At 38.9% G+C, this 144,179-nt stretch overlaps 8 protein-coding genes across 16 annotated transcripts; 5 read left to right on the top strand and 3 right to left on the bottom strand.

The window, feature by feature from the left end:
• The first annotated feature begins 45,819 nt into the window (after positions 1-45,819).
• Positions 45,820-51,525, top strand: LOC307007043 (cytochrome P450 3A40-like). Of its 3 annotated transcripts, XM_079628670.1 has the most exons (14): positions 45,820-45,932; positions 46,467-46,564; positions 46,725-46,818; positions 46,934-46,986; positions 47,608-47,707; positions 47,881-48,000; positions 48,345-48,430; positions 48,646-48,794; positions 48,929-49,053; positions 49,134-49,218; positions 49,299-49,459; positions 49,569-49,795; positions 50,464-50,626; positions 50,755-51,525. In XM_079628670.1, the coding sequence occupies exons 2-14, from the start codon at positions 46,497-46,499 to the stop codon at positions 50,836-50,838; spliced, it is 1,515 nt and encodes a 504-aa protein (XP_079484796.1). In that variant the 5' UTR covers positions 45,820-45,932; positions 46,467-46,496; the 3' UTR covers positions 50,839-51,525. The 3 variants fall into 3 exon arrangements, 2 of the variants coding, with proteins under 2 accessions (XP_079484796.1, XP_079484795.1); XR_013799564.1 differs by lacking the exon at positions 45,820-45,932 and having other exon boundaries at positions 46,400-46,564; positions 49,569-49,713; positions 50,755-51,496; XM_079628669.1 differs by lacking the exon at positions 45,820-45,932 and having other exon boundaries at positions 46,400-46,564.
• A 677-nt stretch (positions 51,526-52,202) lies between these two features.
• Positions 52,203-71,441, top strand: LOC307007035 (cytochrome P450 3A30-like). The gene is given in 14 exon segments (XM_079628658.1): positions 52,203-52,297; positions 63,138-63,231; positions 63,352-63,404; positions 63,717-63,816; positions 63,898-64,017; positions 64,209-64,294; positions 64,495-64,643; positions 64,718-64,839; positions 70,107-70,194; positions 70,275-70,364; positions 70,367-70,428; positions 70,549-70,775; positions 70,936-71,098; positions 71,204-71,441. Coding segments are annotated over 14 exon segments (1,518 nt in total). The 5' UTR covers positions 52,203-52,229; the 3' UTR covers positions 71,300-71,441.
• A 1,419-nt stretch (positions 71,442-72,860) lies between these two features.
• foxk1 (forkhead box K1) lies at positions 72,861-95,783 on the top strand. Of its 2 annotated transcripts, XM_079584665.1 has the most exons (10): positions 72,861-74,801; positions 77,494-77,691; positions 86,318-86,474; positions 86,557-86,703; positions 86,788-86,981; positions 90,060-90,226; positions 90,569-90,823; positions 90,963-91,151; positions 92,131-92,334; positions 93,845-95,783. In XM_079584665.1, the coding sequence occupies exons 1-9, from the start codon at positions 74,395-74,397 to the stop codon at positions 92,328-92,330; spliced, it is 1,914 nt and encodes a 637-aa protein (XP_079440791.1). In that variant the 5' UTR covers positions 72,861-74,394; the 3' UTR covers positions 92,331-92,334; positions 93,845-95,783. The 2 variants fall into 2 exon arrangements, with proteins under 2 accessions (XP_079440791.1, XP_079440790.1); XM_079584664.1 differs by having other exon boundaries at positions 92,131-95,783.
• A 580-nt stretch (positions 95,784-96,363) lies between these two features.
• On the top strand, positions 96,364-106,901 carry ap5z1 (adaptor related protein complex 5 subunit zeta 1; the record flags this gene model as incomplete). Its single annotated transcript, XM_079583400.1, is given in 18 exon segments — positions 96,364-96,492; positions 96,615-96,752; positions 96,899-97,085; positions 97,162-97,306; positions 98,116-98,228; positions 98,344-98,370; positions 98,372-98,513; positions 100,611-100,751; positions 100,850-100,887; positions 102,039-102,201; positions 102,285-102,463; positions 102,540-102,682; positions 103,382-103,534; positions 104,594-104,705; positions 104,789-104,886; positions 105,133-105,265; positions 105,352-105,566; positions 106,631-106,901. Coding segments are annotated over 18 exon segments (2,439 nt in total). The 5' UTR covers positions 96,364-96,451.
• A 1,030-nt stretch (positions 106,902-107,931) lies between these two features.
• Positions 107,932-123,513, bottom strand: mmd2a (monocyte to macrophage differentiation-associated 2a). Of its 4 annotated transcripts, XM_079592216.1 has the most exons (8): positions 119,983-120,320; positions 117,766-117,884; positions 115,366-115,447; positions 113,305-113,465; positions 111,743-111,817; positions 111,555-111,656; positions 111,324-111,393; positions 107,932-108,852 (listed from the first exon to the last, which is right to left on the bottom strand). In XM_079592216.1, the coding sequence occupies exons 3-8, from the start codon at positions 115,441-115,443 to the stop codon at positions 108,649-108,651; spliced, it is 690 nt and encodes a 229-aa protein (XP_079448342.1). In that variant the 5' UTR covers positions 115,444-115,447; positions 117,766-117,884; positions 119,983-120,320; the 3' UTR covers positions 107,932-108,648. The 4 variants fall into 4 exon arrangements, with proteins under 4 accessions (XP_079448342.1, XP_079448340.1, XP_079448341.1 ...); XM_079592214.1 differs by lacking the exons at positions 117,766-117,884; positions 119,983-120,320 and adding an exon at positions 123,413-123,513; XM_079592215.1 differs by lacking the exon at positions 117,766-117,884 and having other exon boundaries at positions 119,983-120,412.
• wipi2 (WD repeat domain, phosphoinositide interacting 2) lies at positions 122,117-130,763 on the top strand. Of its 2 annotated transcripts, none has more exons than XM_079586746.1 (12): positions 122,117-122,390; positions 123,428-123,510; positions 124,210-124,379; positions 124,491-124,587; positions 124,828-124,925; positions 125,014-125,106; positions 126,978-127,048; positions 127,159-127,266; positions 127,468-127,632; positions 127,761-127,868; positions 128,833-128,930; positions 129,019-130,763. In XM_079586746.1, the coding sequence occupies exons 1-12, from the start codon at positions 122,317-122,319 to the stop codon at positions 129,129-129,131; spliced, it is 1,278 nt and encodes a 425-aa protein (XP_079442872.1). In that variant the 5' UTR covers positions 122,117-122,316; the 3' UTR covers positions 129,132-130,763. The 2 variants fall into 2 exon arrangements, with proteins under 2 accessions (XP_079442872.1, XP_079442871.1); XM_079586745.1 differs by having other exon boundaries at positions 127,159-127,272.
• A 151-nt stretch (positions 130,764-130,914) lies between these two features.
• Positions 130,915-138,490, bottom strand: arpc1b (actin related protein 2/3 complex, subunit 1B). The gene is made up of 10 exons (XM_079590984.1): positions 137,959-138,490; positions 137,333-137,407; positions 134,282-134,386; positions 133,969-134,191; positions 132,832-132,939; positions 132,545-132,751; positions 132,381-132,456; positions 132,107-132,303; positions 131,323-131,413; positions 130,915-131,242 (listed from the first exon to the last, which is right to left on the bottom strand). Exons 2-10 carry the CDS (start codon positions 137,394-137,396, stop codon positions 131,204-131,206), a joined length of 1,110 nt encoding a protein of 369 aa, XP_079447110.1. The 5' UTR covers positions 137,397-137,407; positions 137,959-138,490; the 3' UTR covers positions 130,915-131,203.
• A 16-nt stretch (positions 138,491-138,506) lies between these two features.
• arpc1a (actin related protein 2/3 complex, subunit 1A) lies at positions 138,507-143,429 on the bottom strand. 2 transcript variants are annotated; one of them, XM_079588852.1, is made up of 11 exons: positions 143,317-143,429; positions 142,657-142,830; positions 141,277-141,366; positions 141,078-141,182; positions 140,760-140,982; positions 140,574-140,681; positions 140,255-140,467; positions 140,049-140,124; positions 139,749-139,942; positions 139,028-139,118; positions 138,507-138,909 (listed from the first exon to the last, which is right to left on the bottom strand). In XM_079588852.1, exons 3-11 carry the CDS (start codon positions 141,338-141,340, stop codon positions 138,871-138,873), a joined length of 1,113 nt encoding a protein of 370 aa, XP_079444978.1. In that variant the 5' UTR covers positions 141,341-141,366; positions 142,657-142,830; positions 143,317-143,429; the 3' UTR covers positions 138,507-138,870. The 2 variants fall into 2 exon arrangements, with proteins under 2 accessions (XP_079444978.1, XP_079444979.1); XM_079588853.1 differs by lacking the exon at positions 143,317-143,429 and having other exon boundaries at positions 142,657-142,848.
• Positions 143,430-144,179: the final 750 nt, after the last annotated feature.

The raw sequence follows: 144,179 nt of genomic DNA, 5'->3' as shown, positions 1-144,179 counted from the left end.
CGAAATTTGCCCAGTGGTCAGTTCATTGACATATAGAGCTGGTGACACAAGTTCAAGTCCCAGCTTGTACAGTTTTTTTAATCCCATATTTTCCTATCATAATAAAAGTAAAAACTCCTAAATATATTTCTTTAGACTGGTGCCAGATAAGCTCCATCCCCACACAAAATAAAATATGAATTTTTTTAAGCCAGTACATCAACACCTCTCATAAAGGGAGTGGCGGAACGGATTCCGTCAGATTTTTTTTTTTTTTTACAGGGGGAACAGAATCCGACGGCAAAAAAACAGCCGTCGGAATCCGTTCCCCCTGTATTTTATACACAAGGAGGATCTTCTAATATCTATCAAAGTGCTGCCAATTATAAGGTCCCCACAGCCTAGTGGTCAGTTCACTGACATATAGAGCTGGTGATTTTTAGGTGACTCAAGTTCAAGTCCCGGCTTGCACAGTTTTTTTAATCCCATATTTTCCTATCATAATAAAAGTAAAAACTCCTAAATATATTTCTTTAGACTGGTGCCAGATAAGCTCCATCCCCACACAAAATAAAATATGAATTTTTTTAAGCCAGTACATCAACACCTCTCATAAAGGGAGTGGCGGAACGGATTCCGTCAGATTTTTTTTTTTTTTTTTACAGGGGGAACAGAATCCGACGGCAAAAAAACAGCCGTCGGAATCCGTTCCCCCTGTATTTTATACACAAGGAGGATCTTCTAATATCTATCAAAGTGCTGCATTAATTGTGCTTTCCTGTAGCTCAAACAGTAGAGCATTGGTGCTTGCAATACCAAGGTCATAGGTTTGATTCCCAGGGAAAGCGAAATTTGCCCAGTGGTCAGTTCACTGACATATAGAGCTGGTGACACAAGTTCAAGTCCCAGCTTGTACAGTTTTTTTAATCCCATATTTTCCTATCATAATAAAAGTAAAAACTCCTAAATATATTTCTTTAGACTGGTGCCAGATAAGCTCCATCCCCACACAAAATAAAATATGAATTTTTTTAAGCCAGTACATCAACACCTCTCATAAAGGGAGTGGCGGAACGGATTCCGTCAGATTTTTTTTTTTTTTTACAGGGGGAACAGAATCCGACGGCAAAAAAACAGCCGTCGGAATCCGTTCCCCCTGTATTTTATACACAAGGAGGATCTTCTAATGTCTATCAAAGTGCTGCCAATTATAAGGCCCCCACAGCCTAGTGGTCAGTTCACTGACATATAGAGCTGTTGATTCTTAGGTGACTCAAGTTCAAGTCCCGGCTTGTAGAGTTTTTTTAATCCCATAATTTCCTATCATAATAAAAGTAAGAACTCCTAAATATATTTCTTTAGACTGGTGCCAGATAAGCTCCATCCCCACACAAAATAAAATATGAATTTTTTTAAAGCCAGTACATCAACACCTCTCATAAAGGGAGTGGCGGAACGGATTCCGTCAGATTTTTTATTTTTTTTACAGGGGGAACAGAATCCGACGGCAAAAAAACAGCCGTCGGAATCCGTTCCCCCTGTATTTTATACACAAGGAGGATCATCTAATATCTATCAAAGTGCTGCATTAATTGTGCTTTCCTATAGCTCAAACAGTAGAGCATTGGTGCTTGCAATACCAAGGTCATAGGTTTGATTCCCAGGGAAAGCGAAATTTGCCCAGTGGTCAGTTCATTGACATATAGAGCTGGTGACACAAGTTCAAGTCCCAGCTTGTACAGTTTTTTTAATCCCATATTTTCCTATCATAATAAAAGTAAAAACTCCTAAATATATTTCTTTAGACTGGTGCCAGATAAGCTCCATCCCCACACAAAATAAAATATGAATTTTTTTAAGCCAGTACATCAACACCTCTCATAAAGGGAGTGGCGGAACGGATTCCGTCAGATTTTTTTTTTTTTTACAGGGGGAACAGAATCCGACGGCAAAAAAACAGCCGTCGGAATCCGTTCCCCCTGTATTTTATACACAAGGAGGATCTTCTAATATCTATCAAAGTGCTGCATTAATTGTGCTTTCCTGTAGCTCAAACAGTAGAGCATTGGTGCTTGCAATACCAAGGTCATAGGTTTGATTCCCAGGGAAAGCAAAATTTGCCCAGTGGTCAGTTCACTGACATATAGAGCTGGTGACACAAGTTCAAGTCCCAGCTTGTACAGTTTTTTTAATCCCATATTTTCCTATCATAATAAAAGTAAAAACTCCTAAATATATTTCTTTATACTGGTGCCAGATAAGCTCCATCCCCACACAAAATAAAATATGAATTTTTTTAAGCCAGTACATCAACACCTCTCATAAAGGGAGTGGCGGAACGGATTCCGTCAGATTTTTTTTTTTTTTTACAGGGGGAACAGAATCCGACGGCAAAAAAACAGCCGTCGGAATCCGTTCCCCCTGTATTTTATACACAAGGAGGATCTTCTAATATCTATCAAAGTGCTGCATTAATTGTGCTTTCCTGTAGCTCAAACAGTAGAGCATTGGTGCTTGCAATACCGAGGTCATAGGTTTGATTCCCAGGGAAAGCGAAATTTGCCCAGTGGTCAGTTCACTGACATATAGAGCTGGTGACACAAGTTCAAGTCCCAGCTTGTACAGTTTTTTTAATCTCATATTTTCCTATCATAATAAAAGTAAAAACTCCTAAATATATTTCTTTAGACGGGTGCCAGATAAGCTCCATCCCCACACAAAATAAAATATGAATTTTTTTAAGCCAGTACATCAACACCTCTCATAAAGGGAGTGGCGGAACGGATTCCGTCAGATTTTTATTTTTTTTTACAGGGGGAACAGAATCCGACGGCAAAAAAACAGCCGTCGGAATCCGTTCCCCCTGTATTTTATACACAAGGAGGATCTTCTAATATCTATCAAAGTGCTGCCAATTATAAGGCCCCCACAGCCTAGTGGTCAGTTCATTGACATATAGAGCTGGTGACACAAGTTCAAGTCCCAGCTTGTACAGTTTTTTTAATCCCATATTTTCCTATCATAATAAAAGTAAAAACTCCTAAATATATTTCTTTAGACTGGTGCCAGATAAGCTCCATCCCCACACAAAATAAAATATGAATTTTTTTAAGCCAGTACATCAACACCTCTCATAAAGGGAGTGGCGGAACGGATTCCGTCAGATTTTTTTTTTTTTTTACAGGGGGAACAGAATCCGACGGCAAAAAAACAGCCGTCGGAATCCGTTCCCCCTGTATTTTATACACAAGGAGGATCTTCTAATATCTATCAAAGTGCTGCATTAATTGTGCTTTCCTGTAGCTCAAACAGTAGAGCATTGGTGCTTGCAATACCAAGGTCATAGGTTTGATTCCCAGGGAAAGCGAAATTTGCCCAGTGGTCAGTTCACTGACATATAGAGCTGGTGACACAAGTTCAAGTCCCAGCTTGTACAGTTTTTTTAATCTCATATTTTCCTATCATAATAAAAGTAAAAACTCCTAAATATATTTCTTTAGACGGGTGCCAGATAAGCTCCATCCCCACACAAAATAAAATATGAATTTTTTTAAGCCAGTACATCAACACCTCTCATAAAGGGAGTGGCGGAACGGATTCCGTCAGATTTTTTTTTTTTTTTACAGGGGGAACAGAATCCGACGGCAAAAAAACAGCCGTCGGAATCCGTTCCCCCTGTATTTTATACACAAGGAGGATCTTCTAATATCTATCAAAGTGCTGCCAATTATAAGGCCCCCACAGCCTAGTGGTCAGTTCACTGACATATATAGCTGGTGATTCTTAGGTGACTCAAGTTCAAGTCCCGGCTTGTACAGTTTTTTTAATCCCATATTTTCCTATCATAATAAAAGTAAAAACTCCTAAATATATTTATTTAGACTGGTGCCAGATAAGCTCCATCCCCACACAAAATAAAATATGAATTTTTTTAAGCCAGTACATCAACACCTCTCATAAAGGGAGTGGCGGAACGGATTCCGTCAGATTTTTTTTTTTTTTACAGGGGGAACAGAATCCGACGGCAAAAAAACAGCCGTCGGAATCCGTTCCCCCTGTATTTTATACACAAGGAGGATCTTCTAATGTCTATCAAAGTGCTGCCAATTATAAGGCCCCTACAGCCTAGTGGTCAGTTCACTGACATATAGAGCTGTTGATTCTTAGGTGACTCAAGTTCAAGTCCCAGCTTGTACAGTTTTTTTAATCCCATATTTTCCTATCATAATAAAAGTAAAAACTCCTAAATATATTTCTTTAGACTGGTGCCAGATAAGCTCCATCCCCACACAAAATAAAATATGAATTTTTGTAAGCCAGTACATCAACACCTCTCATAAAGGGAGTGGCGGAACGGATTCCGTCAGATTTTTTTTTTTTTTTACAGGGGGAACAGAATCCGACGGCAAAAAAACAGCCGTCGGAATCCGTTCCCCCTGTATTTTATACACAAGGAGGATCTTCTAATATCTATCAAAGTGCTGCATTAATTGTGCTTTCCTGTAGCTCAAACAGTAGAGCATTGGTGCTTGCAATACCAAGGTCATAGGTTTGATTCCCAGGGAAAGCGAAATTTGCCCAGTGGTCAGTTCACTGACATATAGAGCTGGTGACACAAGTTCAAGTCCCAGCTTGTACAGTTTTTTTAATCCCATATTTTCCTATCATAATAAAAGTAAAAACTCCTAAATATATTTCTTTATACTGGTGCCAGATAAGCTCCATCCCCACACAAAATAAAATATGAATTTTTTTAAGCCAGTACATCAACACCTCTCATAAAGGGAGTGGCGGAACGGATTCCGTCAGATTTTTTTTTTTTTTTACAGGGGGAACAGAATCCGACGGCAAAAAAACAGCCGTCGGAATCCGTTCCCCCTGTATTTTATACACAAGGAGGATCTTCTAATATCTATCAAAGTGCTGCCAATTATAAGGCCCCCACAGCCTAGTGGTCAGTTCACTGACATATAGAGCTGGTGATTCTTAGGTGACTCAAGTTCAAGTCTCGGCTTGTAGAGTTTTTTTAATCCCATATTTTCCTATCATAATAAAAGTAAGAACTCCTAAATATATTTCTTTAGACTGGTGCCAGATAAGCTCCATCCCCACACAAAATAAAATATGAATTTTTTTAAGCCAGTACATCAACACCTCTCATAAAGGGAGTGGCGGAACGGATTCCGTCAGATTTTTTATTTTTTTTACAGGGGGAACAGAATCCGACGGCAAAAAAACAGCCGTCGGAATCCGTTCCCCCTGTATTTTATACACAAGGAGGATCTTCTAATATCTATCAAAGTGCTGCATTAATTGTGCTTTCCTGTAGCTCAAACAGTAGAGCATTGGTGCTTGCAATACCAAGGTCATAGGTTTGATTCCCAGGGAAAGCGAAATTTGCCCAGTGGTCAGTTCACTGACATATAGAGCTGGTGACACAAGTTCAAGTCCCAGCTTGTACAGTTTTTTTAATCTCATATTTTCCTATCATAATAAAAGTAAAAACTCCTAAATATATTTCTTTAGACTGGTGCCAGATAAGCTCCATCCCCACACAAAATAAAATATGAATTTTTTTAAGCCAGTACATCAACACCTCTCATAAAGGGAGTGGCGGAACGGATTCCGTCAGATTTTTTTTTTTTTTACAGGGGGAACAGAATCCGACGGCAAAAAAACAGCCGTCGGAATCCGTTCCCCCTGTATTTTATACACAAGGAGGATCTTCTAATATATATCAAAGTGCTGCCAATTATAAGGCCCCCACAGCCTAGTGGTCAGTTCACTGACATATAGAGCTGTTGATTCTTAGGTGACTCAAGTTCAAGTTCCGGCTTGTAGAGTTTTTTTAATCCCATAATTTCCTATCATAATAAAAGTAAGAACTCCTAAATATATTTCTTTAGACTGGTGCCAGATAAGCTCCATCCCCACACAAAATAAAATATGAATTTTTTTAAAGCCAGTACATCAACACCTCTCATAAAGGGAGTGGCGGAACGGATTCCGTCAGATTTTTTATTTTTTTTACAGGGGCAACAGAATCCGACGGCAAAAAAACAGCCGTCGGAATCCGTTCCCCCTGTATTTTATACACAAGGAGGATCTTCTAATATCTATCAAAGTGCTGCATTAATTGTGCTTTCCTGTAGCTCAAACAGTAGAGCATTGGTGCTTGCAATACCAAGGTCATAGGTTTGATTCCCAGGGAAAGCGAAATTTGCCCAGTGGTCAGTTCATTGACATATAGAGCTGGTGACACAAGTTCAAGTCCCAGCTTGTACAGTTTTTTTAATCCCATATTTTCCTATCATAATAAAAGTAAAAACTCCTAAATATATTTCTTTAGACTGGTGCCAGATAAGCTCCATCCCCACACAAAATAAAATATGAATTTTTTTAAGCCAGTACATCAACACCTCTCATAAAGGGAGTGGCGGAACGGATTCCGTCAGATTTTTTTTTTTTTTTTTACAGGGGGAACAGAATCCGACGGCAAAAAAACAGCCGTCGGAATCCGTTCCCCCTGTATTTTATACACAAGGAGGATCTTCTAATATCTATCAAAGTGCTGCCAATTATAAGGCCCCCACAGCCTAGTGGTCAGTTCACTGACATATAGAGCTGGTGATTCTTAGGTGACTCAAGTTCAAGTCTCGGCTTGTAGAGTTTTTTTAATCCCATAATTTCCTATCATAATAAAAGTAAGAACTCCTAAATATATTTCTTTAGACTGGTGCCAGATAAGCTCCATCCCCACACAAAATAAAATATGAATTTTTTTAAAGCCAGTACATCAACACCTCTCATAAAGGGAGTGGCGGAACGGATTCCGTCAGATTTTTTATTTTTTTTACAGGGGCAACAGAATCCGACGGCAAAAAAACAGCCGTCGGAATCCGTTCCCCCTGTATTTTATACACAAGGAGGATCTTCTAATATCTATCAAAGTGCTGCATTAATTGTGCTTTCCTGTAGCTCAAACAGTAGAGCATTGGTGCTTGCAATACCAAGGTCATAGGTTTGATTCCCAGGGAAAGCGAAATTTGCCCAGTGGTCAGTTCATTGACATATAGAGCTGGTGACACAAGTTCAAGTCCCAGCTTGTACAGTTTTTTTAATCCCATATTTTCCTATCATAATAAAAGTAAAAACTCCTAAATATATTTCTTTAGACTGGTGCCAGATAAGCTCCATCCCCACACAAAATAAAATATGAATTTTTTTAAGCCAGTACATCAACACCTCTCATAAAGGGAGTGGCGGAACGGATTCCGTCAGATTTTTTTTTTTTTTACAGGGGGAACAGAATCCGACGGCAAAAAAACAGCCGTCGGAATCCGTTCCCCCTGTATTTTATACACAAGGAGGATCTTCTAATATATATCAAAGTGCTGCCAATTATAAGGCCCCCACAGCCTAGTGGTCAGTTCACTGACATATAGAGCTGTTGATTCTTAGGTGACTCAAGTTCAAGTTCCGGCTTGTAGAGTTTTTTTAATCCCATAATTTCCTATCATAATAAAAGTAAGAACTCCTAAATATATTTCTTTAGACTGGTGCCAGATAAGCTCCATCCCCACACAAAATAAAATATGAATTTTTTTAAAGCCAGTACATCAACACCTCTCATAAAGGGAGTGGCGGAACGGATTCCGTCAGATTTTTTATTTTTTTTACAGGGGCAACAGAATCCGACGGCAAAAAAACAGCCGTCGGAATCCGTTCCCCCTGTATTTTATACACAAGGAGGATCTTCTAATATCTATCAAAGTGCTGCATTAATTGTGCTTTCCTGTAGCTCAAACAGTAGAGCATTGGTGCTTGCAATACCAAGGTCATAGGTTTGATTCCCAGGGAAAGCGAAATTTGCCCAGTGGTCAGTTCATTGACATATAGAGCTGGTGACACAAGTTCAAGTCCCAGCTTGTACAGTTTTTTTAATCCCATATTTTCCTATCATAATAAAAGTAAAAACTCCTAAATATATTTCTTTAGACTGGTGCCAGATAAGCTCCATCCCCACACAAAATAAAATATGAATTTTTTTAAGCCAGTACATCAACACCTCTCATAAAGGGAGTGGCGGAACGGATTCCGTCAGATTTTTTTTTTTTTTTTTACAGGGGGAACAGAATCCGACGGCAAAAAAACAGCCGTCGGAATCCGTTCCCCCTGTATTTTATACACAAGGAGGATCTTCTAATATCTATCAAAGTGCTGCCAATTATAAGGCCCCCACAGCCTAGTGGTCAGTTCACTGACATATAGAGCTGGTGATTCTTAGGTGACTCAAGTTCAAGTCTCGGCTTGTAGAGTTTTTTTAATCCCATAATTTCCTATCATAATAAAAGTAAGAACTCCTAAATATATTTCTTTAGACTGGTGCCAGATAAGCTCCATCCCCACACAAAATAAAATATGAATTTTTTTAAAGCCAGTACATCAACACCTCTCATAAAGGGAGTGGCGGAACGGATTCCGTCAGATTTTTTATTTTTTTTACAGGGGCAACAGAATCCGACGGCAAAAAAACAGCCGTCGGAATCCGTTCCCCCTGTATTTTATACACAAGGAGGATCTTCTAATATCTATCAAAGTGCTGCATTAATTGTGCTTTCCTGTAGCTCAAACAGTAGAGCATTGGTGCTTGCAATACCAAGGTCATAGGTTTGATTCCCAGGGAAAGCGAAATTTGCCCAGTGGTCAGTTCATTGACATATAGAGCTGGTGACACAAGTTCAAGTCCCAGCTTGTACAGTTTTTTTAATCCCATATTTTCCTATCATAATAAAAGTAAAAACTCCTAAATATATTTCTTTAGACTGGTGCCAGATAAGCTCCATCCCCACACAAAATAAAATATGAATTTTTTTAAGCCAGTACATCAACACCTCTCATAAAGGGAGTGGCGGAACGGATTCCGTCAGATTTTTTTTTTTTTTTTTACAGGGGGAACAGAATCCGACGGCAAAAAAACAGCCGTCGGAATCCGTTCCCCCTGTATTTTATACACAAGGAGGATCTTCTAATATCTATCAAAGTGCTGCCAATTATAAGGCCCCCACAGCCTAGTGGTCAGTTCACTGACATATAGAGCTGGTGATTCTTAGGTGACTCAAGTTCAAGTCTCGGCTTGTAGAGTTTTTTTAATCCCATATTTTCCTATCATAATAAAAGTAAGAACTCCTAAATATATTTCTTTAGACTGGTGCCAGATAAGCTCCATCCCCACACAAAATAAAATATGAATTTTTTTAAGCCAGTACATCAACACCTCTCATAAAGGGAGTGGCGGAACGGATTCCGTCAGATTTTTTATTTTTTTTACAGGGGGAACAGAATCCGACGGCAAAAAAACAGCCGTCGGAATCCGTTCCCCCTGTATTTTATACACAAGGAGGATCTTCTAATATCTATCAAAGTGCTGCATTAATTGTGCTTTCCTGTAGCTCAAACAGTAGAGCATTGGTGCTTGCAATACCAAGGTCATAGGTTTGATTCCCAGGGAAAGCGAAATTTGCCCAGTGGTCAGTTCACTGACATATAGAGCTGGTGACACAAGTTCAAGTCCCAGCTTGTACAGTTTTTTTAATCTCATATTTTCCTATCATAATAAAAGTAAAAACTCCTAAATATATTTCTTTAGACTGGTGCCAGATAAGCTCCATCCCCACACAAAATAAAATATGAATTTTTTTAAGCCAGTACATCAACACCTCTCATAAAGGGAGTGGCGGAACGGATTCCGTCAGATTTTTTTTTTTTTTACAGGGGGAACAGAATCCGACGGCAAAAAAACAGCCGTCGGAATCCGTTCCCCCTGTATTTTATACACAAGGAGGATCTTCTAATATCTATCAAAGTGCTGCCAATTATAAGGCCCCCACAGCCTAGTGGTCAGTTCACTGACATATAGAGCTGTTGATTCTTAGGTGACTCAAGTTCAAGTCCCGGCTTGTAGAGTTTTTTTAATCCCATAATTTCCTATCATAATAAAAGTAAGAACTCCTAAATATATTTCTTTAGACTGGTGCCAGATAAGCTCCATCCCCACACAAAATAAAATATGAATTTTTTTAAAGCCAGTACATCAACACCTCTCATAAAGGGAGTGGCGGAACGGATTCCGTCAGATTTTTTATTTTTTTTACAGGGGCAACAGAATCCGACGGCAAAAAAACAGCCGTCGGAATCCGTTCCCCCTGTATTTTATACACAAGGAGGATCTTCTAATATCTATCAAAGTGCTGCATTAATTGTGCTTTCCTGTAGCTCAAACAGTAGAGCATTGGTACTTGCAATACCAAGGTCATAGGTTTGATTCCCAGGGAAAGCGAAATTTGCCCAGTGGTCAGTTCATTGACATATAGAGCTGGTGACACAAGTTCAAGTCCCAGCTTGTACAGTTTTTTTAATCCCATATTTTCCTATCATAATAAAAGTAAAAACTCCTAAATATATTTCTTTAGACTGGTGCCAGATAAGCTCCATCCCCACACAAAATAAAATATGAATTTTTTTAAGCCAGTACATCAACACCTCTCATAAAGGGAGTGGCGGAACGGATTCCGTCAGATTTTTTTTTTTTTTTTTACAGGGGGAACAGAATCCGACGGCAAAAAAACAGCCGTCGGAATCCGTTCCCCCTGTATTTTATACACAAGGAGGATCTTCTAATATCTATCAAAGTGCTGCCAATTATAAGGCCCCCACAGCCTAGTGGTCAGTTCACTGACATATAGAGCTGGTGATTCTTAGGTGACTCAAGATCAAGTCCCGGCTTGTACAGTTTTTTTAATCCCATATTTTCCTATCATAATAAAAGTAAAAACTCCTAAATATATTTCTTTAGACTGGTGCCAGATAAGCTCCATCCCCACACAAAATAAAATATGAATTTTTTTAAGCCAGTACATCAACACCTCTCATAAAGGGAGTGGCGGAACGGATTCCGTCAGATTTTTTTTTTTTTTACAGGGGGAACAGAATCCGACGGCAAAAAAACAGCCGTCGGAATCCGTTCCCCCTGTATTTTATACACAAGGAGGATCTTCTAATATCTATCAAAGTGCTGCATTAATTGTGCTTTCCTGTAGCTCAAACAGTAGAGCATTGGTGCTTGCAATACCAAGGTCATAGGTTTGATTCCCAGGGAAAGCGAAATTTGCCCAGTGGTCAGTTCACTGACATATAGAGCTGGTGACACAAGTTCAAGTCCCAGCTTGTACAGTTTTTTTAATCCCATATTTTCCTATCATAATAAAAGTAAAAACTCCTAAATATATTTCTTTAGACTGGTGCCAGATAAGCTCCATCCCCACACAAAATAAAATATGAATTTTTTTAAGCCAGTACATCAACACCTCTCATAAAGGGAGTGGCGGAACGGATTCCGTCAGATTTTTTTTTTTTTTTTACAGGGGGAACAGAATCCGACGGCAAAAAAACAGCCGTCGGAATCCGTTCCCCCTGTATTTTATACACAAGGAGGATCTTCTAATATCTATCAAAGTGCTGCCAATTATAAGGCCCCCACAGCCTAGTGGTCAGTTCACTGACATATAGAGCTGGTGATTCTTAGGTGACTCAAGATCAAGTCCCGGCTTGTACAGTTTTTTTAATCCCATATTTTCCTATCATAATAAAAGTAAAAACTCCTAAATATATTTCTTTAGACTGGTGCCAGATAAGCTCCATCCCCACACAAAATAAAATATGAATTTTTTTAAGCCAGTACATCAACACCTCTCATAAAGGGAGTGGCGGAACGGATTCCGTCAGATTTTTTTTTTTTTTACAGGGGGAACAGAATCCGACGGCAAAAAAACAGCCGTCGGAATCCGTTCCCCCTGTATTTTATACACAAGGAGGATCTTCTAATATCTATCAAAGTGCTGCATTAATTGTGCTTTCCTGTAGCTCAAACAGTAGAGCATTGGTGCTTGCAATACCAAGGTCATAGGTTTGATTCCCAGGGAAAGCGAAATTTGCCCAGTGGTCAGTTCACTGACATATAGAGCTGGTGACACAAGTTCAAGTCCCAGCTTGTACAGTTTTTTTAATCCCATATTTTCCTATCATAATAAAAGTAAAAACTCCTAAATATATTTCTTTAGACTGGTGCCAGATAAGCTCCATCCCCACACAAAATAAAATATGAATTTTTTTAAGCCAGTACATCAACACCTCTCATAAAGGAAGTGGCGGAACGGATTCCGTCAGATTTTTTTTTTTTTTTACAGGGGGAACAGAATCCGACGGCAAAAAAACAGCCGTCGGAATCCGTTCCCCCTGTATTTTATACACAAGGAGGATCTTCTAATATCTATCAAAGTGCTGCCAATTATAAGGTCCCCACAGCCTAGTGGTCAGTTCACTGACATATAGAGCTGGTGATTTTTAGGTGACTCAAGTTCAAGTCCCGGCTTGCACAGTTTTTTTAATCCCATATTTTCCTATCATAATAAAAGTAAAAACTCCTAAATATATTTCTTTAGACTGGTGCCAGATAAGCTCCATCCCCACACAAAATAAAATATGAATTTTTTTAAGCCAGTACATCAACACCTCTCATAAAGGGAGTGGCGGAACGGATTCCGTCAGATTTTTTTTTTTTTTTACAGGGGGAACAGAATCCGACGGCAAAAAAACAGCCGTCGGAATCCGTTCCCCCTGTATTTTATACACAAGGAGGATCTTCTAATATCTATCAAAGTGCTGCCAATTATAAGGCCCCCACAGCCTAGTGGTCAGTTCACTGACATATAGAGCTGGTGATTCTTAGGTGACTCAAGTTCAAGTCTCGGCTTGTAGAGTTTTTTTAATCCCATATTTTCCTATCATAATAAAAGTAAGAACTCCTAAATATATTTCTTTAGACTGGTGCCAGATAAGCTCCATCCCCACACAAAATAAAATATGAATTTTTTTAAGCCAGTACATCAACACCTCTCATAAAGGGAGTGGCGGAACGGATTCCGTCAGATTTTTTATTTTTTTTACAGGGGGAACAGAATCCGACGGCAAAAAAACAGCCGTCGGAATCCGTTCCCCCTGTATTTTATACACAAGGAGGATCTTCTAATATCTATCAAAGTGCTGCATTAATTGTGCTTTCCTGTAGCTCAAACAGTAGAGCATTGGTGCTTGCAATACCAAGGTCATAGGTTTGATTCCCAGGGAAAGCGAAATTTGCCCAGTGGTCAGTTCACTGACATATAGAGCTGGTGACACAAGTTCAAGTCCCAGCTTGTACAGTTTTTTTAATCTCATATTTTCCTATCATAATAAAAGTAAAAACTCCTAAATATATTTCTTTAGACTGGTGCCAGATAAGCTCCATCCCCACACAAAATAAAATATGAATTTTTTTAAGCCAGTACATCAACACCTCTCATAAAGGGAGTGGCGGAACGGATTCCGTCAGATTTTTTTTTTTTTTACAGGGGGAACAGAATCCGACGGCAAAAAAACAGCCGTCGGAATCCGTTCCCCCTGTATTTTATACACAAGGAGGATCTTCTAATATCTATCAAAGTGCTGCCAATTATAAGGCCCCCACAGCCTAGTGGTCAGTTCACTGACATATAGAGCTGTTGATTCTTAGGTGACTCAAGTTCAAGTCCCGGCTTGTAGAGTTTTTTTAATCCCATAATTTCCTATCATAATAAAAGTAAGAACTCCTAAATATATTTCTTTAGACTGGTGCCAGATAAGCTCCATCCCCACACAAAATAAAATATGAATTTTTTTAAAGCCAGTACATCAACACCTCTCATAAAGGGAGTGGCGGAACGGATTCCGTCAGATTTTTTATTTTTTTTACAGGGGGAACAGAATCCGACGGCAAAAAAACAGCCGTCGGAATCCGTTCCCCCTGTATTTTATACACAAGGAGGATCTTCTAATATCTATCAAAGTGCTGCATTAATTGTGCTTTCCTGTAGCTCAAACAGTAGAGCATTGGTGCTTGCAATACCAAGGTCATAGGTTTGATTCCCAGGGAAAGCGAAATTTGCCCAGTGGTCAGTTCATTGACATATAGAGCTGGTGACACAAGTTCAAGTCCCAGCTTGTACAGTTTTTTTAATCCCATATTTTCCTATCATAATAAAAGTAAAAACTCCTAAATATATTTCTTTAGACTGGTGCCAGATAAGCTCCATCCCCACACAAAATAAAATATTAATTTTTTTAAGCCAGTACATCAACACCTCTCATAAAGGGAGTGGCGGAACGGATTCCGTCAGATTTTTTTTTTTTTTTACAGGGGGAACAGAATCCGACGGCAAAAAAACAGCCGTCGGAATCCGTTCCCCCTGTATTTTATACACAAGGAGGATCTTCTAATATCTATCAAAGTGCTGCCAATTATAAGGTCCCCACAGCCTAGTGGTCAGTTCACTGACATATAGAGCTGGTGATTTTTAGGTGACTCAAGTTCAAGTCCCGGCTTGCACAGTTTTTTTAATCCCATATTTTCCTATCATAATAAAAGTAAAAACTCCTAAATATATTTCTTTAGACTGGTGCCAGATAAGCTCCATCCCCACACAAAATAAAATATGAATTTTTTTAAGCCAGTACATCAACACCTCTCATAAAGGGAGTGGCGGAACGGATTCCGTCAGATTTTTTTTTTTTTTTTTACAGGGGGAACAGAATCCGACGGCAAAAAAACAGCCGTCGGAATCCGTTCCCCCTGTATTTTATACACAAGGAGGATCTTCTAATATCTATCAAAGTGCTGCCAATTATAAGGCCCCCACAGCCTAGTGGTCAGTTCACTGACATATATAGCTGGTGATTCTTAGGTGACTCAAGTTCAAGTCCCGGCTTGTACAGTTTTTTTAATCCCATATTTTCCTATCATAATAAAAGTAAAAACTCCTAAATATATTTCTTTAGACTGGTGCCAGATAAGCTCCATCCCCACACAAAATAAAATATGAATTTTTTTAAGCCAGTACATCAACACCTCTCATAAAGGGAGTGGCGGAACGGATTCCGTCAGATTTTTTTTTTTTTTACAGGGGGAACAGAATCCGACGGCAAAAAAACAGCCGTCGGAATCCGTTCCCCCTGTATTTTATACACAAGGAGGATCTTCTAATATCTATCAAAGTGCTGCATTAATTGTGCTTTCCTGTAGCTCAAACAGTAGAGCATTGGTGCTTGCAATACCAAGGTCATAGGTTTGATTCCCAGGGAAAGCGAAATTTGCCCAGTGGTCAGTTCACTGACATATAGAGCTGGTGACACAAGTTCAAGTCCCAGCTTGTACAGTTTTTTTAATCCCATATTTTCCTATCATAATAAAAGTAAAAACTCCTAAATATATTTCTTTAGACTGGTGCCAGATAAGCTCCATCCCCACACAAAATAAAATATGAATTTTTTTAAGCCAGTACATCAACACCTCTCATAAAGGAAGTGGCGGAACGGATTCCGTCAGATTTTTTTTTTTTTTTACAGGGGGAACAGAATCCGACGGCAAAAAAACAGCCGTCGGAATCCGTTCCCCCTGTATTTTATACACAAGGAGGATCTTCTAATATCTATCAAAGTGCTGCCAATTATAAGGCCCCCACAGCCTAGTGGTCAGTTCACTGACATATAGAGCTGGTGATTCTTAGGTGACTCAAGTTCAAGTCTCGGCTTGTAGAGTTTTTTTAATCCCATATTTTCCTATCATAATAAAAGTAAGAACTCCTAAATATATTTCTTTAGACTGGTGCCAGATAAGCTCCATCCCCACACAAAATAAAATATGAATTTTTTTTAGCCAGTACATCAACACCTCTCATAAAGGGAGTGGCGGAACGGATTCCGTCAGATTTTTTATTTTTTTTACAGGGGAAACAGAATCCGACGGCAAAAAAACAGCCGTCGGAATCCGTTCCCCCTGTATTTTATACACAAGGAGGATCTTCTAATATCTATCAAAGTGCTGCATTAATTGTGCTTTCCTGTAGCTCAAACAGTAGAGCATTGGTGCTTGCAATACCAAGGTCATAGGTTTGATTCCCAGGGAAAGCGAAATTTGCCCAGTGGTCAGTTCACTGACATATAGAGCTGGTGACACAAGTTCAAGTCCCAGCTTGTACAGTTTTTTTAATCCCATATTTTCCTATCATAATAAAAGTAAAAACTCCTAAATATATTTCTTTATACTGGTGCCAGATAAGCTCCATCCCCACACAAAATAAAATATGAATTTTTTTAAGCCAGTACATCAACACCTCTCATAAAGGGAGTGGCGGAACGGATTCCGTCAGATTTTTTTTTTTTTTTACAGGGGGAACAGAATCCGACGGCAAAAAAACAGCCGTCGGAATCCGTTCCCCCTGTATTTTATACACAAGGAGGATCTTCTAATATCTATCAAAGTGCTGCCAATTATAAGGCCCCCACAGCCTAGTGGTCAGTTCACTGACATATAGAGCTGGTGATTCTTAGGTGACTCAAGTTCAAGTCTCGGCTTGTAGAGTTTTTTTAATCCCATAATTTCCTATCATAATAAAAGTAAGAACTCCTAAATATATTTCTTTAGACTGGTGCCAGATAAGCTCCATCCCCACACAAAATAAAATATGAATTTTTTTAAAGCCAGTACATCAACACCTCTCATAAAGGGAGTGGCGGAACGGATTCCGTCAGATTTTTTATTTTTTTTACAGGGGCAACAGAATCCGACGGCAAAAAAACAGCCGTCGGAATCCGTTCCCCCTGTATTTTATACACAAGGAGGATCTTCTAATATCTATCAAAGTGCTGCATTAATTGTGCTTTCCTGTAGCTCAAACAGTAGAGCATTGGTGCTTGCAATACCAAGGTCATAGGTTTGATTCCCAGGGAAAGCGAAATTTGCCCAGTGGTCAGTTCATTGACATATAGAGCTGGTGACACAAGTTCAAGTCCCAGCTTGTACAGTTTTTTTAATCCCATATTTTCCTATCATAATAAAAGTAAAAACTCCTAAATATATTTCTTTAGACTGGTGCCAGATAAGCTCCATCCCCACACAAAATAAAATATGAATTTTTTTAAGCCAGTACATCAACACCTCTCATAAAGGGAGTGGCGGAACGGATTCCGTCAGATTTTTTTTTTTTTTTTTACAGGGGGAACAGAATCCGACGGCAAAAAAACAGCCGTCGGAATCCGTTCCCCCTGTATTTTATACACAAGGAGGATCTTCTAATATCTATCAAAGTGCTGCCAATTATAAGGCCCCCACAGCCTAGTGGTCAGTTCACTGACATATAGAGCTGGTGATTCTTAGGTGACTCAAGTTCAAGTCTCGGCTTGTAGAGTTTTTTTAATCCCATATTTTCCTATCATAATAAAAGTAAGAACTCCTAAATATATTTCTTTAGACTGGTGCCAGATAAGCTCCATCCCCACACAAAATAAAATATGAATTTTTTTAAGCCAGTACATCAACACCTCTCATAAAGGGAGTGGCGGAACGGATTCCGTCAGATTTTTTATTTTTTTTACAGGGGGAACAGAATCCGACGGCAAAAAAACAGCCGTCGGAATCCGTTCCCCCTGTATTTTATACACAAGGAGGATCTTCTAATATCTATCAAAGTGCTGCATTAATTGTGCTTTCCTGTAGCTCAAACAGTAGAGCATTGGTGCTTGCAATACCAAGGTCATAGGTTTGATTCCCAGGGAAAGCGAAATTTGCCCAGTGGTCAGTTCACTGACATATAGAGCTGGTGACACAAGTTCAAGTCCCAGCTTGTACAGTTTTTTTAATCTCATATTTTCCTATCATAATAAAAGTAAAAACTCCTAAATATATTTCTTTAGACTGGTGCCAGATAAGCTCCATCCCCACACAAAATAAAATATGAATTTTTTTAAGCCAGTACATCAACACCTCTCATAAAGGGAGTGGCGGAACGGATTCCGTCAGATTTTTTTTTTTTTTACAGGGGGAACAGAATCCGACGGCAAAAAAACAGCCGTCGGAATCCGTTCCCCCTGTATTTTATACACAAGGAGGATCTTCTAATATCTATCAAAGTGCTGCCAATTATAAGGCCCCCACAGCCTAGTGGTCAGTTCACTGACATATAGAGCTGTTGATTCTTAGGTGACTCAAGTTCAAGTCCCGGCTTGTAGAGTTTTTTTAATCCCATAATTTCCTATCATAATAAAAGTAAGAACTCCTAAATATATTTCTTTAGACTGGTGCCAGATAAGCTCCATCCCCACACAAAATAAAATATGAATTTTTTTAAAGCCAGTACATCAACACCTCTCATAAAGGGAGTGGCGGAACGGATTCCGTCAGATTTTTTATTTTTTTTACAGGGGCAACAGAATCCGACGGCAAAAAAACAGCCGTCGGAATCCGTTCCCCCTGTATTTTATACACAAGGAGGATCTTCTAATATCTATCAAAGTGCTGCATTAATTGTGCTTTCCTGTAGCTCAAACAGTAGAGCATTGGTACTTGCAATACCAAGGTCATAGGTTTGATTCCCAGGGAAAGCGAAATTTGCCCAGTGGTCAGTTCATTGACATATAGAGCTGGTGACACAAGTTCAAGTCCCAGCTTGTACAGTTTTTTTAATCCCATATTTTCCTATCATAATAAAAGTAAAAACTCCTAAATATATTTCTTTAGACTGGTGCCAGATAAGCTCCATCCCCACACAAAATAAAATATGAATTTTTTTAAGCCAGTACATCAACACCTCTCATAAAGGGAGTGGCGGAACGGATTCCGTCAGATTTTTTTTTTTTTTTTTACAGGGGGAACAGAATCCGACGGCAAAAAAACAGCCGTCGGAATCCGTTCCCCCTGTATTTTATACACAAGGAGGATCTTCTAATATCTATCAAAGTGCTGCCAATTATAAGGCCCCCACAGCCTAGTGGTCAGTTCACTGACATATAGAGCTGGTGATTCTTAGGTGACTCAAGATCAAGTCCCGGCTTGTACAGTTTTTTTAATCCCATATTTTCCTATCATAATAAAAGTAAAAACTCCTAAATATATTTCTTTAGACTGGTGCCAGATAAGCTCCATCCCCACACAAAATAAAATATGAATTTTTTTAAGCCAGTACATCAACACCTCTCATAAAGGGAGTGGCGGAACGGATTCCGTCAGATTTTTTTTTTTTTTACAGGGGGAACAGAATCCGACGGCAAAAAAACAGCCGTCGGAATCCGTTCCCCCTGTATTTTATACACAAGGAGGATCTTCTAATATCTATCAAAGTGCTGCATTAATTGTGCTTTCCTGTAGCTCAAACAGTAGAGCATTGGTGCTTGCAATACCAAGGTCATAGGTTTGATTCCCAGGGAAAGCGAAATTTGCCCAGTGGTCAGTTCACTGACATATAGAGCTGGTGACACAAGTTCAAGTCCCAGCTTGTACAGTTTTTTTAATCCCATATTTTCCTATCATAATAAAAGTAAAAACTCCTAAATATATTTCTTTAGACTGGTGCCAGATAAGCTCCATCCCCACACAAAATAAAATATGAATTTTTTTAAGCCAGTACATCAACACCTCTCATAAAGGAAGTGGCGGAACGGATTCCGTCAGATTTTTTTTTTTTTTTTACAGGGGGAACAGAATCCGACGGCAAAAAAACAGCCGTCGGAATCCGTTCCCCCTGTATTTTATACACAAGGAGGATCTTCTAATATCTATCAAAGTGCTGCCAATTATAAGGTCCCCACAGCCTAGTGGTCAGTTCACTGACATATAGAGCTGGTGATTTTTAGGTGACTCAAGTTCAAGTCCCGGCTTGCACAGTTTTTTTAATCCCATATTTTCCTATCATAATAAAAGTAAAAACTCCTAAATATATTTCTTTAGACTGGTGCCAGATAAGCTCCATCCCCACACAAAATAAAATATGAATTTTTTTAAGCCAGTACATCAACACCTCTCATAAAGGGAGTGGCGGAACGGATTCCGTCAGATTTTTTTTTTTTTTTACAGGGGGAACAGAATCCGACGGCAAAAAAACAGCCGTCGGAATCCGTTCCCCCTGTATTTTATACACAAGGAGGATCTTCTAATATCTATCAAAGTGCTGCCAATTATAAGGCCCCCACAGCCTAGTGGTCAGTTCACTGACATATAGAGCTGGTGATTCTTAGGTGACTCAAGTTCAAGTCTCGGCTTGTAGAGTTTTTTTAATCCCATATTTTCCTATCATAATAAAAGTAAGAACTCCTAAATATATTTCTTTAGACTGGTGCCAGATAAGCTCCATCCCCACACAAAATAAAATATGAATTTTTTTAAGCCAGTACATCAACACCTCTCATAAAGGGAGTGGCGGAACGGATTCCGTCAGATTTTTTATTTTTTTTACAGGGGGAACAGAATCCGACGGCAAAAAAACAGCCGTCGGAATCCGTTCCCCCTGTATTTTATACACAAGGAGGATCTTCTAATATCTATCAAAGTGCTGCATTAATTGTGCTTTCCTGTAGCTCAAACAGTAGAGCATTGGTGCTTGCAATACCAAGGTCATAGGTTTGATTCCCAGGGAAAGCGAAATTTGCCCAGTGGTCAGTTCACTGACATATAGAGCTGGTGACACAAGTTCAAGTCCCAGCTTGTACAGTTTTTTTAATCTCATATTTTCCTATCATAATAAAAGTAAAAACTCCTAAATATATTTCTTTAGACTGGTGCCAGATAAGCTCCATCCCCACACAAAATAAAATATGAATTTTTTTAAGCCAGTACATCAACACCTCTCATAAAGGGAGTGGCGGAACGGATTCCGTCAGATTTTTTTTTTTTTTACAGGGGGAACAGAATCCGACGGCAAAAAAACAGCCGTCGGAATCCGTTCCCCCTGTATTTTATACACAAGGAGGATCTTCTAATATCTATCAAAGTGCTGCCAATTATAAGGCCCCCACAGCCTAGTGGTCAGTTCACTGACATATAGAGCTGTTGATTCTTAGGTGACTCAAGTTCAAGTCCCGGCTTGTAGAGTTTTTTTAATCCCATAATTTCCTATCATAATAAAAGTAAGAACTCCTAAATATATTTCTTTAGACTGGTGCCAGATAAGCTCCATCCCCACACAAAATAAAATATGAATTTTTTTAAAGCCAGTACATCAACACCTCTCATAAAGGGAGTGGCGGAACGGATTCCGTCAGATTTTTTATTTTTTTTACAGGGGGAACAGAATCCGACGGCAAAAAAACAGCCGTCGGAATCCGTTCCCCCTGTATTTTATACACAAGGAGGATCTTCTAATATCTATCAAAGTGCTGCATTAATTGTGCTTTCCTGTAGCTCAAACAGTAGAGCATTGGTGCTTGCAATACCAAGGTCATAGGTTTGATTCCCAGGGAAAGCGAAATTTGCCCAGTGGTCAGTTCATTGACATATAGAGCTGGTGACACAAGTTCAAGTCCCAGCTTGTACAGTTTTTTTAATCCCATATTTTCCTATCATAATAAAAGTAAAAACTCCTAAATATATTTCTTTAGACTGGTGCCAGATAAGCTCCATCCCCACACAAAATAAAATATTAATTTTTTTAAGCCAGTACATCAACACCTCTCATAAAGGAAGTGGCGGAACGGATTCCGTCAGATTTTTTTTTTTTTTTACAGGGGGAACAGAATCCGACGGCAAAAAAACAGCCGTCGGAATCCGTTCCCCCTGTATTTTATACACAAGGAGGATCTTCTAATATCTATCAAAGTGCTGCCAATTATAAGGTCCCCACAGCCTAGTGGTCAGTTCACTGACATATAGAGCTGGTGATTTTTAGGTGACTCAAGTTCAAGTCCCGGCTTGCACAGTTTTTTTAATCCCATATTTTCCTATCATAATAAAAGTAAAAACTCCTAAATATATTTCTTTAGACTGGTGCCAGATAAGCTCCATCCCCACACAAAATAAAATATGAATTTTTTTAAGCCAGTACATCAACACCTCTCATAAAGGGAGTGGCGGAACGGATTCCGTCAGATTTTTTTTTTTTTTTACAGGGGGAACAGAATCCGACGGCAAAAAAACAGCCGTCGGAATCCGTTCCCCCTGTATTTTATACACAAGGAGGATCTTCTAATATCTATCAAAGTGCTGCCAATTATAAGGCCCCCACAGCCTAGTGGTCAGTTCACTGACATATAGAGCTGGTGATTCTTAGGTGACTCAAGTTCAAGTCTCGGCTTGTAGAGTTTTTTTAATCCCATATTTTCCTATCATAATAAAAGTAAGAACTCCTAAATATATTTCTTTAGACTGGTGCCAGATAAGCTCCATCCCCACACAAAATAAAATATGAATTTTTTTAAGCCAGTACATCAACACCTCTCATAAAGGGAGTGGCGGAACGGATTCCGTCAGATTTTTTATTTTTTTTACAGGGGGAACAGAATCCGACGGCAAAAAAACAGCCGTCGGAATCCGTTCCCCCTGTATTTTATACACAAGGAGGATCTTCTAATATCTATCAAAGTGCTGCATTAATTGTGCTTTCCTGTAGCTCAAACAGTAGAGCATTGGTGCTTGCAATACCAAGGTCATAGGTTTGATTCCCAGGGAAAGCGAAATTTGCCCAGTGGTCAGTTCACTGACATATAGAGCTGGTGACACAAGTTCAAGTCCCAGCTTGTACAGTTTTTTTAATCTCATATTTTCCTATCATAATAAAAGTAAAAACTCCTAAATATATTTCTTTAGACTGGTGCCAGATAAGCTCCATCCCCACACAAAATAAAATATGAATTTTTTTAAGCCAGTACATCAACACCTCTCATAAAGGGAGTGGCGGAACGGATTCCGTCAGATTTTTTTTTTTTTTACAGGGGGAACAGAATCCGACGGCAAAAAAACAGCCGTCGGAATCCGTTCCCCCTGTATTTTATACACAAGGAGGATCTTCTAATATCTATCAAAGTGCTGCCAATTATAAGGCCCCCACAGCCTAGTGGTCAGTTCACTGACATATAGAGCTGTTGATTCTTAGGTGACTCAAGTTCAAGTCCCGGCTTGTAGAGTTTTTTTAATCCCATAATTTCCTATCATAATAAAAGTAAGAACTCCTAAATATATTTCTTTAGACTGGTGCCAGATAAGCTCCATCCCCACACAAAATAAAATATGATTTTTTTTAAAGCCAGTACATCAACACCTCTCATAAAGGGAGTGGCGGAACGGATTCCGTCAGATTTTTTATTTTTTTTACAGGGGGAACAGAATCCGACGGCAAAAAAACAGCCGTCGGAATCCGTTCCCCCTGTATTTTATACACAAGGAGGATCTTCTAATATCTATCAAAGTGCTGCATTAATTGTGCTTTCCTGTAGCTCAAACAGTAGAGCATTGGTGCTTGCAATACCAAGGTCATAGGTTTGATTCCCAGGGAAAGCGAAATTTGCCCAGTGGTCAGTTCATTGACATATAGAGCTGGTGACACAAGTTCAAGTCCCAGCTTGTACAGTTTTTTTAATCCCATATTTTCCTATCATAATAAAAGTAAAAACTCCTAAATATATTTCTTTAGACTGGTGCCAGATAAGCTCCATCCCCACACAAAATAAAATATTAATTTTTTTAAGCCAGTACATCAACACCTCTCATAAAGGGAGTGGCGGAACGGATTCCGTCAGATTTTTTTTTTTTTTTACAGGGGGAACAGAATCCGACGGCAAAAAAACAGCCGTCGGAATCCGTTCCCCCTGTATTTTATACACAAGGAGGATCTTCTAATATCTATCAAAGTGCTGCCAATTATAAGGTCCCCACAGCCTAGTGGTCAGTTCACTGACATATAGAGCTGGTGATTTTTAGGTGACTCAAGTTCAAGTCCCGGCTTGCACAGTTTTTTTAATCCCATATTTTCCTATCATAATAAAAGTAAAAACTCCTAAATATATTTCTTTAGACTGGTGCCAGATAAGCTCCATCCCCACACAAAATAAAATATGAATTTTTTTAAGCCAGTACATCAACACCTCTCATAAAGGGAGTGGCGGAACGGATTCCGTCAGATTTTTTTTTTTTTTTTTACAGGGGGAACAGAATCCGACGGCAAAAAAACAGCCGTCGGAATCCGTTCCCCCTGTATTTTATACACAAGGAGGATCTTCTAATATCTATCAAAGTGCTGCCAATTATAAGGCCCCCACAGCCTAGTGGTCAGTTCACTGACATATATAGCTGGTGATTCTTAGGTGACTCAAGTTCAAGTCCCGGCTTGTACAGTTTTTTTAATCCCATATTTTCCTATCATAATAAAAGTAAAAACTCCTAAATATATTTCTTTAGACTGGTGCCAGATAAGCTCCATCCCCACACAAAATAAAATATGATTTTTTTTAAGCCAGTACATCAACACCTCTCATAAAGGGAGTGGCGGAACGGATTCCGTCAGATTTTTTTTTTTTTTACAGGGGGAACAGAATCCGACGGCAAAAAAACAGCCGTCGGAATCCGTTCCCCCTGTATTTTATACACAAGGAGGATCTTCTAATATCTATCAAAGTGCTGCATTAATTGTGCTTTCCTGTAGCTCAAACAGTAGAGCATTGGTGCTTGCAATACCAAGGTCATAGGTTTGATTCCCAGGGAAAGCGAAATTTGCCCAGTGGTCAGTTCACTGACATATAGAGCTGGTGACACAAGTTCAAGTCCCAGCTTGTACAGTTTTTTTAATCCCATATTTTCCTATCATAATAAAAGTAAAAACTCCTAAATATATTTCTTTAGACTGGTGCCAGATAAGCTCCATCCCCACACAAAATAAAATATGAATTTTTTTAAGCCAGTACATCAACACCTCTCATAAAGGAAGTGGCGGAACGGATTCCGTCAGATTTTTTTTTTTTTTTACAGGGGGAACAGAATCCGACGGCAAAAAAACAGCCGTCGGAATCCGTTCCCCCTGTATTTTATACACAAGGAGGATCTTCTAATATCTATCAAAGTGCTGCCAATTATAAGGCCCCCACAGCCTAGTGGTCAGTTCACTGACATATAGAGCTGGTGATTCTTAGGTGACTCAAGTTCAAGTCTCGGCTTGTAGAGTTTTTTTAATCCCATATTTTCCTATCATAATAAAAGTAAGAACTCCTAAATATATTTCTTTAGACTGGTGCCAGATAAGCTCCATCCCCACACAAAATAAAATATGAATTTTTTTTAGCCAGTACATCAACACCTCTCATAAAGGGAGTGGCGGAACGGATTCCGTCAGATTTTTTATTTTTTTTACAGGGGAAACAGAATCCGACGGCAAAAAAACAGCCGTCGGAATCCGTTCCCCCTGTATTTTATACACAAGGAGGATCTTCTAATATCTATCAAAGTGCTGCATTAATTGTGCTTTCCTGTAGCTCAAACAGTAGAGCATTGGTGCTTGCAATACCAAGGTCATAGGTTTGATTCCCAGGGAAAGCGAAATTTGCCCAGTGGTCAGTTCACTGACATATAGAGCTGGTGACACAAGTTCAAGTCCCAGCTTGTACAGTTTTTTTAATCCCATATTTTCCTATCATAATAAAAGTAAAAACTCCTAAATATATTTCTTTATACTGGTGCCAGATAAGCTCCATCCCCACACAAAATAAAATATGAATTTTTTTAAGCCAGTACATCAACACCTCTCATAAAGGGAGTGGCGGAACGGATTCCGTCAGATTTTTTTTTTTTTTTACAGGGGGAACAGAATCCGACGGCAAAAAAACAGCCGTCGGAATCCGTTCCCCCTGTATTTTATACACAAGGAGGATCTTCTAATATCTATCAAAGTGCTGCCAATTATAAGGCCCCCACAGCCTAGTGGTCAGTTCACTGACATATAGAGCTGGTGATTCTTAGGTGACTCAAGTTCAAGTCTCGGCTTGTAGAGTTTTTTTAATCCCATAATTTCCTATCATAATAAAAGTAAGAACTCCTAAATATATTTCTTTAGACTGGTGCCAGATAAGCTCCATCCCCACACAAAATAAAATATGAATTTTTTTAAAGCCAGTACATCAACACCTCTCATAAAGGGAGTGGCGGAACGGATTCCGTCAGATTTTTTATTTTTTTTACAGGGGCAACAGAATCCGACGGCAAAAAAACAGCCGTCGGAATCCGTTCCCCCTGTATTTTATACACAAGGAGGATCTTCTAATATCTATCAAAGTGCTGCATTAATTGTGCTTTCCTGTAGCTCAAACAGTAGAGCATTGGTGCTTGCAATACCAAGGTCATAGGTTTGATTCCCAGGGAAAGCGAAATTTGCCCAGTGGTCAGTTCATTGACATATAGAGCTGGTGACACAAGTTCAAGTCCCAGCTTGTACAGTTTTTTTAATCCCATATTTTCCTATCATAATAAAAGTAAAAACTCCTAAATATATTTCTTTAGACTGGTGCCAGATAAGCTCCATCCCCACACAAAATAAAATATGAATTTTTTTAAGCCAGTACATCAACACCTCTCATAAAGGGAGTGGCGGAACGGATTCCGTCAGATTTTTTTTTTTTTTTTTACAGGGGGAACAGAATCCGACGGCAAAAAAACAGCCGTCGGAATCCGTTCCCCCTGTATTTTATACACAAGGAGGATCTTCTAATATCTATCAAAGTGCTGCCAATTATAAGGCCCCCACAGCCTAGTGGTCAGTTCACTGACATATAGAGCTGGTGATTCTTAGGTGACTCAAGTTCAAGTCTCGGCTTGTAGAGTTTTTTTAATCCCATATTTTCCTATCATAATAAAAGTAAGAACTCCTAAATATATTTCTTTAGACTGGTGCCAGATAAGCTCCATCCCCACACAAAATAAAATATGAATTTTTTTAAGCCAGTACATCAACACCTCTCATAAAGGGAGTGGCGGAACGGATTCCGTCAGATTTTTTATTTTTTTTACAGGGGGAACAGAATCCGACGGCAAAAAAACAGCCGTCGGAATCCGTTCCCCCTGTATTTTATACACAAGGAGGATCTTCTAATATCTATCAAAGTGCTGCATTAATTGTGCTTTCCTGTAGCTCAAACAGTAGAGCATTGGTGCTTGCAATACCAAGGTCATAGGTTTGATTCCCAGGGAAAGCGAAATTTGCCCAGTGGTCAGTTCACTGACATATAGAGCTGGTGACACAAGTTCAAGTCCCAGCTTGTACAGTTTTTTAATCTCATATTTTCCTATCATAATAAAAGTAAAAACTCCTAAATATATTTCTTTAGACTGGTGCCAGATAAGCTCCATCCCCACACAAAATAAAATATGAATTTTTTTAAGCCAGTACATCAACACCTCTCATAAAGGGAGTGGCGGAACGGATTCCGTCAGATTTTTTTTTTTTTTACAGGGGGAACAGAATCCGACGGCAAAAAAACAGCCGTCGGAATCCGTTCCCCCTGTATTTTATACACAAGGAGGATCTTCTAATATCTATCAAAGTGCTGCCAATTATAAGGCCCCCACAGCCTAGTGGTCAGTTCACTGACATATAGAGCTGTTGATTCTTAGGTGACTCAAGTTCAAGTCCCGGCTTGTAGAGTTTTTTTAATCCCATAATTTCCTATCATAATAAAAGTAAGAACTCCTAAATATATTTCTTTAGACTGGTGCCAGATAAGCTCCATCCCCACACAAAATAAAATATGAATTTTTTTAAAGCCAGTACATCAACACCTCTCATAAAGGGAGTGGCGGAACGGATTCCGTCAGATTTTTTATTTTTTTTACAGGGGCAACAGAATCCGACGGCAAAAAAACAGCCGTCGGAATCCGTTCCCCCTGTATTTTATACACAAGGAGGATCTTCTAATATCTATCAAAGTGCTGCATTAATTGTGCTTTCCTGTAGCTCAAACAGTAGAGCATTGGTGCTTGCAATACCAAGGTCATAGGTTTGATTCCCAGGGAAAGCGAAATTTGCCCAGTGGTCAGTTCATTGACATATAGAGCTGGTGACACAAGTTCAAGTCCCAGCTTGTACAGTTTTTTTAATCCCATATTTTCCTATCATAATAAAAGTAAAAACTCCTAAATATATTTCTTTAGACTGGTGCCAGATAAGCTCCATCCCCACACAAAATAAAATATGAATTTTTTTAAGCCAGTACATCAACACCTCTCATAAAGGGAGTGGCGGAACGGATTCCGTCAGATTTTTTTTTTTTTTTTTACAGGGGGAACAGAATCCGACGGCAAAAAAACAGCCGTCGGAATCCGTTCCCCCTGTATTTTATACACAAGGAGGATCTTCTAATATCTATCAAAGTGCTGCCAATTATAAGGCCCCCACAGCCTAGTGGTCAGTTCACTGACATATAGAGCTGGTGATTCTTAGGTGACTCAAGATCAAGTCCCGGCTTGTACAGTTTTTTTAATCCCATATTTTCCTATCATAATAAAAGTAAAAACTCCTAAATATATTTCTTTAGACTGGTGCCAGATAAGCTCCATCCCCACACAAAATAAAATATGAATTTTTTTAAGCCAGTACATCAACACCTCTCATAAAGGGAGTGGCGGAACGGATTCCGTCAGATTTTTTTTTTTTTTACAGGGGGAACAGAATCCGACGGCAAAAAAACAGCCGTCGGAATCCGTTCCCCCTGTATTTTATACACAAGGAGGATCTTCTAATATCTATCAAAGTGCTGCATTAATTGTGCTTTCCTGTAGCTCAAACAGTAGAGCATTGGTGCTTGCAATACCAAGGTCATAGGTTTGATTCCCAGGGAAAGCGAAATTTGCCCAGTGGTCAGTTCACTGACATATAGAGCTGGTGACACAAGTTCAAGTCCCAGCTTGTACAGTTTTTTTAATCCCATATTTTCCTATCATAATAAAAGTAAAAACTCCTAAATATATTTCTTTAGACTGGTGCCAGATAAGCTCCATCCCCACACAAAATAAAATATGAATTTTTTTAAGCCAGTACATCAACACCTCTCATAAAGGAAGTGGCGGAACGGATTCCGTCAGATTTTTTTTTTTTTTTACAGGGGGAACAGAATCCGACGGCAAAAAAACAGCCGTCGGAATCCGTTCCCCCTGTATTTTATACACAAGGAGGATCTTCTAATATCTATCAAAGTGCTGCCAATTATAAGGTCCCCACAGCCTAGTGGTCAGTTCACTGACATATAGAGCTGGTGATTTTTAGGTGACTCAAGTTCAAGTCCCGGCTTGCACAGTTTTTTTAATCCCATATTTTCCTATCATAATAAAAGTAAAAACTCCTAAATATATTTCTTTAGACTGGTGCCAGATAAGCTCCATCCCCACACAAAATAAAATATGAATTTTTTTAAGCCAGTACATCAACACCTCTCATAAAGGGAGTGGCGGAACGGATTCCGTCAGATTTTTTTTTTTTTTTACAGGGGGAACAGAATCCGACGGCAAAAAAACAGCCGTCGGAATCCGTTCCCCCTGTATTTTATACACAAGGAGGATCTTCTAATATCTATCAAAGTGCTGCCAATTATAAGGCCCCCACAGCCTAGTGGTCAGTTCACTGACATATAGAGCTGGTGATTCTTAGGTGACTCAAGTTCAAGTCTCGGCTTGTAGAGTTTTTTTAATCCCATATTTTCCTATCATAATAAAAGTAAGAACTCCTAAATATATTTCTTTAGACTGGTGCCAGATAAGCTCCATCCCCACACAAAATAAAATATGAATTTTTTTAAGCCAGTACATCAACACCTCTCATAAAGGGAGTGGCGGAACGGATTCCGTCAGATTTTTTATTTTTTTTACAGGGGGAACAGAATCCGACGGCAAAAAAACAGCCGTCGGAATCCGTTCCCCCTGTATTTTATACACAAGGAGGATCTTCTAATATCTATCAAAGTGCTGCATTAATTGTGCTTTCCTGTAGCTCAAACAGTAGAGCATTGGTGCTTGCAATACCAAGGTCATAGGTTTGATTCCCAGGGAAAGCGAAATTTGCCCAGTGGTCAGTTCACTGACATATAGAGCTGGTGACACAAGTTCAAGTCCCAGCTTGTACAGTTTTTTTAATCTCATATTTTCCTATCATAATAAAAGTAAAAACTCCTAAATATATTTCTTTAGACTGGTGCCAGATAAGCTCCATCCCCACACAAAATAAAATATGAATTTTTTTAAGCCAGTACATCAACACCTCTCATAAAGGGAGTGGCGGAACGGATTCCGTCAGATTTTTTTTTTTTTTACAGGGGGAACAGAATCCGACGGCAAAAAAACAGCCGTCGGAATCCGTTCCCCCTGTATTTTATACACAAGGAGGATCTTCTAATATCTATCAAAGTGCTGCCAATTATAAGGCCCCCACAGCCTAGTGGTCAGTTCACTGACATATAGAGCTGTTGATTCTTAGGTGACTCAAGTTCAAGTCCCGGCTTGAAGAGTTTTTTTAATCCCATAATTTCCTATCATAATAAAAGTAAGAACTCCTAAATATATTTCTTTAGACTGGTGCCAGATAAGCTCCATCCCCACACAAAATAAAATATGAATTTTTTTAAAGCCAGTACATCAACACCTCTCATAAAGGGAGTGGCGGAACGGATTCCGTCAGATTTTTTATTTTTTTTACAGGGGGAACAGAATCCGACGGCAAAAAAACAGCCGTCGGAATCCGTTCCCCCTGTATTTTATACACAAGGAGGATCTTCTAATATCTATCAAAGTGCTGCATTAATTGTGCTTTCCTGTAGCTCAAACAGTAGAGCATTGGTGCTTGCAATACCAAGGTCATAGGTTTGATTCCCAGGGAAAGCGAAATTTGCCCAGTGGTCAGTTCATTGACATATAGAGCTGGTGACACAAGTTCAAGTCCCAGCTTGTACAGTTTTTTTAATCCCATATTTTCCTATCATAATAAAAGTAAAAACTCCTAAATATATTTCTTTAGACTGGTGCCAGATAAGCTCCATCCCCACACAAAATAAAATATTATTTTTTTTAAGCCAGTACATCAACACCTCTCATAAAGGAAGTGGCGGAACGGATTCCGTCAGATTTTTTTTTTTTTTTACAGGGGGAACAGAATCCGACGGCAAAAAAACAGCCGTCGGAATCCGTTCCCCCTGTATTTTATACACAAGGAGGATCTTCTAATATCTATCAAAGTGCTGCCAATTATAAGGTCCCCACAGCCTAGTGGTCAGTTCACTGACATATAGAGCTGGTGATTTTTAGGTGACTCAAGTTCAAGTCCCGGCTTGCACAGTTTTTTTAATCCCATATTTTCCTATCATAATAAAAGTAAAAACTCCTAAATATATTTCTTTAGACTGGTGCCAGATAAGCTCCATCCCCACACAAAATAAAATATGAATTTTTTTAAGCCAGTACATCAACACCTCTCATAAAGGGAGTGGCGGAACGGATTCCGTCAGATTTTTTTTTTTTTTTACAGGGGGAACAGAATCCGACGGCAAAAAAACAGCCGTCGGAATCCGTTCCCCCTGTATTTTATACACAAGGAGGATCTTCTAATATCTATCAAAGTGCTGCCAATTATAAGGCCCCCACAGCCTAGTGGTCAGTTCACTGACATATAGAGCTGGTGATTCTTAGGTGACTCAAGTTCAAGTCTCGGCTTGTAGAGTTTTTTTAATCCCATATTTTCCTATCATAATAAAAGTAAGAACTCCTAAATATATTTCTTTAGACTGGTGCCAGATAAGCTCCATCCCCACACAAAATAAAATATGAATTTTTTTAAGCCAGTACATCAACACCTCTCATAAAGGGAGTGGCGGAACGGATTCCGTCAGATTTTTTATTTTTTTTACAGGGGGAACAGAATCCGACGGCAAAAAAACAGCCGTCGGAATCCGTTCCCCCTGTATTTTATACACAAGGAGGATCTTCTAATATCTATCAAAGTGCTGCATTAATTGTGCTTTCCTGTAGCTCAAACAGTAGAGCATTGGTGCTTGCAATACCAAGGTCATAGGTTTGATTCCCAGGGAAAGCGAAATTTGCCCAGTGGTCAGTTCACTGACATATAGAGCTGGTGACACAAGTTCAAGTCCCAGCTTGTACAGTTTTTTTAATCTCATATTTTCCTATCATAATAAAAGTAAAAACTCCTAAATATATTTCTTTAGACTGGTGCCAGATAAGCTCCATCCCCACACAAAATAAAATATGAATTTTTTTAAGCCAGTACATCAACACCTCTCATAAAGGGAGTGGCGGAACGGATTCCGTCAGATTTTTTTTTTTTTTACAGGGGGAACAGAATCCGACGGCAAAAAAACAGCCGTCGGAATCCGTTCCCCCTGTATTTTATACACAAGGAGGATCTTCTAATATCTATCAAAGTGCTGCCAATTATAAGGCCCCCACAGCCTAGTGGTCAGTTCACTGACATATAGAGCTGTTGATTCTTAGGTGACTCAAGTTCAAGTCCCGGCTTGAAGAGTTTTTTTAATCCCATAATTTCCTATCATAATAAAAGTAAGAACTCCTAAATATATTTCTTTAGACTGGTGCCAGATAAGCTCCATCCCCACACAAAATAAAATATGAATTTTTTTAAAGCCAGTACATCAACACCTCTCATAAAGGGAGTGGCGGAACGGATTCCGTCAGATTTTTTATTTTTTTTACAGGGGGAACAGAATCCGACGGCAAAAAAACAGCCGTCGGAATCCGTTCCCCCTGTATTTTATACACAAGGAGGATCTTCTAATATCTATCAAAGTGCTGCATTAATTGTGCTTTCCTGTAGCTCAAACAGTAGAGCATTGGTGCTTGCAATACCAAGGTCATAGGTTTGATTCCCAGGGAAAGCGAAATTTGCCCAGTGGTCAGTTCATTGACATATAGAGCTGGTGACACAAGTTCAAGTCCCAGCTTGTACAGTTTTTTTAATCCCATATTTTCCTATCATAATAAAAGTAAAAACTCCTAAATATATTTCTTTAGACTGGTGCCAGATAAGCTCCATCCCCACACAAAATAAAATATTATTTTTTTTAAGCCAGTACATCAACACCTCTCATAAAGGGAGTGGCGGAACGGATTCCGTCAGATTTTTTTTTTTTTTTACAGGGGGAACAGAATCCGACGGCAAAAAAACAGCCGTCGGAATCCGTTCCCCCTGTATTTTATACACAAGGAGGATCTTCTAATATCTATCAAAGTGCTGCTAATTATAAGGTCCCCACAGCCTAGTGGTCAGTTCACTGACATATAGAGCTGGTGATTTTTAGGTGACTCAAGTTCAAGTCCCGGCTTGCACAGTTTTTTTAATCCCATATTTTCCTATCATAATAAAAGTAAAAACTCCTAAATATATTTCTTTAGACTGGTGCCAGATAAGCTCCATCCCCACACAAAATAAAATATGAATTTTTTTAAGCCAGTACATCAACACCTCTCATAAAGGGAGTGGCGGAACGGATTCCGTCAGATTTTTTTTTTTTTTTTTACAGGGGGAACAGAATCCGACGGCAAAAAAACAGCCGTCGGAATCCGTTCCCCCTGTATTTTATACACAAGGAGGATCTTCTAATATCTATCAAAGTGCTGCCAATTATAAGGCCCCCACAGCCTAGTGGTCAGTTCACTGACATATATAGCTGGTGATTCTTAGGTGACTCAAGTTCAAGTCCCGGCTTGTACAGTTTTTTTAATCCCATATTTTCCTATCATAATAAAAGTAAAAACTCCTAAATATATTTCTTTAGACTGGTGCCAGATAAGCTCCATCCCCACACAAAATAAAATATGAATTTTTTTAAGCCAGTACATCAACACCTCTCATAAAGGGAGTGGCGGAACGGATTCCGTCAGATTTTTTTTTTTTTTACAGGGGGAACAGAATCCGACGGCAAAAAAACAGCCGTCGGAATCCGTTCCCCCTGTATTTTATACACAAGGAGGATCTTCTAATATCTATCAAAGTGCTGCATTAATTGTGCTTTCCTGTAGCTCAAACAGTAGAGCATTGGTGCTTGCAATACCAAGGTCATAGGTTTGATTCCCAGGGAAAGCGAAATTTGCCCAGTGGTCAGTTCACTGACATATAGAGCTGGTGACACAAGTTCAAGTCCCAGCTTGTACAGTTTTTTTAATCCCATATTTTCCTATCATAATAAAAGTAAAAACTCCTAAATATATTTCTTTAGACTGGTGCCAGATAAGCTCCATCCCCACACAAAATAAAATATGAATTTTTTTAAGCCAGTACATCAACACCTCTCATAAAGGAAGTGGCGGAACGGATTCCGTCAGATTTTTTTTTTTTTTTACAGGGGGAACAGAATCCGACGGCAAAAAAACAGCCGTCGGAATCCGTTCCCCCTGTATTTTATACACAAGGAGGATCTTCTAATATCTATCAAAGTGCTGCCAATTATAAGGTCCCCACAGCCTAGTGGTCAGTTCACTGACATATAGAGCTGGTGATTTTTAGGTGACTCAAGTTCAAGTCCCGGCTTGCACAGTTTTTTTAATCCCATATTTTCCTATCATAATAAAAGTAAAAACTCCTAAATATATTTCTTTAGACTGGTGCCAGATAAGCTCCATCCCCACACAAAATAAAATATGAATTTTTTTAAGCCAGTACATCAACACCTCTCATAAAGGGAGTGGCGGAACGGATTCCGTCAGATTTTTTTTTTTTTTTTTACAGGGGGAACAGAATCCGACGGCAAAAAAACAGCCGTCGGAATCCGTTCCCCCTGTATTTTATACACAAGGAGGATCTTCTAATATCTATCAAAGTGCTGCCAATTATAAGGCCCCCACAGCCTAGTGGTCAGTTCACTGACATATATAGCTGGTGATTCTTAGGTGACTCAAGTTCAAGTCCCGGCTTGTACAGTTTTTTTAATCCCATATTTTCCTATCATAATAAAAGTAAAAACTCCTAAATATATTTCTTTAGACTGGTGCCAGATAAGCTCCATCCCCACACAAAATAAAATATGAATTTTTTTAAGCCAGTACATCAACACCTCTCATAAAGGGAGTGGCGGAACGGATTCCGTCAGATTTTTTTTTTTTTTACAGGGGGAACAGAATCCGACGGCAAAAAAACAGCCGTCGGAATCCGTTCCCCCTGTATTTTATACACAAGGAGGATCTTCTAATATCTATCAAAGTGCTGCATTAATTGTGCTTTCCTGTAGCTCAAACAGTAGAGCATTGGTGCTTGCAATACCAAGGTCATAGGTTTGATTCCCAGGGAAAGCGAAATTTGCCCAGTGGTCAGTTCACTGACATATAGAGCTGGTGACACAAGTTCAAGTCCCAGCTTGTACAGTTTTTTTAATCCCATATTTTCCTATCATAATAAAAGTAAAAACTCCTAAATATATTTCTTTAGACTGGTGCCAGATAAGCTCCATCCCCACACAAAATAAAATATGAATTTTTTTAAGCCAGTACATCAACACCTCTCATAAAGGAAGTGGCGGAACGGATTCCGTCAGATTTTTTTTTTTTTTTACAGGGGGAACAGAATCCGACGGCAAAAAAACAGCCGTCGGAATCCGTTCCCCCTGTATTTTATACACAAGGAGGATCTTCTAATATCTATCAAAGTGCTGCCAATTATAAGGCCCCCACAGCCTAGTGGTCAGTTCACTGACATATAGAGCTGGTGATTCTTAGGTGACTCAAGTTCAAGTCTCGGCTTGTAGAGTTTTTTTAATCCCATATTTTCCTATCATAATAAAAGTAAGAACTCCTAAATATATTTCTTTAGACTGGTGCCAGATAAGCTCCATCCCCACACAAAATAAAATATGAATTTTTTTTAGCCAGTACATCAACACCTCTCATAAAGGGAGTGGCGGAACGGATTCCGTCAGATTTTTTATTTTTTTTACAGGGGAAACAGAATCCGACGGCAAAAAAACAGCCGTCGGAATCCGTTCCCCCTGTATTTTATACACAAGGAGGATCTTCTAATATCTATCAAAGTGCTGCATTAATTGTGCTTTCCTGTAGCTCAAACAGTAGAGCATTGGTGCTTGCAATACCAAGGTCATAGGTTTGATTCCCAGGGAAAGCGAAATTTGCCCAGTGGTCAGTTCACTGACATATAGAGCTGGTGACACAAGTTCAAGTCCCAGCTTGTACAGTTTTTTTAATCCCATATTTTCCTATCATAATAAAAGTAAAAACTCCTAAATATATTTCTTTATACTGGTGCCAGATAAGCTCCATCCCCACACAAAATAAAATATGAATTTTTTTAAGCCAGTACATCAACACCTCTCATAAAGGGAGTGGCGGAACGGATTCCGTCAGATTTTTTTTTTACAGGGGGAACAGAATCCGACGGCAAAAAAACAGCCGTCGGAATCCGTTCCCCCTGTATTTTATACACAAGGAGGATCTTCTAATATCTATCAAAGTGCTGCCAATTATAAGGCCCCCACAGCCTAGTGGTCAGTTCACTGACATATAGAGCTGGTGATTCTTAGGTGACTCAAGTTCAAGTCTCGGCTTGTAGAGTTTTTTTAATCCCATATTTTCCTATCATAATAAAAGTAAGAACTCCTAAATATATTTCTTTAGACTGGTGCCAGATAAGCTCCATCCCCACACAAAATAAAATATGAATTTTTTTAAGCCAGTACATCAACACCTCTCATAAAGGGAGTGGCGGAACGGATTCCGTCAGATTTTTTATTTTTTTTACAGGGGGAACAGAATCCGACGGCAAAAAAACAGCCGTCGGAATCCGTTCCCCCTGTATTTTATACACAAGGAGGATCTTCTAATATCTATCAAAGTGCTGCATTAATTGTGCTTTCCTGTAGCTCAAACAGTAGAGCATTGGTGCTTGAAATACCAAGGTCATAGGTTTGATTCCCAGGGAAAGCGAAATTTGCCCAGTGGTCAGTTCACTGACATATAGAGCTGGTGACACAAGTTCAAGTCCCAGCTTGTACAGTTTTTTTAATCTCATATTTTCCTATCATAATAAAAGTAAAAACTCCTAAATATATTTCTTTAGACTGGTGCCAGATAAGCTCCATCCCCACACAAAATAAAATATGAATTTTTTTAAGCCAGTACATCAACACCTCTCATAAAGGGAGTGGCGGAACGGATTCCGTCAGATTTTTTTTTTTTTTACAGGGGGAACAGAATCCGACGGCAAAAAAACAGCCGTCGGAATCCGTTCCCCCTGTATTTTATACACAAGGAGGATCTTCTAATATCTATCAAAGTGCTGCCAATTATAAGGCCCCCACAGCCTAGTGGTCAGTTCACTGACATATAGAGCTGTTGATTCTTAGGTGACTCAAGTTCAAGTCCCGGCTTGTAGAGTTTTTTTAATCCCATAATTTCCTATCATAATAAAAGTAAGAACTCCTAAATATATTTCTTTAGACTGGTGCCAGATAAGCTCCATCCCCACACAAAATAAAATATGAATTTTTTTAAAGCCAGTACATCAACACCTCTCATAAAGGGAGTGGCGGAACGGATTCCGTCAGATTTTTTATTTTTTTTACAGGGGCAACAGAATCCGACGGCAAAAAAACAGCCGTCGGAATCCGTTCCCCCTGTATTTTATACACAAGGAGGATCTTCTAATATCTATCAAAGTGCTGCATTAATTGTGCTTTCCTGTAGCTCAAACAGTAGAGCATTGGTGCTTGCAATACCAAGGTCATAGGTTTGATTCCCAGGGAAAGCGAAATTTGCCCAGTGGTCAGTTCATTGACATATAGAGCTGGTGACACAAGTTCAAGTCCCAGCTTGTACAGTTTTTTTAATCCCATATTTTCCTATCATAATAAAAGTAAAAACTCCTAAATATATTTATTTAGACTGGTGCCAGATAAGCTCCATCCCCACACAAAATAAAATATGAATTTTTTTAAGCCAGTACATCAACACCTCTCATAAAGGGAGTGGCGGAACGGATTCCGTCAGATTTTTTTTTTTTTTTACAGGGGGAACAGAATCCGACGGCAAAAAAACAGCCGTCGGAATCCGTTCCCCCTGTATTTTATACACAAGGAGGATCTTCTAATATCTATCAAAGTGCTGCCAATTATAAGGTCCCCACAGCCTAGTGGTCAGTTCACTGACATATAGAGCTGGTGATTTTTAGGTGACTCAAGTTCAAGTCCCGGCTTGTAGAGTTTTTTTAATCCCATAATTTCCTATCATAATAAAAGTAAGAACTCCTAAATATATTTCTTTAGACTGGTGCCAGATAAGCTCCATCCCCACACAAAATAAAATATGAATTTTTTTAAGCCAGTACATCAACACCTCTCATAAAGGGAGTGGCGGAACGGATTCCGTCAGATTTTTTATTTTTTTTACAGGGGGAACAGAATCCGACGGCAAAAAAACAGCCGTCGGAATCCGTTCCCCCTGTATTTTATACACAAGGAGGATCTTCTAATATCTATCAAAGTGCTGCATTAATTGTGCTTTCCTGTAGCTCAAACAGTAGAGCATTGGTGCTTGCAATACCAAGGTCATAGGTTTGATTCCCAGGGAAAGCGAAATTTGCCCAGTGGTCAGTTCATTGACATATAGAGCTGGTGACACAAGTTCAAGTCCCAGCTTGTACAGTTTTTTTAATCCCATATTTTCCTATCATAATAAAAGTAAAAACTCCTAAATATATTTATTTAGACTGGTGCCAGATAAGCTCCATCCCCACACAAAATAAAATATGAATTTTTTTAAGCCAGTACATCAACACCTCTCATAAAGGGAGTGGCGGAACGGATTCCGTCAGATTTTTTTTTTTTTTTACAGGGGGAACAGAATCCGACGGCAAAAAAACAGCCGTCGGAATCCGTTCCCCCTGTATTTTATACACAAGGAGGATCTTCTAATATCTATCAAAGTGCTGCCAATTATAAGGTCCCCACAGCCTAGTGGTCAGTTCACTGACATATAGAGCTGGTGATTTTTAGGTGACTCAAGTTCAAGTCCCGGCTTGTAGAGTTTTTTTAATCCCATAATTTCCTATCATAATAAAAGTAAAAACTCCGAAATATATTTATTTAGACTGGTGCCAGATAAGCTCCATCCCCACACAAAATAAAATATGAATTTTTTTAAGCCAGTACATCAACACCTCTCATAAAGGGAGTGGCGGAACGGATTCCGTCAGATTTTTTTTTTTTTTTTTACAGGGGGAACAGAATCCGACGGCAAAAAAACAGCCGTCGGAATCCGTTCCCCCTGTATTTTATACACAAGGAGGATCTTCTAATATCTATCAAAGTGCTGCCAATTATAAGGCCCCCACAGCCTAGTGGTCAGTTCACTGACATATAGAGCTGGTGATTCTTAGGTGACTCAAGATCAAGTCCCGGCTTGTACAGTTTTTTTAATCCCATATTTTCCTATCATAATAAAAGTAAAAACTCCTAAATATATTTCTTTAGACTGGTGCCAGATAAGCTCCATCCCCACACAAAATAAAATATGAATTTTTTTAAGCCAGTACATCAACACCTCTCATAAAGGGAGTGGCGGAACGGATTCCGTCAGATTTTTTTTTTTTTTACAGGGGGAACAGAATCCGACGGCAAAAAAACAGCCGTCGGAATCCGTTCCCCCTGTATTTTATACACAAGGAGGATCTTCTAATATCTATCAAAGTGCTGCATTAATTGTGCTTTCCTGTAGCTCAAACAGTAGAGCATTGGTGCTTGCAATACCAAGGTCATAGGTTTGATTCCCAGGGAAAGCGAAATTTGCCCAGTGGTCAGTTCACTGACATATAGAGCTGGTGACACAAGTTCAAGTCCCAGCTTGTACAGTTTTTTTAATCCCATATTTTCCTATCATAATAAAAGTAAAAACTCCTAAATATATTTCTTTAGACTGGTGCCAGATAAGCTCCATCCCCACACAAAATAAAATATGAATTTTTTTAAGCCAGTACATCAACACCTCTCATAAAGGGAGTGGCGGAACGGATTCCGTCAGATTTTTTTTTTTTTTTTTACAGGGGGAACAGAATCCGACGGCAAAAAAACAGCCGTCGGAATCCGTTCCCCCTGTATTTTATACACAAGGAGGATCTTCTAATATCTATCAAAGTGCTGCCAATTATAAGGCCCCCACAGCCTAGTGGTCAGTTCACTGACATATAGAGCTGGTGATTCTTAGGTGACTCAAGATCAAGTCCCGGCTTGTACAGTTTTTTTAATCCCATATTTTCCTATCATAATAAAAGTAAAAACTCCTAAATATATTTCTTTAGACTGGTGCCAGATAAGCTCCATCCCCACACAAAATAAAATATGAATTTTTTTAAGCCAGTACATCAACACCTCTCATAAAGGGAGTGGCGGAACGGATTCCGTCAGATTTTTTTTTTTTTTACAGGGGGAACAGAATCCGACGGCAAAAAAACAGCCGTCGGAATCCGTTCCCCCTGTATTTTATACACAAGGAGGATCTTCTAATATCTATCAAAGTGCTGCATTAATTGTGCTTTCCTGTAGCTCAAACAGTAGAGCATTGGTGCTTGCAATACCAAGGTCATAGGTTTGATTCCCAGGGAAAGCGAAATTTGCCCAGTGGTCAGTTCACTGACATATAGAGCTGGTGACACAAGTTCAAGTCCCAGCTTGTACAGTTTTTTTAATCCCATATTTTCCTATCATAATAAAAGTAAAAACTCCTAAATATATTTCTTTAGACTGGTGCCAGATAAGCTCCATCCCCACACAAAATAAAATATGAATTTTTTTAAGCCAGTACATCAACACCTCTCATAAAGGAAGTGGCGGAACGGATTCCGTCAGATTTTTTTTTTTTTTTACAGGGGGAACAGAATCCGACGGCAAAAAAACAGCCGTCGGAATCCGTTCCCCCTGTATTTTATACACAAGGAGGATCTTCTAATATCTATCAAAGTGCTGCCAATTATAAGGCCCCCACAGCCTAGTGGTCAGTTCACTGACATATAGAGCTGGTGATTCTTAGGTGACTCAAGTTCAAGTCTCGGCTTGTAGAGTTTTTTTAATCCCATATTTTCCTATCATAATAAAAGTAAGAACTCCTAAATATATTTCTTTAGACTGGTGCCAGATAAGCTCCATCCCCACACAAAATAAAATATGAATTTTTTTTAGCCAGTACATCAACACCTCTCATAAAGGGAGTGGCGGAACGGATTCCGTCAGATTTTTTATTTTTTTTACAGGGGAAACAGAATCCGACGGCAAAAAAACAGCCGTCGGAATCCGTTCCCCCTGTATTTTATACACAAGGAGGATCTTCTAATATCTATCAAAGTGCTGCATTAATTGTGCTTTCCTGTAGCTCAAACAGTAGAGCATTGGTGCTTGCAATACCAAGGTCATAGGTTTGATTCCCAGGGAAAGCGAAATTTGCCCAGTGGTCAGTTCACTGACATATAGAGCTGGTGACACAAGTTCAAGTCCCAGCTTGTACAGTTTTTTTAATCCCATATTTTCCTATCATAATAAAAGTAAAAACTCCTAAATATATTTCTTTAGACTGGTGCCAGATAAGCTCCATCCCCACACAAAATAAAATATGAATTTTTTTAAGCCAGTACATCAACACCTCTCATAAAGGAAGTGGCGGAACGGATTCCGTCAGATTTTTTTTTTTTTTTACAGGGGGAACAGAATCCGACGGCAAAAAAACAGCCGTCGGAATCCGTTCCCCCTGTATTTTATACACAAGGAGGATCTTCTAATATCTATCAAAGTGCTGCCAATTATAAGGCCCCCACAGCCTAGTGGTCAGTTCACTGACATATAGAGCTGGTGATTCTTAGGTGACTCAAGTTCAAGTCTCGGCTTGTAGAGTTTTTTTAATCCCATATTTTCCTATCATAATAAAAGTAAGAACTCCTAAATATATTTCTTTAGACTGGTGCCAGATAAGCTCCATCCCCACACAAAATAAAATATGAATTTTTTTTAGCCAGTACATCAACACCTCTCATAAAGGGAGTGGCGGAACGGATTCCGTCAGATTTTTTATTTTTTTTACAGGGGAAACAGAATCCGACGGCAAAAAAACAGCCGTCGGAATCCGTTCCCCCTGTATTTTATACACAAGGAGGATCTTCTAATATCTATCAAAGTGCTACCAATTATAAGGCCCCCACAGCCTAGTGGTCAGTTCACTGACATATAGAGCTGGTGATTCTTAGGTGACTCAAGTTCAAGTCTCGGCTTGTAGAGTTTTTTTAATCCCATATTTTCCTATCATAATAAAAGTAAGAACTCCTAAATATATTTCTTTAGACTGGTGCCAGATAAGCTCCATCCCCACACAAAATAAAATATGAATTTTTTTTAGCCAGTACATCAACACCTCTCATAAAGGGAGTGGCGGAACGGATTCCGTCAGATTTTTTATTTTTTTTACAGGGGAAACAGAATCCGACGGCAAAAAAACAGCCGTCGGAATCCGTTCCCCCTGTATTTTATACACAAGGAGGATCTTCTAATATCTATCAAAGTGCTACCAATTATAAGGCCCCCACAGCCTAGTGGTCAGTTCACTGACATATAGAGCTGGTGATTCTTAGGTGACTCAAGTTCAAGTCCCGACTTGTAGAGTTTTTTTAATCCCATAATTACCTATCATAATAAAAGTAAGAACTCCTAAATATATTTCTTTAGACTGGTGCCAGATAAGCTCCATCCCCACACAAAATAAAATATGAATTTTTTTAAGCCAGTACATCAACACCTCTCATAAAGGGAGTGGCGGAACGGATTCCGTCAGATTTTTTATTTTTTTTACAGGGGAAACAGAATCCGACGGCAAAAAAACAGCCGTCGGAATCCGTTCCCCCTGTATTTTATACACAAGGAGGATCTTCTAATATCTATCAAAGTGCTGCCAATTATAAGGCCCCCACAGCCTAGTGGTCAGTTCACTGACATATAGAGTTGGTGATTCTTAGGTGACTCAAGTTCAAGTCCCGGCTTGTAGATTTTTTTTAATCCCATATTTTCCTATCATAATAAAAGTAAGAACTCCTAAATATATTTCTTTAGACTGGTGCCAGATAAGCTCCATCCCCACACAAAATAAAATATGATTTTTTTTTAGCCAGTACATCAACACCTCTCATAAAAGAAGTGGAGGAACGGATTCCGTCAGATTTTTTTTTTTTTACAACAGGGGGAACAGAATCCGACGGCAAAAAAACAGCCGTCGGAATCCGTTCCCCCTGTATTTTTTACACAAGGAGGATCTTCTAATATCTATCAAAGTGCTGCATTAATTGTGCTTTCCTGTAGCTCAAACAGTAGAGCATTGGTGCTTGCAATACCAAGGTCATAGGTTTGATTCCCAGGGAAAGCGAAATTTGCCCATTGGTCAGTTCACTGACATATAGAGCTGGTTATTCTTAGGTGACTCAAGTTCAAGTCCCGGCTTGTAGAATTTTTTTAATCCCATATTTTCCTATCATAATAAAAGTAAAAACTCCTAAATATATTTCTTTAGACTGGTGCCAGATAAGCTCCATCCCCACACAAAATAAAATATGAATTTTTTTAAGCCAGTACATCAACACCTCCTTTATAAAGGGAGTGGCGGAACGGATTCCGTCAGATTTTTTATTTTTTTTACAGGGGGAACAGAATCCGACGGCAAAAAAACAGCCGTCGGAATCCGTTCCCCCTGTATTTTTTACACAAGGAGGATCTTCTAATATCTATCAAAGTGCCACCAAATATAAGGCCCCCACAGCCTAGTGGTCAGTTCACTGACATATAGAGCTGGTGATTCTTAGGTGACACAAGTTCAAGACCCGGCTTGTAGAGTTTTTTTAATCCCATATTTTCCTATCATAATAAAAGTAAAAACTCCTAAATATATTTCTTTAGAACGGGGAACGGATTCCGTCAAATTTTTCTGGCTACATGTGTGATATGGAAAATTATTCTGTCAACACTGTAAAAAGTTTTCTCTGTCACTGATAACTGTTACAAAGGACTTTTATGCAACAATCATATAAATATTACTAAATGTGATTGGAAGCTGAGCATACACACACCTGGAATGCCCTCTGTACATCATTACAATTCACCAGTAGTAAAAAAGAAAACCTTTGACCCACTTTACCTGAATTCGGGTACTGAGCATGCTGAAACCAATACGGTCACGATCCACACAGAGGAAACAGGGATCTACCCTTTAGATCCATAAGCAGTTTATTAGGGTAATCCGTAATCATAAACAGTCCAGGCAGGGGTCAAAACCAAAGATGCAATCCAAAACATAAAACAATACAAAACAGGCAACAAAGCAGTACTCGGAAGTGGTGTGATAATAGACAAGGACTCTGTGACAAACTCTGAAACAACCAGGGTACATATACACACAGAACCAACCATGAAACAGGGAACAGCTGGGAACAATGAACAGTGATTGGTACAGACAAGGATTGTGGGGAATGCAGTTCATAAAGTGGATGACACCATGGGGAAGAGGACTCAAGAAATACACAAACCAGACACTGTGACATAACCCCCCCTCTACGGAGCGGCTACCAGACGCTCCAAGACGAAACCGAAGACAAAACAAAAGTCCAGGCAGGAGGTGGAATGGTGGAGGATCTGGTGGAGGATCAGGGGGGCCAGGTCCATTAAGGGGAACAGGAACAGTGAGTGACGGCTTAGCCGGCGACCAGCGTTGAGCAGACGGCTCAGGAACATGAACCATCTCTGGATCGGTAGACAGCTCAGGAACATGAACCATCTCTGGATCGGCAGACTTGACCTGAACCGTCTCTGGATCGGCAGACGTGACCTGAACCGTCTCTGGATCGGCAGACGTGACCTGAACCGTCTCTGGATCGGCAGACGTGACCTGAACCGTCTCTGGATCGGCAGACGTGACCTGAACCGTCTCTGGATCGGCAGACGTGACCTGAACCGTCTCTGGATCGGCAGACGTGACCTGGATCGGCAGACGTGACCTGAACCGTCTCTGGACCGGCAGACGTGACCTGAACAGCCTCTGGATCGGGTCGACGTCCTGTGCCTCCTCCACGCATGCAGTACCGCCACAGCAAAAAAGAGGAAGACAGCCCTCTTGGCCATGGCCGGACTTTCAAAACACTTCTTAGGCTATGAGTGTAGGAACCCATTACCCAGTTACGCATTATTTCCACATCTGCATAGTTGACGACTACAGCAATTTACTAGAAGTTTAATAAGACGCGTTTGTATCAGGTTTGTATCCATGTTTTCCGCCAAAATAAAAGCTTGATGCAGTTTCCGCCAAAATAAAAGATCACATGCTTATCTCTTTCAAGTATAGAAATTAGTACATAACTAATTATGAAAGTTTCCTTTATTTTTCAGTGCATTTGTTTTACAATTGTTTTATGGCTATTAGGCTACTGTCATGAGATTAATATTATAACTATTATTATGTAGTGTAATGTAGACAGATACTGTTACTAAAAGAGGTTTGATTTTTTCTTTGTTTAATTTGCACACTTAATATATGGGTTGGAGCTTTTAATTTTGAACTCTCAAACTGCACCAGATTGATGAATTTCACATAAAAATGCACAAAATTTTCTTACGGGGGGGGGGGGGGGCATGCCCCCGAACCCCCCTAGAGGGACAGAGGTCCTCACCACAGCTTTATAAAAGATCCAATGCAGCTTATAGCTTGTGTTTTGGATGCATCACTGTGGAGGATAGTTCAATTGTATTAATAAATTACAATTTTGTACTTATTTCATCTGTTAACTCTCTTTTTTTCCTACTCACTTATTATGGCATTAGTGGTTTTAATGAATAGGTGTTGAACAAAAACATATTCAAGGGCGTGCAAAGATGGGTGGTGTTTATGATCATATGTAATCGTGGGCCAGTCTGGGCCAAAATGCCCGGGCCGATTTTTTGTCCCAGTCCAGCCCTGACCCCCGTCAATTATTCACTGCAGAAAGTGAAAGTAGCTATACATCTGACGCTGAATAACATTCGATGAGAGCTATAACGTGCTGATAACGGTAGGCCTATACAACGGTCTTAATTTATTTTCTTAATATTTCTCTTATGGCCCATAAGTATTGAAAAATGAGAAGAAGTATTTCGTGTTAAACAAGTTTTTTTTTTTTTTATGAGCTCGTCGGTGGTGATGCGCTTTAAAATTATTGCGGGGCAAATTAATTGTAGGCTAATATTAATTTAATAATATAATTAGTAGTAATAATAACAATAATATAATACATTAATTTGAAATGTCAAATCCTCTTGATAAGGGCGATATAGCCGCTGATCATCTTGATCGCCGTCTATCGGCGCATTGAGCATTGCGTGTATAAACTGTCTATCGAAACAACCTGGCACGGGGCCTATCGTCGGGCCTATATTTAACATTTTACAAAGTAAAAATAAGGGTCAAACGTGTCATACCCTGGCGATGTAATAGGAGCTATTCCTTATTTGGTCGCCCTGCGCACCTGTAAACCACGCCCACTTCCTGATTATGCGCCGTCTGACGTGAATAAAACCAACAGCATCTGTGTGTGCAACTGTATTAGGAAGAGACTGAAGACTTCGGCTGACTTACAATGATTGACCTCCCGTCTCTGTCTGTGACCTGGACCCTGGTGGTTCTGGTCATAACTCTCCTGTTTATGTGAGTATTGAACAACAAAAGCAGGTCAAAGTAACTATCAGTGTTAGCCTAGCTATAGATTTTAGTAGCTAAAGTAGGCTATCTATCTGTATTTAATGTAGGCTATCTCATTTTTTCTCACGTGTTTCATTTGATATCTCTGTAATATATCACACTGTAGGTATGGTGTCTGGCCACATGGATTTTTCAACAAATTGGGAATTCCAGGACCAAGACCTTGGCCTTTCGTTGGCACATTTCTCTCATACACTAAAGTTAGTAATTCACTATGTAATTTATTTAGAAGAATATAGGAATATGTATTAAAATAATGCTGGAGCAATACGACACAATACGACTTTCATTGAATGTCTATAAAATGTATTTTAGGGTTTTTACAATTTTGACATGGAGTGTGCTAAGAAGTATGGCAAAGTTTGGGGGTGAGTCTCAGTTATACATTTACTGTGTTAAAATAATCTGATGAAAAGCTTTACTGTTATATCTGTCATTAATATGTAATAACATTTTATGTAATACTCAAGTTCAGGGCAGCTCTGATGGCTAAATGATGTGGAAGCTAGATGATAGTCTCTTATGATAATTTAAGGCTGCATTTATTTAATCAAAAAATACATGGTAATTTTGTACAAATAGTGTATAAAAAATTTAATCACTGCTTTCTATTTTAGTATATTTTATGTAATTCATTCCTTTGATATCAAAGCTGAATTTTAAGCACCATTACTCCAGTCTTCACTGTCATATCATCCTTCAGATCATTTGCTGCTCAAGTAGCATTTCTCATTATTATCAAGGATTTTATTATAAGTATTTCTATTGATAAATGGAAAGTTCCAGCGAACAGCATTTATTCAAAATCGAAATCTTTTATTATGTAAGATTATAAATGTCTTTACTGCCACTTTTGATCAATGTAATGCATCCTTGCTGAATAAATGTTTTTTGTTTTCATATTGACCCAAAACATTTTGAATGGTATTGTAGGTATTTGCCTGGATCACTGTGAATACAAACTAATCTATATTCCTTCCATTGCTCAGGATTTATGATGGAAGACTCCCAACACTGATGGTCACTGACCTGGAAATGATCAAAACCGTTATGGTGAAAGAATGTTATTCTACCTTCACTAACAGAAGGGTAAGATGCATGTAAAGCGCTTTGAGTGTCGGGAAAAGCGCTATATAAATGTAATGAATTATTATTATTATGCTCACCTTCACAGTTATCCAGAAAGTTCCATAATGGCAGGAAACTGAGGATTCCTTTTGCACCCCAGTAAAAATCGTTTATTTTTTCCGTGATTTGTGCAGGAAACAAATGCAGACCTGGCCGGCCCCTTTGCTGATGGAATAACTTTAACTAAAGATGAGCAATGGAAGAGAATCCGTGGTTCACTCTCTCCGTATTTCACAAGTGGTCGACTGAAAGAGGTAAAGAACGGGATAGTTCTCTCAAACATGAAAATTTGAATAATTGACTCACCTTCGTGTTGTTCTAAACCTGAATGACTTGTTCTCTTTTTCTCTGTTTTACAAAAGAAGATGCAGTGAATGAGAATTGTTTTTTTTGTTTTGTTTTTTATAAAAATGGGGTCCAGTATTGTTCCACAGATTTGGAACAAAGTTCTAGTCTCTCTGTAATCCTTTTTTTAAATTAAAATGTTTTCATTGCCAATACCTTTTATTATATACTATTATAAAATATTTATGTTATACTGTACTTGTTGCTCACATGAGACTTGCGTAACTAACACTTATTTTTAAATCCGTTTCAGATATTTCCAATAGCTGTGACGCATGCAGATCGTTTTATTAAAAATATGCAAAAGCGAGACCACGAGCAGCCAGTGAAAATAAAAGAGTATGTTACATCTTTCTTTAAAGTGCAAATGTAAAACATAAAGAGCATTCACTGTCAATCATGAACTTAACTAAAGCATTTACAGCAAAACATTCACTAAATGATTATCATTAGAATATTTCTTTCTAGTTGTTTTGTGTATCAATGAAAACCACATGTAATTATGTGTAAATTATCTCTTTAATAAAAAAAAAACGATTCTATTTTTATTCCAGAGTTGTCGCTCCATACAGTTTGGATGTCGTCGCCAGCTCCTCCTTTAGCGTTGACATCGACTCCATAAACAATCCAGATGATCCTTTCGTTACTAACATCAAGAAGTTTTTCCAGTTCAGTCTGTTAAGTCCTCTTATTCTGATTCAAAGTATGTCGTTTGTATAATAAAAATTGCTTTCGCTGTTAATTTGCATTCTAAATCAGTTTTCTGTCCTTTTTACATGATAAAATAATTGCAGTTTTAAGATCTCAAAAAACAAAATACTTTTGTTATTATTTCAGCATTATTTCCCTCCGTTGCTAATCTTTTGGGGAAAATGGGTATACGGCTTTTTTCAAGTTCGTCTATGGATTTTTTCTACAATACCCTGAGAAAGATTAAGGATGGGCACAGCAAGAAATCAGATGTATGTTTGTCACGATTTCACTTTTCAACTACAGTTTCAGATTTTGAAGAGTTGTTGATTTTAACTTCGTTTTTAATCAGGGTCGGGTAGATTTTCTCAAGCTCATGATCCAGAGTCAAATATCTGATGATCAAGCTAAGGACACCAGTGACCAACCAGTAAAAGGTTTGAGAGACAGTACAGATTTTACACATTCAAATGCTCATGAACTTGTTTTCAACTGTGCTGTTTTGTGAATTTGACAGGATTAACAGACCATGAGATTCTCTCCCAGTCCCTCATTTTCATCCTTGGAGGTTATGACACTACAAGCACCACTCTCACTTTCCTCCTCTATAATCTTACTACTAATCCAGACTGCCTGGAAAAGCTGGTTGGGGAGATCGACACAAACTTCCCTCCTGATGTGAGCGCACCGGCTTCTACTCTGGTCACAGGTTTTGTGTAAAGAATCTGAAGCACATTTAGAGTTGATCCATATGCATTGGACATATCTTGTTTTTTTTATTCTTCAGTCTCCCATCACATACGATGCATTGATGAAAATGGATTACTTGGAAATGGCCATCAACGAATCAATGCGACTCCTTCCCACTGCCCCACGCTTAGAAAGGGTCTGTAAGAAGACCATAGAGATCAATGGGGTGACGATACCGAAAGGTACTCTGGTTGGAATTCCTACATATGTTTTATGTCGTGACCCGCAGCTCTGGGATTCTCCTGACGAGTTCAGGCCGGAGAGGTGATGTGATTCATCTATCAGACAGTATTGAATCAGACATGTTTCCATCCAAAGCTGCGAACTTGCGCACTAAATTGAAATATCGCATACAACATTTGCAAGTAAAGCAGTGTTTCCATCCAATGTGTTCAAGACAAAAAAAATTGTTACTTTCTTGGAGTTTGCTGCAAAATATCTGTATGTAATAAAAATGTAAGTTGCTGCTATCGAGGAAGCCACTGTGGTGCTTTTCCCTACATCATAAATGACTTGCATTTCAGAGCGTGCAGAAGAAATGCAGTAAACATTGTCATATTCGGATGCTGATGTTTGAGATTTTGTGCAATGAAATTTATCCGCTGGTTAGTCAGTTATCCAATCCAAATTATTATTATTTTTGCATATTGAGGCATTTATTCGATAAATGTGCTTTTATCGTAGTTTGCATGTCTTCTTATTGAATTAAAAATGTATCTGCTTCAATTAAACATAAGTTTTTCTTTAATGCACATTTTTAGAATTTATGCACGTTAGCGTTTCCAAAATGCGATATTACAACAACAAAAAAAGCACATAAAAGTAGGTGGATGGAAACTGAGCTACTGATGCTTTCTGAACATTTTCTTCACAGCCACATATATTCTCACTGCAGTTTTTCTCACATTTGTCTCTACAATATTTATCTGCAGGTTCAGCCCAGAGAGTAAATCCGAGGTTAATCAGTACGCTTTCATGCCTTTTGGACTCGGGCCTCGAAATTGCATTGGAATGAGATTTGCCCTAATGATCATGAAACTTCTTGTTGTGAAGCTTCTTCAGAACTTCACTGTGGAAACAAGTAAAGAGACACAGGTTGGTACATTGAATTCACTGTCATCATATAGAGACAATCAGGAATGTGTGGCAGACTGTGCTTTGCCTCTAAATTTAACACACATTTACAAATGCACAATTCTTTATGTTCTCTTGTTTATTTTCAGATCCCTCTAGAGCTGAATGTTATGTTTCAGCCGAAGGTTCCCATCACACTGAAGTTTATTCCAAGATCTCACAAGGAAAAATAATAATTATAATGCAGAATATATCAATATAATTCTGTATAACATTTTATACAAAGATATATAGCATTAGAAAAACTGCATACATAATTGTTTTATTTTAAATTTCATACATCTGCTTTTATGTATGCTAAACGTCTCAATGTTTAGTATTCACCTTTTACCACCTTTGGGATTTATGGTGCTCATGATTTGCTGGGCCTTGAGCTCTTCCTGATTAATTCCTGTTTTATACAGTTTGGAATGGAAACAAATACATTATTAAAAATTAATTATTTTACACATTTAATTATATAACAAATTATAAGCAATGAATGTAATGTGTTATTATTGTAGCTGTAAAAGACAAGTGTTCATTTGTTATGCAATCACTAAAGCAAAAATCTGATTAGGGATTTTAGTTTTGAGGACAAAATTTACCAAATAAAAATACTGTAATTTAAGAGGGTTTAAACTGGATGTTAGAAACCAGCGTACAAAGCCAAAGCTAGAGCAAACGCTTTAAGTAGACTTTTGACATGACAATCCTCCTGTGTGACAACTAGCCCTGGTCTCATATATAATATTGTGTAATTATGCTCATATGATATGGTAACCACACAAATTGTAAACAATTGTTCTGGACTTTAGCTATATTTTAGATGTATTGTATAAAGCGCTATATAAATAAAAGTGACTTGATTCCCTCATTTTAAATAGGTTCTACTAGTAGCAACACCATACATTCTGTCAATTATTCTGTAAACACTAAAATTGTCTGTCACTGATGACTGTTACAAAGGGCTGTTATGCAACGATCGTATCAATATTACCGGTACTAAATGTGATTGGAAGCTGAGCAAACACACACCTGGAGTGCCCTCTGTACATAGTTACAATTCACCAATAGTGAGGAAGTCTACAGAGTGGCGCACAATTGAGAGACTTTTCTTGTTAATAATCAAGATTTGATTTGTTTAGCCTACGAAACTCTCATATCCAAACTCTGGCAACACCATATCGAGTGAGAGGTATCAATTTGTTGGTGAATACCTCTTATTATGTTTTTAATAGATTCAACTCCAAAACAATCCCTAGATACAGAAACTAACATTTGCAGTCCAGCAACCTTGTCCCACCACTACTCATGAAACAGATCGATGTCTTTCACCTTCTCATTTTGTCCAATGGGTGTCACTGTAAACTGTAAAAAAAAAAACAGTTCATGTTATTGTGTGCAGTTTTATGTAGTCGCAGACGCAGATACGTAAATAAGTGTCATAAACTGTCGATGTATTCCTTATTTGGTCGCCCTGCGCACCTGTGAACCACGCCCACTTTCTGATCATGCGCCGTCTGACGTGAATAAAACCAACCAGTGTGCAACTTAGGAGACTGAAGACTTCGGCTGACTTACAATGATTGACCTCCCATCTCTGTCTGTGACCTGGACCCTTGTGGTTCTGGTCATAACTCTCCTGTTTATGTAAGTATTTAAGAAAATGTCATAAACGTTCGTTGCTTAATTGTACATCTTCATTCAGATTTACTGAAAATTAGGTGTTTTGGTCATTGTGTTTAGTTGCATTTATCCCAAAATGGGCGACGTTGTTTACAAGCAGTAGGAGTCATTAACTTCTTTATTTTAATTTGCTTAATAAAAACCTGTAAAAGATAGACACGTTTGTAGTGCATTTTCAACGTGTTAATTGCTACGAAAACAATTAGCCTACAGTTGAGGATCCTCAGTCGTCATAGTTCAACCCTTGCCAAAATTAACCATGGTTTACTAGTACAAATAATAATAATAAATAAATAACACACAGGCACAACCGTGGTTTTAAAATAATTTACCAAAATCTAAAGTAGCTAGTCTAGCTACCAAATATGGTTAGTGTATACACTTTGTAGGTACTGAAGCTTCCAGTGCACTTATAAAAAGTATAAAGGCACTGTTAGGTTTAGTCATCGTAAACATATTTAAACATTATGAACATATATACAGTATTTTGAATAATATGAATAAATATCAACTGAATTTACAAACATACTAATCTAGCAGTGACGTATTGCACTTACAGGCATGTACCTTGGGGGACATTTAACTGTTTAAGAGGGAAATTAAGCATAGAGTTAGTTCTGGTAGTTTATCTTAGTCCAGGGGCCTGTTTCAATAAAGAGGTTCAACCAACTCTGAGTTAAAACTTGAACTCTGAGTTGACTTACACTGAGATGGGAAACTCTTGAGTTCTCTTACGTAGAGTTCTCTCGTACTGCGTCGAAAGACGCTACGGGAAAGATTTCTTTTTCGAGATTGAAGCCTAAAAATTAATCCTTAATTTTGTAAAATATGTAAAACGCTTTTCTGTAGCATACAACCTTAGGCGGAGCAAATCGCGCGCCCATTGGCTGCTCCGCCAGAAAAGCACAGCCTATGCGAGGCCAGTGACGCTTGACGAATGAGGATGCTTCGCGCCCTCTGCGTCACCTCCCGCCGAAACGGGCGTGGTCTAGGCCTATAAATACGAGCATAGCTGTCTTCCACTCTGATTTTCTATTCTTCACGAAGCTACACGCATCGTAGGACTGGATTCGAGCCGCCACAGCCGTCTGATACAAGCACCTCAGCAGGACGAGCCCTTTACCTGAAGCCGCTGGTCTTCGCCGCCTTCAGCCGCCGTTCCCTGCTGCGCTTCTCCGGCGTGGAATATCCTTTCATTCTTTGTGTGTGTTTTGTGTATGTGTTCGCCGCTGCGTCACACATTTTTTCTCATCACAAAAGAGCAACGAGTGTCTTTATAAAGATGCCTCGTGAATCCTGCGGCTCCTGCCGAGCCGCGCTCATCGACGGGGACCACCACGTGTTGTGTGTTTCCTGCTTGGGCGAGGAACATGCAGCTATCGCTCTCGGTGATGGCGGCTGCCATCACTGTGACATGATGCCCATCGCGACTCTGCGGACTCGCCTTGCATCATTCACGGAAGCTGCTCTACCACCCCCTGTAGCGTCGCACCGTAAAAAGCGCCGCGCTCAGCGGGTCCCGGAACCTCCCTCCACGAGGAGCTCGCCGCCGCTAGCTCCTCTCACCGCTTCGTTGGAATCGCTCACCGACGGACAACGGCCGCAGCCCGCCGCCTTGTCCGTCATGGACGACGACCAGCAAGCCGTATCTGAGGGGGATGACGACTGCTGTTCGCTTCTCGCTTCGGGAAGTGAGGGATGGGCGAGCTCCATGGACCTCCCCTCCCCCGCTGTTCCGGAACGCCGAGGAGGGAAGATCAGCATCGAGGCAGAGCTGATGCGTCTGCTCTCACAGGCCGTGTCGAGCCTCGGCCTCGATTGGTCGACGCCCGAACAGCCTGCTTTCAACCGGCTGGATGGCTACTTCCTCTCTGGAGACCGCGCTTCGCCCCCCTCCAGACACGCCCCGTTTCTTCCTGAGCTTCATGGAGAGGTGGCGAAATCCTGGAAGGCGCCTTTTTCAGCCAGGGTATTCGCTGAGGTACAGAAGACATCGCAGGCCATGAAACATTTCCTGCCGAAGCGCTCCAGTTCCGCAACAGGCCGCCCTAAACAGCCGTCTGTCCGAACTCAGCAGCGCCCCGCCGCGCCAGCCCAGCAGCAACAGGCCCGAGAGAGACCACGGTCTCGCTCTGCCGGACGCCGCCCACCGCCGGTCCTCGGCCTAAGATCTCACTCAAGCCCGAGGCCTCGGCCCAATCCTAGCCCTGCTAGGAAAAAGACGGTGTTCGGGTCCCGCTGCGGCCGGACTTCCACCAAAGATTCCCGCTTGTACAGCCCTAAGTTCCGTGTTTGTACCAGTGTATTCAGCAGCCAACAAACCGGCCGTAAAGCCCGTTTGCCTGCACACAAACGCCGTTTTCACGGCGACCCAGATAAATCTAAAAAAGAGTTTTAATTTCTGGTGTTCCGGCCACGGCCGATGGTGTAATGTGTGTAACTGCAATGCCCACCCAGTGCCCATTCATTCACACAAGCACAGCCCCGTACAACACAGGGTTTGCACACATAAAATTGACTCATGTCGATTGTGCTTTACATGTAGTGATCGTGCCCACTGTCCAGTGCCCACAACCACTACACACTGCACGTTTCGCGGTTTCTGTAAAAACGAAACCAACGAACGGTCAGTCAGTTCACAAACACAGTATTCCCGGTGTTATAGATGTGCCCGCTACCACGCGCCCACATTTATTCACAAACATAACGAGCCCTACGGGGCTTGCCCCGCACGCTCTCTCTCAACTCAGAGAGTTGAGCGCGCGCGGGATGCACACTGTGTTAAACATGCCCCCCGCCTCAGACGCCACGGCGTCCATGTTACAGCACACGGTTGCTCTCGTGTCGCCGCCATTTCGCGACCAGGGCCCAGATTACATTCAACCCCTAGTCACGCGTGCAGATGCATGGGAAAGACTTCCCGGGGTCTCAGAATGGGTGCTAGACACTAAAAAGAGGCTATTCGCTACAGTTTTATCGACGCCCTCCCCGTTACACGGCGAGAGTCGAATCCACGGTAAAAGCAGAAGTAGCACATCTACTTCGAGCCGAAATAGCGAAGCTATTGAGCAAAGGGGCCATAGAGCCTTTATCTCAAGCTCAGAGCGAAGGGGGTCTGTACAGCAGATATTTCCTGGTACCGAAGAAAGACGGGGGTCTCAGACCCATTTTAGATCTGAGGCATCTGAACAAAGCGCTAACAAAGCGAAAGTTCAGAATGCTCACGACCAGAAAAATCCTCGCGCAGATTCGCCGAGGAGACTGGTTTATGGCAATAGTTCTGAAAGACGCGTATTTTCCAAGCGGCAACCTCCCCGTCTCTCTCTTGAAACCAACACGGAAGTGAATTAAACGGCAATTCATCGACTGGCCGCTTGAGGCTGGCTGCAGAAGGGAGTCAAATCTGTATCTCCCGCATGTTAAAATGCCCAACTTTACAGCAGAAAAAAACATGTTTACAGCCTGGTTCTCTCTGTGGCTTTGGTCTATACAGCTAATTTTTCCCTTCATAACAACTGTGAGGGGGGTGCATTTTTTTATAACTCACCCGTTTAGTTGATTAATATTTAAAGTTCTGCAAAATTAAGGGTGTGTCCACTTTTGAGTGACAGGTGGATTCCCGCTGATGTAAATGCTAGCCGGTTAGCCGTCACTTCACCTCAGCAAATTCCAGCTGCTGAACTTGCCATTTCTGCCGTGTTTGTGCTTTTTTTCGGGATTATTTCATATAATTTAAAACACCCATTACCTCGCCCATGGCTTTGGATTCCGCCGCTGTCGTCGAGTGTCGCTCGAGAGAAAAACCAGGGCTGTATTCCAGTGGTTTTCCTCGGTGAACATGCACTAACGTTAATGGATGTCTGACAATTTCGTTGCTTTTTGGAGTTTTCAGATTTAAAAACGTCTATAGATACAAAGGCTACACTCGTTCTGCGGTGCCGTTGCTCTGGAACAGATTATGCTTATGTACCGTCAGATGAAATCCTGCAGGTGTGTTTCTCCGTCCATGCAATAAATGCACATCCTTGAATGAGCGCAGATTTCTAGCGCATTTACTTGAACTTCATAGGTAATATATCTATGTTTTGACCCATTTGAGAATTGAGATGCGGGCAAAATCAGAATTTAAAATTGACTGAATAATAAAGCTCTCTACGAACTTGACGAGCGATGCCGCGCTGACGGACCATAGATAGACTGTAATAAAAGAGTGACTGACATGTATGCACATAATCACGGTCACACACACTCTCAGAGTAATATTGTAAAGTTACTGCATAATACATTTTCAACTAGCAGAATAGCTGTACAGAATCACGATACACAGTCTCACTTGTAGCTATGTCTTTTAATTATTATAATATTTCGAAGGGCAAAAACAGGACCTTTTAATTGGCATTCTGATTTTAATCATCAACTGTCACTTTAGCGCGAGCCCCTGTGCAGTCGCAGACTTGGTACTGTGTGAGTAGCATATAGCATTAGCTCCCAAGCCTGAGCTAACTCCATAACGTCGCGCTAGGTGGGCGTGGTTTCAGATAGCCAGGCTCCTCAGCTCCGCCTCTTTGCCCATATTCTGTTATCCGGGAGTGACGAGCGGTGACGCGAGGCCAAGATGGCGACGGCCGGCTCCGCCCACTTTAGGCTTCAAAAATGCTCTTCAGAAACCTATGGGTGACGTCACGGACACTACGTCCATATTTTTTTACAGTCTATGGTATTTTCACATACAAATTGTGTCACGTCACAGGCGATTTTTTAGATTCGCCTTCGAGGGCCGGGCATATCAGTACACAGTCCTGCCATTCGGCCTGTCCCTAGCACCTCGTACATCTACAGAGTGGTCTCTACACACACAGACAGTGCGCCTGTTGTGGAAAACGTTCGGCAGAGCGGAAATAGACCTGTTCGCAAACTAGGAAAACGCTCACTGCCCCGAATTCTTTTCAAAGAGCGTGAACGCGCTGGCCAGAGTCTGGCCCCGCCGTCCGCTCTATGCTTTTCCTCCTGTCTCACTCCTGCCTCAGGTGCTGGAGCGAATCAGGGAAAGCGGATGCTCAGTGCTACTTGTTGCTCCGTACTGGACGAATCAACCTTGGTTCCCAGTTTTGATGCGGCTGAAGTGTACTGCCCCGTGGCCGATTCCAGTGAGGAGGGACCTCCTCTCGCAGGCCAAGGGCTCGATTTTGCATCCTCACCCAGATCGCTGGTCCCTACATGTGTGGGCCATAAACGGGTACCCGCTAACCTCCCACAGGGAGTGTTAGACACGATCGAGCAGGCTAGGGCCCCGTCTACTAGACGGCTCTACGCTTCCAAATGGTCTGTGTTTTCTGGTTGGTGTTCAGACCAAGGTCTGTCACCCCTTCAGTGCGGGGAAACAGAGATTCTCTCCTTCCTGCAGGAGCTATTGGATAAGGGTAGAACCCCATCCACGCTCAAAGTCTATGTGGCAGCCATATCAGCGTTCGTTAATCCAACGCTTGGCCGTTCACTGGGCAGAAACGACCTGGTGGTCCGTTTCCTTAGAGGAGCCAGGAGGTTAAATCCTCCAAGGCCTCCTTCAGTCCCCTTTTGGGAACTTTCTACGGTGTTGAACGCTATGAAAGGGGCCCCTTTCGAGCCTATTCACTCAGTTGACATGAAGCACCTGTCTTTCAAGACCGTGTTTCTTTTGGCTCTTGCTTCAGTGAGGCGTGTGGGGGATTTGCAAGCACTCTCAGTCAGAGCGTCTTGTATGGAGTTCGGGCCTAACGACTCTGTAGTCGTGTTGAAACCGAAGCATGGGTACGTACCTAAGTCCCTCAACACACCGTTCAGGGCTCAGGTCATCTCCCTGTCGGCTCTGCCGGCCTCTGAGGACGGAAATAGCTCCCTTTGCCCAGTCAAGGCATTAAGAGCTTATGTGTCCCGCTCCGCTGTTTTTCGAAAGACGGAGCAGCTCTTTGTTTCGTTCAGTGGACGCTCTAATGGGCGAGCCGCGACGAAACAGAGTCTGTCTCGATGGGTAGTGGACGCCATTGCGCTGGCCTACGCATCTAGAGGTTTGGAATGCCCACTGGGCATCAGAGCACATTCTACGAGAGACATGGCCTCTTCGTGGGCTTGGTATAGCGGGATCTCGTTGCAAGATATCTGTATGGCGGCAGGCTGGGCCTCCCCGTCTACATTTATAAGGTTCTATAACCTAGAGGTTCCTGCGTTGCAGGCTAAACTGCTCTCGGTCTAGAAGACTATGTATGGTGTTCCTGCCCCGTGCTGCGGCCCAGGTCACTCCAATGTTTTAAGCATCACTCACTGACAATGTGTCCCATGAGCATGCTATGACCCCTCATATATATCTATTATTTACATATATATGTTATTATGCCCTTAGGGGCGCTATTATAAAGGGATGATGCTAATTCTAGCCGCTCTCCTTATACATTCTTGGTGTAGGCGCTTGTATGCCAGGGCGCGCGCGCCCTCGGGTGTCTGTGTTGGTCCAAGAGCACGCACGGCGTGTTACGGGGATTCCCGTAGCATCTTTCGACGCAGTACGAGAGAACTCTACGTAAGAGAACGTACTCGGTTACTAACATAACCTCGGTTCTCTCTAGGAGAGGGAACGAGTACTGCGTCTCAGGCCGTGCGTGCCCACGCTGCGTCGCTTCAGTGACGAAAATCAGAGTGGAAGACAGCTATGCTCGTATTTATAGGCCTAGACCACGCCCGTTTCGGCGGGAGGTGACGCAGAGGGCGCGAAGCGTCCTCATTGGTCAAGCGTCACTGGCCTCGCATAGGCTGTGCTTTTCTGGCGGAGCAGCCAATGGGCACGCGATTTGCTCCGCCTAAGGTTGTATGCTACAGAAAAGCGTTTTACATATTTTACAAAATTAAGGATTAATTTTTAGGCTTCAATCTCGAAAAAGAAATCTTTCCCGTAGCGTCTTTCGACGCAGTACTCGTTCCCTCTCCTAGAGAGAACCGAGGTTACGTTAGTAACCGAGTACGTTTTCGGTTTCAGATCAGCTGAAATTAGTTAGTTCAATCAACTCTAAGTTGACTGACTCTGAGTTAAGCACGTGCACCACAACTATAAAAAGCCATTATCAATGGAGCCCAGATATTATGAGTCACCATGGCAACAGCGCCAGACACAAAGAGGAATTACTGTTATACAGTGTTGGGTGTAATTAATTACCAAGTAATCTAAACATTGTAATTTAATTAAAGGGATTACTCTTATTTAATTTAAAATAAAATATGATGTGTTATTCTGTGTAAAACTATAGTGGATTTAACATACATTTTTAAAAGGTATATTTTGAATGTAACCTTCTCCCTCTACACACTTTGGTCAATTCAAGAATAATTCATGCAATTGTATATTGTTAATTTGAAAGCATTAGAAGTGCAGTTTCTTGTCTCTCCTCATTGTATTGTTCAAGTGGTTGAGGTTGATATGGGACTTAGTAATTAATAATTAGTAGACCAATACTTTCTAAAGATAGTAATTATTACATTAATCTAATTACACTGTTGAAGATGTCATTTGTAGGTAGTAATTAATAACAATTTTAGAGTAGGCTAACTGTTATAGTGTCAGGTGAAACTGGAAGAACAGTTATTCAACCTAATTTTAATTTCCATGAAGGCTAGGTGCTATCCTGCAGGCATTTAAAAGAATGTGGCAGCAGCTGAAAAAAAAAATATATAAAACCATAATTCAATCAGGTAAGGCTTGAGCATATCATGGGTGTAGGCTATCTGACTTTACAAACATAACTAAATAGCATGCAGTGTCTAGCAGTGCAGCAGCATTTTTGGCTTCATCAGAGCCAGTCACTCCCGGAGATCCAAGGGCCTTCATAAAATGTATGAGGTCTATTTGTTATTTTTTATATAGGGTATTTTTGATATTTCCATTTATTTTACTTTGGTTGGGTTTTTCGTTGGTCCCAATAGATTCTGATATCTGTTGGGACTAATATCTATCTAGAGACTAATATCTGTCTTTTGGAGCCTCCTGTCCCAACAGAACCCCAGACAGTTGTAAGTTGCCTACTCAATACACCAGAAATTATGACAAATAGTGTTATAAAGTGTACAAATGCTCATCTTCACAGGATGATGGGTATGAAGAAACCGTTTCTGCACTACAGAGAGGCCTACAGGGTAATGTTAATATTATGTGTCTACACATCAGACAATCTACACATTCACATTTGTATGTGGCGTAGCCTTTAGAATTGAAGTTTATATTTAAGTATAAACGGACATTCTTATCCCCCAAGTGATTTTCAGTAAATGCCACAGTTTAATTCTGTAGAATTTGTTTAGAACTACATGATGTAACTCTAATGTACTGTATTTTCAGTTGCCAGTTAAGGAGTTATATATACTTCATCTTATTAATTTCTTTTTTAAAACAGCGGAAAAAACAGCAATAAATAAATGTACAGAAAGAATGAATGAGGTGTTTAAACACCGCTTCCTCTTTAAAAAAGGGGAGGAGACCGCAAGAAACTCTGGGTTTACCGAAGAAAACCTGCTCCCGACCAGGTTAGGTTCACAGAGTAAGTTGCCATGGTAACTGACTCTGAGTATAAGTTACCCCTCTTTCAGAAACGGGCTTGACTTACTCTGCTTTCTCGGGTTTGACATACCTCCCATTCTGAAACGGAAAACCCAGAGTTTCCCTCATTTCAGGGTTAACATACTCAGAGTTTTCACTTAACCTCCTTTCTGAAACAGGCCCCAGCTCGCATCAGCTGACTCTCAGCTAATCCACGTCTACCTATAGGAATACAACACCTATCACAGCATCCATATAAATAAGCTCCTTCAGTATTATCAGCAGCTATTTTTCAGTAGCGAATTACCCTCCTCCATCCCCCAGCTCCTACTCTCTCCAGTCAGGATTTTGGCATTCTGATTTCCCTTTGAATCAGACTAAATTCTCAAATTATGTTGTACATTAAAATTTTGAATTAATGATAGTACAGTAGTACAGGTCCTGGAGGGTTGGCAGGGGAGCACCAATAATCCTCTTAGCAGCCTGGACTGTCCGCTGTAACCTTCTGATGTCTGATTTGGTAGCAGTTATAGAAGTGCATAGAACAGTCTTAATGACGGCTGAGTAGAACTGTGTCAGCACAGCTCCTGTTGCAGGTTGAACTTCCTTAGCCGGCGATGTCTTGTACTTGATGTTCCTCATGCCTGTCAAGACTGACACTCGACTGTTGGATGAAAACTCTTTTTCAGTTTTACAGCACCTTCATAAGTTAAATAAATACCTAAAAAGCAGAAACACGCCATGTGCAGTTTTTATTCATAATTTTGTAGAAGTAGAACTAAAAAGTCTTGCTGAATCTTTTGTAGAAAAGGTAAATCACCAACTTGTTCCAATCAAAATATTTTTAATATTTTAAAAAATATTAAAATGTCGTTATTACGACTTCCCAACTCGTAATACAAAATTCTGAGAATGCACCATAAACCCACTTGAATGTTATGATTTGTACAGAGTTGCATTTTTATTTTAGTTTTCAACATAAATATATTGTTACTTTATTTATTGAAAAGTGTCTTAACGTCTTCTACAGAAAATTACATAAATGTAGTTGAAATTTCATGCAGTGATAGGTCAGGTTTGGGGACCACACAATTTTGTCTCTGCTTTTTGCGGATGATGTTGTCGTGCTGGACCCATCAGACCAGGAGCTTCAGCATGCACTGGGGCGGTTTGCAGCCGAGTGTGAAGCGGCTGGGATGAGAATCAGCACCTCCAAATCCGAGGCCATGGTTCTCAGTCGGAAAAAGGTGGCCTGCCCACTTCAGGTTGGTGGAGAGTTCCTGCCTCAAGTGGAGGAGTTCAAGTATCTTGGGGTTTTGTTCACGAGTGAGGGAACGATGGAACGGGAGATTGACAGACGGATCGGTGGAGCTTCTGCAGTAATGTAGTGGTGAAGAAGGAGCTGAGTCGCAAGGCGAAGCTCTCGATTTACCGGTCAATCTACGTTCCTACTCTCACCTATGGCCATGAGCTGTGGGTCATGACCGAAAGGAAAAGATCCCGGATACAGGCGGCCGAAATGAGCTTTCTCCGCAGGGTGGCTGGGCGATCCCTTAGAGATAGGGTGAGAAGCTCGGTCACTCGGGAGGAGCTCAGAGTAGAGCCTCTTTTCCTCCACATCGAGAGGGGTCAGCTGAGGTGGCTCGGGCATCTGTTCCGGATGCCTCCTGAACGCCTTCCCGGGGAGGTGTTCCGGGAACGTCCCACCGGGAGGAGACCCCGGGGAAGACCTAGGACACGCTGGAGGGATTATGTCTCCCGGCTGGCCTGGGAACGCTTCGGTGTCCCACTGGAAGAGCTGGATAAAGTGTCTGGGGAGAGGGAAGTCTGGGCATCTCTGCTTAAACTGCTGCCCCCGCGAAACGGCCCCAAATAAGCGGAAGAAGATGGATGGATGGATAGATAGCTCGGATTATTTTATACAGTTCTAGAAAAACACATTAATTGAGAGACTGTATGAAGTATGTACTTCATCATACAACAGAAATCTAAATGTGATTTTAAAAGGGTGATAACCATAAATCAAGTCAAGTCATGTACATTGTAGATTGTTTCAAAGCGGCTTTACGGTGATAAACGGATAATTTAAGGTAACCGAGATTGTTAAAAAATGCCTAACAAAAAATGCTTCCTTCCTGTCCCAGTTTGAGGGTTAAAAAAAATCTTGTCACCCTAATCTATATCTGTGTCTCATTTTAGTTCGTATTTGTTTGTAGTGTTATAATTGCATAATTTATCACACTGTAGGTATGGTGTCTGGCCTCATGGATTTTTCAACAAACTGGGAATTCCAGGACCAAGACCTTGGCCTTTCGTTGGCACACTTCTCTCATACACTAAAGTAAGTATTTCATTATGTAACTGTTTTAGAATAATGTAGGAAGGTTTAATCATGTTAGAGATTTTTGTTTTTTAATCTCTCATTGAATAATTATCTACTGTATATGCAACTGTATTTTAGGGATTGTGCAATTTTGATATGGAGTGTGCTAAAAAGTATGGAAAAGTTTGGGGGTGAGTCTCAGTTATACATTTACCGTGTTAACATCAAAGTGATAATACTTATCTTATTAATTCATATTTGTATATAAAATAGTTGTCATTACAGCTATATATACATCAATACAGTGGGATGAAATGTGATTTTACTCTGTAGTTTCTTCATTTATATTGTATATATATATATATCTAAATGTAATTATACATTTATAATTATCTATATAATTGTAATCTATAAACTAATTGTAGAAACAACGCCATCTATTATTTTATTATTTCCTTGGTTCACTGTTAATGCAAACTAAATGTATTCCTTCCATTGCTCAGGATTTATGATGGAAGACTCCCAATACTGATGGTCACTGACCTGGAAATTATCAAAACCGTTATGGTGAAAGAATGTTATTCTATATTCACTAACAGAAGGGTAAGCTCACAAACACCGTTTTGTACAACAGAAGTGTTATAATGGCAGTTCAGATTAAGTAAAGGTCATAATTCTGTACAGATTAGAAAAACAGACCTGGCTGGCCCCTTTGGTGACGGCATAATTATGGTTCGAGATGAGCAATGGAAGAGAATCCGCAGTTCTCTCTCCCCGTATTTCACAAGTGGACGACTGAAGGAGGTATAGAACAAGCTCATAATATGGGCTGTTTGTATCATATATTGGAGTCTAGTCCCAGTATACTTTACATAACAGTAAAAACAATCAGTCGTCTAGAGATTAAAATAGAAATGAGGCAAAGCCCAATTCATTTTATTATATTCGTGTTGCTCTTATGACATTTACGTAACTAACACTTAAACCTGTTTCAGATGTTTCCCATAGCTGTGACACATGCTGAACGCTTTATTAAAAATATGCAAAAGCGAGACCACGAGCAGCCAGTGAAAATAAAAGAGTATGTTACATCTGTCTTTAAATAAAGTTTATAACTTGAACAAATAATAAAGCATTCGCTGTCAATCATGAACTTAAGTGAAGTTTTTACTGCAAAACTTTATTCAATTTCTAGTTGTTTTGTTTATCAATGAAAACCACATGTAATGTGTAAATGATCTCTTTAATAAAAATAAAAAAAACTACTCTATTTAATTCCAGAGTTGTCGCTCCATACAGTTTGGATGTCGTCGCCAGCTCCTCCTTTAGCGTTGACATCGACTCCATAAACAATCCAGATGATCCTTTCGTTACTAACATCAAGAAGTTTGTCCAGTTCAATGTCTTCAATCCTCTCTTTCTGCTAATACGTATGTCGTTGTTTATATAATAATCATGGAAAATGAAAAGAGAAACAAATAATGAATACATTTTCTTATTTCAGTTATGTTTCCCTCTTTTGCAATTCTTTTGAGCAAATTGGGGATAAGTCTTTTGTCGAGGTCGTCTATGGATTTTTTCTACAGTGCCCTTAGAAAGATTAAGGATGAGCGCAAGGAATCAGATGTATGTTAGTATTTCACTTTTCAACACTCTTAAAAATAAAGGTTCCAATAGGATGTTCCCTTTCGGCTAGCTTACGCTATGGGAAAACTCCTTTTCTCGAGAATACTGAAGCAATTTTTTCAAAACGCAGTGTGGCTGCACCGCAGACACATATGAGCGCGAGCGCGGTCATTGGCTGTGCTGCGGCAACTGCAAGAACCTATGGCAAGGCGGCTTAGATGCAGGAACCAATCAGGGCACTTCGCGCCCTGACACGTCAGAGCCCGCCAGAATGGGCGTGGTCCATAACTATAAAGGGACCAGACCTTGCCTAGGAAATCCAGGTTAATCTCCTTCAGCGAACTCACCACTTTGCTGACCTCCGGAAGCAAGAAGCTTGCCGCCGTCATAAAGCCTCCAGCGGAACACGCAGCTGCATCGCAGTTCTAAGGATGCCCCGCCCATCGCCGTCTTCAGCCCGCGTTTTCTGCTGTGCCATCCGGCGCACTATATCCTTTCAAACGCAAGTGTGTTCGACACACTTTTCTAAAAGAGAAATTTTCCGAGGCGTTGCAAGTGCCTCACTTCGTCTGTGCCTCGTGTAGAGGCCCTCTCACCGGTGGAGACCACCATATCCTTTGCGCTTCCTGTCTGGGCCGTGACCACGCGGAAGCTGCACTCACCAAGGGTGGCTGCCCTGAGTGTGACGTGATGGACCTCTCCACCCTGCGGGATCGTCTGGCTGGATTCTCCGACGACAACCCTGCACCACCCGCCCTATCTTTCCCTTTGCTCGAGCCGCGCAAAAAGAAGTGCCGTTCACAAAGAATGCCAGAGCGGACGGAAACAAGCAAACACACGCCGGGCCAGTCCCACGTGCCTCACTCTCTCCCGAGGAATCCCCCTCGCCGGTCCTGTTCACACAGGCAGGTCAACGCCCCTTTCTGCGAGCAGCGGGTCTCGTCTCTTTCGGGGGTTTGGACGAGAAGAGGAAAAGGATGGCAGTTTTTCCATCGCTGCATCCGACTGCGACGAGTGGACGGGCTCCGTCTCCGGCCCCGCCCCAAGCCAGCGCGAGAACGAGCATCGACGCGGAACTTCTTCGCGTGCTGACCAGGGCCGTCGAAGATCTTGGGCTCGAGTGGTCTTCGCCTGAGGAGCCTTCACGCAGCAGGCTTGATGAGTGGTTCCTGCAGGGGCACCGTCAGGCCCCTCAGTAGAGACCCGCCCCCTTCTTCCCAGAAGTTCACAACGAACTGACTAAGGCATGGAAGGCGCCTTACTCAGCTCGCTTGAAGCCTTCAATCTCTTCAGCGCTCTTCTCTGTCGACGGCGCTAGAGAAAAAGGCTACGAGGCAATCCCTCCCCTCGAGGAGGCGGTGGCCGCTCACCTCTGTCCGCCCACTGCTGCAGGATGGAAGGCTAAAGCGTTGCACCCGTCTAAACCCTGCCGCGCCACTTCAGCTCTTGCTAGCCGCGCATACACCGCCGCTGGTCAAGCTGCTTCGGCGCTCCACACCATGGCTGTACTCCAGGTGTTTCAGGCTAAACTTCTCCGCTCAATGGACGAGTCTAGCCCGGATCCGGAGGCGTTCAGAGATCTGCGTTGTGCCACAGATCTACGAGCTACAAAGTCGACAGCCCAGGCGATTGGTCAAAACATAGCGAGCCTGACGGTGCTTGAGCGGCACCTTTGGCTGAACTTGACCGACATGAAGGATGCAGACAGGGCGGCATTTCTGGACTCCCCTATCTCCACCAGTGGTCTGTTCGGCACGGCTCTCAAGGGCTTCGCGGAGATATATCGTGGCTCAGAAGGCGTCACAAGCCATGCGTCACTTCCTCCCGAAACGCTCCAGCTCTGCTTCAAGTCGCCCTAGGAAGGCGCCACCTCAGCAGGTAAAGCCAGCGCCCATGGTCTCTCAGCCCCACCCAGTGGCTGAAGTCCATCACTGCTCTCGCTCAGCTAAGCACCAGCAGTTCACGGCGAGACGGGGACCCCGGCCCAGGATTGCGCTGGACCCCGAGCCTTGGAAGCCTTCCTAGCTGTGAGAAGAAAAAGGGAGAATTTGAGTCCCACCGAGGCCAGACTAATCTCCAAAAGACTTCTCAAACATTTCCCAGTCCCCTCCTATTAGGCGGCTGGTAATGTCTATATTGCAGTAAATGGGTCGGTTTTAAAACATGCACACCTGCAAACAAACGCCGTTTTTACGGTGACACAAAGCACGAAAAGAGCTATTTTCTGTCTGTCACATAATAATAATAATAATAATAATTCATCACATTTAAATAGCGCTTTTCTGGACACTCAAAGCGCTTTACATACAAGGGGGGAATCTCCTCAACCACCACCAATGTGCAGCATCCACCTGGAGGTCACGTGCCCACTGTAATGTATGCACCCCTACACAAGCACTGTCCCCACAGTAAATGTCTCTCCAGCTCACGCTGTGAATGTAGATCATGTGCCCACGACAAAGTGTGCACCACTACACATAAGCACTGTACCGACAGTTTCAAACCCCCCTCCAACTCACGCTGGAAGTCTAATGACTGTAGTTCGCACGCCGACAATAATGTGCACGCCCCTACACACAAACACGGGTCCAAACCTCCTTCCGGACAGTATACCGTATATACAGTTTCAATGGAGGGCTAAATCTAAAATATCTTAAACTGTGTTCCGAAGATGAACGGAGGTCTTACGGGCTTAGAACGACATGAGGGTGAGTCATTAATGACATTATTTTCATTTTTGCCCCCCCCCCCCCCCCCCCCCCCCCCAAAATCGAATTGAAACTTGATGTTTGTCTATAATGATAAAACTTATGTTTATTGTCCTAAAAATTACAATAACTACTTTTCGCCAAAAATCGAAGTTACGACCTTCTGCCTTAGTACGGCAGAGTACTACTCTTAGGCACTGTGCCCACGGTTTCAAGCCCACCCCCAGCTCACGCTGGAAGTTTAACGACTGTAGTTTGCACGCCCACAATGAAGTGTGCACCCCTACACACAAACACAGGTCGAAACCTCCCCCCGTCCAGCACGGGAGAAATAACAAATGTAGATTGTGTGCCCACTATAAAATGCGCACCACTACACATAAAAACTGTTCCCACAGTTATGCCATACTAAGGCAAAAGACCTTAACTCACCAGAGTGTGAAACTGAGCAAAATGACTTTAAAGTAATTTTAATGTCCTGACAATTGAGTTATAGGTATAATATTGTAATTTGCACATTTTGCAGTGTATACCTGTATTAAAGGGTTAGTTCACCCAAAAATGAAAATAATGTCATTAATGACTCACCCTCATGTCGTTCTAAGCCCGTAAGACCTCCGTTCATCTTCGGAACACAGTTTAAGATATTTTAGATTTAGTCCGAGAGCTTTCTGTCCGTCCATTGAAACTGTATATACAGTATACTGTCCATGTCCATAAAGGTAATAAAAATATCATCAAAGTAGTCCATGTGACATCAGTGGGTTAGTTAGAAGTTTTTGAAGCATCGAAAATACTTTTTGGTCCAAAAATAACACAAAATAAGACTTTATTCAGCATTGTATTCTCTCCCGGGTCTGTTGTCAATCTGCGTTCAGGACTCCGCAGTGACGCAAGACGCTGATGACGTGTTATCTGGTGCGCCCGAGCTTCGTTTACAGTCTGAGGGAGACGCACGCTATATTCAAGCTATTCTACATTGTTTGCGTGGATATCATTTTTTTAATGGTGCGTAAATGTGCATGTCGCGGATGAGACACTTTTACAGCGTGCGTTTCCCTCAGTCTATAAATGAAGCTCGGGCGCACCAGATAACACGTCATCAGCGTCTTACGCCATCAGCGTAACTGTGAAGGATTGACAACAGACCCGGGTGAGAATACAATGCTGAATAAAGTCTTATTTTGTGTTATTTTTGGACCAAAAAGTATTTTCGATGCTTCAAAAACTTCTAACTAACCCACTGATGTCACATGGACTACTGTGATGATGTTTGTATTACCTTTATGGACATGGACAGTATACCGTATATACAGTTTCAATGGAGGGCTAAATCTAAAATATCTTAAACTGTGTTCCGAAGATGAACGGAGGTCTTACGGGCTTAGAACGACATGAGGGTGAGTCATTAATGACATTATTTTCATTTTTGGCCCCCCCCCCCCAAAAAAAAATCGAATTGAAACTTGATGTTTGTCTATAATGATAAAACTTATGTTTATTGTCCTAAAAATTACAATAACTACTTTTCGCCAAAAATCGAAGTTACGACCTTCTGCCTTAGTACGGCAGAGTACTACTCTTAGGCACTGTGCCCACGGTTTCAAGCCCACCCCCAGCTCACGCTGGAAGTTTAACGACTGTAGTTTGCACGCCCACAATGAAGTGTGCACCCCTACACACAAACACAGGTCGAAACCTCCCCCCGTCCAGCACGGGAGAAATAACAAATGTAGATTGTGTGCCCACTATGAAGTACGCACCACTACACAAAAACTGTTCCCACAATATCAGTTATTCCCCTTGGTCTGACGAGAGATGTGAGAAAGGGTGTCCTTATATTATGACTCATACTTTACTCTTTTTGAGTCTCAGGCAGCTGCCTTGGCTATAGTAGGAGCAAAGTTAGCACGCACGTCGTTTTGAAGGGGGTTCCCATAGCGTAAGCTAGCCTTACGCAATACGAGAGACCTCTCGAAAGGGACCTACTCGGTTACTAACGTAACCTCAGTTCCCTGAGATGAGGGAATGAGTATTGCGTAACCTGCCGTGCTACTGTGCTGTGATCTGGGATCGCTTCAGTCGATTAACCTGGATTTCCAAGGCGAGGTCTGGTCCCTTTATAGTTGTGGACCACGCCCATTCTAAGCCGCCTCGCCATAGGTTCGTGGTCACCACGCTCGCGCTCATATGTGTCTGCTGTGCAGCTACACTGTGTTTTGAAAAAATTGCTTCGGTATTCTCAAGAAAAAGAATCTTCGCATAGCGTATGCTAGCCTTACACAATACTCGTTCCCTCATCTCAGGGAACTGAGGTTACGTTAGTAACCTAGTAGTTTTCGTAGAGATGCAATAGAAGAACCAGTTCAGGTTCCCCAAAGAACCTTTCAGTGAACAGTTCTTAAAATAACCTTTTTTTTTTTCTTAGCATGAAGAACTTTGGTAAAGGTTCTTTATGGAACCATAGAGTCCAATAAAGAACCTTTATTTTTAAGAGTATAGTCACTCTCACTGTTGTTTAGATCTGGCAGTGATGGTGATGCCGTTGTTTTTAATCAGGGTCGGGTAGATTTTCTCAAGCTCATGATCCAGAGTCAAATATCTGATGATCAAGCTAAGGACACCACAAGTGACCAACCAGTAAAAGGTTTGAGAGACAGTACAGATTTTACACATTCAAATGCTCATGAACTTGTTTTCAACTGTGCTGTTTTGTGAATTTGACAGGATTAACAGACCATGAGATTCTCTCCCAGTCCCTCGTTTTCATCCTTGGAGGTTATGAGACTACAAGCACCACTCTCACTTTCCTCCTCTTACTACTAATCCAGACTGCCTGGAAAAGCTGGTTGGGGAGATCGACACAAACTTCCCTCCTGATGTGAGCGCACCAGCTTCTACTCTGGTCACAGGTTTTGTGTAAAGAATCTGAAGCACATCTGAAGCACATTTAGAGTTGAACCATATACATTGGACATATCTTGTTTTTTTTATTCTTCAGTCTCCCATCACATACGATGCATTGATGAAAATGGATTACTTGGAAATGGCCATCAACGAATCAATGCGTCTCCTTCCCACTGCCCCACGCTTAGAGAGGTCCTGCAAGAAGACTGTGGAGATCAATGGGGTGACGATACCAAAAGACACTCTGGTTGGAATTCCTACATATGTTTTATGTCGTGACCCGCAGCTCTGGGATTCTCCTGATGAGTTCAGGCCGGAGAGGTGATGTGATTCTGATGTTAACATTTCTTTCACTGCCACAATTTTTCTCACTTCAGTTTTTCTCACATAATGGATCTTATAGCATGTGATTTATGCAGTTTACTGAACCACAAGCCAAATTTAAGCTAGAATTGCTTAACTGAAAGTCTCTCAAACGCAGGTTCAGCCCAGAGAGTAAATCCGAGGTTAACCAGTACGCTTTCTTGCCTTTTGGACTTGGACCTCGAAATTGCATTGGAATGAGATTTGCCCTAATGATCATGAAACTTCTTGTTGTGAAGCTTCTTCAGAACTTCACTGTGGAAACATGTAAAGAGACACAGGTTGATACATTGACTGTCATTATTTAGAGTTCGTATACATGAGGTATGTCAAACAGATGCTTTTCTTCTTGAATTAATTAATCTTTTTCTCTTGTTTATTTTCAGATCCCTCTAGAGCTGAATGTTGTTTTTCAGCCGAAGGTTCCCGTCACACTGAAGTTCATACCAAGATCTCACAAGAAAAAATACATATTTTCATAACATCAGAATTATTTTACCACATAAAATGTGCCCATGAGAGAAATACTTTCTGTGAAAATGGGCAGTTTGCTATTCATTGCACCCAGAAAGCCCATAATACTGAATCCAGTGTCTTGAATTGCAGTTGGAAATGAAGACTGAACAGGAAGAAATTGTTTGTTTTCTTGCCACTTACAGTCTTAATTGAGCACCCATGCCCTGGAAAACCACAAGTATAAAACAAACAGTACCTAAAAAAAATCAGAATTGCCAGTTTTGCCAAAATGGAGTATACATTTAATTACACTAACCCTAATCTATTCATATTGATGTTCTATTTTTAGATTTCTGGCAACATTTATGACTAACACATTTACTAACAAATTTACTGTTATAAAAATTAAGTTGATTTAATTAGATATAATAGGACTCTCTTCAAAGGGTTATTTATATCCACTTAATCAAATAAAATAATTAATATTTTGTTAGATAATACACATATAATGTTTTAGCTGCTGTTGGATAACTGAATATTTTCAGTTGACCTCAGCACTGAATGTGATGTAACCAGCTGTAATTCCAATTTACAGTAAAGCCTTCTTCCTCTTTTCATCTTTACAAATGTTCTTGTCTTTCTGTGACATGTGATAAGTTGCATGTGCAACATTGAGTAAACTAAATGCTTTTCAGCATTGTTGGGAAAATATTATAGGGTCAAGACCTTTATTGCAAGACCATGGTTTCCTTTTTGAAAAATCTGACAGCTTTTTTTCTTTCCCACTTCCTGCTGACTCATCTTCCAACCAACTGAATTTTTAGTTTTGGCCTAGACATTCATTAAACCATTACCTGATCTTAATCAAAACATTCCAGAATCCCATAAAAATGACAAAGACATGAAAATAATATTGTTAAAGGTTTTGGTAAACTAATCCAGAAGGCCAGCAGGCCAAGTTTATAAAGACCTTGTAGAATTTTGAAAACATTATATCAGTTTATTACACAGCTCTGATAATAGAGATAATTATATAGGCCTATTATAACCCAGCCAGCTGTAGATTTACCCATATGTAGTCGGTAAGATATTTAAGTTTATAAAAGGATAAATTATCAAGAGATCAAAGATTAAATGTCTGCATTCAATGATTGGAACACAGTTAAGTACAGACAGTACAGAAAAGTTTATGAACATGAATAAGACATTCAAAATTAAATGAATTGTAAACTACATTGTAGATTAAAATTAATAGGTTGTATTAGATGTTGGCCATTGACATTTTATTTAATCACTTTAAATTCCTCAACATTTTAATGGCATGCAACTTTTTTTTCAGCTTTAATTTTGTGTTTATAGTACAACTGTCAATTGCACTAGTGAAGACAGACACCTTGTGTTGGTAAGTGAAACTGCACATAGTTTAAACCTTTTTTTACTGTTCTGACCTACTGTATGGTTCTCACAATATCTATGGTTCTCACCACGTGCATGTACATCCATGTACAATCTTCTTCTCTGGTAATGACATACATGCTAAGCACACTGCTTCCATCTGTAGACCACAGTTTGCAGTAAACTGATAGTAAATATTTTTTAATTGCTTGAAAGAACATACAAATACAGAACAAGCCTCAATTGGACAAAGCTTAATACAATTCCAAGAAGTCCAAATAGCAGCAAAACAGTGAATAAATAAACAAAAAAACATATGCTAATAAAATATCACAAAATGCGGTTAATCATTAGAAATACATTTAAACGATTACAGTTTAAGTTTTTTTTTTCTTACGCATGATTTTTAAAAGATTTGAAGAACATCATTAAATCTTTCTGGACAAAGAACATCATTAAATCTTTCTGGACAAGTGAGTGTGGGAGTATTATCTGCATTTATGTATGAAATAATTGGTCAAATAATTCAGAGTAAAATACAATATTTATAGCTTTAAAATCAAAGTCAGGTATTACATATTTCAAACTTAACCAAACAGAAAGGTCAACCCAGATTTTTTTTTTTTTTTAATGTGCAAAAATAACATTACATCTGCTTCACAAAAGGTGCCCTCGTACTCTTACAATCATAGACAGTTACAATCCAACTATGTGTCTGAGGAACCTTGGGTATAGCGAAAAAAAGAGAGAAATCTTGTTCTAATTCCAACCACTTTCTCTTTAGGAAAACCAAAAATAAGAGATCTATTAGAAGTGGAAGTTTGTACAAATGTTCTTTAAACCTTTTTCTTACAGCTCTCCTCCGTAAAATTAAGCCCAGAAATGACCGATATTTTACTTTAACCAACTGAACCAAACAAGCAGGGCTTTTAGATTGTAAGACACATATAATTTCCGAGTAGGCTACACTACACGTGTATTTTGTACACAAAATACAAAATCGTATTTTCCACCATCATAAAGAAGTTTCCTTCCCAATCCATAATGTGTACAACCAGACACCTTATTCATCCAGTCCTGAAAGAACACAGATCTCCTATTAACGCATTTTAAAATAAATGAGAACGTGTCCTTGCGAAAGTCCATCATCCGGGGTTTTCCTCTGCCTTGTTCTTTCTCTGTTTATAAACAGAAAGAGCGCAGAATGGTCGATGCGCCGTGACGTCACTTCGCCAACCACGTCACATTACTTTGGCCTTTCTAAATGTTTTTCATATCAAACGAGAAGTACTACAGATCAAAGCCCACGTGTATTTAGTTACAATACGAGCAACCGCGCTTGCAATCGACATCAAACCATCTTATTTTTTTATTGCCGCATGTAACGCACGTGTCGTCCGGTTCCAGGAACTGAAAGAATATTAACCTTTAATTTGCCAGAGAGCTTAGTGTGAGACCTCGGGAAATTGTCGAGAGAAAAAAAAGAAACATCACAGATAACAATTACGAAAAATATCAAGAACATCGCATTATTTCGCGCTAACTGTTTTAAAACGAGTTAAGTGTTCACGAGTGATTAAAGCGCACCACGCTCCCGTCCAATAATCCATGACGTGTTTTCCACGCGCCATCTCCATGTTTTGACTACCACCACCAACAGCAACACAGTGAACCCTACCAACACATAGCCGTTGCGCTTGCAATCCCCTCTGTGTTTTTCAACAAAATGGCTGATTTTGGGGATGATACCGGAGCGAGAGCCCTGCTGGCCCTCAAATCTGCTCCTTGTAGCCCGGTGGCTATTTCTATCCCGCCCGTGTACACTTTCTCCTCCTCGACTTCGCCCGGGATCATATCATCCATGCCCCTCTCCCCTCCGTCGCAGGCCCTCGCTCGCCTGGAAGGCAGGGACTTCGAGTTCGTCATGCGCCAGAAGACGGTGACCGTGGGGCGGAATTCGTCGCACGGCTCCGTGGATGTCAACATGGGCCACTCGAGCTTCATATCCAGGAGACATTTGCAGATCACCTTCGATGAGCCGCATTTCTACTTGCGCTGTCTCGGCAAGAACGGTGTGTTTGTCGACGGCGTTTTCCAGAGGAGAGGCGCACCTCCACTTCTCCTACCGAGGGAGTAAGTTACTAAAATGAGATCTGTTTCCTTAAATTAGCCAGATGGCAAGCACCCATTCACCTAGAGAGCTAATGCACTACACATACAAGAGATTAAATTAACGTGCTTAATGCAGTGCCTGCATAATCCGACTAAACTGCATGCAAGTGCAACCACGAGAGCTGTCAGAAACTGACTTAAAGATCATTTGAGTGTCTTTAATGTACAAATCGGAGGTGAAAAAATAAAACTTTAAATGGATTTTACAGCTTCGAACTTGTTTGGGCCCTGCATAATCTGACAGTATGTGTATTAATCTGCTATATAAGTAAATCAACCAGTTAAAGGGATAGTTTACCCAAAATAATAATTTACTCACCCTCAAGTTGTTTTAAACTCCTCAGTGGAAGGAATTAATTCAATTATTTTTTTAACCATAGTGAAAGTAAATGTAACCATATCCATTTGTGTTCCATTGAAGAAAAGTTTGAAATAACATGAGGCTGTGTAAACAATAACAGGATTTTTATTTTTTGGGTCAAGTAACTTAACCATTTACACCCTGTCAATGGATCTGGATTCAAAAAGGGTACATCTTTATAGTATACATTTACTGATCCTTAAGTGTTTGTTTTGAGGTTGGCGCTGAAGATGGGTTAAAATATAAACATGAAAAGTTAAACGTTTCTCTTTACGACCACAGTCAGGAACGGTGTGCAAGACAGAGACTGGATCCACCACATGATTTTTGTGGTTAGATGTGAGATACAGGCTGTATTTATGACACATATCAGTAGTAACCACTTTATGATCTTTAGCAGACAAAGAACAGAGGGAAAAACCTAGTGATACTATAATGTAGTACCTTAAACAACAACATTTGAGTAGTAACATGACCGATTATACACAATTGTCGTCTTTGTTTTGATTCGTTTGAAGTGTAAACAATTACAGTTCTCAATACAAAGTGCTTTTGATAAGTTTTCGAATGATTGAGCTTTCAATTTTCAATTAGTTTTTAAATTATTTGTATTTAAACTTGTACTTTCAACTTTAAATTTATTTAACATAAACACTGTAAAAAGTGTTTTAATGACCCATTCTAATCAAAACATTTTTAAAAGAGCTGTTACTTTTCCCATGATTTAGTTGTTTTACTTGCACTAAGTTAAAAGTTAAGCAGCATTATTTAGCATTATTCATAGCAGTTATTTATCTCTGTAACAATCACAAATCAGTTAGTGGTTGATGATCCTGCTTCATTAGATGTCCCTGATAAAGTGTACCACAAGTAAACTGGTTACAGTATAATCTGTAGAGTTAATCGGTATGAAAGCAGTTTTTAGCCTTAAATGTAAACACTAATGATTGAGAAGTGGATAAACTAGTTAACTAGATCAGACTGAAGGTCCCTACATGGTTGTGCTACTGTTAGGCACTTTGTCTCTCTCAGATTTTATTAAAATCACTATTTGGCTGCTTCATTCTTATCAGAATTGCTTTTACTATGTCTTGGTGTGCACCATCTGTCTTATCAATGCGGAATAGATCTGTGGAGCTTGTTGTCATGGAGGTCAGAGCGGCTATTCCTGCAGACTGCTGTGAAAACACGGACAGACTGAACCCGTAATGGGTGCATGCCAAGCCAGCCATTCAAAACAACTGCAGTGTGTATGCTGTAGCATTAAAAGTAGCTTCCTGGTGCAGCACTTGTGTAAATACGTCCAGTGGAGGCGGTGCACCAATTCATTATTCTCTCTGGCTACACTGCCGACAATTCAAAAACACAGAAAAAGGGGTGGAAGGGAGGGTTCGTTTTTTTTACTCCAAAGTTCACGTTTTGTTGGTCCCAAGCAGAAACATAGCCTAACAATTATGTAATTAGATTTTTTGCGCAGATTTTTTGCCTTTTTTGTTTGTTTATTTTGTGTTCACTAACCCACAAATATTTTTTAATGACTAAGTAAATGTCCGATTATCAATCTGAAATTCCAGCATATTGCAGCAAACCATCTCTTTTCTTTCTGAAAAGTGTGGTTGTTATTGTTGAACCAAGTGTGTGTGTAAAATGTAAGGAAACTTATCAAAATACTGTCATTTTTTAACATTATTTAAAGTCAATATTCTATGATCAGAAGAAAATAAGTATGCTCTACCGTTAAAAAGTTTGAGGTCAGTAAGATTTTTTTTATATTACCGGTATTTATTTTTTGGGGAAAGAAATCAACACTTCTATTCAAGTATGCATTAAATTCATCATAGTGATAGCAAAGACATTTATGACGTTAAAACATTTTTGGTTTCAAATAAATGCTGTATTTTGAACTTTTCAAATACCGGTAGCACAACTGTTTTCAACATTGATAATAAATATAATAAATGTTTCTTGAGCAGCAAATTATCATATTACAATGATTTTTGAAGGATCATGTGACACTGAATACTGAAGTAATGATGCTTATTCTTAATCAAACAAATGCAGGTTTAGTGAGCGGAAGAAATGCTTCTTTCAAAAAAAAAAAAATATATGTATTATTTTTGTTGAATCGTTTTATAAGTCTTACCAACCCCAAATTTGTGACCAATATTCAAAAGCTGCTGCCTATTATTTATTGATTTGCAAGGTTCTCTGGACGAAGAGCACCACCTACGTGTTTCACTGATCTTTAGGTTCATGTAAAATAATTGTTTATGTCTTTGTCCTTCTCTATAGGTGCACATTTCGATTTCCCAGCACGGTGATAAAGATTCAGTTTACAGTGCTGTACCACAAGGACACACAGAAGGAGGAGGCTCCTGTATCCCCTGTGAGACCCCTTTACCCACAAATATCTCCGCTGAAAATCAGCATTCCTGAAAATGACTTCAGAAGTATGATGAGTCCCCTGCCTTCGCCGACGGGAACTATTAGGTATGACTTCGTCCGAACGGCCACACAGAGAAAAAAAACTGTTGTAACACTTTAGTTTATGGTCCAATTCTCACTGTTAACTGGTTGCTTATTAGCTTACATATAGGATATTGGCTGTTGATTAATTCAACTCAAGTCACCTTAATTTATAAAGCGCTTTTTACAATAGAGATTGTTTCAAAGCAGCTTTACAGCGATAACAGGAAAATAATTCAACAAAGTTTGTTTATGCTTTACAGCAGATCTAGAAGAAAATAAAATCATAGTCCAGCTTAAATGAGTTCAGTGATGGTTTATTTTTGTTGTAAAAAAGTTTATTTAGTTCATTTATATATATATATATATATATATATATATATAATATATATATATATATATATAGCTGCTCTGGAGAAAACAGTGATACCATCGTCTAGTTCAGTTCTCAAATAATGTTGTCAATGCAGGCAGATCTATAATATTGTTGAATGTTAAATGTCCCCAACTAAGCAAGACAAAAGCCAAAGGCAACAGCGGCAAGGAACCAAAACTCCATCAGGTGACAGAATGGAGAAAAAAACGTTGGGAGAAACCAGGCTCAGTCGGGGGGCCAGTTCTCCTCTGGCCAGCGAACGAACAGTGTATGATTATGATTCAGGCAACATTACAGGTCAGAAGTCAGATTGGATCAGAACATTCAGAATATTTATCCAGTTACATCTGGTTGAAGATCACACCGGTATGGAGACGGGCTTATTATTAGCACAAGTACAGTATTTTCCGGAGTATAAGTCGCATCAGTCAAAAAATGCTTTCGCGAAGAGGAAAAAAACATATATAAGTCGCACTGGACTATAAGTCGCAGTTATTTAGAAATTTATTTCACAAAATCCAAGACCGAGAACAGACATTTAATCTGGAAAGGCAAGTTATTCAGCTACACAATAGCACACAGAACAACAGGCTGCCGGTGTCCGGCATGTTAACGTAACACAGGGTTTCCAGTCATATGTGTTGATTTCTTGAAAGCAATGGCCAATCAGAAGCTTTTAAGAATCCCCTCACCGCTCAAAACTGACTTTTTGTTCAGTGCTGAATTCTGCATGCTGGCAAATCCTCTGATTATAAAAGATATTATGAAAGATTCATTGTGCAGTCACCTTCATTGATAATAACAGAGATGTATGAGATGAACTGATGTCAGCTTTTTAGAAATTATTAAGGGAGCGCGCAATCCCGTGCATTCAGTCATGGCAAACCATGCATGCAGCCTGCTTGCTTTTTATGTTAAATGAACAGTGGTTTGTGAATGTTAATGCTTTAATAACAAATAATTTATCAGGAGCATTTATGCTGATGTGTATGGTGGCGACACGTAGGCTAACACAAAGTTAAGTTAGGTTACACAAAGTTAAGTTACACCTTAACTAACTAATTTTCTGCGGGAAACCCTACACAATAGCATAAAGAACATATACTTGGGAGGCTGAATAGGCTAAATTCACATAAGCCAGCGAGTCCAACAAGTTACCGGTCAGCAAGTTCACCAAGCTCCCGCGATCTCATTCCACAACACTGAATCCATTGAATTCTTCCTCTGTGTCGCTTCTGGACAACTCCGCTAGCTAGAGCGCCCTCTCGCGGCTGTAGACGGTAATGTTTTCTCTTGGTTCATCTCAGTCAGTATGAATTAATTTTGATATATAAGTCGCACCTGACTATAAGTCGCAGGACCAGCAAAACTATGAAAAAAAAGTGTGACTTAAGGCCATTGCACACTGAGTCCGAAATTCGCATCTGAAATTTTCGCACGTTAAAAAATAAATACGACCTCACGTTATGTCAATCACGCTTGCACACTGCCTCCGAAACTTTCGTCCATCATAAAAAAAATAGAAACGGGTTCTATTTTCTGCGTTTTTCGCATCCGTAACAAGCAGTTTGAATGGTGCTTTGACAATTCAGAGCCACCGAATCACGAATACGAAAAAACGCATACGAAAATTTCGGACTCAGTGTGCAATGGCCTTTAGAGTCCAGAAAATACGGTACTTATAAAGCACATATTAAAGGGGCTATGTGGAGTTTTCCGCGGCATCTAGCGGTGATGTTTCAGATTTCAACCAATACGTTTACAAGCGAGTGCTCGTGTTTTTTATTATTATGTGGAGTTTGTGTTGGAGTCTGTGTTGTGCTGGTCATTTCTTAGTATTAGCAGACTCCATGTCATAAAGTTGCAGTGTCGTCGCTGTTGAGTGCAAAGTCAGTAGACGAGGCGAGAGGCTCGGGAGCACGCATGCAGGTCTCAGTCACATCACTGGATTTTGCGGCAAATCTGACCCACAGCCTTCACATAGAAATAGGAACACTTGCTTTCAGAGGTAATAGCAAAACCTGCCAAGTGGATAATTTTATTTGTGAGATTACAACCCCTTCACACACAGGCAATAAAAATGTATTCATTTTAGTAGAAAAACTCCACATAGCACCTTTAACTGAGCACCAGTAATAATTGAGCACAAAATCAACATTTTATTATGATTTTTGAAGAATCATGTTACATTACATCTGGTTAAAGATCACACCGGTATGGAGACGGGTTTATTATTATGAACAAGTACTTATAAAGCACACATTAATGCCTTATTCTGAATGACCATATCCTATACCTAAAATTAACAACTACCATATTAACTATTAATAAGCAGTAATTGGGAGTTTATTGAGGCAAAAGTTGTAGTTAATAGTTAGTAAATGGTGAGAATTGGAAAAAACTAAAGTATGACCAAAAACGGTTTCATTAGAGAACTAGTTCTTTTCCAGATCTTTTTGAAAGTAATTTTTGTTCTCATCTTGTCTTTGAAATGCAGGTCTTAGAAATATAGAAATGAAAACATGAGCAAAAATGTACAGCACCTAATGTATTTGGTGAAATACATATGCAAAAATATGACATTTAATAGGGTTTGCATATTCGTATTATTACGGTATGTCAAGTCAATAAGCAAAAGTCACATTTCAATATGTTTCCAGAGTGCATTCCTGCATTTACATTGAAAGCATCAGAATTTGCATGCAAAAGGAGACGCTTGATTTTGATTGGTATTTGAAGCTGTCTGTGTATTGTGTATCTAGTAGATACAATAGTGGTAGGAAAAGCCTGCCCCTGGTGGCCTCTCCGCTCTTCTGCACCACGTGTGGCTCTCAAAGCAAGCATGCTGTGTCCACATACCATATATGGCATGTGCTGAGCTTGGAGCTCCCTGATTGGTCGGTCGGAAAGTGTTGTGGTTTGGTGTTTTGAGCCACAGATAGTTTCCTTTTTCCGAGGCCTCTAAACACCCCCCTCATCCCACTCCTTGGCCTGCTCCTCCACCCAACATAAACAGACACATGCTTTCTGTCCCTTCTGATTCCTCTTCCCTTACTGGGGGGGATATTTCCTTCTATTCAGCTCTACAAGCATTGGAACTGGTTATCCACGTCTGAGCTGCAGTTTCTACTGTAATAGTTTTCTCTTATAAGTTTCAGTCTGTGTGGAGTGATGGATTAGGGACATTTCCCAGATTGTCAGCCTGCTGCTCAAACAGCAGATGTGTGTAAAGCTTTAGCTTCTTGAACAACTGCCATGTACAGTACAACCAGCAATACCTGCTCCTTGGCACATTTTGACCTTACTGTCTGTTTTTTCTTTATGCTTCAGAATCATTTGGGTAAGGCGATAGCATTTTACAATAAGGTTCAATTTGTTAACAGTTATTGCATTAGGTATCATAAACTAAAAACTATTTTTACTGCATTTATTACTCTGTTAATGTTAGAAATATACTATTGTTTTTGTTAATTCATGTTTGTTCACAATACATTCATTATTGTTATTTTATCAAATAAAATGTCCAACAGAAATCTTTCTAATTAGAAAAAATGTCCTATTACCGGTATTATGTTGTTGTTGTTTTTTAAAGTCTTTACTGCCACTTCTTAATCCATGGATTAATTTATTTAATTCTTTCTGAATAAATGTATTAATTAATTGAAACTTTTGAATGGTAGTGTAGATGATAGAAATTTACAATAACCTAGATAAAAAATGCTGGAAAAGTATTTGTCATTCTTAGTTCATGTTACATAAGCAATAAATAATTGAATAAATTGACTAATAAAATAAATGAAACTAAAAGTTGGCTAGAATTTGTGTTGAATAATTTTTTGATTCAGAAAAGATGTCTGTTAGTTTAGTGAGTTAATGATCAATTGGTTAAATAGTTGTTCTCTGTAAATCATTACTGCACATGACCCTTTGGAATCATGTGGCGCACCAACCTCATTGTTTATATTACAATGTGTTTTGAATTTGAGTACCCCTAAAATTGGCGACTTGTTATTACTTTTAATATAAATGCATTGCGTAATGCATCATTTTAGACCCAAAACATTTCAGTTAGTTCATCACAACAAACTTAGTAACTGGTCAGTTACTACAAAAACAATGTTAAATGCAAATAATAAATATTGTTGCCGATATTAATATTTTTTTAACTAATTAATTTTTATTTAATAATATATTAATCTTGATAATGTTAAAACTATTCAGTGATTGATTTTAAAGGTACACTGTAACTTTCGGCCCTCTAGCGCATGCAAAACAAAACTGCATGCTTTTTGCGGAAGAACATTGTTTTGTTTGTGCTTCAGTTCTGCGTGACTGTGTGGATTAATACGACTCTTTACTAGGGATGCATCGATCCGATATTCAGTATCGGTATCGGCTCCGATACTGCCATTTTTGCCAGATCGGGTATCGGTCAGACGAGGCCGATCCAAATCCGATATTGTGCGTATATACTATTCTGTGCTATTGTTAAGCCCCACAAAAGGCACAAAAACATTATAAAGCACCATAAAGTTGTCCTGCACTATATTATAAGTGTTTGGAAGCCATTATATAGTATAATGTGAGATAGAAATTAATATTTAAGTCATTATATTCAAGATCACGTACACTTTTCCCTCCGCTGCGGCTGTCAGTCATGCTCCATTCAGCATCAAACAGCGCGTCGCGTTCGGTACGACAGTCCAACACGATGAAAAACTCTCTCCAAGATGATTCAATGTTACTATAATTATACTTCATCTGTAGATAAAGGTCTATGGTTTTGCATTAAACAACTTTATCTTGCTGAACTTTATTGCTGCATCATGTTACTTTCTACCGGGTTTCTCTCAACACTGGAGTCAGAGCATTATAACTGTTCTTCACGCGCACAGTAACTGACATTTAAAACTGTTAAAAGAAAATGCTCAATAAACTATTGCATAGATAGATACTGTATAATACACTACTACGCATCAATATGTCTTTCCTTTGTGATTTGAACTTTTTAATGCGGACTCGACGCGCTGCGCGCTGTGACTCATGTTGCTTCAAGCGCATCATTCTGCGCTCACGATGCGCATAAGCGCTGTGTGCCGCACTGTATTGGGGCCTTTCATATCATAATACAGCGACGCAATGAACGATTATTAATAGCCTTTCTAGTTCTGTTCTATATATCATATGTTGCTGCCTCATTAAAACACTGTGCTATACATTTAAAACATGTCTCAATTTTATAGTAGGCCTAGGCTATAAAATTATTTATCTTTTTGATTTTTGTTATCTTGTTTTTCATGAATGTATTTTACAACAACACAAAGAGCAATGTGTAACGTTTTACCAAATTTAGTGTTACACTTATTGTCTCATATTTGTTCCCCACTAAATGTTTTTTCATGTTCAGATTTAATACAATTATTTTCCACTTGTGATTTTTTCTAGACTAAATTTTACTACTGAATTATCCACTAATCTAGTTTATAATAGCATTTTTGTCACAGATTATGATCATATTTTTTTTTAATTTGTTGTTTTTCTTTATAATGAAGTTGTCTGTATTAAGTAGATTGTGTTTAACACACAAAGGAGTGATTATCAGTTCAACACACAGAGTTATAGAAATTCTACTTTATTAAAAAGAAAAAAACTGTGCTGGTATCGGATTGGTATCGGTATCGGTCGATACTCAGAATGTTTGGTATCGGATCGGATCGGTTCTGAAAAAATGGTATCGTTGCATCCCTACTCTTTACAATAGATAATGCTTTACAAGGAACTCTGTTAAAAAGCTACATATGGCAATTTATCTGTTCAATAAAATACCTTACCTGTTGAGGAACAAAAACCCAATTTCCGCGTCGCTTTCACAACATTTCAAATCTCTGTCAGTCAAAAATAGTGTACCCTTTTAAAGGATATTTGGTGTCATAATCAAGTTTGGTACTATGTTGTATTGCCATTTGATACTAAATGTAAAACCTGGGTTTTTATTTTATTTTATTTTGATCCCATTAGGATCCTTTGGGATTTTTTTCTAATTTAGGATATAAATCCCAATAGGAATCCTGTACACATTCGTTTAGATTTTTATTTTAACTAGGACAAACATTTTGCCTTTGAATTTTTTTTTTTTTTTTTTTTTAAACATAATCCATTTTTAGTACAGAAGTTCCATTGTGAAGTCTGTGTGGAAGAGGTGTTAGTTGTCTTTTTGCTTGTCCTTAAGGTGTTTTTGTAATACGGTCCGGCTGTTGTGAAAATGCTGCCTCAGGACTGGACTTCAACCCAAAGCACCCCGCCCACTGTGCCCACACACACACACACACACACACACGATTGCCTTACCCTTGCTGCTCAGATAGGCCTGTTTGTCTCTGCCCGCACAACACAATAGAGCCTGCAGCACAACAGCCTTATCTGAGCACTCTGTTGTGCCCTGCTGTCAGAAAGCAAGCGGTAAAAAATAACACAGCGAGTTAAGGAATGGTGGGGTGTGTCTGCGTTATGGGAGACTTACTGATATGTTGACAATAAACGAAAGCCTTAAAATAGCACTGCTCAGGATGTCTTTCTGTCAGTTTCAGCCTAAATAATACAGTTATCATCATTACATTTCGGAAACCCTGGGGCTAATGGCTCAGTAATTGTTTTGCTTGTTTATCTGAATGGTTTGTTTTTTTAGGGCTCAGGGCCACCTACTGGCACATCGTTTTTCATGTCAGGTGCATAACAAGGGTTATACAATGGATTATAATGTTGTGCTTTATTTTCAGCATGTAATCTGCTGTCAGTTACCACAGGCAATCATGAACAACAAACAGGAAACATGTTTAGAGTAACACGCGTAATTAATACATATAAAATGTAGCCAGAAGGCAAGCGAGCGGGAGGGTCGATAACATAGACTGCAAAAAAAGATTGGTTGAAAAGCAGAAGATTTTATTCTTGGATTTTTGCACAAAAGTGACTCGAGCTGAAAAGTGTTCTAGGTGGATGTGGTTCTTCTGGTTGTGTGTTACTTACATTATGCAAACAGTGCTTAATGAATAACTACGTATAGAAGTTGGGAATATATTAGGACCATATTAGTCGATATCAGGTGTGTTCTGAATATTTATTGCTCGATATTGGATATGTACTTGTGGATGCTCTTTTTTTTTTTTTTTTTTTTTTTTTTTTTTTTTAGTGCATCCTCGTCTCATCCCTTCATCGTCCCTTCCCTTCCTGATACTTCTGCATATATAACCTAGTGAAAGTAACCAGGTTTACTTTTCAGCTGGTCAAGACATAAGTTTACATAAGTATATCTTTTTTTATTGTGGTTGTGAAACTGCCATTCATGAGGTTTTTTTTGTTGTTGTTTTTTTAAAAGAAACTAATACTTTTATTCAGCAAGGATGCATTGAAATAAATTTTAGTAAGATAAAAAGTTGTTTTAAACTAATAATATTTCACAATATTACTGTATTTTTGATAAAGTAAATGCAGCCTCGGTGAGCAAATGAGACTTATATCAAAAACTTTTCTGACAAAAAAAGATCTCAACCCTAAACTTTTGAACGGTAGTGTATAGAACGTTGCACAGAAAATGTTAGTGATTCTATCACACCTGAATCATTTCAATGCATATGATGTTTAATTGTTATGTTTATGCTTTAAATTATGGGTTTGTTGTGTATTTTAACATAAGACCATGCTTTGTAAGTGTATAGAAAGCACTAAAAATAGCTTATAAACCTAAACATTCAAACTGGAATGGACTTTGTCACATTTTTTCCAGGGTTCTCAGGAGCAAAAGTCAGAGTTGGGTATACTTCTATAGTGGTGAACAAAAACTACAACAAATATATTTTTTGCATTACCATTTGCTTCAAGAGCAAAGGGAAAAAAATCATGATAGCGTTTGTAAGACTTGCCAAAACAGGAAAAAATATATCGAGAGATTGATTACAGTGGTCAGAGGAGAGAAAGATGTCAAATCCTTCAGCTGTTGTGTTAAAAACACCTGCACATCAGCCTCAACAAGTTAATATAAAACAAGGTATAGTGTAATAAATGCACATTACATTTAAAAAATATATGTATATAAATAAATAAATATAAAAACTTTTCTAGATTTACAATGTTTTTAACTGGAAACGCTTAATCAGTCTGTGAAAAGGTTCTATATAATCTTAATCAGAAGCATTCCTTAAATCTCTGAAACGGTCTTCTTGGCCTGTTTAATAAATGATGTCCTCACACTTTTCTGTCCATCCTTTCTCTTCTTAGCGTTCCCAATTCCTGCCCAGCGAGCCCTCGGGGCGCAGGTTCTTCGGGATACCGCTACAGCCGCAACATCACCTCAGATCTCCAGCTGGCGGCTGAGTTTGCTGCCAAGGCTGTGTCAGAACAGCGCACTGAACCCACGGGAGGAGACAGTCCTAAGGTAAGAGCCTCCAGCATCCCATTGCATGTGAGTCATGGTCAGTGTGTCTATTCCCAAGATTAACTGTCCACTCTTCTTTCAGGATGAGTCCAAACCTCCATATTCATACGCTCAACTGATAGTCCAGGCCATCTCGTCTGCACCGGACAGACAGCTAACACTAAGTGGCATCTACGCTCACATCACCAAGCATTATCCCTACTACAGGACAGCCGACAAGGGCTGGCAGGTCAGTTTATCTGCCAAAATTGTTGTTTGTCTGTCTGTCATGTTTGTGTGCTAATTTGATTCCCTTAATCTCATTTCTCTCCAGAACTCCATTAGACACAACCTGTCTCTCAACCGCTACTTTATTAAAGTGCCGCGCTCACAGGAAGAGCCAGGCAAAGGTTCGTTCTGGCGGGTGGACCCCTCATCAGAGGGCAAGTTGGTGGAGCAGGCCTTCAGAAAGCGTCGGCAGAGAGGGGTGTCCTGCTTCCGCACGCCCTTCGGCCCACTGTCCTCCAGGTGAGATGTCTCAGACCCCCACTTTTAACCCAGCACGCACTCCGCCGACCCCCTTATGACACTCGCACTGTCTGATGTAATAGAAGCCTGCTTAGCCTCTTCTGTTTCCCTCTTTCTTCCCTATCTGTCCGTTTCTTCATTGGGCAGAACAAAGTAAGTCTTTTTTGAATTTGATCCCTTTCATTCGTCAGCCACTTGGTAAAGCAGCATCAGTTAGACCCAACTTTGTGGTCTCTGTTTTTACACACTCTGTAAAAGCTTGCATTTGACTTGGGTCCAAAATGAACTCTAATGCATGATTCAAACATAGACTGATGTTAGTAACTCAAGTGTGGATATTGTTACCGTTCATGCCGTGAAGCCAGGATAGCAAAAATATGCAAAGTTTCAGTGTTTTAGCAAGAAGTACCATTTCACCAGAAGTCTGGCTGATGTGAGATCCTACAAGACCTTCATAAAAAATGTATCGAAGGATCTACAAACTATGTCAATGTCATTAAAGGGATAGTTCACCCAAAAAAATACAATTCGGTCATTAATTACTCAACCTAATGTCATTCCAAACACACGACTTTTCGTTCATCTTCGGAAAATAAATGAAGATCTTTTTAGTGAACTCTGAGAGCTTTGCCTTTCTGTCCCTCTAACAGCTACCCTTTGACACTTTGACGCTTATAAAATTTATAAAGAGATCATAAAATTAATCCATATTAATTGAGCGGTGTAGTCCAAAGTTTTCTGAAGGGACTCGATCGCTTTATATGATGAACAGATTGAATTTAGGCTTTTATTCACATGTAAACATTGATCAGTAAACCTAAACAGAAGATCAACCGAACCTGCTTGATGCGCGAGAACAAACCTACCTCTTGCTGAAGCTCAAACGTGCTGCGTAACACGAGAATGAGCTTTATTGGTTCTTGCAGAAGCTCAAATGTCAAATATATATTATATATATATAAAATGTGATATACATGTCTTTACTGTCACTTTTTATATATCACATTATGTAGTTATTGTTGTTTAACATTTCAAATTGTTGAGATTAACGTTAGTTAATAAATTATGAAGGAACATGAATAATCAATAATCCATAACAATGAATAATCCGTAGTATGTTTCTAAATTAATAGGTATTAATAAAAAAAAAAATTTAAATAATTGTATAAATTGTTGTTCATTTATTAGTTCATCATATTTAGTATTGAATATGAATAACTGTGTAATGCAAAAAAATATTTTGTGGTATTTAATGTGAGACCCTCATTCAAAATCAAGTTTCAAATTTACTAGTGAGATGCCACCTTCAAATTTGATCATTATTCAATTATGTTTAGAGGCTGAATTTTTCTTAAAGACGAAGTGTCTCATTCCTTTGCCCCTATTGGCACCAAATAAAATAATTGTCAATAATGAGTGTTTTCGAACAGGGTTCCCAGACATGCTCCCATCCACCATTACTTTGGCCATTATTTGCTAGTGTTGCTTCAAACTCACACTGCTCACACAAACAGAGCAGTGTTTTGAAAGCTTCACACTGTTTACACTAATTTCTTAAAGTTGTCTCGGTCTGCACGTTTTAAGAAACTAGTTTAACTTGAAAAAAATATAATTCAAATCATCCGCCTTTGGCAGGTGAAGCAAAATGTTACATTTGGACCCTGCTTGGCCTGTAACATCTGAACATGTATGTGTTGCATTCCAGGGTCCGAAATTAACTTTTTGGCTCACCTGCCACGGGGACTGGTAGATGAAAAAATCCACCAGCCAAGCATATTTTTTTACCGGCCAAAATAATAAACAGCCTTTTTGTGTCACATATACATTAATTTCAGTACATTTAATTGAGATAATAAGGTATTATGTTGAATACAAACATAAAAAATTGTCCAGAGCAAAATTTGAAATGTAGGCTATAATAATTTTTTTATTTTTTATTTTACACACACACACACACACACACACACACTTAATCTCTCTCTCTCTCTCTCTCTCTCTCTCTCTCTCTCTCTCTCTCTCTCTCTCTCTCTCTCTCTCTCGTTTTTACGTTGAAAGGAATGGCTACTGTTCATTTAGCTGTTCATAATCTGTCCACTACTGTTCACACACATTTCTGTCATTTTCTATCTGAAGCTATTGCCTGCAACATTGAAAACTCCGGTCTCTTGTGTTTAGCGCGAAAGCTCACGGACAGTCGTGCCGTGTACCAGCTGCTTTGAAGCGAATATCAGTTTAACTGACTCGTAACGTGTGCAATATCTCACGACCTCCCGAGTGTCCGAACATTTTATTTTATTATTTATTCGCTAAACGGAAAATCTACCAGCATTTGGCGCTTGGCGGGTGTTAATTTCGGATGCTGAAGACAGCGCTTAGGAGACGGTGAAGCCTTTCGCCTGTCTCCACTGAGAGAGAGAGAGCGCGCGCGCGCGCGACCGGGGCTCGCTCTCTCTCTCTGCTCGTTCTTCAGTAAAACATGCGCCCTGTCACACGCGCAGCAGTTCGTCTACATTCGGCTACTCACCGATCAGATAAGACTATGGCGGGACAAACATTTTATTAAAAACATTTTATTACATTACTATTTTGGTATGAACATTCACCCGCCAGTGTGGCGGATAGCCTTTTGAGATTTACTCGCCAAATGGAAAATCTACCCGCATTTGGCGCTTGGCGGGTGTTAATTTCGGACCCTGTTGCATTCACAGTGTGTATGAGAATTAAGAGCCATTCACACCAAGAACTATAACAACAACTATATTAGCATCCACCAAAGCAACGTACAGTAACATTCGGTGTATTCTAAGCGTGCGCTGCAGTTTTGTCGTCTGCTCAAGCATTTTAAAGCAGGATGGATTTCAATTGACTTTCGATCGTAAAAAAAAATCGTTCTGAAAGTGATTCCAATGATAGCGTTGTAGTTGCGATTGGGGACTCTGCTTTTCTTTTTACTTATAATAATTTTTATGCCTATATCTTCATCGTGAATGTTATAGCTATCGTCTTTGGTGTGGACGAGCCTTTACTGTATGCTATATGTCTGTGTGCATGACTGACAGATCATTGTGTTGGTTTCAGGAGTGCTCCAGCATCTCCCACCCACTCCGGCCTCCTCTCTCCACACTCGAGCGGCCTCCAGACCCCCGACTGTCTGTCACGGGAAGGATCCCCAGTGTCACATGAGCATGACTTTGGCTCCAAGCTTGCGTCTGTGCCCGAGTACCGATACTCCCAGAGTGCACCAGGTGACCGTGCTTCTTTTCATAGCACAACAGTACTGACTGCTAGTGTTTGGATGTAGTCTCTAAATACAAACAATACTAACTTACCCACATTTTTTTTAGTAGTATGATATTAACTCAGCTGTGGCGAAAATAGTTTAGCTTTTCCTAAATTGTGTAGCTTTTCCTGTAAACAACAAAATGCATTTTTGAACTGCAGAAGTTCAATTACAGTTTGCATGAATAATAGTATAGCTGACTACCATTTATATCTATGCAGTCTTTGGCAAGCTTCTGATTCAGAGTCGATTCTCGAGTCCTAAATGTATTTTCTCTGACTCTCCGGTGATTCCTCTTGTCTCTCAGGCTCTCCAGTGAGCGCCCATCCTGTAATCATGGCCGTACCATCTCAGTCCTCAGCTGCCATCCCCAAGCCTGTGACTTACATGCCGGCCTCCATCATTAGCTCCTCCCAGGCCTCCGGTCAGGCCATCCATGTGATGCAGCAGGCGCCAGCTGTCACCATGGTCCGTGTAGTGACCACCTCTACCAGCTCCCCCAATGGTTACATCTTGGCTAACACCACCTCAAGCTCAGTAGAGGGACTTGGAGATCAAAGAGGTAAAACAGCCCATTTCTTCTTGTTTTATCACAGAGCAGTTTTTGGCTAAATCTTTTGGAATGCCTAGTATTGTCTTTAAATTTGCACTCTGTGTGAACAGGCCTTAACTGTCTCTCTGTTAATCTTCTGTGTATGTAGTGGATGAGATGCCAGTGGTTGGCAGTAGAGTTATTCAGGCTGTAGGGAGTCACATAAGCTCGGCCAATAGGGGGCAGCAGAGCTACACTGTTGTCCAGCAGAGCGCCATTCACCACCTTCCTGTGCAGACCATTTCTCAGAATGGCAAACATGCTCTTCCTATCAGCAGTGTACCAACCAGTGCTTACGGTATGTGTGCGTAGTGCATGTCTACTCACTGTTCTGAAGCTGGTCTTGTGCTTTACTGATATGATTTCCCAAATAACAATGCATGACCATTTTCTAACTTGTTTTAAATATATTTGGGAAAACTTTCTATTTTAAGCTTGTTTTAATTGCATAATTAAAATGTAATTGCATTTTTATATTATTTTTGATGTGAGCAAAAGATACATTTCTCCTCAACTCTTCTGATATAATTAAAAAATTAAATTCTTAAAAAAAACATCTATCTATAAGTCTAGGGTTTACATTATTTTTATCTAAAACTAAACCAAAAAAAATGTATTAATTGAAATATAATAAACATTAACTGAAATAAAATTAAAGATGAAAAAAACTTGTAATATATATATATGTCAAATAAAAAAGATTCAGCTAGTAAGTACTAACATAACAAAAAAAATCCTAAAACTTTAACTAACGTAAAAAGGAAAACGGAAAATATGAAAATAAGTATCGAAGTCAAAATATTAGCTAAATAAAATTGTATATAAGTGATACTAAAATAATACTGCCACCAAATCCAAAGTCATGTGGTGTGACCAACATGCAGGGAAAAAAGAGCATAAAACAAGAAATTATTGCAGACCCTCATTACTGTGTGCCAAGGTCAATAAGTCTCTTAAAACAGAAATTTTTGGTTAATTGTATAATTTTGTTATTTACTTTTACTCACCAAGAAGATAGCCATGCTTCTGAAATGGTTAACAGATGTTAAACAATAAAAAATAAATACTAATTTTGATGAACTACAAATGTTTTGTTACTTTTACCTTGATGGTTATTAAACATTTTTAGAAATGGTGTAAAAGACTTTCAAAATTATATGAAAATAACATGATGAATACAAAATAGTACATGTCTATAGGAACTTGGCACATTTTTTTTTTAGACACTGTCATTGACCTGTAACCTATTCTCTGTGTTGTCGTCTCTATCCCCTCAGCCCTTACCAATCCTCTTCAGATCTTGGCTGCCCAGGCTTCAACATCCCCACCTGTGCTGGTCAACAGGCCCTCCAGCATGGAAGCCAACGAATCCAGCATCAATGAGCCCGAGCTCAAACGGCCCAAAATGGAGGAGGACAGTGTCGCTCCAGTCCCTCAGCCTGTTATTGTTGCAATGAACCAAGAGGCCAGTGAATGAATAAGTGAGTGAACGAGTGAGCCAATGACGGATCATTAAAGCACATCTCACAATATCGTTAAACATATTGAGGGAAACGTGTTTGGTTTTCTTTAAAACGAGAACTTCAAAGTTTTGTAAACGCCCGACACGGGTAACTGATCGAATGTCTTTGTAAGAAGAGGTTAAGCGTCTTTGTATCATGGGGGTTAATTCATTGAGCTACATCTGGCAGCATTAAAATTCAATGCTCACAGTTTTAAATTTGTAGGGGGTTTTTAATCTTGTAAGAATGTTTGAAAGAAGTATGAAGAGAGGTACATGTGCTTAAAGACACCAGCTAGGCATGTGCGCCCAGGTAGTTCCTCACAAGGTACATCTGAGAGAGCGAGAGAGTTCTTCTTTTCGGGATGGGGTGGGACCAATACCTATGCAGCTATCACAGTCTGAGACCATGAGTCTCTCTGAATTGAAACAGTATATAAAAAGGGTCACAGGAAGCGGTGCGTCGCTGCAGTTACCTGTGTGGCCTGTGTGAGGATTTATTTATCTCTCTGTTAAAAAAAAGACTATCTTTAATGAAATAATATGTTACAACTCAAAGCACACAGTAGACCGCAAGAAATGAATAGATATGATAGAGGCCTTTTCTAGCTGGAGTTCTTTAACCTACATTATTATTCTGGGGAGGATTCTTACCTTGCTTGCTTACTACAAAGAGACATGTCTAGAAAAATGCTTATTTCTTAATTGGTCTGTGTTTAGCGGAAAAATTAAAAAGAACTCAATGAATGTAAGTAGCGTTTGTTTATTTGTTCGTGGCACCCACTTTTGACCTAAACTATATATTAGACCATTAGAATGTGTTTGTAGATACATTTTTGATATTTTGTTATAAAAACAAATTGAATAACTGTTTGAAGTTCATCGTATTTAACGTAGCTCTGTCGTATTGGTCGATCCCCATTAGCACTTGGCCAAAAGAAATCCTGATCGCATCAATGGATGAATGCAAGCACATGATACCAAATGCTTTTCCAGACCCAGGAATGTAACTGTTGCAGAAGCTGTTTCTTCACTGACTTTCTGTGATCACTTAATAATCACAGAAGCCACTAAATGAATGTTCAGTATTTTTCCGAGAGTTCAAGAAACCTATTTTTTAGCCTTTAATGAGACTTTCTAGTTTTACTAAGAGAAGAATAAATATATTGTTGAAGTTATTAAAATGTGCTTTCAAGACAATCACTAACAGGATTCAATTCAGAAACCGCTTTGTATGTTGTGAATTATACACACCACAAATGTGCAGTGAAGTACCCTAGAGTACTTGAAGTGAGCCACCGTTTGTATGCTAACGTAGTCGTACAGTCCACCTTTTGTAGTAGAAATCGAAACTTCAACAGACCAAATACACATATCATCATTATTAGTGCCTTAGTGCTCCACTTCTTTCAGGACTAACAAAAAATCATTGTGATGTACTACTTAAAGACAACCTCATCAAACTTGCCTACTAATAAGTTAATTCGCAGGTTTGAATGAATGAACACATCTTGCAAGAAAAAATGAACAACGCAGCATCCTGCCTGTGTATCAATGGAGGGATTGTAGAGCCCTAGAAGAACAGATGAGGGTGACTATTCGTGGAAGGGACTGAGCAATACCATAAAAGTAGACAGGAAATGAAATCTCGCTGGATCCTTATTCATTGACCGGTGAGGTTCTGCATCATTTGCAAGCTTCAAAACTTCTTATAGCTCAGCGGAGAAATGCATAAATCAAGAGGAATCTGTCAGTAAAAAGGTCTTTTGGAGGTTTTAAAAGCATCAAAAGAACATTTGGATTCCAACAATGCAGATATCAATGTAAAAAAATATAGAGATTGATCCTAGTTGATTAGATGTTACCCTTTGTTTCATGTCTTCACAATGTGGGCTTCAATAAACAAAATTAATGAGAGAACCACTATTCCATTTCAAGTATATTTTTATTTGAAACAAAAGATAATGTCCTTCATGACTGGCCTGTATGCTTTTTTTTTTTTTTTTTTTTTAATTCATTTGAGATCATTATGGAATAAACAATGGAATGGTGAAAAAAGCATTGTCATTGTTAACACAGTCAACGTACAGAATTAGCTGTCACTGCCTAAATGTTTTTCATAAACAAAAGTGTCTGTACGCATATATAACCATGGAGTATTCTTATCACAAAGATATTCTGATTTTTTTATTATTATTATTCCTTTTTGTGCTTGTTCTGTTCGTTGCTATTTGCATATGCAAGTGTTTATACACTAAACATTTCTAATTTAAACTGTTTACTTTCTCTTTTCAAACAAGTTGAAAGATATAATCTGTTTCCACTGTACACAAAACACCCCTTAAATCCCCCTGCTTTATGAGATCATGCCATACATCTGTGAATGTCCACTGGTTTGTCTCTGTGTATTTAACTACACAATGTGTATGAGGGCTTTTCTTCTGTCCAATTAATAGTGAATTAATAAAAATACTTCACTGGCTAATCTTTTAAATGAATCTGTGATCATGACATTTTGTGTTTCGATTCCATGGACGAAGGTTTAAGCCTTGCCATGTATCTTTGCCCCTGCCTTTGTTTCTTTTATCATTCATGTAATTTATTTTCAAACAATGAAATCTTACCATCTTTATTATATGCTGGGTACTTTGCTTGTTTCTGTTTCCACAATTTTCTTTTTGTGGCATTAACACCCTTTATTACACTTTGCAACTCTGTCCTGTCTTTGTCTGAACAGAAGTTCGGAAAAACCTCTTAACAGCAAACTATTAAAAAATATGAGCTACAAAGTTTCAGCTGCAGCCTGCTTGCGCGTGTAATAATCTCTGGCACTGGTTTATTTAAAAAAAAGTTTTTTTTTTAAAGCGGTTGGTATGAATTTTATAGCTTGCCATTGACTAATTACAGCTTTGATTTTTACTACATCCAAGAAGTTTGTATGAGAAAGTGCAAATTAAAAAAAAATTGTTGCTGGTATATCAGATCTTGTATTTAAAATATTTAAATGAATGTTACTGAATGATTGAAAGGTATCTTGTAATGTAACTCCTCACTGGACACTGGCTTTATTAATTTAGTCAGAACTGGTGCCTTTTTATTTTTACACATATTTTAATTCCTTAGTTCAACTCTAATAACAATCTGTTTTACTGTTAAAGTATTGAGCATTGACACTCCAATGCTTTTCTCAGCTAGGATTATGTTGTTTTATGTTGTGTTTGTTTTTGTTTTTATATAGTGTAGTTCGTCCTTTAGTAATTTAGTTAATTGTTGAGGGTATATGCCTAGTTTATTTCCATTTGTTGTTGTAGAGAATGTGGTAGGTAAAACTTTTTTTTTTTTACATTACTGTAAAAATATTCATATATTAGTACCATGTACAATCATTGGGGAATTGGAGTATGCATTAATTCTATTAAAGAACATTTCAAAATACACTCTTTGCCTTCTTTGCATAAGCTAAGTTTACTTCGTCGCCTTCATTTAATACTTTCTTAGTATATTGATGTGGTTAGGTATATAAAGTGAATTTGGATTATACCAGTTAACATTAATGGCTGTACAAAATCATGGGTAACGTTAGTCGTATCTTGTCGGCGACAAAATAGTGAAACTAACTTATAATCTAGCGGAAATGTGTAGTACTATATACTATTTATTTGTGTAGTATGCTGCCTGGAATTAGTGTGTTTGTGTTTAACAATGGTAATACATGTTTGTTACTTGAAGATGTTTAAAAAAATATATGGGTTATAAAAACTACAAACCGTTTACGCTAGGTTACGTTTGTTACACTAATTTGTCACCGACTGGCAAAAAGGGAACCATATATCTACCGAGAGATCCTAATATTCTACCCAGATGTTTTTGTACCGATAGAATATTCTACTAATGAATATGAACGTCTAATCACAATATGAATAGTGTATGCCAATTCTACCACCCCCTTTGTTAAACTCTTTCAAGGCCGACTGGACTGACGCGTAAAAGAGGAACCAATTGTTGTCATGTGATTTGCTATCAGGACATCATAGCTGACGGAGCGAATGTTTTGATTATAGTTTTTGGGTTTGACATGTAATTTCACTGTCCTCAATATGTATGCTGCCGCGACGGAGAGTTTAATAAAGCAGGCGAGGTAAACCTATGTGTTTAAGTAAAACGTTTTCTGTCAAAAACTGTATTGGTCACATGGCTGGTATGGAACCTTTCTAACTTAGACAAGTTCCTCACTTAAATCAATATAACGTTACCTTTCAGAGAAATTAAGGAGGAAGAGCTGCAGAGATTTTGCGGGCGCATATTCAAGCTCCTCCACACTAAAGACGTCAGTGGAGACACCGTGGACTCCCTCCAGAGGCTCCATCTGATCGTTTCTGCCTCTAAACATGCGAGAGAGTAAGTCATATTAATCTAAAATAGCCTACATCTGAGCAGCACGTGGGCATGAAACCATTTGTCTGACTCTTCAAAAGTGTACCAGAAAGGTGTATTTCAGTACATTTTATAAGTGAATAATTGAAGACCACTTCCATTACTACCAGGCTTCCATCAGATCTGGTGATGAAGCTGCATACTGTTCTTCGCTCTTCATCGAGTCCAGAGCAGCTTCAGGTTCTGTCCTCCTCCATCATACAGCAGAGTTTTCCTCCCAGCGTGCACAGCCTCTGCTCTGATCTCAGTCAGGACAGCAGGACCTTTAGCTATGTGGCCAGTGTTGTTCTCTCTCAGGTGAGTCACAGGCTATTTATGTTCAGCTTGTGTATTGATCATGATTGTACACTTAACCAAATCTCATTTTTCGCAGGCTGGAAACAAAGAAGATGTGATCCCGCTTTGCCACCATCTGCTGAAAAGTCTCGAGTCTCGGCTGTCTGACGGGCTGATATCTAAACATGCTCTTCCCATTCTCTCTGAAATGATTACTGTGTATCCAGACATTCTCACAGATGGTAAAGTCAAACACATTCATGAAATGCAATACTATAGTGGGTCATTAGGAATTACAGTTGAGTCCCAGATAAGTAAAAAATTATGAAAACACAATATTAAATAAAATATTGTTTAATAGTTGTATTAATGCAAATATTCTTTTTTAATTCAATATTTCAGCACAACATTTTGAGTGAGGAGTTGAACTGAAAAATTATAATTTCTTAATGTCTCAGTATTTGCATTAAAGTCGGCATGAAACGGAAGATAGTCTTTTCTTCCCTATTGTGACGTACTGTATATCCGAGTGAAGCGGCTGCTTCACAAACGAGAAAAAATGTAGGTTTATTGGGACTTGACATGATTGGGTGTTCTATTGATGTCATGTGAGTAAAAATGTCATGTGATGTCATACCGTCCTCACGCCAGTAAACACATCATCAGAGAAGAGATGTCACTGCGAGAGGGAGGGGAAATTATTTTGATTATGAAGAGGGCACATGAACTAAAAAAAATTGAATGTGCATGATAAATCATTTAAAATAAACACTGCAATATTCCAAAAAAAAAAGAATAGGTTCATGGTGATTTTAATAAATGTCCAGAATGTTAAATATTTCTTAGTATCTTAATGTTTCAAATTTACAATACTAAAACTTTTATTTTGAATGTATTTTAGATAGGACTTTGAATCCAAGATTTTCTAAATGGACTTTTAAACCCCACTATATAGTTGTTAACTTCATTGGCATTGAAAAGGCACGATTTCAGTAGCTAAATCTGGATAATGTAAAGATGCTAACATGAATTATGTGGTCACTAAACCCAGATCAGGTGAATCTGGTCAGTCGTAAGGTGGTGGATTGGTTGCGTTATGCCAGTATGCAGCAGGGAGCCTCCATGTCTTCTGGGGGATTTTTCAGTGGACCACGAGCACGTCAGGTGGGGCATGTTGCTTTTCCTCATTCACCAACACCTGCACCATCAGCCAATAAGCTCAAGTTTCTAATGATAATGTTGAGTGATCTCAGTGAACTGATCCACATCTCTTTATCAGCCAGCTCCACTGACGGAGGTGGACGGTGGTGGTAACGGGCGACTTCTTCACTGTGCTGTGTGTGGGTCAGAGCTACACCGAGGACCAGTGGATGAATATGTACACGTTCTCGATGATCAAGGGTTGGCTGCTCACTTACGACGCAGACGGGACTACAAACACCGAATCAGGTACAGAAGTCTGAACAGAGACATTATGGGCAGGCCTGGTAGAAGTTTATTTGGTCCCACTTTATATTAAGTGGCTTTAAGTACTATGTACTTATATTGAAAAATAAGTACAATGTACTTCTTGTGTCATGTTTTATTGTAAACACTTTTGCTGCTATTGCGGTGTGATACGGGTAAGGTTAGGGACAGGTGTGCTGGTATGGTTAAGTTTAAGGGTGGGTTAAGGTATAAAGGGAAGGGTCAACAGTGTAATTACAAATGTAATTACATACATTAATTACCGCTGTAATTACATGCAGGTATTTTAAAAATATAAGTACAATGTAAAAACATGCATGTACACAATAAGTCCATTGTATCAATTATTAATTTCAATGTAAGTACATAGTACTTAAAGCCACTTAATATAAAGTGGGACCGTTTATTTTTATATTTTTTATACATACCATTTATAATACTAGTGTTTATACTATTATATACAAGTATATTTTTGGATTAGCTTTTATTTTTATATTTTCAGTTTAATTTTAGTATAAGTAATTGGTAACACTTTACAATAAGGTCTCATTTGTTAACATTAATAAATGCAGTAACTACCATGAACTAACAATAAACAAACTAGTTTTACAGCATTTAGTAACCTAAAATATGTTCACGTTTGTTCACTGTACATTAACAGATACAACTTTTGATTTTAATAATGTATTTAGTAAATGCTTAGATTTACACTGACTAAGATTGATAAATGCTGTAGAAGGATTGTTCATTGTTAGCTAATGTTAACAAGTGAAACCTTATTGCAAAGTGTTTTAAAGTAATTTTGTGTTTTTGTTATTTTTATGCATTTTTTTAATATTTCTATTTAGATTGAATTTATTTTTAGTCAATTTTAGCACTTAAACTCTCTCTCTCTCTCTCTATATATATATATAGAGAGAGAGAGAGAGAGAGAGAGAGAGAGAGAGAGAGAGAGAGAGAGAGAGAGAGAGAGAGAGAGAGAGAGAGAGAGAGAGAGAGAGAGAGAGAGAGAGAGAGAGAGAGAGAGAGAGAGAGAGAGAGAGAGAGAGAGAGAGAGAGAGAGAGAGAGAGAGAGATGATTTCAAATGCCCAAAAACGATTTGAACAATGTCTACACTGTTTACGAATTGTCCCATGTCAGATATATATACTTCACTTCATGTAGTTAAGACGAGTAACATGGGATTTTCATCTTTGCTAGCTCCACTAAAAAGAGCACAGGTCATTCAGTCACCGCACCAAGGTAAGATGCAAGTGAAAAGCCTGATATGATCAATCTGCTTCCTGCGCAATCAGAAACTCCCTTTACTGAATGACATTCCTGCAATCAGAATAAACAAACTCTCCCATTCCTAAAATTGTTTGGGGGAACCATGATTCATAATTAATTGCTGTGTGTATCAAATTGATTTTGAGTCTGTGGCTATGTTTGGAATGAAATACTAGCTTACTACTGCATACTGTGCTGTGTATATACTGTATACAGCCAATTTTTTTTTTTTTCTAAAATAGTACATGTATGCAGCCATACACGTTTCATGCTACGCTGTTGTCACATGACCTCACCATGTTTTCTTCTGTGTGTGGCATCCATTTAATCTCTGAAAAATAAATAGCCTGCCCTGTGTCTAAAATCTTATACTCTCAGAATAGTCGCCCGGGTACTTTTTGCTTACTGTTCCATAAATACTGTGAATTCTTACTCTTTCACTACTCTTTTCACATACTGGAAGGTCTTTAACTATTTATTTTGTATTTAGTATCCAATCCAATTTTGTGTACTAATATCTTTATTTTTAGCAATGAGAATTCCACACTGTGTGCTCTGGTTGTTTATACTGCACATTTGATTGTAAGTCATCAGGGTATTCAGAAAATGTGCACGTGTGCACACTATACATACTGCATACTGCCAAAGTAGTATTGTAGTATGCCATTCCAAAGATAGCCTGCATGTCCTGTCAAATGCTCACCCCTTCAATGGCATTAGATCCCGCCGGATAAGGTGCTTGATGGAGTCGTGCTCTGGGTGTTGTAGTGTAGTGCTCTGCGCTGTAACGTGCTGTGCTGTTGATGTAGATGATCGCTCGGAGGTGGACAGTTCAGTGATGTCCATGGTGTCGGCCACATCCTCTTCCAGCAGACTGCTTCCTCCCAAAGAGAGACTCCGCGAGAAGGCTTTTGAATACTGCCAGCGTCTCATTGAACAGAGTGACCGGAGTGAGTAGATCGTTCTCGCAGGCCAAGCAATGGAGAGTGTTTATTGCACTCTACTGGTAAATGTGTTGATTTTTTTTCTCATTTTTTTCAAAATGCAGAAGCTCTGAAGAGGATGGATACGGAGCTACAGAAAGCAGTAAGCACCACATACAGTATATACTGTTGTTCAAAAGTTTGTGGTTGGCAAGATTTTATAATGTTTTTTTTCAAAGAAGTCTCTTATGCTCACCAAGGCTGCATGTATTTGATCAAAAGTACAGTAAAAACTGTAATTTAGTGAAATAGTATTCATTTTTAAAATACTGTTTTATGTCAATATAATTTATCCCTGTGATGTTAAAGCTGAATTTTCAGCATCATTACTCCAGTCTTCAGTGTCACATGATCCTTCAGAAATCATTATAATATGATGGTTGATGCTCAAGAATAATTTATTATTATCAATGTTGCTACTTTTTTTTTTTTTTTTTTTTTTTGGAAACTGTTTTCTAGATTTTTTTAATGAATAGATAGATAAGAACATTTATTTTTAAGTAGAAATTGTATGTATGTCTTTACTAATTTATTTAACGCATCCTTGCTGAATAAAAGTATTCCTTTCTTTCAATAAACAAAAACATCTTACTGACCCCAAACCTATGAACAGTAGTGTATATTTTAAATTAAGCTTACAATTTAGTAGTGGGGTCTAAAAGTCTGATATTAAATAAATTAAATATTTATTTGGTTGTTTGTAATTTATCATTTTAACCTGCATATAAATTTTAATTAAATATCAAATTTAAGAATTTAGCCAAATTTAAAGGACCACTTCATTACTAAAAAAGTACTTACAAAAACATAACAAATCCTGAAATTCATGTTTATATGTTTTAAATTTTTCATTTGTTTCATCATTATTTGTATTTGATTTAAACTTTATTTAAATTGTTAGGCAGATTATATAATTTGAAATGAAAATTCAGTGTTAAATTAGAAAAGAATGCAAAATAGATGGGTTCAAAAAATAGATAATCACGATGAAACAGTAGTCAAGTCAACTTTATTTATATAGCGCTTTTTACAATACAAATTGTTTCAAAGCAGCTTTAGTGGTAAACAGGAAAATAATGCTACAGGGTTTGTTAGAAAATAGCATCATAGTCCAGCTTAAGTAAGTTCAGTGATGTAAAAAAAGTTATCAATTTAGTTCATTTCTATATATATATATATATATATATAGCCGCTCTGGAGATGTCAGTAGGTTAAATGGCACATGGACGGTGACTCTGTTTATCTGTTGTGCAGTGTATCATCGAGTCCGTGTCAATAATCGACATCATCTGTGGCGAGGACCCCTCCTATGTGTACCGTGCCTTCCCCTGCATCAAAGCCCTGTACGGCAGACTGAACGCAGACTTCACTTACGCTCGCACCCTGCTGCCTATCGCTCAGTTCTACCTCAACCACAGTGAGTGACGGGCCCTGTTAGTGACGGGCCTCTGACAGCGTGACCTATGAATGCATATCATCGTCCATGTGCTCTGTTCTCAGGCGAGACGGCCGCGGTGGACTCTGAGGCTGTGTTCTGCCAGCTCTTCAGCCACTGTCCCACAGAGCAGTTCAACGAGCCCATGCTAGCCTTTGAGTTTGTCCAGTTCTGTCTACTCAATTCCAGCGTGCTCCAGGACAGAGTGGCCAACTACAGGCAGAGCTTCCCAAACCTCCTGAAGGTGGGCTGGCTGACTCGCATTTTAAAGTGAATCCAATTAAGTGATGTACTAAAACTTTGTACATTTCCCCTGTCAGTTCCTGGCGTGGAACAGCTCAGGACTGATTGGAGAGTTTGTGGAGCTGCTTCCGTCACTGGTTGCTCCAGATACAGCCATTGAGTTACTGCACACTATCCTTGATCTGCCCTGCTTAGCAGCAACGCTGGACCTCCAGCATAGGTACGTCACTTTACCGACGACAGATCGTCGTTTTAACTTAAGTTGTTTGTGATGTGAATTAGTGATGTGTAAGGTTGGAAATAATCCAAGATTATTTCAAAGCAACAAAGACATTTGCTTTTCACTAAGACATTTTCAGCAAAGAAGTGCTAAGAGTGATTTAGGCCTGTAGGCCAGATGTTTGGGACAATAGGGAAGTTGTGATCATCTGATTGGTCAGTTTGAATATCTCACACCTGGGTGTTAGTCACATGGTCGGGGGAAATGACAAAACAGGATTGTAACTGTTCTTCGTTCTCTTTTTCTTGGGATGCTGAGCTGGTCTTGAGACAGAGGCTCTCTGCCTTTAAGCTCTCTTTCTTTCTTTCTTTCTCTCTCTTTCTCTTTCTTTCTTTCTCTCTCTTTCTTTCAGGTAACATTTTACATTTATGCTGGGTACAATTAATGGTTTAAATTATCATTTCATTACATCCATGTTGTAACTATTTTAAGTGTAAACATAACCTTATTTCACATTGAACCTTTTAATTCATGGAGTCAGATTAAATTGAGATAATTGCATATGAGAACATGTGTCTTATTTAACCAAATTACTTTGAGATGCTGGAAAGACAGAACGCGCAAGAAACCTTCCCCGTATTATTGGAAACCCTCATTGGACCAATATAGCCGGATTTTACAGATGTAATGCTGTTGCAGATCATCGTGCTATCAGACTTTGGACCGTACTGTGTGGGACCAGCAGGGGGCGAAGGTTGCTGCTTGTCTGGATGCCTTCCGCCAGCCGTCCTATAGGGGGTTCTTCCTCTACATCCTCAGACCGGAGGCTGGGACCGGAGACACTATAGACAGGTGACCCTGCCACATCATATATAGAACTCAATCTAGGAGGAATTGAGGAATTTAAAATGAGTTAGCAGGATAAGGATTGCAATTTGAGTTTGAGGTAGAGGTAGAATTAAAATGGAATGAACTTCAAAGAAAATCATATATACATAATTACACTACCGTTTAAAAGTTACGATTTTGAAAGAAGTCTCTTATGGCTGCATTTATTTGCTAAAAACTGTAATATTGTGAAAAATTATTACGGTTTAAAGTAACTGTTTTCTATTTTAAAGGTGCTCCAAGCGATCTTGCACGTTTTTTAGGCCAAAACATTTTTTTCACATACCGCAAACATCTCCTCACTATCCGCTAGCTACCTGTCCCCTGAACACACTGTAAAAAAACGCGGTCTCTGCAGAGAGCCCAAGCTCCACAAACAGCAGCAAAAACAAACTGAGCAATAAACAGAGCAACCCGCACCACGAAACATAACAAACTGTTCCATCCAATAACCGACAAGAATGATGTGGGGTGGGGTTTGGGGGGTTATTGCGTGGATGAGGAGGAGGGAGGGTCTAGCTAGCCTCCGTTTTGTTTGATGATAATTCAAACATCAACAAGAGGTTACGCCAACCGAGATCGCTTAGAGCACCTTTAATATATTGTAAAATGTAATTAATTCCTGTGATGTCAAAGCTGAACTTTCAGCATCGTTACTTCAGGCTTCACTGTCACATGACCGTTCAGAAATCAGTCTAATATGATACTTTGCTGCTCAAAAAATATCTAATTCTTATCAATGTTGAAATCACTTGTGCTGTGCTTATTAATACAGTGTGTTCATATTTTTCTGGAAAAGTTCAAAGAAACATTTATTTGAAGTAAAAAATATTTTGTAACGTTTATCATTGTCTTTAGTGTCATTACTGGTCAAACTAATGTCATTGCTGAATTAAAGTGTTCATTTCTTGTTTTTAAATGTACTTACTGACGACAAACGTTTAAATGGGAGTGTATATTTGATCATATTTGCTCTGATGGTCATAGTGTGATGGTTATACTCTGACTGTGATTGCTTAAAAGGCTAAATCTCCTTCATGAGATTCTGGCTGACATGGCGGAGAGTCCACGGGTCGTTCAGTGTGCTCAGGTCGTTCCTGTGCTTCTGCATGTTTACTTCAACACTGTCACTCAGGTAAGAGTCACAAATGAGAGGTCAAGCCATTTAACCGAGATCTCGGTTGTCATCTGTTCCCATGTGTTTTGATTGTTTTATAGAAAGCCGATGAGAAAATGATGAACCAGCTGCTGCTGGTGCTGCTGGAGAGAAGTAGCCTGCTCTATAACATCAAGACATTTAATGCTGAGGTCCAAAAGTAAGGCACTTTAAAAAAAAAATTAAAATGTTACCACCTTCTTGTGAGATTTTGAAAACCATGTGAGCTGCCTGACCGCCTGCTGTCTACATAGGCACCTAACCGAAATAAAACCTCACAAGTGAATGATTTAAAATACTCTCCCACTTGTTTGACATATACATTTGATGTATAAGATGTACAGATACATTTCAACATAAATTCTACACGTGTAAGTGATTGTGCATGAATTATTTGTGATTGTAGGGTGTTCAGCACACACCTGCAGGCTCTGTGCAAACTCCACCCACCACTGATTGTGGATCAGTCAAGAGAGATCCTGGAGTTTGCAAGCATCCCTGCCAACATTTACAGTAAAGAAGACTTCTACACACATGTGGTGAGGAGGAGAAGTAGAGCACTTATTGTAAGAGTCGTCATGCTATACTTGTTCTTCAGGTGACTGTATTTAATGTGTACATGCAGGTGTGGGTCATTGGTGAGTTTCTCTCGGTGTCATACGACCCTCGCTGCACGGTGGAACTGATCACCTCTTTTTTTGAGAGTTTGGAGGCGGTGCTGTTTGAGATCACGCAGGTGCGACAGTCAGCCAGCCCCCCAGGTTTCTCCCCCCGCCTCATCACGGTTCTCATGACGACCCTTGCTAAACTGGCCACACGCAGTCAGGATCTTATTCCAAGGTAGATCAGCCTGCTCCAACATTATGGCTTTTTCATTACAAATGATCATACATTTAAATGTTTTCCTGAAGACACTATACACTGATCATCCATCCGATTAAAAAAAAGTTGTGCTTTTTCAGATATTACCTTTCATGTACTGTGCAATATAGCTGTTTGTGAATGTAAAGGTTCTGCAAAGTTTCAAAGATCAAAGTGCACGATAACTGGAGTTTATGTCTCCCAAAACAAAGAACCGATTCTGAACTGCCTGAAAACAATCATCAGTAATTCCAGCTTTACTTCCTGTACGAACCTACGTAGGTTTGTAACAAATTTGCATAATGCAAGTCTATGGCCTTCATTAGCTTCCCCTGCACAATGTCTACTTAGCTGAAATTCGGATGTAGTATTGGGAATTTTGACACACGCTGTAAGCGGTAGACCAATCACAACAGAATGGGCCATCTGACCAATCAGAGCAGAGTAGGCTCTCAGAAAGGAGGAGTTAATAGAGATTGAATATTTTAGCTAACTGTTTGGGGACACTGAGAGAAGGGGTGATGCTATATGTAAATATTATGTGAAAAAAAACTTTTTTTTGTTCTTGGATGCTTGTAAACATATTGTAGGAGACCTCCATAACATTTGGTTAGCTAGTTTATAGCTAACCAAAAATTAGGAGAATTTAAAATAGCATAACAAGGGACCTTGAAGGCTGTGTCTGTGTCTACGCCTACTTAACTATAACTTTGGGGACAAATTTGTACCCAGAAGTAACTAAAATCTTCAAAAACCTTCTTTTAGGGACGCCCTCATTTGTTAATTTGGTATAAAAATTAAGTAATTACAGGGTTTTTTAAATGTAAGAATGCAGAAAGTATTCTGTGATGGGTAGGTTTAGGGGTAGGGTTAGTGTAAGGGGATAGAATATACAGTTTGTTCAGTACAGTTTCCATCAAGAAGGTACATACATTTTTGGTCAAGATCTTATATTGACAATGCAAGTAAAATAAAAAATATTGTAGTATCAACCAATATTTCTATATCCCTCACTCTTTCCATGTAATTTCCATTTCTCTCAGAGTGACGCTTTTCCTTTCTAAGATGCGGACATTTGCTCGTAGTGGTCCAGTAATGGCGTGCTACAGTGAGGAAGACACCGAAGAGATCATCACACGAGCCCATGAACTTATCAACCTGCTCAAATTACCAAATGTGGCTCAGTTTGTCCTGGCCCCTTCAGCAGGAGGCGACGGCCCCCGCTGGCACAGAGACACCAACGCCTCACTTCCTCAGGCCATGAGAGCAGTCAGCGGTCTCCTCCACAGACATTCCAGCTTCCTGCCCACGTGAGCCAATTCTAGGAACTCGTTTTCCAAATAACCGCACAGAATACCAAGAGAGAGTTTCTAAAGGACACAAAGAGGGAGTGAAAGGAAATGTGAGAGACACTGAAGCAAAACAGACAAGCACTGTAAGACTTTCACTTCTGCTAAACACATTCTTGTTAATCACAAATATATCAACACAAACATCACGACACAAGAGGTTTATGATTTATTCCTTGATTTATTCAAATGATTGTTAGACACTTTTATATAAATCAAACATTCTTTGTGTTTATTGTCAGTTTGCATCTATTGCTGCCATTTATGATTAATGTAAAAACTGTTAAAATACAGCTTAGATTCAGTTTTGTCCTTTTAATAAAAAATCTATGAAACCAAAGGAATTGATCATATACATGAAATTTGACACAGTAGGAATGTCTACACAATGTAGAAATGCTTATTGTCATATTAATGTGACATTATGACAAAATTAATACAAATTGTTTTACATTCAAAGTCAAAGTGCTTAAAAACATACTTGGTCATATCTGAGCTTCCTGGCTAAAACCACGGTCACACTAGACTTTGAGCACGCGAAACTTCTTCAGACACTGCAACGGTTGCACAATGATGTCACATTCTGCGCTGTCTTTTAAAACATAATACGTCACAAATGTAAAAAATATGCAGTCTGCTCCACTTTACTGCAATCCTGCAGATTTCAAGTTTGCACTCTTTTAATTCACCTAAAAGGTCACCCTAATGCCTATCAGTCTTCTATTGTCCAGAAATCTTCACGTGTTATGAATTCGCACGTCGTCAGAGTTCACCAAACTTGAACTTTGGAACACAGCGAAATGCAAAACGTCTTCGTTTCAGCTTGCGCTTCCTGTCTCCCACATTCAAATGCATATAAATGGAAGTCAATGGAATGAACAGTGTAGTGTGTCAAAAGGTAAAATGTTTCAAGAACTGCTGGACACAAGTTATTAATTGAACTGATCACAGATGGGGACACATTAAGAACGACCACACAAAAAAACTATCTGGAAATAAACAATTATAATTGTCTATTAGTGTTGTGTGTGCTGTTTTAGTTGCAAGAATTTCATCAAGGTTCATATTTTTATGAGACCTTTAGGTAAATCTATTTGGGTCTTACTAAAAAGATGCATATAATTCATCAAGGCTAGTTTCAATGTGAGCCTCTGTGGGAGCTGAATTGACTTCTATTCAGATTTATTTATTATAATAAATCCTGTTATCCCCTCAAGCTTTCCACCTATCTCACGACCCTGGAGGATCCATCGTGCAACAATTACAAAGCCATTTCTAACATTTTTGTCGTTATTACAAGATCACAGTAGTAGAAATACTTAAACATAACTTCTGCTCAATGCCAACAACTGCCAATAAATTCACTTCTATCATATCAAGTGTTTAAAGGCAGTAGATAGCTCTACTGGAACATGGAATGTCTTCTGTATAATACACATTTTGCCTGTAAACATTGACAGTTGAAACAGTACATTGTCAACCGGTTAACACAATACATCTGTGAATGACTGTATAGTCATTCTGGCCACAAAGTGCTGAGTTATCAGGACAGAAAGTCTTCTATATAAAAGTGTATTTTAGAACAACAGTACTATAACATGCCCATCTATGATTAATATAGAGGGATGCAAAGGCAGCTCATGATCAAATACATTGTCTTTTATAGCTCAACAAACCCTGTATGTGTGAACACGTCAGGTCTTCTGCATCGGTCACCTGGATATTTTGATTTGGCTGGTCCCCGTTGCATACAAGTACCTCCAGATGGCGTAATAGTGTATGCCTGCCCCCACTGCCACAAAGATGTGCCAGATGGCATGAGCGAATGGGATGAGGCCATCACTCTTGAAGAAGACAATTCCCAGGCAGTAGAAGACTCCGCCCACTGACAGCTCTAATATGCCCTCTCTGTTAGGCTGAAATAATACGTTCAGTTTAAACAGGTCACTCTACCACAGACAAATTACACAAGGGTCATTGCACAAAACACATGTGCACTCTCTCCATGTGTAAAATTTGTTGAAGATAAAAATCTATTATGTAAATAATGTTTTTTTCCCACAGCGATGCCATTTTAATATCCACTACTGACAAACAGAACATGGTAAAGTGATAAAAAGGAATTTGAGTGACCTTGAAAGGCTAAATTATGTTATTATGACAGGTTTATGGTTAATGGAATAGTTACTTTAAAAGGAGGGGAAATGGTGATAAGATGGATGCCCATTTAATAGAACTTTAATCATCACAAATACATTTTATATACTTCCTTTTGCTTCAGAACTGCCTTAATTCTTCATGGCCTAGATCCAACAAGGTGCTGGAAAATTTCCTCAGAGATTTTAGTCCATCTTGACTAGATGGCATCACACAGTTGTGATTTGAGCTTTGCGACGTGGCGCGTTATCCTGTTAGAAGTAGCCACCAGAAGATGAGTACTCTGTGGTCATAAAGTGATGGACAACAGTACTCGGGTAGGCTGTGGCGTTTAAACAATGCTCAATTTTACACTAAGAGGCTCAATGTGTGCCAAGAAAGTATCCTCCACACCACCACCCTGAACCGCTGCTTTTATGTTGATTACACCCAATTCTGACCCGACCATCTAAATGTCGCAGCAGAAATCGAGACTCATCAGACCAGGCGATGTTTTTACAGTTTTCTATTGTCCAATTTTGGTGAGGCCCTGTGAATTGTATCCTCAGTTTCCGGTTTTTATCTGACAGGAGTGTCTCCGGGTATGTGTCTTCTGCTGCTGCAGTCCATCTTCTACAAGGTTTGACGTGTTGTAGGTTCAGAGATGCTCTTCTGCAGACCTCGGCTGTAATGAAGTTATTTGAGTTACAAAACCAGTCTGGCCATTCTCCTCTGACCTCTGGCATCAACAAGGCATTTTCGTCCACTGTCACTCACTGGATATTCTTTTTCAGACCATTCTCTGTAAACCCTAGGGATGGCTGGGTGTGAAAATCCCAGTAGATCAGATAGTTTCTGAAATACTCTGACCAGCCCGCCTGGCACCAACAACCAAGCCACGTTCAAAGTCACTTAAATTACTTTTCTTCCCTGTTTTGATTCTCAGTTTGAACTTCAGCAGATTGTCTTGACCATATCTACATGCCTAAATGCATTGCTGCCATGTGATTGGCTGATTAGATGTGTGTTAACAAACAGATGAACAGGTGTACCTAATTAGGTAGGTGGTGTGTTTGTTTATATATAATTCATATCATAATTTTTTTATGTATATATAATGACAATTTCCTCCTTTTAAATCAACTATTACATTATCCACAAAACTGTCATAATTACATAAACATGCTTTCAAGAAGAAAACTCTTAATGTTAAGCAAATGTATCTTCTTGATTGTATTACTTCATCATGTTTTGTTTGTCAGTAGGGAATGGTATTAAAATGTTAGTAGTAAAACAAGTGATAGTTGAAAAGTATTCAATTGACTTTCGAAGAAGCACCTTGTAGAATCAAAAGGCTCGTAACATAAAAAATATCCTGTCAACCCTGTTGTCTTGCTGCATAAATATATCCCAACATATATATTGAAATGCATTAATTTAGATAAAGATGACTCAATCACGTAATTCATTAACACTTAAGCACGTTGTTTGTCTGATAGAATGTTGGAAATCTTCCAAAGATTTACTGAATAGGTGCTTGTCATTTGGAAGGTGGTGTCCTGTGTCTCCGTCCTCCCGGTAGTGACACTAGGACGCAGCCTTCTGAGGCTTGTGGGGATTGAGTTCTCCTCAGTATAAACTGCAACTCTACGTCATAAATGTTCAAATTTAATTGTAGAAATTTTTTTTTCTATTTATGCAATACAGAGGATTACAACTGTCTGTGGTTTCCCTGTGTTTTACATTATGACCACTTAGGCATTAAGTGATCGATTTAGAACAAAACAAAAGGAAACATAATACCTTTATCTCTGAAACTTGAACTTCAAATAATGTATTTGTCTTGCATTAGATAATGAATTTGGACGAGCTCAGTGCCGATTTATTTTCCAGCCGCTTATTGTTTTTCGTGCAAAGGACTGTGGATGAAGGGAGGACGTGAAGGATACACTTGATGCATCCTTCAAAATAAGCCGAATGAAGGTGCAAATCAAAGGCTCCTTCACGTTGAGACTGCATTTCATGGAGGATGTGGCAGCCTAAATATGCATCCTTACTAGGACACAGCCAAGTAAGCCTAATTCAATAACTCAATGAAAGACATTAATGAAGTAAAGACCTATTTGTATTTCAAAGTATACTTTCTGTTAATGTCACTGACGGATATGTTGTAAAATAAGCTGCTTAAAGTATCACGAAAGCCTTCATTACTGTTTTTATGAACACATGTACAGGTGTCAGTCACACGTACCATTGACAGAAGAACAACTGCAGGCACAGCTCCCATGGCAGTGTAGCACAGTAAGTCTAGTATCTTGTTCCTGAAACATAACACAGCTTATTTAAAGATATTCTGATGCGGAGTTGTTAATATTAATTTGCATGTTTTATAATAATAAAAAAACAAGCACCAGCTTTTTAACTATCACAATAGCATCTGAGAGTGATTGTCATCTATGTCCTCAAATAAGTGTGCGCATACTTCTCATGAAAAAAGAAGACATAGGCAGAGCCAGCGCAGGCCATGATCCACACCAGCCAGCGCATGTGGACAGCCCAGGGTCCTAGTTCTCTCAGGTTCAGCCTGCACACAACACAACTCATCCCTGTGAAGCTGTAACACGCTGATAGTTATGAATATCCAGCCAGACACACACATATCATACTCACCAGGGTGCATAAGATGCAGCTATAAAGAAATATATCACCATCCTGTCGCACATGTGGAATCGCTGCTCCACCTTCCTGTTGTAGCAAGACATAAGAACATGTTTTTATAAATACTCATTCCATAAAAATCAATCTCACATCTGTGTGTATCCTTCTGATAAGTACATCACCATTCCAAAGTTTGGGGTTGCTTGCTTTTTAAAGAAGTCTTATGTTCACCAATGCTGCAAAAAGTGGAATTTCCAGCATTGCTGACTCCAGTCTGCAGTGTCACATTATTCTAATATGCTGATTTGCTGCTCAAAAAATACACTTTATCAATGTTGAGAAGTAGAGAACAGATGTGCTGCTTAATATGTTTGTGTACATCGTAATGTATTTTTTCAGGATTCTTTGATGATTATACAGTTAAAAACACAACCTTTATTTGAAACTGAAATCTTTTGTAACATTCTTAAAGTCTTGACTGTCATATTTGATAAGTTTAATCTGTCCTTGCTGAATAAAAGTACTATTTCTTAGCAACCTTAACAACCACCAAAACAACATCCTAGCAACATAGTCTAATTATGTTTTATTAAAAAACAAAAAAAGACTTGTCTATTGCTTTATATAAAAATGTATTCCAAATGAATGAGTGTAATATAAATGCAGGTGACTGTAGTGAAGCATGTTGCAACCCATTTACACAGATTTGAGTCCTGTTCTTGCTTAATGAGACTCTTTTGTTATTTTCCATAATTTCCATTGGGCAGAGTCCTGTGTGAATCACAGATTGATGAAACTGACAGTGGTGAACATGAACTGGCAGGCCCATGTGAATGCATCTGCTGTGTCAATGTGGATGGATGTGTAACTGCGTAGGTGTCCTGCTCTGATCCAAAGTTCATTCATAATGTTTTCACTAAATCTGCATTTGGAGCTGAAACAAAAAATTCTACCATGCTGCTGCTAATATAGCACGAAACCACACTTTATCTGGGAAGAGTCAAGATAAGCTGTGACATTAAATAATCAGACATCTGTATGACAGCAGAAGACATTACTCTTTGTTTTCTTTGTCAATTCCTGTCGGATGGAAATGTTTAATTTCAGATGGCATCTGTTGTCACTCTTGAAATTGGTTTGAAGATGAAGAAAATTATATATATATGCATAAATGAATATTCTTCTTTTAGCAGTTGAATCCTTTTTTTAAAATTACAGAAGACAGGAAACTTGACTAATTAATTTAGTAAATCTGTTTCATATCTATAGGCACTTTATAATGAGCGTGTTTGTTTAGTCATTATTGAATCCCCTAAGGCAGAAACATGTTAAACAAACTGCACATGCTTCATTTTAAAAACACAAAGTTGAAACATTTTTATTCAAAGATCCTAAGATTTTTGGTTCAAATGTATGTGAATGTATTATGGCATATGAATGTAAATGGGAATCTTCATGCTGAGGTTCGTTCCTTTCTGTTAGAACTTTATTTGTGGAAAACGTTTAAATGTATCATCAGCCATCATAGCTTTTTAAATTTATAACTGCAGCATCACTGCTCTGTTATGACTCACCTGAGATGACTTTTCTTCCAGGACACTGTATGAAACATGGTGGACATGATGAACAGCCCAGACAGACCTGTACCATACATCCATGCAGAGATGGTCTCCCACTGGTCATCAGAGAGGAAGTACAACACTGAGCTGCCCATGATACTGGGAATGATCCAGAACTGAACAGAAGACAAAATCATTATGTATCTTTATGAATGAGTTAATTAATAGTTTTTTTTTTATGTGTCATAGAAGTGTTGGAGTCAAGACCAGCTCATTTGAGTTTGAGTCAAGACCCATCCACGTGTTCTTGAGTCCACAACAAGACCAAGACCATGAAAATATGGTCTTGGACTCTAACTCAAGGGTGAGTCAAGACCATATTTTCATGGTCTTGGTCTTTTTGTGGACTCAGGAACACGTGGACCAAGTCTAACCCCATTTAAATACGGTGTTGGACCATTTAAATATGATGTTGAGTCATTTAAATATGGTGTTGGGCCATTTAAATATGGTGTTGGGCCATTTAAATACGGTGTTGGACCATTTAAATATGATGTTGGGCCATTTAAATAGGGTGTTGGAGTGGTTCTTTTTGTCTTATTGTGGACTCTGAAGCATAAAGCAGGAAAATTTGGTCTTTGTCTTGGACACGAAGACTAAGACCATGTTTTTACGGTCATATTTTTATGGTCTTATTGTGGAATCGGCAGCATAGGCTAAGACCAATACCATGAAAATATGGTGTTGGACTCTGGCTCAAGTCCAAGATCATGAAAAAAATGGTCTTAGACCCAGACTTGAGGACCAAGACCAAAGAAGAACATTTCAGAATGATTTTATTCAGCTGATGAACGGTAGAAACGTTGACAGCCAATCAGAATCAATCCTGCTGAGCTCGAGCATTTAAAGTGACAGACAAGCACACGCTTAGAATAAACAAATAAAATAGTATCTTTGCTAATGTGAACGGGCCTTTAGACTTGAACTTGAGGACCAGTCCAAGAATATATTTTCTTGGACAAAGACCAAGACCAAAAGCATGAAAATATAGTCTTGGATTTGAACTCGATGACCAAGACCAATATATGGACTCAGAAGCACTGGGACTCAGTCTAGATTCTGACTCAACCCTCGACTGGTCTCGACTACAACGCTATGTTATAGTACTTAAATACAAAATGACCTAAAATGGCCAACCCAGTCCTATATGTCTGGTTTGCTAAATGGATTACAGTAATTACATCAGGGAAACTAAAAGTTGTAATATTTCTAGTCTGACCGACCCTCCTTCCATCTGTCACTGTGTATGTCTGGTCAAATCTCTCGTGTCCCACGAGCCAAATTGATTTTCTACAGAAGCCATCTTTTTTTACAGAAGGTTATAAACAAAGCCAGCAGTTCTAGGAATTTACAGCATTTCTGACAAACACATTATTACAAAGTCAACAAGCATATACAGGAAATGTTCATGTATGAAATAGATGCGTGATATTCTTGGGCTTTTAAAGCCACATGTACCAAACGACAATGCACTGATGCAAAGAGGATTTGGTGTGTGGTCAATGTCTCGTGCTGTAGCTCGTGAACTGGCCGTGCCAGATGTGCGGCTCAGAGAGGCAGGGATTAGAGAGTAGGAGGTTATCCCAACAACATGTTATCCCAACATGCCCATATAAAACACATGAGCATAAACGAAGACCAGAAGCAAGGCTGAACAGAGAACTGACACAAACAATTGACAAAAAAGCAATGACCTGAAATGATTTTGGCCCTGAAAATCAATAAAATGTTCTTGTTTGTTGAACAATATTACATCACACAATCTCTGTGGGTTTTTTATGACCTTGGTGAACCTTCTGTGTCACAGGACAATGGCATCAAAACTTTCCCTCTTGACAACACCCTCTGCTCCTCCCAATATAATACACAGAACCAGAAGTCTTTATGCTAAATGTTAACCAACCCGTCCAGTTTGTGATCGCACACACTGTTATGAAGTACGTTATTTTCATTCAGGTTTCCCTACATTTTGTTTTGTCCTGCTCTGTGTGAGATAAGAAGTAGATTTCCACTTACTCCATGCGTGGCACAGTTGGCTGCATGCTCATACTCAGTTGGCTGGTATCTCTTGCTAGATGGGACTCGGTTGTTCATAAACCTAAAAAAGATATTTTAGTGAATTTGAAGTGCTTCAATTTTGATACTGAGGGTTGAGCTTCAGTCTCAATATTTTCTCTTTTCATTTAAGATTGGATGCATTGGTTTGAAGCACTGTATGGTAAAACAATTATTTATACAGTTCTATGAAAAATATCTATGCTAATGTACCCATACCATTTAAAAATGTGGGGTTGGTAAGATTTTTCTAAGATTATGAGATATTATTACAATTTAAACTGTTTTCTATTTTATTTTTTAAAATGTAATTTATTCCTGTGAGGCGAAGCTGAGTTTCCAGCATCATTACTCCAGTCTTCTTCAGAAATTATTCTATTATGATGATTTGCTGATCATAATAAGTAAAATTCTTATTGTTGTGCTGATTAATATTTTTGTGAAGTTTCTTTGATGCGTAGAAAGTTACAAAGAACAGCATTTATTTGATATATAAATCTTTTGTAACATTATAAATCTCTTAACTGTCACTTTTGATCAGTTTAATGCATCCTTGCTTAATACACATTTCACTTTCCTGTGACCCCCCTCAAATTTCTTACACACATTCTTACACATCTTCTTTAACTAACAGAACTGATGGCACACAAAAAGCAGCACAGTGTTACAGGTCAAACTCCTTTTCATTTCAGAGATTAATTTGGTCTATGAAACACTTAAGGATAAAGAGCACGTAATGTTCAAGTTCAAGAACATTAGGTAACCCTCTTTGTGGCTCCTCAAGGATTTATTTAATATGCATTCAGATCACATTTTTAGAATTTTCCTGTATTGCTTGGTTGCCTAGCATCTGTACCTAGCTAACGGTGAAGCTAATCCTGTTCGGAATGAGGTCTTTTATGCCACTTACATTGAGCCGCTGATGTATTAGGCGATGATGTCATAGTCTCTATGCCAACCTGAGGCTTGGGATTTTCTTTTTTATTTCCCCCCCAAAACACTCTTTATCTGTGTGATTTAATTAATGTGCATGAGGACACAGGGAAGTGGGCTAGACTGCTAACCAGAATACATGAGCTGAACTCAGCGATCTCTGGAAACCATCTTACTTTGCTTCTTGATTATATTTCTTGATTATAGCGTATTTCTAGCAGTGACCAGATTGATTGTCTTTAGTTGCAGTCTTTTAAAAGATAGTTCTGTCACTAAAATATACATGCTGACTTAAAGAATTGTCTCTTTTCGGAAACTTGCTTTCATTACATTTTTATTCTGTTTTCTCTTCAAATTTATTTTAATGTAAATATTTGCTGTAAAAAACAAGAGTGATCCAGGTGTGATGTAGGAACCATTCACAGTCATATATTCAATTATAATGCCTGAATGCACCAGAGATGCTTGTTCATGCAGAATTTGCCTCACCAGAGTTATTGGATATATTTAGTGTCACTTTTCATATCACTGCTTTTTTACTATATTCAGGGAAAATATTTACTCAGATGTCAGAGCACTACAGGGCATCCTGTTCATTATCATGGATGAGTTCATTAAATGAATGTTTGGCGTCGCTCCAGGTCTCAGCACCCGGTGTGTCTCTGCTTGGCCTTTATAAAAGGAATTGCTTTTATATGATGGCATCTGGGGCTAAGCTGGGAAGCTCAGCCTCATTGTAGCAATGTCAGTTTGGCACTACAAGACGCATACATTTACTTTTTTATAATACACTGTACAAAAATTATATGATCCATAAGTTGTGACGACATATGTTTTTTACATTGCTTTAACTCATCAAAATAATACGCAATAAGTCCGTTTCATATAATTTAAATTTAAATTACTTAAACATCAAAGTTGATTTTACTAACAAATTTAAGGCAAAAAATCTGTTTTCATGCTCAGTATACTCAATACACCAATCAATCTAGTTCAATTAATTGATTCCCTATTATTTGATTTCTGCCCCTTATGAAACGAAATGATGCATGACCACAAAATCTGAGATTCAAACTTATAAAAAAAAAACTAAGACATGTTCGAATTAATAAGTGATATTTCAAATTCTCCGACTTTAGTGATTCACTCTCTGCAGGAATGTAAGAACAGGAACACATCATGAGAATATGATAATGCCACACGTGAGGGTAAAGGTCTATGAGACACATTAGAAAAACCATACAGAGATTTGGATGTTTACACTTCACAGAGTCTCTACAGCAACATGATAGTGCTGGTCTTGGGTTTAAGCCAAGATGTCTGCTCATGCATAATGTGGCCCTACATGCGAGTTATGGCACCAAACATTGCATTCCAACATTTTCAGGCTGGAAATGAAGCAATATTAAAATTGTTTGCAATATTTACCTGCAAGTAATCCAATATTTCAGTCATTATAAAGTTGCTTATGGTCCTGCATATGAGGTTTTGGTCAAACCTCGTCCATTATCCTTTCATATTCTCCAGCTTCATGAAGGCCAGTACTTCTATGAGCACAGACAATTAACTGAGTGACTGTGTGCTAAGGCCAAAATATCCCTTCCAAAAACCAAACATGCACTCACACAATACAAGTCTCTTGTCTCTGAAACAAGAGGATCTAAACCAAACAGTCACACGGGATAAAAATACACACAGTAAGATTCGTTTTACTGTACTTATGAGAAGAGATTGAAGGGAACCCTGTGTCTGACCTTTCAAGACTCTGGAGATGAAATGAAAGTGATCAGGTGCTGACAGGGTTAGGTTTAACTTTATGACTCACCTGACTAGAGAGTTATCAATTAAGAGGAAACACTGTAACAGTGTTTAACTAAATTCATCAGTTTAATGATAAATTATCTCCTTTTTAGTCTATGTTATTTGGTTAATATTTATGTATGTTTCACTATGCAATATAAGTCTCTGGTGTGGGAGCATAAATGAAATAAAGTGGTTAGTTGATGTAAATATACATATGTTGAGCATTGAGATGCTCAACTGAAATGGACACATAAAGAGGGAACAAAAATATAGCATTTACACAATACCAATCAAAATCCTCTGGGGGCAAAGATCTCAAAAGGCAAACACAAAGCATGTTTATGTGTGCCAGGTTTGTGACCTGACATTGACAAATCACACAAAACTATTAACACTTTTAAAATATCGTAAAATATGTCCCATGTGACAACATTCATAATAATAATGTTCATGTTCTGAATTTCTATTCTGAGAAAACCATGTGACATGACCATTTATGGGTGAACAGAATGATTAAATGCCATAACAGGGTTTATTGTGAAAAAAATTGGTATACTGATATATGAGGAAAGTGAATAATCCTTTTCAGCTGTTGTAGCCTAGTAGAATTATGTAGAAAGAATTGACCAAATGAATGTCTATATTTTGAGGGCTTGTAAATGTTTTTCAGGTTTGTTCAAGGTAAATAAAGCAACAGTTTTTCAATAACGGAAGAACATGTAAAGGTTTGGTATTTGGGGTAAAAGGTGTCCCTGTTGTTGGGGCAAAAGACACAATAATTAACATGATAATAAATATCTGGCTGACTTTTCCATTTGTTGACATGACATGGTTAGATATCATATCAAAATATCATATTTAGTTGTTTATTCTGTAAAGCTAAATTGTTATGGGATCGCATTCAATGAATTCAGAATCTTTACTTTTTTTTAATAATTTTGTTTCTGTATTAAAATGAACATAATTGAATGACAGTATTATTGAACAAAAATGTATTATTTTATTTATCAAAAGTAAACCTAAAATTGAACAAACTTTCCTAAAGTGATTGTTTTGAACAAGTATTAACTTGTTATTATTAAACTTTATTGACATTATTAAACACATATTATTTTACAGTAGTCAACTTCAAATGTTTACTGGAGCTAAAGTAGGCTATTTGTTTTAATAATGTCCCCGGGGTAAAAGGCCCCCCTCGCCACTTTTAAACAAACAAACCATTTTAATGATTTATTTTACACAACATATGTTGCTCAATCAATGTCCAATAAACCCTTTTTTTCTGCAATTATACACAATAGGAGGAGTGAAAAGCACATTTTTCTTAAGGTGTACCTTTAGCCCTGTTGTACCCTACATGTAGGCCTATTCCCTATCTAAAATTGAAGAAATGTTTTAACACAACGCACAAACGTGAATGAATGAACAAACAATGTTTAATGTTTCAAAAAAAATTGCAATCCATATAGGCTATCATTGTGTGTGTGTGTCTGCAGGAAATCCTCCACCAAATGCACAACCAAAAGTTGAAGAAGTGCAGAAATAAAATGAAAGTAGAAGTTGAGCCTCAAGATTTTCCCATTGACACAATGGCTTCTTCAAACATGTTTGCACTTGTACCTCGTCTCAAACTCTGTTTCAAGTTGTTTTATATTGATAAGCTATATAGAATGTAGAAATATATTCTTATTATCAGCTTACATTCCCATTTCAATGGTGCTTTTCTATTATTAACATAGGAGAAAACATAAATTAATAAGTTATTATTATTATTATTATTAAAGATGCCTCAGCAATATTGAGAAAACAATGTTAAAAACGTTATGCTTAGATGTAATTTACCTGCCGAACTTCGTCCTCCTAAAGTCCATACTGTGCATATTTGTTCATGTTCGCAGCGTAACTTACTCCAGGGTAGACAGAGTGACTACTTCCAGTTTCAGCGACGACCAAACTCCGGATGTTTCAGAGCCCGTAACTTGGAAGGAAGCAGGAGGCAACAGCCTCTACAAGGCACGTGAAGACTTGCGCCGCTCGGATCGCGCACGCGAGCAGAACTGCGAGAAGCGGCCGCAATAAATCCAAGTCTGGATTTTTTTGGAATAATCGTAAACAGCGTCTCGCGACCCCTCGCGCTGTCAGGAATGCCGCTGTGCGCGCAGAATCCCCTCCCCGCCCCTTCCAAGTTAACTTCAAAAAGGCTTCAGGCAAAAGTTTTCCCATCGCTTGTCATGATGTTGCGGATATTTGCTTTAGAAATGTTTGCTTAAACGCGCAAACAAACTAACCTCCCTGAGATTAAACTGGATCTGCACGCTATTTTGTGAACCCTTTTTTCCAAATAACTAATATTCCAAAAACATATAGAACCATACACTTTATAGCCTATATGAATGAACATATATAACATAACTCCATTTATGTTCTGTTGTAGCCTAAAACTGGTCATTATATGACATTGAAATCCAAAATTACAAAGGGCAAAGTTTGTCTCTCGACCCAGTGTGGGTTGGTTGGTAGCCTACTTGAATTTTGACATCTCTGAGACAAAGCGCACGTAGCCATCTGCTGGTTAAATAAGTTAGCAACATTTAAATCTGCGTCTCATCCATCATGATTGAGGAGACCACGACGGATGAGACGCAGTCGGGTCCTCAACAAGGGTGCCTTAGCTTAACTTCCAAAGACTAAAGATTTAAAATAAGCTAAAACAACTACAAAACAAGACATTTATTGTTTTAACCCTGTAAAGCATGACATTAAATCATTGTCAGAAAAATCCTCTCCTCGGCTCATGGCTGTCCGCCAATAATCAGATAGGAAATAATGTGCAAGGACCAGAAATGGATCAACTCAATAGTGTCAATTATGTCAACTCACGTAATTACAATGACTGCGACCACTGATTTACATTGGATGTGCTGATGCCATTCAAATCAACACTTTTTGACTCTGGTAAATTAACACTACAAAAACATTCATAAACGACACTGGATATTTTGCTGTGGATAAAATATAGAAGAACATTTTAAGGAAAAGTTTGCATGTGCATTTTATGTTTTGTATTATATTTGTATAATATATAATATATTATATATATTATATTATATATAATATATTTTGTATTATAAATCAGGCTTTTGTGGCCCCTATTGCTCACACCAGAGGAGGTCAAAAAAACATCAGTTTTATTCAGATGCCCAAACTGAGCAGAAAATGTAGGCTACAATTTGGTGCAGATGTTGTCATAGTAAGATTAATTTGAAATGCTTAGTTAAAGCTCTGTTTTTGATTATTGAAAAATACAAATAGCTAAACGTTCCTCCAATGTGCCATATTTACTTACATTTTAACATATTTTTTTCTAAAAAAAAATCATGAATGGATATATAAGAAAACCATGAAAAGTTTCTTTAGTCCATTGTTCATATTAAAATATTAACAACAATATAAAAAGTATTCTACAACCAAGAATATCCTACATTCTACAACCATTTTTTGTAGGGCCTTTCACTTATCAATCAGACTGGAGAAGGCATGCAGTAGATGGTGTAAAACAGTTTTTTCAGCAAAGTTTTGGTTGATAATTAGAGGCTTTAGAAATTCCCTGGAGTAAAAAAAACACTGTTTCTTGAAAGCAAGGTAAGTCGGAGTAAGATGCCCCTGGGCCAAGATGACACCTTTTTATCCCAGAGGTAAATTTAAATTTAAATGCACAGTCATTGAGGCATCTTCCCCTATGTTACCCTATATTGTATTTTCAACTAGAAATGTTTGCTAAAAGAGCTAAAAAAAAATCTAAATGAAAACTGACATGCCTAGTCCCTTTCAACAAGTTCTACTGAAAAACACACAGTTATGTGTTTATAAAAAAATAGCTGTGTGTACGTTATGCAAACAATTTAAAAAACAAATACATTGCCTTTCCTTTAATTCGGACGGAGCATTAAAAAAAAAAAACATTGCCTTTCCCTTTAATTTGGACGGAGCTGGTGCGTGCAGCAGCCACTGCGCATGCGCACGAAAAGGTGCAACAGTGGCTGGAGAAAAACAACAACATTCATTGGAACAAGAGGGTGGAACTTATGGCAGTCCGAGACGACCCCAGATATTACTGATTTAGTCCACATCTGAGCCCTTTTCACTTCGGCTTAATCTGTAAATGTTGTCGAGCCCATGAACCTGGCCAGTCAGAGCGGAGAGGCCGGCTGCAGCCAGCTGCTCTTCGCCAACTTTAACCAGGATAACACGTAAGAAAACAATCACACTGCTGCTGTTGGCCTAACAGCCCATCTACACGAAAACAACTCAATGTTGTCGGTGTAATCAACTAATCATTTGCACTGACTGCAGTCTCGCGAAGCTTCGTTCGTTATAATGGGAGCGCCTTTAGTTTATCTGTGTCGTGTCTCGTCGCTCGCGTGCAGTGCAGATGGGATGACAAAGCGTGCTGCTAACCAGCTAAAACACTGACTGCTATTATTTCCCTCTGTCGGTTAGAATAAGCTGGCCCCCGACAGTCTCATCTGATGTGTTAATGCAGCTTTGTTTTTATTAAATCAGTCCCCAATTTCGCTCTTGTAAAATAACGTCAGACAAAAATTCACACACGAGACGTGTAGCACTAGCGTCCATGCTAACGAAAAAAAGTGTATTCGTACTTCTGTAAAGCTTTACGTCAGCCTAATGGTGTGAAATATAAAATCCGCAATGTAAAACAAAGTTTGGTTGGATATCTTAATGAGGAAGTGTTAAATATGGCTGTGTTTTACAAAGTAGGACGACACAGCAAAAGTAGCTCAAATGTTAACAACAATCGAGTAACTTAAATGCCTTCAAACTAAGCTTAGATTCTGATTTTTTTTTTTTAAATATATATATCTGAAAGATATTTTTTGTATTTTAAAACGCCTTTAGTTTAACTTTCTAAATCATGTAACTAGCGAACCTGCCGACAAGTTAGTCTAAGCTTATTGTTTAGACTAGTATTTGTGGCAGTGTAACCGGTGGCTCAGCTCACTGACAACACTGCCAGTGTTTTTATAAGCTATAACATCTGCTACATTTCAACTCTACAAAACGTATATAAAACTCTTCTAAAATAGTTTAATGTCTCTCTTGCCTTTTTTAAATTCAAACATTGCACCACAAGGATTGCAAAATGCCCCTTTAACACATTTCACCATCATGTCAACAACCTGTTTTAGTCATTAAGCAAACCAGTAGACCATAAAAAGTGGATTTGTGTTCTGTAGCAATTGATTATTGTTACCTCTTTGCTTTCCAGATCCCTAGCTGTTGGTACCAAGTCTGGGTACAAGTTTTTCTCCTTGTCATCAGTAGACAAATTGGAACAGATCTATGAATGTAGTAAGTTATTTGTGTTTTAATCACTGTCAACATGGCTACTCATACCTTTTGGCGTGATACGAGTTGATTGAAGGGGCTGATAATGTCGTTCTGCTCTCTCTGGAGGTCAGAGATAATCAGAGGCGTAGAAACTATTTGAAAAGTGAGAGTCCTTGAAAATTATTATAACGGATTAGTTGGTCCTGGGTGCTGATTAGCCAATGCAACATTTCAGATGTGCTGAAATTGTTTCCATAGAGGTCAACTATTAACCTGACTTTTAGATGTCAGGGACCATATATCTTATATTGTAATTATGGCACTTCATCAATTTGCTTAATAAAATAATGTTATACATTTAAAAAAAAAAAGTGCTTTAAAAAAAAATTAATCTAATTATTTTATATAAGCAGTTGATGTTGTTGTCCAGATCACAGTTGAATGGCTTGCATGCACACCTTGTACGAACGATTATTAAATGACTAAATCCAGAATAAAGCTTGTCTTCCTGACTGTTATGGTTTAATCTTTAAAATGTAATGGCCCTGGATGTAGGCTTTTCAAAGCATCCAGTCAGAAATCGTTAGTTATAATATTTGATATGCCCTTGGAGTCTAATGTTTTTCAACATTGGGGCCTCAGCAACCCATCAAAGGGCGCAGGATGACTTGATTAAATACATACGACATGTTTTATATTCTCGTGTATTTTTACCCTCAGCCGACACAGAAGATGTGTGCATCGTGGAGAGATTGTTCTCCAGCAGCCTTGTCGCTATTGTCAGCCTTAAGGCACCTAGGAAGCTGAAGGTCTGTCATTTCAAGAAAGGGACGGAGATATGCAACTACAGCTACTCAAACACTATACTGGCTGTGAAACTAAACAGACAGGTGAGTCAGCAGACGTCCTCTTCCTGTGACACATGTTTCCTGTATTGTATTTATTTTATTAAGCGTGATCAGACCATCTGAGAATGTTGCAAACCTGCTTTATTTCCACAGAGATTGATAGTGTGTTTAGAGGAGTCACTCTATATCCACAACATTAGGGATATGAAAGTACTACATACCATTCGAGAGACCCCTCCGAATCCTTCCGGTGGGTAACGCTTCTTGCCGTCAGTACATCATTGTTGTTTATACCAGACTTTTCATGTGGAAGTACATGCAGCAGGTTCTTCTTTCATAATGTTTAGGTGCTCTATTTATATTTGGGGAACTGAAAACGTAGGCAAATGTTGTAGCGGCCAGATAGTAATGGTCTTGTTGTTATATAAATTCGTAGTAGCCATACAGATTTTTTATTTGTGATTATTAATATGTCACTAAACATTTATAGGACTATGTGCCCTGTCAATCAGTAATGACAACTGCTACTTGGCCTATCCGGGAAGTGCAACAATTGGGGAGGTACAAGTTTTTGATACGGTCAACCTGGTAAGTGCTGTTTAGTTTAAAGATTTGCAATGATTATTGTTTTACGTTAAATGCAGTTTGTCAATGTATGTGTGATATTCATCCCCAGAGGGCAGCTAACATGATACCTGCCCATGATAGCCCACTAGCAGCACTGGCATTTGATGCAAGCGGGACTAAATTGGCCACAGCCTCTGAGAAGGTACAGCTTTGTGTGTGTGTGTGTGTACAGGTTTGGCTAAATATTGAAATTTCATTACAACTGATTAGTAAGGACATTTTACTGGTACTTACTAGCTAAAAAACCCTATAAATTGGCTAAAACTTGTTTTTATTGAAATCTAGTGTTTTGCACCTTTCTGTGATGAGTAGGAGTAGAGATTGGGTTAGGTGATAGAAAATATCATTAACCTGATATAAACTCAATGGAAGTCTATGCAATGTCCCCACTAATATAGTGAAACGTGTGTGTGTGTGTGTGTGTGTGTGTGTGTGTGTGTGTTTTAAAACACTCATTGAGAGTATATTTAAAGTGGGTGATATGCCAGTATTCACATGATTCACTTGTAATTAATTCAGTGAATCAATTCCAAACTCTGAACTATTTGTTTGCTTTGTCAATCACGAATGTTCACAGAATTCTTCATTAACAAAAACAATTTTTTTGTAACAAATCTATTAAGGTAACTATTGGTCTTTATTACTGTGTTGTATTGGTTAATAGTTCAAGTAAATGAATAAATGTCATTCTTTCAAATCAACTCGACTGTTTTAAGTAGATCTTTTACTTTATTGCACTTTTTCCATTAAGAAAGATTTTTAAATCTGCTTGGCTACAGTTGTTTGGTTGAGGAAAACCAACTATAAACACTACCTTTTAAAAGTTAAGGGTATTTTTATAAGATTTTTTGTCTTCATCATCGTGTTCATCACTAGCTGTTTGCATTTACCTCATTTTATTATAACATAATATGTTTACAATTATTCACCTCAATTGCATTTTGGGATATTGTATAAAAAAAGTTGTGCACTCAATGGAGGCAGATACATTTTTTTTATCCAATAAGACATGCGCATGATCTACGGTGGGAACACTTTTACCCAATAAATCCCTCAATGCGCAACAATAAAACTCACTTGACTTTGCCTCTACTGAGGATGTGATTGGATAACTGGACAAACCAGCAGGGAAATTTCATTGCACAGCATCTCAAATGTTGGTTTGATCATCCTGAAATGCCTGAGCTAGAGTCTGTCATCAGAATTATTTAGTTTAATTCACTCACAGAAGTGTCTCACACGATTGTGTTCCCAAACACCAGCTCCAAATGCAAGAGAACATGATTTATTGTGTTTCGTCTGTGCGCTTTGAGATGCAAGTCATTCATGATGTTGGAAAAAAGAGCAACTTCCAATTTTATTACGGATATTTTTCACCAGTTTCCCAGGAAGTGACACTTTTTATTTTCTTGAACAAATGGGATGGAAACACTGCTTTATTCGCAAATGTGTTATGCAGTATTTAAATTTTGCACATAAGTTAAATTCGCAACTTTGGATGGAAACATAGCTATTGATGATAGCTGTCCAAACACTGAGTTGGAGTGTCAAGAAACTTAAAGGCTACATTTCTTTTCTTTTAATATGCAGTCAAAACAGTAAGATTGTGATTAAGATTTATTCCTGAAATGCAAAGCTGAATTTTCAGCATCAGTACTCCAGTCTTAAGTGTCACATGATCCTTCTGAAATCATTCTAATATGATGATTTGCTGCTCAATAAACATTTCTTCTTATTATTAATGTTTAAAACAGTTGTGCTGCTTAGAACGATTATTTGAAATATTTTGTAACATTTTTCTTTACTGTCACTTTTGGTCAATTTGCTTCCTTGCTGAATAAAATATTTAATTTATAAAAAAAAAAAAATCTTACTGACCTCAAACTTTTGAATAGTAGTGCTTGCATATAGTCCATTGTTACATTTTAAATAAATTTAAAGGTGCTGAATAATGAATTAAGAGTTAACCTTAATTAGTTACATTTTTCAAACCCTCTCTTTGGTGTTTTTTAGGGCACTGTGATCCGTGTGTTTTGCATTCCAGAGGGCCAAAAGATCTTTGAGTTCAGGAGGGGAGTAAAGAGGTAGATAACTATATTATTTTAGATCTGTTTTGTATTTATTCAAATAGCCAGGAATTGTAATAAGCACACATAATGAAAACAATGCACTTACTGTAATTATCCCTCAACAGATGTGTAAGCATCTGTTCCCTCGCCTTCAGTATGGAGGGACTCTATCTGTCTGCCTCAAGCAACACAGAGACGGTTCATATTTTTAAGCTGGAGACCCAGAGAGAGAAGTCAGTGTAATGATGCCCACTGAAATAAGTGGTTTTTCAGACGGCCTTCTCACTTCTTCCTGTGAATTTGTACATCTTCCTTTTTTATTGATAAAATCCTGTTAGAACATGATTAAGCATGCATTAACAAGCCAAAACATAGGCACATATTTTATTTTTATTTTGCAACCATGTTGTCATTTTCATGTTTTTCCATCATAGGCCTCAGGAGGAGCCCACTACTTGGACGGGATACTTTGGGAAAGTATTGATGGCCTCCACAACATACCTGCCTGCACACGTAACAGAGATGTTCACTCAAGGAAGGGCATTTGCTACAGTCAGACTGCCCTTTTCAGGTCACAAGAACATCTGCGCTCTGGCCATGTGAGAAAAAGCCATTCTGAAATAGTACAGCAGACCTAAGTTTTAATACGATCTAGATATGCTTTCAGACTGTGGTTGCTATCAGGGTAGATGTGTCTCTGATTATCTTGCTTGTGATTGGTTTCTAGAATCCAGAAGATTCCACGCCTGCTGGTGGCTGCAGCAGACGGCTATCTTTACCTGTACAATCTGGACCCACAGGAGGGAGGAGAGTGCACACTAATGAAACAGCATAAGTGAGATCCAGTGTTATCAAGTCGAAACATAATCTATCAGACCATTGGTCTAAATATACACTACAGTTTAAAAACTTTGGGCTCGGTAAGATTTTAAAACGTTTTTGAAAGAAGTCTCTTTTGCTCACCAAGGCTGCATTTATTTGATCAAAAATACAGTATTGTGAAATATTACGATTACATTTTTCTATTTGAATATATAATTTTTTTTAAGTTATTCCAAAAATGAATTTTCAGCATCATTACTCCAGTCTTCCATGTTACGTGATCCTTCAGAAATCTGCAAATGCTAATTTGCTGCTTAGAAACAATTCTGATTATTAAAAGTTGTACTACTTGACATTTTTGTGGAATCTAAGATCTTTATTAAATAGATATTTCAAAAGAACAGGATTTGTTAGAAATCTAAATCTTTTGTAACACTATAAATGTCTTTACTCATAATTGAATGTCCCTGGTGAATAAAAGTGTACATTTATTTCAGAAAAACATTTTGAACGGTAGTGTATATACATATAATTTTTTTGGCTGTGACTTGCTGCTTTTTGGTTATTTAGTATCCTGTATGGTTCACTGAAAACCTAAAACAGGACTAACAGTATTTGATGCATCGTGCTGGGGAATCCTGCCCACACTAAAATCTCATTGGTCCATAATCCCACTCCATAGCTGAATATTAAATGTCAACTATTTTTGTCAAACAGAGCACTTGCTTGACACTCAAGACTTAACACATCATGCCTAGTCAAGACTGTTTTTGTGACAAGTATACCCTTTTTTTTTTTATCCAACAATACGGTTTTCGTTTAAACTGAACTTGGCTTATACATGTTTATAATTTTTGTTTACATTTTTTGCAGATATTGCAAATATTCCAATTAGTCTCTAAATTAAAAAATTTATATTAACACTGATCGGCATGTCATGTGAATTACTTTCTATGTAAATGTGTTTCCTCCTCTAGGTTAGATGGAAGTGTAGAGCCAGCGAATGAAATTCTTGAACAGACCGTTCACGACCGGCCGCTCGTGGCACAGACCTACAGTGCTGCTGTTGCCAAAGGTAAGAAACGGTCATTTTCACTTGCATAACAGTGAAGAGGGGGAACAAAGAGTCTAAATTGTAAAATGGCCTGGTATTGTTGTCTCAGGTTACACTGAGGATCAGGGGGCAGTTGGGGGTGCTGGAGTGGAGGACGACATGAACACCCTGCACCTGGACGAAGAGAACGAGCAGCCTCCGTTAATCCTGGAAACGGATTGAGCCGTTGGCAGAAGATGGAACTGACTGAGTGACATTGCAGATGGGGGTTTCCTCCTCTGGTGCTGCTATGGGCATGTGTGACCTGATAGAGAAAGGGATTAAAACAGAGATCATTTTAAAGCAAGCCTAGCTGTAGCCTTATTCTGTCTCTTGTTGCGTATAGATGTTTTCCTTCCTTCACCCTTGTGGCTTTATAAAACCTTGTGAATTTTTCTTTGATTTCCTTTTTTTTTTTAATGCCAGGTTTTGTCCTTAATCAGACCAAAATATGAAATCTAAGCTGCAGGTTTCACGTCTCTTAGCTTTGCATGTACTTGTGCCAAGAATAGAAATCCTAGAAAACTTTTGCTTTCATGTGGATGGTTCTGACGTGTTTGCTGGCCATTTCTCTTCTTGAACTTTGACAAGCACTTGTGTGTTAGTGCATTTGTTTTTGTTTTAAAAATGTGATTGAAAGCGAACTGGCTTGTGCCGCCTGCTACATCACCACACAACTGTGCAGTTTCTGCAATGTCCCTTACCAATCATCTGTGGCTCAGTGGCACCGAGATGTGAATTTTTGTCCTGTAATAACAATATACATGATCTGTTAACAACACGATCTGGTTACAATAACTGTTTATACAGTGTTTTTAACAAGCTTAGGGGGTTGGTTTTATTTTTACCCTGAGTTACAAGACTCTATTTTGATTAATCCCATGCCACATTATGGTTAAACAATTTGGCAATGTGGAGACTGAATCTTTCTTTTTGGCTTTGAATTACCCCTAGTGTCTTCCTTTGGCCTGGACTGATTTCATTGAAGATTTTATTATTATTTTAAAGTTCCAAACACTTAAGTAACCTCAGTAGTAGATACGACTGATGAAGGCGTTTAATGTATTGGTTTCAGAAGGAACTTTCCAGTGATGAATGTGGTTTCAAGAGGCTGACAGTCAGTCATCATCTGGTTTCCAGAACATTTTGTTTTTATTCTTAATGAATGAGGAAAGTTCAAGGCCCTGTCTCTGATTTATTCTTAATACCAGCAGCAGACGGCGATTGCGTATGACGTGACAGCCTCGTTTTAGGTAGGTTTCTATTTTGAGGGCTTTGTTCTTTGCAAAGAGGGAAAGCATAATGTATCTCACTAAAAACATCCTAATCTTTAGTAAATGGTTGCAGGATTCAGCTTGCAAACAGGGTATGTTCTCACAGACATCCCTGTTGACTGCAGTCTGAATAAACAGGTCACATGGTCTGGCAGTTAAACCAGGACAGGTCAAATGTAAAATCTGAGGTTCTTTTGAAAAATTAGAGGACCAGGGTCTATGAATGTGATTACCAAATATTTACAATACACAAAGTTAGCCAGTGTGTCCAAGCAAACAATATAGGCATTTGGAGATACTGCCTGAATTCTTGGAGCTCTAAAGGATGTTGAGAGAACTTTTATGCATGATTGTCACCTGAGCATGTTTTGATGTTGCATATCAACAAATGTCAACGTCAGTAATAAATTGACTTGTGTCCTCATTATCAGCCAATGAGCTCTAAACCCCCCAATGCCACTTTAATCTGTTTTCTAATGATTTTTGTATAAAAATGTAAATTGTTCCATATAAAGATTAAATAAATCCTCTGTTGAAAATGGTTTAGCGTCTTATTTAATTTTTTCTCTATTTCAAATTCAACTAAGATTGGTGTGTTGATCTTTTATGTTCATTATCGAATAAGTATTTCAAAGAGAGAGTCGCATTGAAAGTATTGGATTATCGCAGGAAAGCATGTTAAACTCCAGCAGTTAATCAAATTTACTTTATTGGCTTTAATGGCAGTTTATTCAATTCCAATGCAAGGTACCTGCACTAATCAAAGAAAAGCAATCTATGACCAGCATATAAATTCAGACAAATTCTGTTTTTGGTTAATCCAGAACCAGTTTCCTGAATCATCAGTATAAAATCCTTAAACCTCTTACACATCAAAACATAATATTGTAAAAACATACAGACAGCTGCATTAAAAAGGATTAGCCTATTAAAAAGCAAGCAATTTGAACTGCAAACATTTTGTTCTGGAGTCTTCTGTGTCTAGACAATCTTGAGGTCTTTCATTGCAGATTCAAGGGTCTAAAAACAGAATTAAACAGAATTAGTCATCTTTATATACATTTGCATAATGAAATGCACAAGAGTTCAACCAGTTTTACCTTTACATCCCAAATAGCCATGCCTCCATCCATACCAGTGGTGCAGAATTTGGCACACTTGGCTTTTCCCCCATTAAGGATTGAAATTTGGCTAAGAAAGGAACAACAACAACACAGCAAAATGTATTAATAGATCTAGGGCCTATTTGTTTATTGTTGTAGGTGCATGTTTGATATTGAGGTGTGTAATTTCAGTGTTACTTGTTGCATCGAATGGAATTGCAATATATTTGCGCAACCTGACTGGGCGCATCAATCTGCTCGCATTCCTTACGTTGATTTATAATTTGTTTGGATTTAATAAGCGGATTGAGTGTTGCAGGGATCATAGATATGTATACGGTAGGGCCAAAACCCGGAAACTAGCATTTTTTTTAGCACTTCCGGGTTCTATCGTCTTTAAGTCAAGGGTTTTTTCTATGGGTTTTTGGTCAAATGCCTGAAATAAGGTCTGAAGTTAACACAAGGAAGTTAACACAGGTTGTTAATAAGTGGCTAAATGGGGCAACAGAGGTTGTCGGGGACATTAAACGTAATCACACAGAACAGGTAAACATTTATAGGCTTAATGTGTTTATAATCGCTCTAGCAATTCTTTCTAACAATTATTTCAGGGTAAATGTTTTTTTTAAATATTGTAATATTAGTGATGGTGACGGTGAAGTCATTCGACCATGGTGTAGTTGGTTTATTTAGTTTTTTACTTCTGTCGATTGAATTTAGGCTTCAAAATTCTAACAAATTGTGTTCTTTTGTAAAGTTTATCATGAAGAACAGGCTGTACCTGATGCTGTTCTTGTGCACAGACTCAAGGACTGCTTCCTTGCTGTCTACAGAGGCTTTCTTATCCAAGTTCTGGAAGCGTTCCCTGGCTGTCAGGCCCTTCTGAGCACTCTGTTTGGGCACGTCAAGTTTTCCTCCGAAAGACAGGGCTGCATTGTTTGAATCGTAGACGAACAACACAGGGTAGCAGTCGTGGCCCTGAAAAGATATGAAAATCAGGGGACAATCTAAACAGATTACCTTGGCATCAAGGTCTGACATCTGAAGATACTTACAGCTGCCACTAGGCTGTTCTCAGTAATGAAAGTCACGCACAGAAGAGGCAAGGTTTCAGAAGACAGACTGGTGCAGCTGGCGAGATAAAAGGAAATAATTGGGTAAATATGATTTTTTTTAAAGGCAAAAATATGGAGGGCCAGATTTGAAAGGCAATCCTCACACAGCAGTCTTTCCTCCCTCGGCCACTGCCACGGTGCTGTCATGGCTGGCCCAGGCCACGCGATTCCCGCTGTCCGAGAAGCAGACGCCGTGCACCCAACCTGAGGTACCAGTAGATTCGAACATGACCTCTCCAAATGGCATTTTAGAGCCCCATGCTGTTGGAGCAGGCTTCTCTTCTACTTCCTTTATGTAAGCAGAGAAGATCCTGGATGGGGATTTAACAGACGGGAAGTTCATATAACGGCCTTATTCATAAATTATCATGCAGATCAGAATCAACCCTACCTGCATTTAAAGTCACATGATCCAGCTGCCAAAAGGACATTATTGGGGTGCCAGTCCAAACAAAGGATGGTGGAGCGGATGGGCTTCTTAATGTGCTTGCACACCCACCTAGAATAATGAGAAATGACTTTAAGCATCTTAGATACACCCAGTAATAACATATATTACGGGGGTCCCAAACACACGGTCCCCGTCCGCTACGCCATCGTTTCCACCCCGTGTGCACAAAAATACTATTAAACTATTACCAGTATTAACTGTGGGAAAATACCTTAATAAATATCTTTATACTAACTGAATCCTAATGATACAAAGTCTGTGGTCTCATAGTGTTTTACATTATGTATAGTTTAGCATTTTTATATGAATTTACATAAAAACTAAATATAATGTCTTCATCTCTTTAATAATTTGTCATCTTGTATTACACAATGAAATTAGACGACCCGTGCTGATTAATTTTCCGGTAATTCCTTTTTTTGTGAACTGGTATCTTTGCAAAGAATTGTGGGTGAATGGAGGATGTGAAGGATACACTTGATGGATCCTTCAAAATAAACCGAAATGAAGGACAATGGCTGCCATCCAAGGATACTTCATATTGAGATGGCCTTTGAAGGAGCTTGATGACGTGGCAACCTAAATATGCAACCTTACACAGCCTTCAATTTGAAAAGCACCCACTGATTCATTCAGTAATTGCACAAGTGAGTTATAGAATCATCCACTTAAAATTATTTTTTCAAAAACACTGACTCCTTCAGGAACTAAACAAGTGACCGTTGCTGTATTCGGAACCACATACTAGTATACTACTCTAATATCACATATTGTTTGGATATGATTGCTTGCAACCAAAACTGCAATGTCTTAAATATATTGCATTGAGTAGTCACCCAAGGCTCAATGCTAATGTGTTATCATTTAATGTGTAGAGAATCAATTGAAAAAGATTCAGCGCGGTTGGTTAGTACCAGCATCCTCGGATTAAAGCAGTGTTTAGAATGATAGGACTAAATGCACATCAGAGTAATTTAAAAATAAGAGAGAGCCCATCTGCCAATGTAAGTAGATTAACCATCATCAGCTTTTTCTGCCAGAAAATGCTTAATATCATTTCTGTTGCCTGATACTCACCAGTCATTTTCCTGCTCAAAATAGCACACTGAGATCAGACGTGAGCCACTGCCCACAGCAAACTTGTTTTCTTTAGGAGACCATGTCACACAGCGGGCAGCACGGTTGATCCTGAGAATGACCAGGGTGGGCTTCCACACGTCTCCCTTTAGGGTCCAGACGTATGCGTTTCGGTCGGTGCCGCAGGTGACGATGCGATTGCTCTCAGGGGCCCAGTCAATGCCTGGTTGATGAGGAAACGTCTTGGATGACATTGTTTTGTTCACATCAATGCTCTGTGACCGTGTAGGTCAGATGAACCTTCTAAACTTACCCGTAACCTGGCCATTGTGCTCCTTCAACACATGGATTTTGTTCCAGTTGCTTCCGTCCTTCTTGTAGATATGGACTTCGTGGTTATTAGGACACAGTGCTATTTCTAAAGTAAACAGAAATATAAGACAAAAGTATTTTGGCTTGATGAATTGGATAACAGACTAAAGTTTTTTATAAGTTACTTGTTAGTGCCACTAATACACTTTAAACAATTGCCAACAACACTATTGGTCATACTGAGATTTGTGTTTTTTTTAACCTAATTATTAAACTTTAAAATGTAAGATTATGATTTTTGACTATAATACAAAAAAATCATATAATCTACCATTGAAATGGACTACATAGGGACCAATGGGTGGGCTCTTTTTGGAGTAGTGAGAGATCTACTTAATACACCTTAATATCATTGCAAAAACACGCTGACAACCACCCGCAACACCTTAATATTATGACAGGCATCGCTCATGTTTTCTTCAGAAATGTTTTCTTCTTCAGCATTTAATCCTGGAGACAGAATACAGTGCTATGCATAAGTTTAGACACCCATGCTAAAGTTGACTAAAAAGAGGAATAAAAAATCATCTTTTGGAAATTTAACTTAATGCCTTAATTTAAAAAAATAGGAAAAATCCAACCTTTAAGGACACCAATTTTCTTTGTGAATGAATAATGTATCGTAAATAAATAAATTTTCTTCCTTAAAATACAGGGTGCATAAGTTTGGACAACCCTATGTTAAATTCCCATAGAGGCAGGCAGATTTTTATTTTTAAAGGCCAGTTACTTCATGGATCCAGGATACTCTGCATCCTGATAAAGTTCCCTTGGCCTTTGGAATTAAAATATCCCCACATCATCACACACCCTTCACCATACCTGGAGATTGGCATGGTTTTATTTCAGTTAGCCTAACAGCTGGTTTGATTTGCATTGAGAGATGATCTTATGGAAAGTACTCCATGCCAATCTCCAGGTATGGTGAAGGGTGTGTGATGATGTGGGGCTATTTTAATTCCAAAGGCCAAGGGAACTTTATCAGGATGCATAGTATCCTGGATTCATGAAGTAACTGGCCTTTAAAAATAAAAATCTGCCTGCCTCTATGGGAATTTAACATAGGGTTGTCCAAACGTATGCACCCTGTATTTTAAGGAAGAAAATTTATTTATTTACGATACATTATTCATTCACAAAGAAAATTGGTGTCCTTAAAGGTTGGATTTTTCCTATTTTTTTAAATTAAGGCATTAAGTTCAATTTCCAAAAGATGATTTTTTATTCCTCTTTTTAGTCAATTTTAGCATGGGTGTCTAAACTTATGCATAGCACTGTATGTTTCTGCAGAATGGACCCTTTTCACATTTACGGGGGTTCTCTGAAGCGAAAGTCGTCATAGCTGGGTAAACCTCTATAGCGGTAAATGGGGGACGACATCAAATCTAATTTTTACATTTCCATTTGCTCCAATAGCAAAAGAAAAATCAGTGATAGTGTTTCCATGACCTTCCAAAAGAAGGGAAAAAAATATATAGGGAGATTAAAGCTGTCAGAGAAAGATGTCAAATTTGTCGTCACTCCCTCCGCCGTTGTATTAGAAATGCCTATAGAAACAACAGTATAGCGTTATATATGTGTATTACATTTTTTAAATATTAAAATATTTATATATTAGCGATGTTGTGAAAATGCATTATCACAATCTGTGAAAGGGGTCCATATTGTTTAAAAGAAAATGGGCCTGTCCCAATATCCATAACTGCATTCTTGGCAAGTTGAAAACACTTGCACGCGACAGGAAGCAAGTGCACAAGACTGTCGGTCTGAAAAATGCCAAAGCGCAGTGGCCTTGCACGCTCACTAAATCCATACTATCGCTAATACTGCTTTTAAGGGGAATTTGAGGCTAAGTGCATCCTATCATTCACATCATGTTCAGGAACTCACATGCCCAGAGTTTATAAAGTGGAAAGTACTGAAAAGCAAAATGTGTAAATAAAGTTCTGTCAAATCTTTACTTGCAGTTTTTTAAGTGTGTGCCATCGGGCATCAGAAGTTTTACACACGCTTGCAGATTTCACACCAACACTTGGTCCAAATAATGGAAATATGTCATGTAGCAAAGACTGCAAGTATGGGTATTGGGTCAGGCTTAATGCTGAATTCAGACACAGTGTCTATTTCCTGCTACAGCAGATGTGTTCCTACATTTTTCATAGGTGAGCTAGAAAACACGCAAGGTTTTAACAGCAGCAGTTAAACTTAAAAGTCATTCTCAGTCGTCTCATTTCCCTACTGCTGCTCTGCGGTCTGCTGAAGACATACGACATCAGCAACAAAGCACCATTCATGGTAAAACAGGAAGTCTGGGGGGAATTAGTCATTACTGCTTCTCTCATCAGCATGGAAAGAAAAGCAGGGCGGCAGCAGTGAAAAGACACAACTTAGAGATTTATATTTTTTGCTTTTTTTTTTTAAAGACAGACTGATTTTAAACTTAATTAAACCGTAAAAGTCCCTATTTGGCTTTTTTTAGAGCAGCCACACTTGCTGAAGGATTCTAACTGGCATCATAAACCACAGAAAACCTTAAAAACAAGAGTGCATGCTGCATGCATGTCCATGTACTTTCCCAGAAGGAAGTGCAGATTCTCATCCAAAACTCAGGTCTCAGCAGAATAATGTAAGCATTCAGTAAATGGTCTAATGGGCTCTCAAGGCCAAATGGTGGTTCACATGATGGTTTACAAAAACAAAAAAGTTAAAATTCAAGTAATATGGGAGGTTAATCTTTGTGAGGAAATGTAAAAACATTGGTTCATGAAAATCACCATTCACTTCTCATGAGACTCTTTTCAGAAAAAAATCTTCAAAAGACATTCTTGATTCGTGATCAAATGAGCTTTTTGGAGACAGAATAATTTGTATATTCAGCAATATTTGTATATGATGCTCCCACAAGATAACACAGTTCAGATGCTGAAGGATATCTTTAGCCCTAGAGACTGGGAACTGCTCCAAAGATGCTGCAAGGAGTATGAGAACTTACGAGTTCGGTCCTTGTTCCAGGAATGGCAGCTGATAGGTTCAAGAAGAAAACTGTGATAAGCCATGATTACTTTTCCTACAAATGAAAAATAGAAGTAGTTTTGAGATTTGAGATTAAATTACAGGTTACAACTCGTTCACTTCCGTATAGAGACATCACTAAAATGGAGAACTGTAGAACTTCCTACTAAAAATCTTGTTAATTTTCTTTCCTGTTTTTGACTTGTTACTTGTCTTCGTAACTGCAAACTTTTTCCCCCTCAATGTTTGTAGTAAATTAAAACCAGACCAGAAAGGAATGTGACAAAGCCAGACGCTCAGTTGTCCACTTACAAGAAAAACACATAAAACACCTCAACTATCTTAGTTTCCGTTTAAAACATGTAACGGTCCTCTCTGCAGGAGTTTGCAGCAATGCGTTTTAAATGTCAGGTAGACCTGTAAAAACTCTTGCTACAGGTACAAAGTCACAGAAACATACTTTCTAGATGTCATTCTGCATGTTAATGCATGTTAGTGAGGTCACACAAACACCAGCATTCAAAAACTACAGATTGCTCCACCATTGAAAAAAAAAAAAAAATCTTCCAAATTTAGATAAACAAAACCATATGTTATTCTACTTACCCGGGAAACCGTAAAAACACAGAGATGTGTGGGGGGGTTGACAAAGCCTGCAACAGAAGCCTGAGTTCGTGGACTCTGAACAGTCAACACAAACGCTGGCTTTGCTCTGAATGAACTAAAGTATTTCCTTGGTCGTTTTTCTCTCCAAATATGCACTACTTCCCCTTCCCTGTTAGAAGCATATAACCACTTCCTTGTGTGGGCGGCTGTATGCTGGTGAGGAGGGTTTTCAGTTCAACTTCAACTCCTTCACATTCTCCTCGGTTACATGCATAACGCTTGTTTTTTTTTAAAGTCCTGAATCTGCAGTTGATTTATAGTTACTAACAAAAGCAATACTGTTTCGAATGACTCTTTATATGCATGGTCATAGTTTGCAAAAAACGTTACATCAAAAACTGTATAAGCCAACCTTGGGATGCAAACTGAGAGCTGTGTATATCTAGTTGCATCTGAAAGCCAAGTTGTCTCCTGTTAGCATGGAAAAAGCAGTCGATCTCAGCGATACAAAGGCATTGAATCAAACAGAATGAGACAACATCCGCAAATGGTGTGTAGTATACGTCATTTATTTCTAGAAGACCATTTACATAAAATTCTCCTTTTAATTTAACTCCTCTCAAGTTCCCCAGGAGAGCCAGAACATCTTGATCAACCATCACACACTCCTGGGGTGCCAGCTTTGGCATAGATTTTTTTTAATAAAAAAACAAAACAAAAACAAAACAAATATCCTAAACCCCTTTTCCATTAGTGTTTTTCCATTTTTAAGAGTGTCACACATCAGTTCACACCACTGCTCAGTGCTTTTTTTTTATTTATTTAAAAACTTTCAGAAGTGTTATTGGAAATCTCCTTGTTAGTCTTCAAGCTGCATTGCTTGTGCTGTGTCATGCTAGATCGGTGCGAGTTTTACATGATCCGCAGGCCCTGGATTGAAGACTCTAAGGTCTGTGGAAATAATTAAGCAAACATGGTAATAAATCATGTTAACTGTGACTCAAGGGAAAAATTGAGGCAAATTAATGGCATAAAAGTTAAAGGCATCTTTAAAAAAAAAAATACACACCTTGAAATCCCATATGGTCATTGCTCCGTCAATTCCTGTAGTGCAGAATTTGCGACAATCTCTTTTGTCTCCTTCATATATAGACACTTGGCTGCAAGTAAAAGTATTTTTTTTAACTGTGCACAATTAAAAAACTAAAACAAAATGAATAATAATTTACATATAAAGTTAAAAAGTGTGGGGGTCTGTATGACTTTTTGAAAGAAATTTTGAAAGAAGCCTCTTATGCTCATCAAGTCTCCATTTATTTCGCCATAACTACAATAAAAGCAAGAATATTGGGAAATAATTACAATTTAAAATAACTGTTATATATTTTAATATTTTTTAAAATGTGATTTACTCCTGTGATATCAAAGCTGAATTTTCAGCATCATTACTCCAGTCTTCAGTGTCACATGATCCTTCAGAAATCATTCTAATATGATGATTTGCTGCTCAAGAAACATTTACTACTATTATTATCATCAATGTTGAAAACAGTTGTGCTGTTTAATATTTTTGTGAAAAGTTTTTTAGGATTATTTTATGAATAGAAAGTTCAAAAGAACAGCATTTATTTTAAATATAAATCGTTTGTAACAATATAAATGTCTTTCACTTTTGATCAACAAAATTGTAATTAATTGAATTAATTTCTTTTGGCAAAAAAAAAAAAAAACCTTACCCCAAACTCTTGAAAGATAGCGTTTATATATAATTTTCAAATAATTTGGCCTACGTGATGCTGTTCTGATGCAGGGTTTCTAGGGTGCTATTGCGGTCCTCAGTGGTGGCCCTCTTGTCCATGTTGCGGAAGCGCTCCATGGCAGAAATATTGCGCTGGATGCTCTGCTTTGGAATGTCCAACTTGGATATGAAGGTCAAGGTTCCACCATCATCAAAACTGAACAGCATAGGGCAGCAGTCGTGGCCCTAATGGTAAACACTCAAGATTAGGTCCTGAAAAAGCCAGTCGCCTCTAAAGTACAACACAACAAACACGTTTCAACCAAGAAAAAAAAAACAAAAGGGTTCTTACTGCTGCCACAATGTTGTTCTCGGAAACAAAAGTCACACTCAAAAGGGCAAGGAATTCTGTCTTCAACTGACTTGGCCTGAAAAACAGAAGCAAGATATTAGTCATTAGTGAGCATGACATATTACAACCAGGACGGTTTAAAAAGTCTACACCATCAAATCAGAAATATTTTTTTTCTAAACACGCCAACCATTTCCGATACTAACGTTGAGCTTATTGTGGGGTCCACTACAGTGACAGTGCTGTCGTGGCTGACCCAAGCCAGTCTGTTCCCACTGGCTGAGAAACAGACACTGTGAACCCATCCTCCACATCCTGCCCCGCCAAACTCTGCCATCACCTGCCCAAAGGGCATCTTGGACCCCCATGGGGTTGGAGCTGGTTTCTCATCCACCTCCTTGATGTATGCAGAGAATACCCTAAGAAACGAACACACAAATATGATTCAGACAGATAATAAAAATATTTATTTCTATGCTCAGAGACATTGACAGTGTTAACAAGCTTCAATATACAAAGTCGCACCTGCATTTGAAGTCACATGACCCAGCTGCCAGAAGCACATTATTTGGATGCCAGTCTAAACTGAGGACAGTTGAACGTATGGGCTTCTTGATGTGTTTACTAACCCACCTAAATCAATTTAAAAAAAGTTATAAGACCTGCAAGGCAGAACAATCAATGAAGCCCAATATATCAACTGTGACCTACCAATCATTTTCAGACTCAAAGTAGCAAACGGATATGAGTCGTGCTCCGCTCCCCACTGCAAACTTGTTCTCCAGCGGAGACCATTTCACAAACGTGGCAGCACGGTTGATCCTGAGAATAACAAGGGTGGGTTTCCACACGCCGTCCTTTTGACTCCATACATAAGCATTCCGGTCCGCTCCACAAGTCACAATACGATCACTTTTAGGAGCCCAGTCAATGCCTGGAAAAGAACAAAAAGATGGTTAACAGGCCATTTCAACATAATGTTTGTGAGTAACTTAAGAAATGTAACATTCAGTTTGCAGGGACTTATACCTGTGATGTGCCCATTGTGTTCTTTTAATTCATGAGCTTTCACCCACTGATTTCCACTTTTCTTGTATATATGGACTTCGTGATTGTTTGGACTGATAGCAATTTCTGTCATTGAAAAACAAAACATGAGATGGGCGTTTGATAAAAGCATGGATGCAGACAACATCTATGAATAAATAGCAATGAAAAGCTTTCTTACGGGTCCTGTCCCGGTTCCATGCGTGGCATGTGATGGGTTCCAACAAAAACTGGTGGAGTGACATTATCTTCAAATAATTTGCACCTCAGCCTGAAAAGAAACAATCATATTTGATTGCTATGCCAGTAATATTATAACTGTGAGTATACTTGTTGGTTGAGCTGTGTTTAGTTTTGATATTTACATTTATTAATTTAGCAGGAAAAATGTAAGCTTTCTCGAACTGGTGTGCTGGGAACAGGAATTTAAAAACCCGGAGTGGAGCTGGAGTAGAGTGATTACGAAAGCCAGGTGGGGAATCTCTGGCTGCATCGAAATTATTTTTAATAAGTAGCCTAATTACTTCATGACTGCTAAAATGTATGTTCTTTATAGTATGAGTTTGTAGTAGTATCAATGTAATCGGTTACATTTACCATGTTGTCATTATCATGTGACCTACCAGCGTCAGTTATGTCGCTTCACTGGCATTCATAAATCCTCTCCCATGGCCTCATATGCACACTTCAAAATCTTGCAGAAGTAGGTCATCTGGGTACTTATTGCCAACTCTTTTATGAGTACTGTGAATTCGTACACATTTATTTTGTCACCCAACTGTATAGTAGAGAAGTATGCTATATCGGATGCAGCCATGCACTCTCTCCCCCTCACTCCACTCATACAGGTTAATCCAGTCCATTTTGTGCGCGTCGCTCAATGTTTTGGCTTCTTTTTCAACCATTTACTTTGGCGGAGAATAAATATACGAATTAACTGGCCGAATTTTACTTAACATTCATTATTTTCTAATGTAACATTTATTGCGAGTGCGATAAAAGTACCACACTCGCAATAGTGGATAATCATGCAATCTGGATTTAGTTGTAAATGGCTTCATAAATTAAAAAAACAGTGTAAACCAGCACTGATAAATTGGCATGCCAAGGCTAAATCACATCCATCAGTATATGTCCCCAACCACAAATGCACTGTTTTTTTTGTGTAAATCATATACTAAAGCAAAAATCGCCTGTTCAACCGGCAAAACCTGATGACGGCTGTCAGATCCCGGTTTTAGGGCGTGGGAGAGGCAGAAGATCAATATCTGATGCCGTGGGCTTCTGTACTGGAGCTGTCCGCCTGCTACATTAGCCGAAAGCTAACGCGAAAAACAGATTTATTTCAAGAAAATTTACACAAAATGCATGAAAAGAGACGCCGGTTTTAAAGGTAAAGGTCTGTAGCACCTTATACAACTGTAAACACGGTTATAATGCGAGTGAAGTTACACAATGTTCGTGGTCTGTTAAATTGTGAGGATCAGGAAGGCCTTGCTCAAGACGCCGGTTCAGTCCGCTCCCTGCTGTCGGGAAAAGGCATGACACGGGCCTCACTTACCTGAACAGATGTTCCGCTTCTTGTGGAAATATTCGTAAGGATGTTCGCTCTCGGTTGTTCAGCTTGTGGACGGACTTGAATTCGCGGACTCTGGACAGTCGACACGAATTCACTCCGACTGCTCTCTCGCTCCCTGATTTCGGCCTGTCAAGGAATCCAGGAAATGGCACACAGCTCAGCGCGCATGCGTACGCACGGCAGAACGGTGGGCGTGTCCGTGTGCAAGTCATTCAGAAGACAATGGTGAGGGATGGGAGAGTACGAGCAGGCCAGGGTTAAAAACAAGTGTTCAATTTTCAGACGGATTCAGGTTATTCTTATTATTATGTTTCTGAAAAGGACTCGTCCTTATAAATCTGTGCTATATTACAATGTCGTTACAATATTACAATGTTGATTTTTTTTGTTCAAAATATGACCTCTCCTTTTCTTGTACATTGCTGTCTCACCGACTTTGATTAATGTGAGATGGATTCTGCACACTTTCATAAATCTAAAATATATCAACGGTCACATTACACAACATTCCAAAATATTACAATAGGCCTACAAAATGACCGTTCAAATGTTTTTAGGGTCAGTAATAAAAAATAAAATAAAAGAATACTTATATTAAGCAAGGATGCATTTAATTGATCAACAGTGAAAGGAAATACTTACATTGTTATAAAATATTTCTATAAAACGCAATTTCATTCACAAGCAGGGCCAATGCTGTTAGTCTCTTGAATGTCTCACTGTTGTTCTTGGTGCCATTGCCCAGCTGTATCTCCATTTCATTCAAGTCTGACTCCATTTTGTTCATGATCCTCAAAGCTTCAGCATGACCTCTGACCTCTTCCTCCAGGCTAGCTTAGAGGAACTATTGTACTCTGATGTTGTTTCCTTTACAGATGCAAAAAAAAAAGGTTACTTTTGAGCAGATAAAATGAGAAATTCATATTGAGTGTATTTGAGATAGTTCACCCAAAAATGAGACCTGTATGAGTTTCTTTGTTCTGTTGAACACAAAACGAAAAGTCAATGGTTGATGAAGCGTGATGTTGAGATCTTCCAAGTCTGTGCTTCTTGTAATTTTCTAGATTGGTTGTTCTCTTTGGATCTTCTTTTCTGATAACAGCATAAATTATTGACCAGTAATATCTGGCTTTCTTTACCTGCTGAAGCTTCTCTAGATCTTTCTTTTCCTTCTGTGCATGCCTTGGCAATGCTATCATCCCATTGGTTAAGGTCTCCTGTCAGAGTAATTGTAGATCATTATGTTACTTTATTTTAATTTGTCAATCAATAACATGTGTTTGCTTGATTTCACACATGGTAACAGATGTGAGGGGAATTTACAGCCATATTTTAGTGAAATCCTTGATTGCTTTCAACTGTTTTTCCTTCTCTGACTTTGCGTCGACTCTTATCCTTCCAAGTCCCTTCTAAGGTCCATTAGTTTGCGCTTTTGAGCACTTCAAGCATTGGCAGCGCTCTCCTCTAAAGGCTCTTTCATATTCTGGATATCTGTTCTTTCATGC

This window comes from Phoxinus phoxinus (genome assembly GCF_949152265.1).
Source record: "Phoxinus phoxinus genome assembly, chromosome: 1".
Lineage (NCBI taxonomy): Eukaryota > Metazoa > Chordata > Actinopteri > Cypriniformes > Leuciscidae > Phoxinus > Phoxinus phoxinus.
Note: the sequence above shows the minus strand (reverse complement) of the source record. Positions and strands in the feature narration are given on the sequence as shown.

Bases quoted from the DNA above. Each gene is read 5' to 3' on its own strand.
- wipi2 (XM_079586745.1), top strand. From the start codon at position 122,317: ATGAACCTGGCCAGTCAGAGCGGAGAGGCCGGCTGCAGCCAGCTGCTC. The intron at 127,273-127,467 runs GTAATGATGCCC...TTTCCATCATAG, and splicing joins ACCCAGAGAGAGAAGTCAGT to GCCTCAGGAGGAGCCCACTA. The intron at 127,633-127,760 runs GTGAGAAAAAGC...ATTGGTTTCTAG, and splicing joins AACATCTGCGCTCTGGCCAT to AATCCAGAAGATTCCACGCC.
- LOC307007043 (XM_079628670.1), top strand. From the start codon at position 46,497: ATGATTGACCTCCCGTCTCTGTCTGTGACCTGGACCCTGGTGGTTCTG. The intron at 46,819-46,933 runs GTTAGTAATTCA...AATGTATTTTAG, and splicing joins CATTTCTCTCATACACTAAA to GGTTTTTACAATTTTGACAT. The intron at 49,219-49,298 runs GTTTGAGAGACA...TGAATTTGACAG, and splicing joins CAGTGACCAACCAGTAAAAG to GATTAACAGACCATGAGATT.
- arpc1b (XM_079590984.1), bottom strand. From the start codon at position 137,396: ATGGCTTATCACAGTTTTCTTCTTGAACCTATCAGCTGCCATTCCTGG. The intron at 134,387-137,332 runs GTAAGTTCTCAT...TGTTTACTTTAG, and splicing joins CTGGAACAAGGACCGAACTC to AAATAGCACTGTGTCCTAAT. The intron at 132,940-133,968 runs GTGAGTATCAGG...TCATTATTCTAG, and splicing joins TTTGAGCAGGAAAATGACTG to GTGGGTGTGCAAGCACATTA.
- mmd2a (XM_079592214.1), bottom strand. From the start codon at position 123,477: ATGACAAGGAGAAAAACTTGTACCCAGACTTGGTACCAACAGCTAGGG. The intron at 113,466-115,365 runs GTAAGTGGAAAT...TCTTCTGTTCAG, and splicing joins CCAACTGTGCCACGCATGGA to TTCTGGATCATTCCCAGTAT. The intron at 111,657-111,742 runs GTGAGTATGATA...TGTTGTGTGCAG, and splicing joins GCTGCATCTTATGCACCCTG to GCTGAACCTGAGAGAACTAG.
- arpc1a (XM_079588852.1), bottom strand. From the start codon at position 141,340: ATGTCACTCCACCAGTTTTTGTTGGAACCCATCACATGCCACGCATGG. The intron at 140,682-140,759 runs GTAGGTCACAGT...AAATTGATTTAG, and splicing joins TTTGAGTCTGAAAATGATTG to GTGGGTTAGTAAACACATCA. The intron at 140,468-140,573 runs GTGCGACTTTGT...TTCGTTTCTTAG, and splicing joins TCATGTGACTTCAAATGCAG to GGTATTCTCTGCATACATCA.
- foxk1 (XM_079584665.1), top strand. From the start codon at position 74,395: ATGGCTGATTTTGGGGATGATACCGGAGCGAGAGCCCTGCTGGCCCTC. The intron at 86,704-86,787 runs GTCAGTTTATCT...ATTTCTCTCCAG, and splicing joins CAGCCGACAAGGGCTGGCAG to AACTCCATTAGACACAACCT. The intron at 90,227-90,568 runs GTGACCGTGCTT...CTTGTCTCTCAG, and splicing joins ATACTCCCAGAGTGCACCAG to GCTCTCCAGTGAGCGCCCAT.